The sequence below is a fragment of the Eptesicus fuscus genome, chromosome 7 (genome assembly GCF_027574615.1).
Source record: "Eptesicus fuscus isolate TK198812 chromosome 7, DD_ASM_mEF_20220401, whole genome shotgun sequence".
NCBI classification, from domain to species: Eukaryota; Metazoa; Chordata; class Mammalia; order Chiroptera; family Vespertilionidae; genus Eptesicus; species Eptesicus fuscus.
In genome coordinates, this window is record NC_072479.1 from 107,751,834 (window position 1) to 107,885,000 (window position 133,167).

Here is a 133,167-nt window from a genome sequence, read left to right on the forward strand (position 1 = left end):
CTCCTGACCCCCAGTCCTCCCCCTGAGACACTCCAACTTCTGTCCTGATGGTGCCTTTCTGGGGAACGGGCACAGGGCCGGTTTATGGGGGCGCCCAGCTTCCTGGCCTTGGGCTCTGGGCCGCCACCCCCCCCCCCATCTCCGCCTCAGCCCCCGTTAGCAAACCCCAGCCCCGGCTTCCTGGCCTGTGTGCTGGGCAGCACTGCCCAACCTGGGCTGGCAGCTGGAGCCTGGCGGCCACTTGGCATTCCCGAGCCTCAGTTTCCCCATCTGTAAATGAGGATCAAGGGACGGGCCCCCTGCCCCATCTCTGCCCTCAGAACCCCGCGTGGGCGCAGGGGTGGTGTGCAGGGCCTTAGCGGATGCCTCAGGAGGGGTGCCAGTGGCTAGGACCCAGGACCTGGAAGGGTACCCCAGGCCTGACCCCGAGGCCAGTCCAGCCAGCCCTGCCCCGGCCCGGGCCCCGGCCCAGGGCGTGTGAGCATCTGGGGGTGAAGAGGCGGGGATGGGGGAAGCAGGAGCAGGTCCCCCTCCGGTGCCCACCACCTGCCCAGCACGCAGGCACCTCCCCGCCCCCCACACCTTCCCCCGAGTCCTAGTGCTCCCCGAGGACCCATTTTCAATTGAGAAAACTGAGGCCCACAGCTCTGCCTTTCCTCCCCAGGCGAGAGGGACCCAGGGCGGGTTCTGAGCAGGGGGTGTTCAGAGCTGCTCCAGACTCTAGAAGAGGGTACAGAGGATGGGGGTTGGTGGGGGAGGCTGGAAGTGCCCGAGCCTGAGCGCTGGGGCTGGGGGGGGGGGGCGGCGGGGGCTGGGGCTGGGCTGGGGCTGTGGCTGGGGCTGTGGCTGTGGCTGGGGCTGAGGGCTGGGGCTGGGGCTGGGCTGGGGGCCATACAGGTGGGGCTGTGGCTGGGGCTGGGGCTGGGGCTGGGGCTGGGGCTGGGGCTGGGGCTGGGGCTGGGTGCTGGGGCTGGGGCTGGGGCTGTGGCTGTGGCTGGGGCTGGGGGCTGGGGCTGGGGCTGGGGCTGGGCTGGGGCTGTGGCTGGGGCTGGGGGCTGGGGCTGTGGCTGTGGCTGGGGCTGTGGCTGGGGGCTGGGGCTGGGGCTGTGGCTGTGGCTGTGGCTGGGGGCTGGGGCTGGGGCTGTGGCTGGGGCTGGGGCTGGGGCTGTGGCTGGGGCTGGGGGGCTGGGGCTGGGGCTGGGGGTGCTGGGGCTGGGGCTGAGGCTGGGGCTGGGGCTGTGGCTGGGTGCTGGGGCTGGGGCTGTGGCTGGGGCTGGGGCTGTGGCTGTGGCTGTGGCTGTGGCTGTGGCTGTGGCTGTGGCTGGGGCTGAGGGCTGGGGCTGAGGGCTGGGGCTGAGGGCTGGGGCTGTGGCTGGGGCTGGGGCTGAGGGCTGGGGCTGGGGCTGGGGCTGGGTGCTGGGGCTGGGGCTGGGGCTGGGGCTGAGGGCTGGGGCTGGGGCTGGGGCTGAGGGCTGGGGGCCATACAGGTGGGGCAGGACGGATTCCAGGGTCAGTGTGGTAGGCAGGTAGCAACCTCAGTCCCAGGTCACAGAGGAGCTGACTCGCCCGCCAGGGAGGGAGGGACTCCAGGGCCAGGTCGAAACCCCGACGCTGCGTCCCAGAAACCACGAGTCAGCGCTCCCTCCTGCCCAGGCCGCCAGCCGGGAAGCCTCTGTGGGAACCCACGCAGGGTGGGGCCAGACCCAGCGACGGGGCGGGGGGGGGGGGTGCGGGCAGAGGGCCTGCGTGGGCATCGCCACCAGCCGTGCTGGGAGTGGCTGCAGACCGACCTGGCGCAAATGGGAGGACGCCCCGCGTGGATCCCAGGGCCCCGCATTGCTGTGCGGCCGATCCGGGGGACGCAGGTGCCTCCCAGCACAGCTCACCGGGGCCCTGCCCTGAGCCCGGCCCGGCCCAGAGAGGGGCGAGGGGGTGGTTGGCCCAGGTGGGCCGCTCTGCGCCAGGTTGTCCCAGCAGCTGGGCACCCCACCCAGGCTGTGGGGCCAGCTCCGGGGCCGCTGTGGGGACGCTGCCCCTGGGGCCCGGGGCCCAGTGGACAGGAGGGTGGCCTTCAGCACAGGCCCGCCTGCAGGACCCTGACGCTCTCCACCTCCGGGTCAGGCTCGTCCAGGGGCAGGAAGCAGGAGGGGTCTGGGCAGGGAAGGTGCTGGGGGTGGGGAGCCTTGAGATGCCAGAGGCAAAAGACTGAGTTCCTGCCATAGTTCTCATTCCTCCGTCCTTGGGGTGACTCAGCGGCTCTGTCCCCAGCGGCAGCACCACCACCCGCAGCCCCGCCAGGAATGCACTGCTGTGCGTGTGTGTGTGTGTGTGTGTGTGCGCGTGTGCGTGCGCGCGCGCGCGTGTGTGTGTGTGTGTGTGTGTGTGTGTGCGCGCCCTGCCCCCACGCCCCTCCCTCAGGTGGGGCCCCGCCCCGCCCACACCCAGCCCAGCCCGCTCTCCCAGCTCCTCTGGGGAGTTGGCCCCTGATGCTCTGACAGGGTCTGGCCCTGGGTCCCGGGTGGCCCTTGGGCCTGCCCCTAACCCCACTGGGGCCGGGCCTCAGCTCCCCATCTGGACGGTGGGCAGGCTGGCCAGACGCCGTCTCCAGCCCTCGGCCACACCCAGCGGCAGCCCCGGTCCCCTTCTGCCAGAGGGGCTGGGAGAAGGTCCCCCTTGCCCTTGGGGGAGGGGAGCCAGGGCTGCGAGCCAGGAGGCCTGACCTGGCGGGAGGAGCGGCAGGAGGGACCAGAGGGCAGGTGCCCACTGTGTGAGCGCACCCCCTGCCGTCCTCGTGGCCAGCTGGCTGCCTCTGCACGCACCCGAGCGCTCACCCGCTCAAAGGTGAGGGCGCAGGTGTCGCTGCCTGGGCCCTGGGCCGGGCTGGCCAGCCCGCGGGGGTTCTGGGTGTCCGCCCAGCTCCTGGGACCCGGAACTCCCACGCCTCTGCCACCTCCTGCAGGGAGCCCTCAGCATCCCGTCCTGCTTGGGGGCCCCGGGGAGCGAGGAGGGAGCACTTCGCCATGAGCTGGGGCACCTCCTGGTTAGAGTCCATGTGGCCTCTGGCCTGACCAGGAAGGGGGGGGCCCACTCTCACTCCCCAGGATGGGGGTGGCCCTGAGGCTGGAACTAGCCCGGCCACTTCTGAGCAGGAGCGCTGTCCTGGTCACGCCGCACCCCGGGGTCAGGGCACCTGAGGAAAACCAGCAGGCACAGCGAGAGGGCCGGCCGCCCAGGTCCCAGGGGCCCCTCGAGACTGCCCGGTCCCTGCTGGAGCCTAAACTCGGGGTGGTGGGGGCTGGCCAGCATTCCGCAACTTCTCCTCCTTCAGGGGTTCCCCCAGGACAACAGGCTGAGGCGGGAAAGGCCTGCAGCGGGGTGTGGTTGGGGTCCCCAGCCTCCCCCTCTCCCACGCAGGCCGGGCCAGGAGCCGCGGAATACGGACACCCCGGTGGTCACTGCTCCTGGGCTGGCGGCCCCGGCGGCCCCCCCCCTCCCCCGGCTCTGCCCTGCAGCATCCTGGGACCTCAATGGCCAAGTGGGCGCTGGGGACGCTCCCAGAAGCCGGACCTGGCCCTCCTGCCAAAGCCGCAGCGAGGGGTGTGGGAGGTGGTGCAGCTGGGGCAGCTCTGCTCCCGGGGCTGGGGGGGGGGGGGGGGGGACGTGCCCCACCCTGGCTGGGCTCCCCGTCCAGGCCTGGCCGCCAGGATCTGCCCCTGCCCCCAGGCTGCTGGCTCCCAGCAGACAGGACAGGAGAGGGCGCGTGGGGCAGGGCCCAGGGAGCTCGCGTGCCAGTGCCGCCTCCGGGTTCCACACAGGCCCCTCCCCCTCGCTCGGGAGTGGGGCCCCTCCCCCACCCTGGCTTTCTGTTCTGAACCATCAGAGGAGGGGACCCTCGAGGGCGGGCGTGTGGGCTCTGAGCTCTGTGGGTGCTGCCTGGGGCTGCAGGCGGGGACAGATCGAACCTGACCTGAAGCTGCCTCCCATCTGCCCGGCTTCTCTCCTACCCGGCCGGCCGGAGTGGGGCTCCTGCTGGCGGTGACCCTCTCCTGTCCACCACAGCTGTGCTCTCCCCGAGGCTGTGCCCCCGACACCCACAGCTCCCCTGAGGGATGGACGGGGCACCCAGGGAGCTGAGCCAGGCAGGGGTGCCGTGCTCACTGAAGGCGCCTGTCGCCTCTCCGTGGCCCTGTGGTCTGGGCGTGGCCGAGGTCAGCTGTGGGCTGAGCGAGAGCGTTGGAGCCCCCGCAGGGCCGGCACAGAGCGGCCCCTCGTGCTTTTCTTTTTATTTTTAAAAATATATTTTTATTGATTTCAGAGAGGAAGGGAGAGAGAGAGAGAGATAGAAACATCCATGATGAGAATCATGATCGGCTGCCTCCTGCACGCCCCACACTGGGGATGGAGCCCACAACCCGGGCCTGTGCCCTGACTGGGAATTGAACTGCGACCTCCTGGTTCATAGGTCAAAGCTCAACCATGGAGCCACGCCGGCCGGGCCAGAGCGCCCCTTCAGAGAGGAGACCTCCTGGCTGGCTCCAGCTGCGCAGCTCGGACCCCAAACCCTGGCCCCCGGCAGCCGCAGGTGCCGAGTGCCCCTCGGCCTCCAGATTCTGCTGAGCTGGACCCACTGCCCCCCAGGCTCAGGGAACCCCGCATGCAAGTCAGAGACAAACAGGCCCTGCCCGGCTCCCAGCTCCTCGGGGAGCCCTTCCAGGGCCCGTGTCCTGTCCTCACCGGCACGCGGGGAGCCAGAGCAGAGGGGCGGGCACAGCCCGTCCAGCCTGGCCCTCGTCCTCCCGGCCAGGGGCCGAGAGTGGTCCCCGCTCCCGGTGCAGAGTGTGCGGTTGCTGCCAGGCCAGTCGTCACCCCAGCCCCGGGGGCCGGGCCCCGAGTTAACAGGAGGGCACCGTGGGCTCCTTCCCCCAGGCCACCCGGGGGGGGGGCTCCTCCACCCCGAGGGCCTCCTCCTCCTCCCTCACCCCCGGACCCTGTGCCCGCAACAGCCAGAGCCCCCATGGCTGCATCTAACAGGCGCCTACTGTATGCTGGGAGACACCTCCCCGGCCCCTCCTCCGGGCCCTGCACAGGGGTGACCAGAGCGTCCCCACGGACAGGGAGGCCCAGGCGGGACATGGGTCAGTCAGTGGCAGGGGGACGGGCGGGCACTGAGGCTGGGTCGGGTGGTCCGGGGGAGGGTGGTGGAGGCACTGCAGGGGAGGGATGGGGAGGGGGAGACCGAGGTCTGAGGCTCCAGCAGCGTGGCTGAGGAGCAGGCCGGTGCAGACGCGGTGCCCGAGTGTGGCCTGGCCCGTCCCAGGGCAGAGTTCACGCAGGCTCTGTCCACCAGCTCCCACGGACGCACCCACCCAGCCCAGGCCCTGCCCGGCCGCCTGCGGGGAGCATTGCAAAACCCTGGCCTGGCCCTGCTGGCTGCCCTCCCGGCGGGTGAGAGGCTGCGATGCGGGTGCGGAGGCCAGTGGAGCGGGAGGCGGGGAGGCGGGGGGGTGGGGGTGGGGCGGGGGCGGCCTCAGGCGGACCAGGGCTTCCTGCAGTGGGAGTGGAGGCCAGAGGGGGTGCAGGGTGGCACATACATGAACACACTCAGAGGTACACACTCACACCCGCACACACACACACAGAGCATCACACACACTCACACACTGCAGATATACACACAGACCGTCACACACATGCACACACACATCACACACTCACACAAACGTGTGCATAGAGCCGGGGCACTGTGACCTGGGAGTGGGGAGTACATCCTCGGGGCCTGCTCCCCACGCGCCCAGGCCCCTCGGTTTCCAGGGGTTCTGCCTGCCCCACGCAGCCCTCCTCAGGCCTGTGCTCTGCCTGTCCCCATGCCTCCTCCATCGGCCCCTTCCCAGCTGTGCCTGATGTCCCAAAGGTACCCACTCTGCCCTGACCGGATGCCCCTCAACCCAGGCCAGGCCTGGGGGACCCCCAGCTCCCCACCTATGGCTGCAGAGGGCTGGGAGAGCCGCACATCGTCCCCTGGCACCCTTCCCTGCCCCCCTCTCAGCCCTCTCTGCTCCCTCAGCCAGCCAGGTCCGCCCAGCTCCCGGGACAGCAGCCCCGCGCTGCCTGGTCTGTGTGTGTGTGTGTGTGACTGTGTGTGTGTGACTGTGTGTGTGTGTGTGACTGTGTATGTGTGTCTGTGTGTGTGTGTGACTGTGTGTCTGTCTGTGTGTGTGTGTGTGTGTGTGTGTGTCTCTGTGTGTGTGTGTCTGTCTGTGTGTGACTGTGTGTGTGTGTCTGTGTGTGACTGTGTGAGTGACAGTGGGAGTGGCCTGGGCCCTTTTGTCCGCTCTCCTCTTCCTCCCTAACCCAGGGAGGCCAGCCCAGCCTGTCACCATGGGGACAGTGCCGCTCCTCCCGCCGCAGGACAGGGTGACCTGGGGGGCTGCTGTGCAGGGCAGCGGCAGGCCGTTTCTGGGGTCCCCTCCCACAGCCTCTCCACGGCCCGTCCTCACCCGCACGGGGGACGGGGTGCAGCCTCCGGTGGGATCCAGCCTGCTCCCCTCCTTGCGACCCCGGGGTGGGTAGGGTCCTGGGGCGCTGCCACTGTGGGGGCACCTTGGGGGGTGGAGGCCAAGGGACAGAGCTCAGCCCTCTTGTCAGTGGGGCTGGGTCGGGTGGTCCGGGGAGGGTGGAGGAGGCAGAGCTGAGGGGCGGGCACAGTGCCTCCGTCCCAGTGGCCTCTCCCTGCCGCCTGCTGCCATGGAGGAGCTCCGGGGCCAGGCCTTGCTGAGCTATTTTTAAGGCCCACCGGACGGGCCTTCCAGGAACCAGGAAAAAACAGACAACAGGCGTCCGGTACGTGTGGCTCAGGCCTGCAGGGCAGGGGTGGCCGGTGGCCACTCACCAAGGGCCACGCCCAGGGCAGAAGAGCAAAAGGCTCTTGGGTCTCAGACTTGGCTCCGCCCCCAGCTGGGCTCTGCAGCTGGGTGAACCCCTCCGGGCCTCCTTCCTGCCCCCCTGCAGGGTAGGGGCCAGGTGAGGCGGGCGGCATCCTGCCTGAGTCCTGCCCACTGGGCAGGGTTGTCTGGGGCACCAGGGCCCCCAATATCGTGGACATGAGGCCCCTGTGGCTACACGAGCAGAGAGATGCCAGGCCCCCTGCCCAGCCCTGTCCTTGGGCCCCTGGAGGACACAGGCCGACTCTGACCCGTCATGGAGCTCACAGCTGGTGCAGGATGCTCATGCTCACACATGCTCACACGCACACACACACGCACAGACGCAGACAACAGCGTGTCTACAACACACACAACTGTGTCTGGGGAGAGGAAGGCTCTAAGAAATTCACCCCAGGAGAGAGGCTGCCTCCTGCTGTCCTGCGGTCCCAGGCCGGGCCCTTCCACTCAGGAGACCCCCGCCGAGCTGGGAGGGAGCCGGGCGGAGGAGCCGGGCACTGCCCCTCCCAGCCGCTGAGTGAGTGCTCACTGCTGAGCGGGGAGGGGGGGGGGAGACTCGAGGTCTTCAGGTCAAGCTGGAGGAGTTCATGGGGGTGCTGGCTTCCGAAGGGGGACTCCAAGGCCAGAGGCCAGTGGGGCTGGGGCCCTCAGCCCCTCACCGCGGACCCACACTCTGCAGCGGAGCTCCCTCAGGTCCGGGACCCACAGGGCAGGAGGGTGCTGGACAGGTGCTGCTCCAGGAAGACAAGAATCGAAGAGCTGTGCCGCGGGCGGGTGCACTCGGGGAGGCTGGAGTGCGGAGGGAGCCTGTGGGCCGGCCCTGTGCATACTGGGGGTCCCCCCGGGGGCCGCGGGGAGCACCTGCGAGACCAAAAGGACCATCCCTTGGCCTTTTGGCTCCCCCATCCCTCAGCCCTCTTTGGGACCCGCGTGGAGGCCACCAGGGCTGGCACAGGACTGCCTCAGGACAGTGACCTTGGCGGGCAACCGTGGGGCTGGGGCGCACCGCTGCCCGGGCGAGTGTCGTGTAGGAGGGTTCGGGTGGACCTGGCTGGCTCGGGCGCTGACTGCAGTGGTCAGGGTGGGCTGTGGGCGCGATGGCCAGCCCCTGGGCCCGGGGGGCAGCCAGGTGGGTGCAGACCGAGGAGGGCGCACAGGCACGGGGGCAGCAGGGCTAAGGTCCCAGGAAGACGAGGGAAGGACCTCGGGGCTGGAGGTCTAGCCCGGGTCAGAGTGCGCCCCCGGGGTGGGCAGGGTCCTGGGGCGCTGCCGCTAAGCCGGTCCCGGAGGGCGCGACGCCGCCTCCCCGCGCGGACTGCGGGCGACGCACACGCACGGGCCTGGAGCAGCGCGGGAGGCGCCTCCCGGACCCTAGTCTGTCTCGGGACCCCCGTCCGCTCGCAGCAACGGACGACCCAGCCTCCCGGGCGCGAAGGCGCGCGTGTCGCTGGTGACCTTCTCGGCGCCGCCTGGGTGGACCCACGAGAAGCCCCGCCCCTTTCCCGCGCCACTATTGGCCGGGGCCGCGGTGCCCTTTGAAAACAGAGGCTCCCATTGGCTCCCGCGGCCCCTCCCTACGCGCCTGGGCACCGCCCGCGCGGGAGCTGCGCGTGCGCAGAGCCTGTGTGTGAGCGCGAGGCGGGACGCGCCACGCCGTGCGCCTCCGCGACTCTACTACGGCGAGGTAGTCCCGACGGATCGCCGCGCCCCCCGCCCGCCGCGCCTCGCCGGCCCCGGGAGGTGTCGCCCGGCCTCTCCCCGCCGTCCCCGCAGCGGCTCCAGCGGGTTCTCGGGGGCGGCCCGCCGCGGGGACCCCGGCGGAGGAGGGCGGTGTCTCGCTCGCCCCGCCCCCGCGGAGGGATACGCGCGTCCGCGGCCCAAAAGCCCGGGGCAAGGCGGCCGGGGCGTGTGAGCCGCTTCGTCTGCTGCGCGTCCACGAGGTCCACGCAGCTCGCCGGGCCGGTGCGCCGCGTGACGGCCTCGCCCGCGCGCGTCTCGGCCGCTGCTCCACGGACCGGTGCTCCCGCGACGCCCGCCCACCCGCGCTCGCCCGCCGCCTGGGGCTCGGGGTCCGCGCGGCCGGGGGAGGCCGCCCTCCCGCGTCCGTAGCCGCGCGGGGAGCCGAGCCCAGCGAGAGGCGGCGCCGAGCCCGCGCCCCCCGCCGCCCGCGATGTTGCTCTCCAAGTTCGGGTCGCTGGCGCACCTCTGCGGGCCGGGCGGCGCGGACCACCTCCCGGTGAAGATCCTGCAGCCGGGTACGCTGGGGGCTGGGGCTCAGGGGGTCCGATCGGGGCGCTGGGGCTGGGGGGCCGGGGTTCGGGGGCGCGTCAGGTCGCACCAACCCCGCCCTCGCGGTCCCCACAGCCAAGGCGGACAAGGAGAGTTTCGAGAAAGTATACCAGGTGGGCGCCGTGCTGGGCAGCGGCGGATTCGGCACGGTCTACGCGGGCACCCGCATCGCCGACGGGCTCCCGGTGAGTCGGGCCGCCGGGCGGACCCGGGTTTTCCGCCCAGCGCGCGCGGCGTCGCCGCCGGCCCGGCCTAACCCCCTGCCTCCCCCCAGGTGGCCGTGAAGCACGTGGTGAAGGAGCGGGTGACCGAGTGGGGCAGCATCGTAAGTGCGGGGCCCGGGCGGCGGGCGGGCGGGCGGGTGGGCCGTCGGCGGGGCCGGGGCCGGGGCGCTCTGACCGCCGTGTCCCCCCCCCCCCCCCCCGCCGTCGCCAGGGCGGCGTGCCCGTGCCCCTCGAGGTGGTGCTGCTGCGGAAGGTGGGCGCGGCGGGCGCGCGCGGGGTCATCCGCCTGCTGGACTGGTGCGAGCGGCCCGACGGCTTCCTGCTGGTGCTGGAGCGGCCCGAGCCGGCGCAGGACCTGTTCGACTTCATCACGGAGCGCGGCGCCCTGGACGAGCCGCTGGCGCGCCGCTTCTTCGCGCAGGTGCTGGCGGCCGTGCGCCACTGCCACGCCTGCGGGGTGGTGCACCGCGACATCAAGGACGAGAACCTGCTGGTGGACCTGCGCTCCGGGGAGCTCAAGCTCATCGACTTCGGCTCGGGCGCGCTGCTCAAGGACACGGTCTACACGGATTTCGACGGTGAGCGGAGCGCGCTCGGGCGGGCGGGCGCGGGGCGTTCCAACGGCTGGTAACGTCCGCGGGGAGGGGGGGGCGGGTGAGGGCCGAGCCGCGGCCTCGGACACGTTCACACGCAGGCACCCGGGCGGGGATCCCGAGCCGGTTTGGTTTGGTTCGGTTCGGTTCGGTTCGTGGCAGGGGTGGGGGGGGGTGGGGAGGGGGGTGAGAGGTGGGCTCGAGACTGCTCCCTCGGGCCGTGTTGGGGCGCACGGGCGGGGGGCTGTGGGGGTCGTGATGTCTGCGTGTGTGTCTGCGTGGGGAGTGCCGGGGCCCCGCGGCGATTGCAGCCGGCGCTGCGTGGGCTCCCCCTTCGTGCGGGCGGGCGCTGCGTGCTGCGTGCGTGCCTGGGGAGCGGGGGTGCCGGCAGAAATCCCCGCATTGCGGTGCGCGGGGAAGCCGGGGCTCCCCGCCCGCCCACGCCTCCTCCCTCCTCTCCCGCCTCCGCTCCCCGCAGTCCCCCAGCCCTCCCCCCACCCTCAGCTCACATCTGTTTGTTGTGAAACCCGAGCCGGCGCCCATGTGACCGGCTCCTCCTCCGCCGCCAGCCCGGAGGCCCCGCCTGCCTGCGGGGTTTTTCCAGGGCGATGACTCGCAGGATTGGGCGCTGGCTCCCTCTCCTGGCGCAGCCGCCGACTCGGCTGGCGGAGTGGAGCGCGGGGCTTGGTGCCCGCGTCGCCTGGGTGGGCGTCCTGACCCCCCTGTTCCGCAGGCACTCGCGTGTACAGCCCTCCCGAGTGGATCCGCTACCACCGCTACCACGGGCGCTCGGCCACCGTCTGGTCCCTGGGGGTGCTGCTCTATGACATGGTGTGCGGGGACATCCCCTTCGAGCAGGACGAGGAGATCCTGCGGGGCCGCCTCTTCTTCCGCAGGAGGGTCTCCCCAGGTGTGTGCGGGGGGCCTGGGGGGCGGCGGTGACAGACCCAGGAGCTGGCCCCTTGCTGACCGCCCCCCCCCTCCCCACAGAGTGCCAGCAGCTCATCCAGTGGTGCCTGTCCCTGCGGCCCTCGGAGCGGCCCTCGCTGGACCAGATCTCCACCCACCCCTGGATGCTGAGGGCGGACGCGGGCTCCCCCGAGAGCTGGGACCTCCGGCGCTGCGCCCTGGACCCGGACGACGGGGCCAGCACCACCTCGAGCAGCGAGAGCTTGTGAGGGGGGACTGCGCCTGGTTGTGGGGGCCAAAGGGACCGCCTGCCCCAGCCCCGCCCTGTAGGGCTCGTCCTCCGAGGGCTGTCTGCTGGAGACAGCAGTGACCTCTGACCCCTGGTGACCTTTACCTTTGGCACCGGGCCTGTTCCTTTGCTTTGAGTGCCTTTCCGAACGCTGCTCTCACGGGACTGGGTTTTCTCAAGCTGTCTGTCCAAAGACCTCGGCCTGAGGCGAGGTCCGTCTGTCCGGGCGGGTGCTGGGCCCCGAGGCTGTCCCTGTCCTGTGCTCCGGGCGGCGGCCGGGCCCTGCGCCTCCCCCTGACCGGGCTGGACCGGGAGCACGCGTGTCCCGAGGCTTGTCTCACGGCACAGGGTCCTCGTGCCCGCCTCCCGCACCCGCCCCTCCTCGGTGTCTGCGGGCTCTGTGCACAAGCAATGCAATGCGCGGGCCCCTGCTGCCCACACGGCCGTCTGTGTGCGCTGCAAGCCTGCGAGCGTTATTTATGGTGACCCCGCGGAGGGCTATTTATTGTTTAATTTATTTGTTGGGGGTCCTCCTCCGCCGCCCACTCTGCTGGGCCCCTGGGGCGGGGCGGGCGGTGGCTGTGTGGACGCCAGTCCGACCCACCTGCCTGTCGGAGGATGGACTTGTACAGTGGCTAATTTAAGGGAGTGGGTGACCCGCCACTTGGGGCTCTGCACCCCTGGGAGTGGGTTTTAAATTATTGACCTTGTACAGTCTGCTTGTTGGCTCTGGAAGCGGGCGGGGGGCGGGGGGGCGGGGACAGAGTCTCAAGCCTTTAATTTATTTTAGTAGTTGTTTCTGTGGTCCTGGTGCCAGGCATCGGGATGGGGGTTCTTTCCGTTTAAAAGCAAGATGTCTGGAAATCATATTTTTTATACAAGCATTTCAATTAAATTGTTTTGTATATAACGGATGTCCTGTGTTTATTGGGCTGGGGGGTTGGGTGGGTGAAGGGGCCTCTGGTCCCTGGGGAGCCCCCACCCCATTCCTATGAGGAGGTGGCAGCATGGGGGGGCCTAGGCTAGGTTCTCCCTCCCAGACCAGGAGACCCCGGGTGTTCCTGCCCCGGTTGCAGCTGAGGGGGTGGCATTGCCAGGCTGAGCTGTTGGGCCTGTGGGAGGGGCAGGGAGCCAGGCAGGCCTGGGGGGGTGTGGGGGTGATTGGTCAGAGGCCATGTTAGGGGTTGGCCCCGAGAACCTCTGGCCGCCTCCAGGCCACACAGGCAGAGCGTGGGAGGGGATCATGCCCCTCCGGCCACTGGAAGGTCTGAAGGGTGAATACGAGTTGGCCAGGGGGACGGGCGGCAAGGCCTAGGTGCAGAGAGCAGGTGAGTGGGGCGTGATGGTGGGGTTGGACCTGGCGCTCAGCTGTAGGGTGAGGCGGTGGTGGGAGCCACGCCAGGGCCAGGAGGGAAGCGTGGGCCAGGCCTAGCGTGAAGGGCTGGCTGGGTAGAGGGTCTGGGTGTGCCCCCCGCCCACCCCCACCCCCCAGGGCGATCCCCATGTCAGCGCTGCCCTGTGTTTGCTCTCCAAGTCGGACTGGATGGAGGAGTGTCCGGAGGCCGCACTCGAGAGCAGGGCAGGGAGTTTGGGGAAGTAAAGCGGGCAGGCAGGGCTAGGGTGTGGCTCCTGGCATGGCCTTGGGGGGCCTGGTGTGCCCCCGGGAGGAGCCACTGGGCCCAGGAATTCCCGGCAGATGCTGGGGAGCTGAGTGGATGGAGGGGAGACGGCGCGCCCGTTCCCACGGCCGGCCTGGCCAGCCTGCTGCTGGGTGTGCATCCAGGCCGCCGGCCCCTCCTGGCTCACCCGGCTGCTCCCAGGAGGGGGCACCGGGGAGGCTGAGGACAGCAGAGGCAGCTTTTGCCCACCCCCCCCCCCCCCCCCCCCCCCCGGTGACAGCCACCCACACGTCACCAGGATCCTGGCTCCCCACTTGCCAGCCGAGGGTGCTGGGCTGGTCCCGGGCACCCACCATGCACCCACCTCCCTGGTCTCCACAGTCCATGATCCATCTGTCCATCCATCCGTCCGCCCACTGCACATCCAACAACCAACCACTCTCTGAGCTCATCTCTGTGGGGGATCCTGAGTCAGGCCCTGGGACGGCCAAGGCGCCCCCCCCACACTTAGTCACCAAGAGCTGGGAGCCTGGTGGGAGGCCGGCCTGGCACAGAGGGCGTCGCATTCCCGGAGGTGCAGTCAGGTGGGCACAGCCGACTGCAAAGCCCTGAGCCTTGGCTGGCCGAGGGCTCTGTCCTGAGTTTTCCCTGCGTCTGTCAGCCCAGGAGCCCGCCCCTCACACGGGCGGTAGAGGCCCGAGGCCAGCAGCCATCTCACCACAGGCCTGAGGGCCGAGGACAGCATCTGCCCGTCTGTCCTAAAGCAGGGGGCTCTGCCAGGGAGCTTGGGAATCACTGCCCCCTGGGCCCCGCCAGGCCACCCCAGGCTCCTTGGCCCGGGGACCCCGCAGTGCACCTGGGAGGGGGGCGGCACTGGCTGCTCGGGCTGTGGATGGGGGGTGACAGCTGACGGGTTCGAGAGAGGCAGAAGCTGAGGCCATGGGTGACACCTCCTCCCCGGCCGGGGGGTTGCAGGCCCCCAGGCTCTGATGGGAGGGACAGGTGAGCAGGGAGGGGGTTCGCTGGGGGTGGGAGGAGGCCAGGCCTGGGTGTGTCGGGGCCAGGGGTGGGCCCAGGGCCCGCAGGGGCTCGGGGAGGCAGTACCTATACCCGGGCGGGACTCTGCTGGACAGAGCCAGCCCGCCCCACAGGCAGAGGGAGGAGATGGAGGGGCCTTGGCCCCGCACCCCGCCTCCACTCTGACTGCCCCAGCCTGGGCCCCACAGCACCCCTCCTGCCTGGTCCCCGGCTCCGCCAGGCAAGCCCTTGCCCAGGATGTCCTCGAGGAAGCAGGCCAGAGAGGCACAGAATGACTCGTCCCCGTGGCTGTGCCCACGTACTGGGAAGCGGGAGGGCCAGGCTGAGGCCTACGGGGAGGGGCCGGCTGCATCCAGGACCCCGGCCGTGGGCACGGGTGCAGGCCACAGGCCACAGACAGGCCGAGGATGCCACGCACTGAGGGCGCCTTCCCAGATCTCGGGGCACAGTCCCGGGTCCCAGTCCCGGGTCCCAGAGGCAGGCTGACTGCCGGGCACCGCTGGGCCCCTCGGCTCGGGGTTCTGAGGGGACGAAGGAGGCAGGGCTCCCCCCACCTCTTGCCTCGGGACAGACCTGGAGCTCTGTCAGGGTCTGAGTGGTGGACTTGCCCCCCAAGATCCCCTCCCCCCCAGACCCCAAAATCCCCCCGTACCCAGGGCAGGAAGGCTGCATACCAGTTCCCGAGGCCCTGGGTCCATCCAGGGGCCTCTCCCCGCCGCCCCCCACCCCGCCCCTCTGGGCACCTCCAGGACACCCTCTCCTCGGGCAGGCGGGGTCAAGCGACAGCGTGCACCTGGGCCTGTGGGGCCGGGGTGGGCCGGCCTCCAATCTCCGTGGCGGCACCAAGGGCTGTGCCCCTCGTGCTGAGCGTTGGGGTCCCCAGAACCAGCCCCGTCTGCCAAGCCTGGGTCTGGGGCCGAGAGGGGTGCCTCTACCAGGGGCTCTGGGCCAGGATGGGGCTGGGCGCGTGGGCAGGAGCCCAGCGGCCCGTGGGCTGCGCTGCGGTGGACAGCGTGGGGCCTCAGCACCGGGGACAGGCTGCCTGGACGCGGCGTGAGGGCACGACCCCAACGCCTGTCCTGCCCTCGGCCAGGCTGCTCCGGGCCAGGCTGGCATCGCCCCTCCCCTCTGCCCATGCCCTGGGCTGGCCCGTCTCCACTGGTCTTCCTGTATCGCCAGCAGTTTCATATCAAGGCGTCTTCATTTATTTTTAAAAATATTTTTATTGGTTTCGGAGAGGAAGGGAGAGGGAGAGAGAGAGAGAAACATCAATGATGAGAGAGAATCATGGATCGGCTGCCTCCTGCACAGCCCCCTACTGGGGATCGAGCCTGCAACCCAGGCAGGTGCCCTTAACCAGAATCAAACCCGGGACCCTTCAGTCCCCAGGCTGGCGCTCTATCCACTGAGCAACACCAGCCAGGGATCAAGGCTCCTTTAGAGCCACTGGCTCAGGTTCTGCATGGCATCTGTGGCTGCGGGACTTTCCCGGGGGCTGCGCAGAACCCCGAAATCCCGGTGGAAAGAACCGAATTCTGCGTGGCACGCGGCCTCGGCTCAAATGCCCGGCGGCCGGCCAGCTTGCGTCTCCTCCGCTCTGGCTCCGGCCCTGCCAGCAGCGTCGCGTCATCACCTGTGGGGCCTGACCTCGGAGTGGCTCACTCCCAGCTGGCCCCCCTCCTGGCCTCCTCACCCAGTGGCCCGCGGCCGCCCAGCTTCCAGGAAGAGAGAGGCCGGGACAGATCAGAAGCTGACCCGCTCCCCTCCTTCTCTCCGACAGCCCCTGAAACGAAACCTCGGCGGCTTTCCGTGTCAGAGCTTCTCGGAAAAGGGAAGTGACCCTGCAGGGGCCCGGGCGCCCCACCCACACCTGCAGGCATGCAGACCCCATGGGCCCGGACCCCGGTGCGAGCAACCGCAGCACAGAGAGGAGACACGGAGGGCCGGGCCGGGCCGGGCCCCCGAGGCGGGCGTGGAGGCTGGACAGCAGGGGCCGAGGGGTCGTCGCCTGCCCTGGTGAGCCGCAGCCACGGGCACTGTGGCTGGGAAGAGGGCAGCCGAGCCTGGCACCTGCCCACAGAGCCCCTGTCCGTCCCTGACCCCGGGCCGTGGCCGAGGGGGTGAGGCACAGCCAAGTGGCTGGCTCTGGGCACCTCGGTGGGCCCCTCCCTCTCCACGGAGGCCTCTGATGGGGCGTCGGCCTGAGCCTCCGGCACGTGACTTCCAGGCCGCTGGCTTTCCAGGCAGACTTGGCAAGGCCTGAGCGTCGAGCTTAGATTACACAACTGACCCCCCTCTCCACGCCCCCAGTGTTCCCAGCAGTCAGGCCGGCTGGACAGTCAGGGCAGGGCCTGCCTCTCAGCACTGACCACTGCCCTCCCTCCGGCCTGGTCCCCCCGTAGGAGAGCCGTTCCTGGGGACCAGGCCCAGGTGCTGGCCAGGTGGCTGGGTGGGGAAGGACTGAGGGCCTCCTGGGAGGGATGTCACCTGTCCCCGCACTGACTGGGCCTGGTGAGTGTGGAAACGGAGGGGGATCAGGGGCCCACCCGAGGGCCAGGGCATCCGCAGCGGAGGGGGCCCCCACCCTGGGAGGAGGAGGGTCCTGGGGTGGGATCCCATCTCCCTGACCTGGGGCTCAAGGGGTGAGCTGACTGACTTGGCTGCTGGCCCCTGCCGCACCCCTTCCTGCCAGGAAGCTGCCTGCCCTGACCCAAAGTGCAGACCCTCAGTGGGCAGGCACCCTGCTGTCACTGGCCCCGCCCACGCATAGGGGAGGTGGGCACCTGCCCCGCCCCCAGGCCCCGCCCCCAGGTGCTGCTGCTGAGCAGGAACCTGTGCTTAGTGACCCACTGGTCCCTCCAGCCGTGGGCGGGGTGGAGAGGAGAGGCGCAGCCCCACGCCTTGTACCCAGAAGGAGGCCCCAGCTAGGCCTGGGGGGGCGGGGGGGGAGGACAGGGCTGGACCGGGCGGCCGAGAAGGCACCACCATGTCCCTCAGCGAGGCCCTCTGGTGCAGATGTCCTGCAGTGTGGGGGGCATTGTGGGGGGCAGTGTGGGAGGGGCAGGGTGAGGAGGGGCAGGGTCGGGAGGGCCAGGACTTGGAGATGCCTCCCTGGGTGGGGTTCCTACCACAGCAGGCCCACCGACAGGTCCCCACAGAGGCCCTCCCATCCTGGGGGGCCCCACCGGGCAGAGCACCCCAGAGGCCACCTCCGGCTTGGACCCTCCCATGTCAGTTCCAAAGCTCAGAGGGACCCCTGGGCTGGCCCTGCCATTGGGCAGTGACCCAGACACATCGACCGACTGGGACCCCGCCCCGCCCATGGCCTGTGTGTGGGGGCCTCCTGCAGCTCCGAGGGGTTCAGGGCTTCACTGGGCTCTCACGAGGCCATGTCACGGAAGTGGGGGCTCCCAGAGGGCTGAGGGCTGAGCGGGTTCGAGGCCAAGGGCAGGCTCAGAGAGAAGGTGGCCATGTCTGGAGGGAGGAGGGTCCTGGAGGGTGGACAGGCCCGAGGCCGCCCCGGAAAGGGGTAGGGTGATGTGGGGGCCAGGGCCCAGGCAAGGAGGAGTCCCCCGAGACCAGGAGGGTCTGGGTGGTTTGGGAGGTAGAAGTTCATTTGGACGCAGGGAGGAATGAGCCCCGAGGATGAGGGGGGTGGAGAGGAGGGGCGCACATGTTCAGAAAGCCCAGGGGGCACAGTGAGCCCCCCAAGGTGAGAGCGTGAGAGCAGGCCCGGAGGTGCTGACCCCCCTGGGCCCCGGAGGACTCCGCGCTGCGCCCACGCCTCCCTGCCCACCCCGGCCCAGCTCTGGGACGCCCTGTCCCTGTCCTCACACACACGAGTGACCAGCCACCCCCTCTGCCGGCTCCGACTCCCATGCCTGGGGCTGCCCGCCGGTGGCCGCTGTGCCCTACGGTCAGACTAGCTGTGGGCGCCCTGAGCCAGCCCGCGGGCACTGGCCCCAGGCCCCCAGGCCCCAGATCCCATGCCCACAGCACAACCAATCTTGGGGGGCCTCTGGGCTACCATAGAGCCGACCAGCTCTCCAGCTCCTGGCCATGGGGAGCCCCGGCTGGGTTTTCTATCTCGGGGCCGCGACTCCCTCACCGGACGCCCTCCCGGTCAAAAAGGAGCTGAGACGGGCGGTCCCCAGGGCCAGCGGGGTCCCTCCGGTGGTAGGAAGGCAGGGCTGAGCGGGGCCTGGCACGCAGTAGGTGCGCCCTATGGGACGAGTGCCACGTGTCACCCCTGGCCTCTCCTCTGGAGCCCTGGGAGCCTGGAGGGCAGAGCCTGGGGCCGGGGGGAGGGGCGGCCTTGGGGAGCCGGCCCCTCAGTGCCCAGGCACATCTCTGCTGGGCTGCCCCCCGCCCTTTCAGAACTCGGCTTAAACTAATACCCGGAGCCGCTTTAAACATCTCTCAGAAAGTGAAATGGAGGTCTAAGGGAATTCATGAAAAGTATTTTTAAAAAATACATTTATATTTATTTTTTAAATTTCAGAGAGGAAAGGAGAGGGAGAGAGAGATGGAAACATCAATGATGAGAGAGAATCACTGATCGACTGCCTCCTGCACGCCCCACACTGGGGATCAAGCCCGCAACCTGGGCCTGTGCCCTTGAACCTGAATCAAACCGTGACCTCCTGGTTCATAGGTCAATGCTCAACCACGGAGCCACTCCGGCCGGGCATGAGAAGCATTTTTGAAGCAGCTTTATTGAGGCACAATTTATGAACCATAAAACCACGCACTCTCCACCATTTCCGTGCACCACCCACAGCCAAGGACTGAGTAGAGCCTCCGGGGTGTCAGCCACCCCCAGTCTAATTTTAGAACGTTTCCGGCTCCCAGCCCTGGCGTTCCCATTAGCGGCTCCCCCGCCGCCCGCCCCCCCAGCCCCAGGCTACCACCCGCCTGCCTGCCGCCCTCAGGGACTTGCCCTTGGTGGACGTTTCATAGAAATGGAAGCGGACAGCGTAGAACCTGTGGGGGTCTGGCTGCTCTCACTGGGCACTCGTTTTGGGGTTCGTCCCTGTGGCAACACGTGTCAGCGTTGGCTCCCATCAGGTGCATTGTGAGGGCACCCTCGCTGGTCCATCACCCACGTTGCGGCTACTACGGATAGGGCTGCCGTGGACACGCGTGGGCATTCTTTGTGTCCGCGTGTTACAGTTCTCTTGGGTGGGTGCTAGGAACGGAATGGCGGTTGGATGGTGGCTCTCTGTTTCGCATTCCCACCAGCCACGGCGCCACATCCCTGTCCACTTGACATGTCTGTCCCTTTGACCATGTCCCCCGGGGGGGGGGGGGGGGTGAGGGGCTGCATGTGTTTGCTGTTTGAATTTTCCCGGAAACTGGGTGCTGAGCATCTTTTAAAATGTGATTAGACATTTCTCCCAAGAAGGTGCCCAGCTCCCCGCCTCCTTTGGTTAAATGTCTAGTAGAATGTTTTGCCTATTTTTTTTAGTTGGGTTGTTTGCAGTGTTATCTTAAAATTCATATTTGTGTGTTTTTTTTGCCGAGCCAGTGTTGCCCAGTGGTTGAGCGTCGACCTATGAACCAGGAGGTCACGGTTTGATTCCCATCAAGGGCACAGGCCCGGGTGGCAGGCCCCGTCCCCAGTGGGGGGCGTGCAGGAGGCGGCCGATCCCTGAGTTTTCCTCTCATCGTTGATGTTTCTCTCTCTCCCTCCCTCTCCCTTCCTCTCTGAAAGCAATAAAAATATATTTTAAAAAACACAGAAATAAGGTAAAATATGCCCGACAATGTTTTTCTTTCTTTTGAGTTTCAAATGTGCTTTCCATGCTCTAGACACAAGTCCTTTTCACATGCACGGTTTGCAGACATGCACACTTTCCATTTTCTTACTGCTGTTCAAAGCACACGGCGTTTGCTTCTGCTCACGTCCAGCTCACCTGTTTGTTCTTGTCGTGGCCCTGCTCTCGGTGCAGCGCGAAGAACGCTCCGCCCACGTCAAGGTCACAGAGGTCGTCTGTCACGTGTCCTTTTCAGAGTCCTGCGGTCTCAGCTCTCACCTTTAGGGTTAGTTTGGTGGGTGGGGGAGGCAAGGGCCCTGGACGTGTGGGTAGCCACTGGTCACCGTGGGAGCCGTGGCACTTCTGTCAAAAACCAAGCGGCCGAGCCCTGACCGGTGTGGCTCAGTGGATAGAGCACTGGCCTGCGGACTCAAGGGTCCCGGGTTCGATTCCGGTCAAGGGCATGTACCTTGGTTGCGGGCACATCCCCAGTAGGAGGTGTGCAGGAGGCAGCTGATGGATGTTTCTCTCTCATCGATGTTTCTAGCTCTCTATCCCTCTCCCTTCCTCTCTGTAAAAAATCAACAAAATATATTTAAAAACAAGCAAACAAACAAAAAAACCAAGCGGCCGTGAGTCCACGGGGTCACTTTGGACTCTGAGTTCGGCTCCACGGATCTGAGTCAGCTCGTATGTCAGCACGTGTCTTCATGGCCGCAGCGTCACAGATTTTACACTCAAAGTGTTGTTCCTTTCCAAATTGAAAGAAGGAAGGAAGGAAGAAAGAAAGAGCCCTTGCCAGTGGGGCTCAGTGGATAGAGCATCAGCCTGCAGACTGAAGGGTCCCGGGTTTGATTCCGGTCAAGGGCACATGCCCGGGTTGCGGACACAACCCCGGTGGGGAGCGTGCGGGAGGCGGCTGATCGATGTTTCTCTCTCATCGATGTTTCTGACTCTCTATCCCTCTCCCTTCTTCTCTGTAAAATATCAATAAAATACATGAGAAAAAAAAAAAAAAGAAAGAAAAGAGAAAGACATAAAGGAGGACCCAATGGACATTTTGGAATCGCCCACAGAAACCCTACCCGATGGATTCAGTAGCAGAATGGGGACGACCGAGGGCAAAACCCACGAGCTTGAAGCTGTATCACTAGAAGTTAATATGAGCGACAGAGTAAAAAGAATAAAAAAAGAATCAGGGTCTCGGGCCTGCGGGACAATGAAAGGGCTAATGCTCGTGTCCGTGGAGGCCCCGGAGGCGAGGAGAGGCTGTGGGGCCGGGGAGCAGGGCGAGGAAATATTCGCTGAACACGCCCACGTCTGGCAAAAGGCACACAGGAATCCACACCAGGACGCTCCACAGTCAAACTGCTGAAAACTGCTGTGTGTGTGTGTGTGTGTGTGTGTGTGTGTGTGTGTGTGTGAAATCTTAAAAGAAAACCCAGAGAAAAGGGTGCATTACCCACAGAAAACCACGATTGGAATGGCTGGACATCTCACCAGAAGCCGAGAGGCCGGAAGGAAGGAGTCCAGCAACATTGTCTGTTTTCCTCACCAGAGGATGTTGTTATTAATTTCCCATTAAAATTTATTTTTAGAGAGAATGGAAGAGGGGGAGAGACAGAGAAACATTGATGGGAGAGACTCATGGGCCAGCTGCCTCCCACCCGCTCCCGCTGGGGAGGAGCCTGCAGCCCAGGCCCCGATGGGACTCGAACCCGCGACCTTCAGTCACACTGGCCGGGGCACAGCCAGCGCGTTGAAAAGTCCATTTCCATGTTTCCATCCAGCAAACGTCCGTAACCGAGAAAAGGCCTTAAATTAACCAGTTTTATTGGAGCCGCGCTGACCAGGACTTGGGGCTGGGCGCCTCCTCCGAGCCCAGCGCCCCCGCCCTCCTCGCCGCCCGCCGGGCACCTGTAGGTCCTGCAAACTGGGCGCCCCCCCCCACTCGCCCCCCGCCCCCCCCCCCCCGCCCCCGGCCTCTCCGCCGCCACCGGCCCCGCTGCCGCCCGGCCTTTGTCCTTCGCAGCTGAACGCGGGCGTCGATGCTCGCCTCCCCCTCCCGCCGGTCAGGCCTCGCCCCAGAGCTCAGCTGGTGAAGGGGTCCGCCTCCTCCCGCGCCTCTGGGGGCTCCCTGCGCCTGGCCGATCAGCACCCCGCCTCCTGGACACTCGCCCCGCCCCTCCGCCACAAACCCCGCCCTCCGCCCTAAGCCCCGCCCTCCGCCCACCCTAAGCCCCGCCCCTCCGCCACAAGCCCCGCCCCTCCCTCCCCAGCCTCTGCTGGTGCCCACGGTGCCCAGCGGGGTCTCTTGGCCGCAGGCAGCCCGGCGGCCTCTCCGCTCGGACACCGGACACCGGACACCGGACACCGGAGGCAGAAGGAGAGGCTGGAGCCCTGAGCGCCGCCCTGGCCCCCTCCCACCTGCCGCGTCTCCTCGGCGCCAGGCCCAGCGCCCAGGGGCTCCGATCAAACAGCCTGGCTCCTCTCCACCCTCAGCCGCCACAGGGCGTCCTGTTGGCAAAACGTCAGCACACTCCAGTCCACGCCTCCAGGCTGCCGCCCTGGCCCCCCTCCCGCCTCCCCTCCCCCCTTATTGTAGCGCCTTCTCTCCCTGCTGTTACCCTCCACCTGCACCCCTATTCTCACCCGCTGGGGGTCATATATACTGATGTCAGAGAGGAAGGGAGAGGGAGAGAGAAACATCAACGATGAGAGAGACTCGTGGATTGGCTGCCTCCTGCACGCCCACTGGGGATGTGCCCTTGACCAGAACTGAACCCGGGACCCTTCAGTCCGCAGGCCGTGGCTCTACGGGCTGAGCCGAACCAGCTAGGTCAAAGCCCACTTGTTTTCAACGGCTACCGCCCCCCCCCCCCTGCCTCTCCACCTCCTGTCCCTTCCCTCCCCCTCCACTCACACGCCTGCCCCAGGGCCTTTGCACGGCGCTTCCCTCTGCCTTCAGGTGTTCTAAGGGCACATTGGAACTTTCCCTGGTGCCCATGAGAAGGCTAAAAAGGGCTAATTCCAATGTAACCCTGATATTTGGGGCTAGTGATCTGAAACCAAGCCAGCAAGCTCAGTGTACATTCCTGATAACCTATAATTAAGTCACTACCTCCTTCCCAGATACTGGTCTTGCAGAACCTGTTACTGTGAACAGTGCACTGCCCCAGAGGGAGGGTTATTAACGCTGGCGCCAGGCCGGACCCTCAGATACGGCCTGGAGACCCCCAACACCCGGGGGCCTTCTTGCAAGGCCCGCGAAAAGGACCGGAAGCTTAGTCCATGTCTGTGGGACAAGGACCACAGGGAGCTATAATGGAGGCCCCTGCATGTCCCTTCACTCAGGCTTGGAAGGCTGAGTCCGCCGGCGTAGTAAACAGTGTCCCTCCTCTTCTTTGAGGCGTCGCCTGGTGTTTCTTTGGTCTTCGGCAACACCCACATGGAAATAGACCCCTCCCCTCCCTCTGCTTAGAACCTTGTCTTTAGAAACCTGTAAGTTCTTTCCGTCCCTGTGACGTGCACGCAAACCTTCTGAAAAGCCTCTTTCTGGGCAGTTTTACGGGAACAACCCGGGAATGTTTCTCTTCCTCGTCCCCAGCCGTCTCTCTGAAACGTGAACCAGAGATGGCGCCCCTCTCGCCCTGCCTCTTGCTGGGATCTTGACTTCAGTGCCTGGTTCCGAGTTGCAGCTGCCTGCCTGTCACAGCGGGGGAGGAGTTCCCGTATTTCCTCGGACTAAAGGGAAGTGAGACGCGGCGGCCACCCCGCTCACAGGTCCATTTAGGGTGCACTATGAGGGACGTGGTGCTGACAAGTCCTCTTCAAAGAAAGTGTTTGTTCTGGTGGTAAAACGTACACGGGGCAGCCACTTGCACCGTAACCATTTTCGGTGTGTAACTCAGGGACATTTAAGCACATTCACCGTGTTATGCAATCACCGCCACTCTGTCCACCCCGCGATCACCACGAACGGCGCTGTGCCCACGAACAACGACCCCCTCCTCCCGTGCCTCACGCCGCGCTCCGATCCACGTCCCTCCCCACCCGCCGGCTCCAGGCGCTCACGGGTGGGATCGCACACCGAGCGCCGTCTGTCTGGCTTATTTCACGGAACAACTCGTTTGCAAGGTTCATCCACCTCGTAGCATCTGTCAGAACTAAATTCCCCTCGATGGTGGTTAACGGTCCATTGTGGGTCTGACTGCATTTTGTTTATCCACTCCTCTCTCTCCCTCCCTCTCTCTCTCTCTCTCTCTCTCTCTCTCTCTCTCTCTCTCTCTCTCTCTCTCTCTCTGGCTAATCCTCACCGGACGATATTTTTCCATTGATTTTTAGAGAATGGAAGGGAGGGGAGAGAGACAGAGAGAAACATCGATGTGAGAGAGACACAGGCCCCGACCAGGACGGGGATGGAGCCTGCAACTGAAATATGTGCCCTTGACCAGAATCGAACCCGGGACCCTTCAGCCCGCAGGCCAGTGCTCTATCCACTGAGCCAAACCGGTTAGGGCGAGGGGGGTTCATCTCTTGACCCTCCACCCTCTTCCGTTGGCCTCCATGTCTGTTCTCATGCCGGGACCACCCTCCGTCGATCACTGCGGCTTTGTAGTAAGTTTTGAACTCAGAAGGTGCGAGTCCAACTTTGTCCTTTCATTTTTTAAAGTATTTGTATTGATCTCAGAGAGGAAAGGAGAGGAGAGAGAGAAAAAAACATCAGTGATGAGAGAGCATCATGGACCGGCTGCCTCCCGCCCTGGGGATCGAGCCCACAACCCCCGCACGTGCCCTGGATGGGAATGGAACCGTGACCTCTGGGTTCATAGGTCGAAGCTCAACCGCGGCGTCGCGCCAGCCGGGCCCCACTTTGTTCTTTCCCAGATGATGTGGTCTGTTCAGGTCCTTTGTCATCCCCTGAGCTTCCGGATGGGATTTCCCGTTTCTTCAAAACGCACCGGGCTTCCGGGAGAGACTGCGTGCCGTCTGGGTGCCGCTCGGGGGAGCGTCGGCGTGTTAATGACACCGAATCCCCGCCCGCGAGCGCCAACGCCTCGCTCTCCTCTGAGATGGTCTTCGTGTCCTCCCCGTGGGCTGGGTCCCGTGCACACGCCTCCCGCCTCCCGGGATGGATTCGTCTCTAAGTCGGTTACCCTTTCCCGTGCTTTTGCACGTGACGCTGTTTCCGTGGCTGCCTGTGGGATCGCTCCCGGTGGAGGGTGGAGGTGCCCTGGGCGGGCTGGGTTCGCAGCCGCCACGCCGCTGAGCGTGCTTGTGAGCTCCGCGTGCTTCCGTGGGGTTCGTGAACGTTTTCTAGACCGGAGGTCACGGCGTCTCCCAACAGGCCCTTCGGCTCTTGTCCGGTTTTGGTGAAGGGTGGGCAGAGGCCTCCAGAGGACGCGTGGTGAGTACGGGCTGCAGACCCCGGCGGGGGGGGGGGAGGACGGGGGCGCCTGGAGCCCCACATGCCACCTCCACCTCCTCACCCCCTCCAGGCCTGGCCCCTTTACCAGGACACGGAGGGGTGTGTGTGGAGGCTCAGAGAGTGTTGGCATCCCAGCCTGCGGTGGCCTGAGGCGTAGCCTGGGGTCTCACAGGAGGTGGGGGGGGCAGGCCCGAGGTCCCGGGAGTCTGGGCCTGAGGCACATCCCCAGCTCCTGGACAGGAGGGAGCAGAGTCCGGTCAGGGTGGTGGACACTCGGGGGAGGAGGCCGGGGCACCCAGGAGGGGCCAGGCTTCGCCTTCTGTCTGGCCTGACTGGGTGGGTGACCCCCTGCCCCCATCTCCTGTGTGGTGCACCCCACACCCATCCCGACTGGGAGACAGGGGGGGCAGGGGCCAGGCTCCCGCAGAGGTGGGGTGCAGCCCTCGGCCTCCTGCGCCCCCAGGGCTCCCCCCCCGCCCCCCATACCCCCGGCTGAGCCCAGATGCAGGCACTCACACAGCACGGGATGCCACACAGCTGCTGGGGGACTGAGAAGTGCATGTCGGCTCTCCAGCCCTGCAGACGTGGGGGGGGGGGGGGCAGCTGGATCAGTGTGGCCCGCGGCCTTGCTGTGCACCCCCCCCCGTGCCCAGAGGGGGGGCCTGGAGAGGCTGCTGGGCTGAAGGGGCCCCTGGGGCAGCCAGGGGGAAACTGAGGCCTGGGATGGGGGCTGGGCAGGGCACCCCACCTGGATGCAAGTGTGGGGCCCACAGGCCTCGTCCCGGGGAACGTCCACGAAGGCAAGGTCCACCGTGCCGTCAGCCTGGGGGGACAGGTATGGGGACAGTCCAGGCGCTCCTTCCCTGTCCCTCATGCACACGTGTGTGTGTGCGTGTGTGTGAGTGTGTGTGTGTGTGTGTCAGTCCCCTGCTCACTCTCCCCACAGGCGGCCCCTGGCCTGGTGGAGGGCAAGAGGGTAGAAGATGGAAGAGGACTGAGGGGGTCAGGGGTCAGCCCTCCCAGGATGCTGCCCCCCCTCCCCCGCTCACCGAGGCTGCGGAGAGGGTGGTGACCTGCAGGGCTCGGTGGCAGGCCGGGGGCCACGTCTTCCTCCCACGACACAGGCACACCTGGAAGCGGGCGGGGCCCGGCGAGGAGAAGGTGACGCGGAGGTGGGTCCCCGAAGGTGATGGGCAGACGGTCATCTTCCAGGCTGTGGGGTGGAGGGCTGAGGCCCAGCCCGCCCCTTCCTCCCTCCCACCTTCCTCCCTCCCACCGTCCAGCCCCCTGGCCGCCGCCCCCCCCCCCGGGGTTTCCTGCCTCCCAGGGCAGAGGCCACAGTTTCGGGGGGCGGGGGGGGGGCGCCCTCACCTGGGAAGCCCAGCTGCTGGAAGGGGCACCTCACGTGGAAGCCTAGACTGGTGGAGAACTGCAGAGAGGCCGGCGGGCTGGGGGTGCCGCTGGGGGTGTGCGGCTGGGGGCGTCTGCACAACCCTCGGGCCTGACTCCCACCCCAGCCCTTAGCTCCACCCACCGTCAGACCTGGAGGGGGCCTCGGGCCTCGGGGAGGGTGGCCCGGGCTGAGCAAGGCCTGCAGGGGTAGGGCTGCCGGCCCCTGCCCGTTCCTCAGGCCCCTGCCCCCAGCCGCCCTCCCCCAGCCCAGCCCACTCACCTGGAGGCAGAGCTGGGGCTGCGTGTCCACCAGAGAGAACTGCACCTGCGGGGGCTCCGTCAGGGCCTGGCACCTGTGCTGCCCCCCACCCCCCCCATGGGCACCCCCCGCCCCCCCACCCCACCTGCGGGCACCCCCCCATGGGCACCCACCCTGCCGTGTGCCGGCCGCTGTGAGTCCTGCAGCTCGTGGCAGTGGGTGCCCGGCCCCGGGCACCAGCACAGGCTCACGAGGCCGCTCAGGGGGCAGGCGGGCTCCCAGCTCAGCGCCTGGCTCGCCGGGTGGTAGCGGATGGCCTCCCACAGCGCCTCCGTGTCTGCAGGGACCCGCCCGGCCCGGTCAGCTGGGCCGCCTCAGCGCAGTGGCCACCGGACCCACACCTGCGGGACAGGTGCCCGGGCCGGACCTGCAGGGGCGGGTCTCCGGTGGGTCCTGGCCCGGCCGTCTGTGCCCCCGCCCGGCCCTGGCACCTGGCCCGGCCGCCCACCCTGCTGGACACTCCTGGCCGCGCACCTCCCACCCTCCCTCCCTCTCCGGACGGCGGGGCACTTGCCGTCCTCAAAGGGGCAGGTCCGGGTCCGCACGGCATCTGGGGTCGCAGACCAGCTCTGCGGGAGAGGGGGTCAGCGCAGGGCCTGCCCGTCCCTGTGTCCCTCCCGGAGCCGCGCCCACCCCTCACTGACCTCCAGGCACAGGCACGGCAGCTCCTGGCTGTAGGGCAGGGCGACCACCCCGGGGACGCTGTTCGCCGCCACCTGCAGGGACCCAACCCAGCCTGAGGCGCCGGCGGCCGGTGGGCGGGGTCTGGGTGGGCGTGGTCTGCAGGGGGCGGGGCAGGGGCTGGGAGCAGCGGAGGGGCGGGGCCTTGGTGGGCGGGGCCCCGGGGCTGAGAGCAGCGGAGGGGCGGGGCCTTGGTGGGCGGGGCCCGGGACTGTGAGCAGCGGAGGGGCGGGGCCTTGGTGGGCGGGGCCCGGGACTGTGAGCAGCGGAGGGGCGGGGCCTTGGTAGGCGGGGCCCGGGACTGTGAGCAGCGGAGGGGCGGGGCCTTGGTGGGCGGGGCCCGGGGACTGAGAGCAGGCGGAGGGGCGGGGCTTGGGCCTGAGTGGGCGTGGTCCGGGCCTCGAGGCTGTGTGCAAGGCTTGGGCCTGGGCTCACCTGCAGCACCGCGCCCACGTCCTCGCAGGTGAACCACTGGAGGCAGAACCGCACGAAGTAGTCGGTGCCCCCAGGGGCCTCGGGCAGCTGCACCAGAACGACCTTGCGGCCGCGATCCACCCAGTAGGACAGCTTCCCGGCTGTGGGGGGGAGGGCGGCAAGGGGGGGCACACTGGGACCAGAGGCACCAGTCCCAGGGTTCCTCCTGTCCTGAGAGCTCAGCGTGGTGACCCCGGCCGGACCCTGGCATCTGGGAGTCGGTCCCCCAGGACCCATCTTGATTTCGGAAGTGGGTGGAAGAAGACGCCAGGGGAGGGTGGTGGTGCCCGCAACCTGGGGTCTCTCAGGTGGGCTGTGTCCCCCTCAGGAGGGGCTCACCGAGGCATTCCGGCAGGTTCCTCCCCACGTCCTCGTCTCCACAGTCTGCAAGTGACAGGCAAAGTGGGCTCAGCCTGCTGGGCCCAGGGCCACCCCCCCGGCGGGGCCTCTCCAGAGAGGCAGCACCCCAAATTAGCCAGATGACCGGCCGGATGGGCCCTGCCCCCGCCCTGGGTGAGTCCCCCCTCCATCCGTCTCCAGAGGCCAGATGGGCTCCCACCTTCCACGTGGTACTGCTGTTCCAGCTGCACCCCACAGAAGTGGGGGACAGTCCTCAGGGTGACGTGGACGCTCTGGGCTGCGCTGACCTCGAAGCAGTCGAAGTGCACCTGGAACTGGGCAGATAGAGGTGTGAGCTGGCCCCGCCCACCCTCCCTGGCCCCTGCCCACCTCCCTGGCCCCTGCCCACCCTCCCTGGCCCCTGCCCACCTCCCTGGCCCTGCCCACCCTCCCTGGCCCCTGCCCACCCTCCCTGGCCCTGCCCACCTCCCCTGGCCCTGCCCACCCTCCCTGGCCCCGCCCACCTCCCTGGCCCCTGCCCACCTCCCTGGCCCTGCCCACCCTCCCCTGGCCCCTGCCCACTCTCCCCGGCCCTGCCCACTCTCCCCGGCCCTGCCCACTCTCCCCGGCCCCCGCCCACCCTCCCTGGCCCCTGCCCACCTCCCTGGCCCCTGCCCACCCTCCCTGGCCCCGCCCACCTCCCTGGCCCCTGCATCCCTCCCTGGCCCCTGCCCACCTCCCTGGCCCTGCCCACCCTCCCTGGCCCCTGCCCACCTCCCTGGCCCCTGACCACCCTCCCTGGCCCCTGCCCACCCTCCCTGGCCCCTGCCCACCTCCCTGGCCCCTGCCCACCCTCCCTGGCCTCTGCCCACCCTCCCTGGCTCCTGCCCACCCTCCCTGGCCAGGCCAGCTCCACTGGACACAGCGGAACCAGGGTCTGGAAGCAGAGCGGGAGGGGCGCCGTCCCTGGGTGTCGGTGGCAGGCCCTGGGACAGCCGTGGACAGGTGGCCTGGCGGGGCGGGCAGACAGGAGCAGGCAGAGGACAGTGACTGCTGCTTGGCAAAGGCTTGGGGTCAGACCCTGGCCTCACCTCCTGCCCCACGAGCAGCCGGCGCAAGGCCCTGGGGATGCGCACGCTGTGACAGTGTGTCTCCTGCGTGTCCATGCTCAGGGCGCAGGCCTCCAGGCCCCGCAGGCTCTCTGTGGAGGGAGGGCCCGGCAGCTAGTCAGCCCGCGGGCGGGCGGGGAGACCCTTCCTCCCCTCCTCTCCGGGGAGGGCAGTTATGGGGCTCCCTGCCAGCCCTGAGCCCCCTCCCTGTCCGGGGTGACCCCCTCTCACCGTGCAGCCGGAGGGAGGCCTGCACGCGCAGCAGCAGGGAGCAGCCGTCGTGGGGGGCGCACCTCATGGCGGTGGCGAGTGTCAGGGCCCCCAGGACTGACGGGGGCACGGACGCGCGGGGCTGCCGGCAGAAGCTGCTCAGGATGTTCCCTGGGGAGGGCGCGGGGGTGAGTGCCACCGGCTCCCCGGCGCCCCGGGAAGCTTCGTGGGTCAGGCTGTGGGGGAGAGCTCTGGGGTGCACGGCCGGGAGGGGCCTCAGGGCCCGTCCCCTGGGGAGTGCGGCCCGGCCCCCGGCCCGGCTCAGCCTGTCTGCCGGGCATCAGGCCAGCGGAGCGGGCTGCCCCTTGAGCTGAGGAAACGGGCGGACAGTGTAAGAGGCAGCGTGGCCAGGGTCCCGGGAGGCGGGAGAGCGACGCTGCAGAACATTCCGCCCGCTGGGCACGCGGGCACCACCTGAGGCCGGGGAGGAGCTGCGCAAGGACCAGAGGGGACAGCACCCCACACCCCACGGGGCACCCCACGGGCCAGGGAGAGGCCCTGTTCCCAGCCGCACCGAGGGCCCGGGGCAGCAACCAACAGAGGGCGCAGTCAGCCTCCGACGAGCCCTGCTCTCGTCCAGCCCCACAGAGCTGTCTGTTTTTAAATCCTCACCGGAGGGCACTCTTCCATCTCCAGGGCGAGTGGAAGAGAGAGGGAAAGGCAGAGAGAGACATCGATGTGAGAGAAACACACCATTGGCTGCATGAGCTCTGACCAGGGCCCAGGCCGAGGAGGAGCCTGCAACCAAGGTACGTGCCCTTGACTGGAATCGAACCCGGGTCTGCGGGCCAACGCTCTACCCACTGAGAACACCGGCCAGGGCTAACAGATGTATTTTATTTTATTTTATTCAGGGGGAAAAACCTGGTTTATTTTCTTTGTTTTCGAGAAAAACATTTTAAATTTTATAACGTTACATGCAATAAACATTAGTATTTCAAGAAAAAGGATTTTAAATATAACAGATGTGTTTTAGTAAAAGGTGAATGATTTATGTGATCTGAGGAGAAACCAGAGTATAATAACAGATGTATTTTAAAAGGAGAAACAGGACCCAGGCCGGCGTGGCTCAGTGGCTGAGCGCTAACCCATCAACCAGGAGATCGCGGTTCGATTCCCGGGCAGGGCACGTGGCCGGGTTGCAGGTCCGCTCCCCAGTAGGGGGCGTGCAGGAGGCAGCCAACGGACGATTCTCATCAATGATGTTTCTCTCTCCCTCTCCCTTCCTCTCTCTAAAATCAATAAAAATATATTAAGGAACTAAAATAAAAGGAGAAACAGGGCCCACAGGAGGAGCAGGGACCACGGGGTTGGTAAGACATGTTTGGACCAATGCTGCTGCCGAAACCACTGAGAACACGGGAGAAACACACGCGTGTGAGAGAAGACGGCTCAGAAACGAGAGCCGGAAACAGTCAGGATCAACAGGCCGACCACTGAGAAAGGCCAGGCGGCCGCCGCGCCCGGGAAGCCCTGCCTGCCGCCCTGGCCCTGGGTGCGGGGCCCGGAGGAACCCCGGGGGCACCGCGGGAGGGGAGGGCCTCTGGGGTCTGGTGCTGGCCCCCAGCCCCGGCTGCACCTCCGGGGAGACCCAGGAACCCTGTCCGAGGCCACAATTGTGCGCGTGGCTTCGCTGCCCGTGGCTTCTTCCCCTTCCTTTTGTTCATCTTCATCGGAGGATGTCTTCTTTCCCGTTGGTTTTTAGAGAGAGTGGAATGGAGGGAGGGAGGGAGGCGGGAAAGAGAGAAAAGCCATCGATGTGAGAGCGAGACACATCAATTCGTTGCCTTCTGCACGAACCGGGGGTCGAACCTGCGACCCAGGCGCCTGCCGTGACCGGGAACCTCGGGTCTGCAGGCCGATGGGCGCTCTAACCACTGAGCCACCGGCCGGGGCTGCTGCCCCTTTTTTTCAAGCATAAGATGTTGCTGTTGGAAAGTCCGATACAATACACTTTCCTCTCCATTCGTACGCTGTATGCCCTCTGCCTAGACGCCCCAAAGACCTCTCTCTCTCTAAAATCCAGTGACTTCACCAGAATATGTTTTGGAGTTGGGTGTTCGGGACCGATATTCTTGGGGGTGAGGTTCGCGCTCTCGATATCTAGTTTAAAGAAAACGTTTTAAATCTTCCTGGACAGTGGCTGTCAGAGGTTTCTCCCTAAGAGAGCATCTGTTTTGGGACATCTTTGCCTATTTGTAAACTTTACCCTTTTTTTTTTCACATGTCATTTCATTTTATTCATTTATTTATTTTAACTTATGGATTGTTTATTTCTGCGTTTTCCCATTTATTATTTTAAAAAAGATTTTTATTGATATCAGAGAGAGGGAGAGAGAGAGAAACATCAGTGATGAGAGAGAATCATGCGCGCCCCACCCTGGGGATTGAGCCCGCAACCCAGGCCTGTGCCCTGACGCTCCATCCACTGAGCCACACCAGCGGGGCCTGCACCTCTGTTCTTCTCGCCTCTGTCGTCCTTATTCTGCTCAGCCCCGAGGCCGCTCCGGGCTCCGCTGTCCCACTGACCGGCCGTTTGTCTATTTTTTCTTTGTCCCCCTCGTCCGAAGTGACCCATCAGGAAAGGTAAAGCCACAGAAATGGCCGAGATTTCACTGCCTGTTTCCTTCTAGGATTTTTATGGGTTTGAGTCTTGCAAACTCCAGTTTGAGTTTGTTCTTGTGTGCGGTGTAAGGAGGTGGGTGGTCTGGTTTAATTTTTTTTTTTTTTTTTACTTATTTGTCCAATTTTCCCAACAGCATTGATGGGAGAGGCTGTGTTTACCCCACTGTGTCTGTGCCTCCGTTGTCTAGTGTGAATGGACCTAAGGTGCGGGTTTATTTCTGGGCTCCCTTCTCCGCTCCATTGGTCTGTGTGTCTGTTTTTAAGTCGCTGCCATGCTGTTTGGACCACGATGGCCTCGTGGTATCGTTTGCCATGAGGCAGCGTGATTCCTCCAACTTTGTTCTTTTTTTTCTCCAGGTGGCTGTGGCCCTTCGGGGTCTTTCGCGGTTCCGTACACGTTTTTGTAATATTTGTTCTAGTCCCGTGAAACTCGCCGCTGGGATCCTGACAGGAATTGCGTTGACGCTGTAGGCTGCTTTGGGCAGTGTGGACAGGTGAGTGACGTTAGTCCTTTCTATCCATGGACATGGCATACACGTCCACTTGTTTGTACCTTCTTCACATTCTTCCATTCGTTTAACGTCTTACAATTTTCCGAGTCCAGGTCTTGGACACCTTTGGTTAAATTTATTCCTGTGTGTCCTTTTTTTGGGGATGAAATTGTAAATGGGATTGTTTTCTTAGCTTCCCTTTCTGATAGTTTATTGTTGGTGTATAAAAATGCAACCGATATCTGGGTATTTAGTTTGCACAGTATCCTGCTACTCTGCGGAATTCATTGACCTGTTGTAGTGGTTTTTCTGGTAAAAATCACTCTTATTCAACCCAGTACCGGAAGTCCTGGCCACAGCAATCAGATGAGAAGAAGAAATAAAAGGCATCCAAATCGGAAAGGAGGAAGCAAAACGGTCCCTAGTTGCAGATGGCACGACACTGTACGTACTAGCAGAGAACCCTAAAGACTGCACGACGCCCTGGCCGGTGTGGCTCAGTGGATAGAGCGTCAGCCTGCAGACTGAAGGGTCCCAGGTTCGATTCCCGGTCAGGGCACATGCCTGGGTTGCTGGCTCGATCCCCAGTGGGTGGCGTGCAGGAGGCGGCCAATCAATGATGCTCTCTCATCATTGATATTTCTATCTCTCTCTCCTCTCCCTTCCTCTCTGAAATCAATTATATATATATATATATATACACACACATACATATATATTTTTTAAAGACTGCACTAGACATTAGTTTATTTGTTTCCTATTAAATTCAAGTTAAATAAAATACTTATTTTAAATGGCATAAGGTAATTTTATTCCTGTAAAATATTTTTATCTGCGTATCCTATTATATGTGCCTACAAAAATGTCTAGACAAGGTTTTCCTAATGTAAATCATGATTATTTCTATGCAGGGGCTTTGTAGTAAAATTTATTTTAAAACATTTTAATCCTCACCTGAGGATATGTTTTTACTGATTTTCAGGGAGGAGAAGGGAGAGAGAGAAACATCCATGAAATTGGTTGCCTCCTGCATGCGCCCCAACCGGGAATCGAACCTGCAACCTTTTGGTGCACGGGACGAGGCTTCAGCCAACGGAGCCGCCCCCCGGCCAGGGCTGGGCGCCATTTGCGTTAACTTTCTTCCTAATAAGTGCACACCACGTGTTCCTCTCAGCGGCACGAGCAGTGTGCACAGACAGCACGGCTCTCACACGCGGGCGGTCATTCACAGCGGGAACGTCCGGACGCGGACGTGGGGTTCTCTTCCCCGCTGGCCGGGGCGTACAGGGCGTGGGATGTGTGACCTCACACTCAGCGAGCCCACGCGCCCCAGGCCAGGGAGGGGGGATCCCGCTGTGGGCAGACCTGACCCCAGGGGGACCCCCTCACCCAGAGGTACTCACGGGTCACGTGACTCCTGCAGACAAAGCCCTGGAGACAAAACAGAGAGAGGGTGAGAGGTCAGCTCGACCCCCTCCTGTCCCACCTCCTGAACCCGCCTGGGGGAGGCCAGGGGAGGCCCGGGCCCCGCAGTCCCGGGGGTAGGGGTGCCCAGTCCCTAGTTCCTCCTCCAAGCTGTCTGGGGACCCTGCCCCCTGAAAGCCCAGCCCGAGGGCCCGCGTGCAGTGGTCACTCCGTCAGCGGTGTGACCGGGGCCCCTGGACCTTCAGGCCCCGCTGCCCAGGCTTCGTGCCCACGCAGCCGGGCAGGGCTGCCCCGGGCACCGGAGGGCGAGACCCAGGACCCACAGGGACACCAGGGGCAGCCGGAGCGACAGCAGTGGGGCCTCCGTCCCTTCCCCAGAAAGACTGGCCTCGTGACCCCAGGAAGCTGGGGGGGGGGGGGGGGCTCCAGATGAGACCTGAGCTCCCTGCTGGTGGCCCCTGTGGGAGCAGAAGGAGTGGGAGTGGGAGCCCCGCCCGCGGGCTGCCCGCCCACCTGGGTCCTGGCCAGCGTGTGACTGCGCAGGTGGGGAGGGCGGGAGACACAGACGGAGGCGGGTGGATGTGGCCTAACAGCAGGCCGTTCCGTGCCCTCAGGGACGCGGGACGTGGGACAGCCGGGCGAAGGCCGAGGCCAGGGAGCGCCTGTGGCCTGTGCCCCCGGAAACCCTGCGTCCCCGGCGTCTGGCCGTGGGGCGGGCGGCTGGAGAGGGCGGGTGGGAAGTCGCTGGGGTTTCCCACTGGGCTTCCCGGGGGTTCCCGGCCCAGGGCCGAGCGGTGGGGGGGGTGTCTGTGGGGAGGGGCCCCGAGGTACACATCTCTGAGGTGTCTGGTCCCCTGTGCCGCGCCCACCAGCCCGAGTCCATCAGCCAGAGGAAGGGGCCCAGCGTCCTGGGCTCCCCGGTAGGACAGCACCAGCGAGTGGGATGGGGGGGGGCCTGAGGCCCATGCACCCCGAGGCCCTCCCTCCCTTCTCCCCGTGGGTGACACGTGCCCTGCCGTCTGTCCTGGTTCTCCCAGCCCGACTTCAGGTCCGCAAGGAGCGCGGCCCAGGCCTGGAACGGCCCTCAGGGACTTGAGGGGACAGAGGGTCCGCTGTGCCCTCCCTCCCCCCTCTCCCTCCCTCCCCCCACTTTCCCTCCCTCACTCCCTCCTGCACCGCCACCTGCCCCCAAGACCCTCCTGCCCCCAAGACCCTCCTGCACCCAGGACCCTCCTGCACCCAGGACCCTCCTGCCCCCAGGACCCTCCTGCCCCCGGGACCCTCCTGCACCTGGGACCCTCCTGCCCCCAGGACCCTCCTGTCCCCGGGACCCTCCTGCCCCCGGGACCCTCCTGCCCCCGGGACCCTCCTGCACCCGGGACCCTCCTGCCCCCGGGACCCTCCTGCCCCCGGGACCCTCCTGCCCCCGGGACCCTCCTGCCCCCGGGACCCTCCTGCCCCCGGGACCCTCCTGCCCCCGGGACCCTCCTGCCCCCGGGACCCTCCTGCCCCCGGGACCCTCCTGCACCCGGGACCCTCCTGCACCTGGGACCCTCCTGCACCCAGGACCCTCCTGCACCCGGGACCCTCCTGCACCTGGGACCCTCCTGCACCCGGGACCCTCCTGCACCCGGGACCCTCCTGCCCCCGGGACCCTCCTGCCCCCGGGACCCTCCTGCACCCGGGACCCTCCTGCACCTGGGACCTTCCTGCCCCCAGGACCCTCCTGCCCCCGGGACCCTCCTGCCCCCGGGACCCTCCTGCACCTGGGACCCTCCTGCACCCGGGACCCTCCTGCACCCAGGACCCTCCTGCACCCAGGACCCTCCTGCACCCAGGACCCTCCTGCACCCAGGACCCTCCTGCCCCCGGGACCCTCCTGCCTCCGGGACCCTCCACCTGCACGGGGCACCCAGGACCCTCCTGCTCTGCATCTTCTCCCCACCTGAACCCTCCTGTTTCCTCACAGCCGAGGCACCGCCCTAGCCCCAGGGTCCCTGCCCCTCCGAGGCCCGGCCTGGCCCTTGCCCACGCTCCAGCCCCCTCGTCCCTCCCCGAGGTCCCGGCTTCCGCTGGACACACTCCCAGGCTTCTCGGAGCCGCAGCTCCCCTGACCGAGGCCTGGGCGTCCCCAGTGTCCCGGGGCCCATTCCCCGCAGAGAGGCACCCAGAGGCCTCGCCCAGCGGCCCCACCCGGGCCCCTCTCCTTCCCTCCTCAGCAGTCGCCACCCCCCACTCCCCCTTCGCCGTGGGTTTTACAGCGAGAACGCCAGTTTCCGAGGCGGCATGTGGCCCCCTGCGCCCGCATCTGGACGGGCACGGCAGGTGTGGGGTCAGCCCCCAGCCCCGCAACCCGCCCGGCTGCGCCCCGCGGAGCCGCCGGCCTTGGCGTGGGGGCACCTCCTGGGACGCGGGCACCCTCCTCAGGCAGATGTGCCAGGACCCCCCCCCCCCCCCCCGCCCAGAGGCTGAGTCACCTGCTCTGCCCCGAAAAGTCCCGGGACACCACCGCGGAGCCGCTTCCCGCCCGAGGCCCTCCCGCCCGGGATGAGCCCAGGATGAGCGAGTTCCCCGAAGCACTTCCTCCTCAGCATCCGCACGCGCCCGCCGGCCCCGCAGCCGCAGCGGCCCGGCCGGGGAGAGCGTGGGGGGCTGGGCCCCAGGCCGCCCCTAAGCATCCCCTCGGAGGGGCAGGTCACAGGGCGGCTCACCTGCCCTCGGGCTCAAACCCGCGGCTCCCAGCGCAGTGCCCGGCCCCCCCAGCCTCCGATCACCACCTGCGCCCCACCTGTCGCTCCGTGTGCCCGGTTCCCGGCAGTGCCCACCCACGGAGCCAGGGCCCCTCCAGGTGCCAGCTTAGGAGGGGAGGGCTCACCTGAGAGCAGGAGAGGCCGCAGTCGGTGACCCGGGGCAGGGCCAGGCCCCCGGAGGTGCTCCAGGTCAGGGCCAGGAGCGCGAGGGCTCTCCCCGCCAGCATGGCCGCGTGGCAGCCCCCGCGTGTGCGTGTGCGTGTGTGCGTGTGCGTGTGCGTGTGCGCGCGTGGGGATGGCGAGCCCGCAGGGTGCCCCGTGCTGCTCTCCTGCCTCCCGCCGACACTCCGCTCCCGCTCGCGGCTCCGGTGGAATCGAGCCCAAGGGGCCGTCCTCAGCCCCAGCCCGGCCCCCCTGTCCCGCTCGCTGCGGCTGCGGGCGCTGGCCAGGCGCCCTGGGGTTTCGAGGCTGCCAGACGCCTGAAGCTTGAGTCACGGGGCTCCCAGGTAACCGGGTTCCCCATGAGTGAACCGCGGGGCTGTGGGATCGGGGACACCCCACACCCGATGGCTCCTGGGTGGACCCCGGTCTCCCGGGAGCCCCTGAGGGCAGGGGGTGGGTGGTGGCCAAGGAGGGGCTCTGCTGTGTTCACCGTGGGAGCGATCCGGTGCCCTCGCCAGCCCCCCTCCCCCCTCTGCCGGACAGCGCTCCCTGAGCGGCCGGACTCCACTCCAGTCCTGGAGCCCCACCGCCTCCGGATGAGAAAGGCTGCGCCCTTGGCTGAGCTCCGGGGGACTCGCCCCGTAACGCCGGGCCTGGCTCCTGGCTCGGGGGTCACTCCGAGGCTGGAGGCTCCTGTGTGGGCTCGGGGGGCTGGAACAGCCCAGCCTGAGCCCAGAGAGTCCCAGGGCCCCCCACCCCTGGTCACATGGCCTCGTGGCCCCCTGACAGCAGAGGGCCCAGAAGGCCAGCTGCAGGGGCAGGTGAGGGGTCGCCCTCGCTCAGCGCCAGGGGTGGGAGCCGCGTGCAGAGCCTGGGCCAGCGGAGCGAGCCTGTGCTGAGCGAGCGAATGAACGGCTGCCTTGTCCCCGACCTCCAGCTGGGGCTCCGGGGGAGGGGCTCATCCTAACCTGCCCGTGGGGTGGGCGTGGGGGGCCCTTCGGGCTGGGTCTCGGCAGCTGAGGGGCGGGGGTTGTGGGGCGCAGGCACCTGGATGGGGTGGGGGTTCCATAAGGAATAGCATAGCCCTGGCCAGTGTGGCCAAGTGGATAGAGCATCGGCCCGTGGGCTGAAGGGTCCCGGGTTCGATTCTGTCACGGCCCCGGTTGGGGCGCGTGCAGGAGGCAACCAATCAATGTGTCCCTCTCACATCGATGTGTCTCTCTCTGTCTCTCTCCTTCCCTTCCACTCTCTCTCTAAAAAATAAAATCAACGGGAAAATATCCCGGGGTGAGGATTAACAACAACAACGAAAAGAAAAGAAAGAAAAAGAAAGAAACAGCGTGGTTAAAACTGCACGGATTCGCTAAAATAGCTCTGAAGGTGTCCAAGCACAGGAGCCGCGTCTGGAGGCCGCGGGGCCTGGGCGCGTGCGTCCGAGTCCTGGTCCTTGGCATTGGGTTCGGGGGAGCAGGAGGGGGCGCCCGTAGGATGCATGGCAGCGTCTGCAGGGCTGGAGGGACGCAGCGAGCCAGCTGGACAGCCACCCTCAGGAGCAGGCCCAGCCACGTCCACCCCGTGTCTCTGACCGTCCCTCAGGCCTCGCTTCAGGGACCAGGGCGGAGGCCGCCTGCAGACCCCACACGGGGGCCCGGAACGGGGCCACCTTCCCCAGCTCTCCCCCTGGCCCTGACCCCGCCCGGGCCTCCTGGGGACGGGACACCCCCAGGATGAGCTCCTCCCGCCTGGTGCCTGGGCCACCGTGGGCTGTGGGCACAGGCTGGATGCCGGGACGCAGGGGCCGGCGGGAAGCTGCCCATCCCCCTGCCGGCGTGCTGGGTCCGGACCGGAGCCAGGCAGGTCCGCGGCCGGAGGGGCCCCTGAGGGAGACGGGTGCCGAGGCCCGAGGTTCAGCACAGGCTGAGGGCCGGCCCGGCCCCCGCCCCCGCAGGATGCCGTTCTGCCCGCTGGCCGCCGTCCGCCTGGTGGGCACGCTCAGCTCTTCACTGGCCGGTCTGGGGCCCGGTTGGGGAGGGGGTGGTGGCCGGTGGCAATGCAGACGGGCAGCCCTCCATGGGCCTCCCTCCCCCCACCCCCGCCCCCCGCCCCCTGGGGGCAGATCCTGCCGCTTCCCATGGATTTTCAGTTTCCCAGACACCCAGGCGGGGAGGCGGGACTGGGCGCCTCCAGGAGGCCGTGGGCCCTGCCCTGGCTCCAGGCACCCCAGGCCTCTGGCCCCTCCTCAGGGAGGGGGGTGGACCTGGGCCGAGCCCCCCTCTCAGGCCTCCAGGCCCCGTGGGGAGAACGGGGAGGGTGGGGGAGAGGGGGCTCCCCAGCCGGCAGTGGTACCCCAGGAACCCACGTCTGCCCGCTTCCCTCTGCCAACAGCCCGGCTGAGTCACTGCTCCCCGGGGTTCAGGTCTGAGAGGAGGGGGCCCCAGGGCCCATGCAAAGCAGCCTGCAGCTTCCGGGAGCCGGAGCAGGCACCGAGCGGGAAACGGCCCCAGGACAGGCCGGGGCCTGCGCATGAGGCAGGGGCTGGGGCTGGGCAGGTGCAGGGTGGGGGTGAGCAGGCGCAGCGCCCCAGGTGGCAGCTCTCTCGGACGGTTCTTTAAAAAAAAAAAAAATCTCACCCAAGGATATGTTTTCATAGATTTTTAGAAAGAGAGGGAGAGAGAAACACCCGTGGTCCTCGCCCGACCGGGGACCGAGCCCGCAATCTAGGTGTGTGCCCTGACCAGACATTGAACCCACAAATTGTTGGTGACCAGGACGACCCTCCAACCCACGGAGCCCGGCCAGGGCTGGCCGCAGTTCTCCGTCCCCCGTGCACCCCGGGCTAAGCAGGGCCCACGGAGGGGCTGGGGGGGGGGAGGCGGGGCCAGCTCCACGCCGGGGGACGAGACCAGCTCTGCTGGAGGCGCTTGGTGGAGGCGCCTGCCGGGCCGCGAACCTGTGGGCGCCCGCGAGTGTGTGTGGAGGCAGCGGAGGCCGGAGCCTGAGCCCTGGCAGGTGAGGGGTGTGCCGGTCTTGGGGTGACAGGGGCAGCGGGAGGCTCCCGGAGGGCAGCACCAGGTGGCACGGGTGCCCAGGAACTGGCGTTCTGGGATCCAGACCAGCCCTTCTGGGAAAACCGCCAAACCTGGGTGCTGAGTATGGAAAGCATCTTCTTAAAAGCAGCAGAGCATTGGCCGGGAGCCCCAGGCACTTCCTCCTGAGACTCCCGGCCTCGGGCGGGCGGGGCGTGGGCACAAGACTATCCCAAGGGGTGAGAAACACGCCCCCCAACCTTGGAAGGCTGCCCCTGCCTGCCCAGGGCCTGCGGGGAGGCTCCCGGTGCTGAGCAATGCCGGGAATCCCCGAAGCCAGCCACGCCCCCAGATCTGCTCCGCAGGCTCTCCTCCCTGCGCTGGGGGCCGCGGGTGGGGGTGCGGGCAACGTGTCTGCTGCGGATCTCAGCACCCCTCCCTGGGGCCTGGAGGGACAAGGCCTGCCGTCCAGAAGGGATGCGGAGAACCCCACAATTAAGTGTTTGAAGAAAACGAGCCATTTATGAGAAAAGGAGAGAGCCGGCAGGCCACAGCGCAGCCGAGACCCGTTATGACAATCACCGGCCTTCCCAGACGCCGGCGGCTCCTCACTACCGACTTCAATGCCGTTTAGAAAGTGCAGGGAAAGGACCGACAGCTTTATTACACAGAACTTCTGAAAAATGACACTGGTGAGTGCTGACCTATGAACCAGGAAGACAGGGTTCGATCCCCAGTCAGGGCACATGCCCGGGTTTCAGGCTCGATCCCAGCCCTGGTTGGGGCACATTCAGGAGGCAACCGACCAACATGTCTCTCTCACATTGATGTTTCTTGCTCTCTCTCTCTCTCTCTCTCTCTCCCCTCCCTTCCATTCTCTCTAAAAATCAACAGTAAAAATGTCCTCGGGTGAGGATTAACAACAACAAAAATTGTGCAAAGGACTAAAAGGTGATGACGACCTCGCAGGCGGAAAAAAATGTTCTTGAGAAACGTGGCTGCATGTGCGCAATGCGACATCTTGGCGAAGATGAGAAGAAACCTCCTGGGCATGCAGAGCGTCTCTACCTTCCCACCTGCATCTGTGTCACGTCTATCTACACTAATAAAAGAGAAAGATGCAAATGGACCGTACCTTTGTGACGCCCACCAGCCAATCAGGAGTGAGTATGCAAATTAACCCAACAAAGATGGCGGGTTAGTTTGCGTATGCAGGCACCGAGCGCCCCAGCAGCTCCGGGCCTCTGGGCAGCGTGGGAAGGCGGAAAGGCGGCTCCGGCCAGAGGGAAGGCGGTGCCGGCCGCCGGGGGAAGGAAGGCCTACTCTTGCACGAATTTCGTGCATCGGGCCTCGAGTATCTTTATAAAGACCTGGACCCGCGCATTATGGACGAGGAGACACTGGGAGCCGTCCCTTTAAAACCAAGGCCTCCACAATGGCGCCCACTGCTGCGAGGCGATTCCAGCAGCACGGGGAGACAAAGCAGGCACAGCAGAGGCCGCGGTCGGACTGGAAGGTGCGAAGCTCTCTGCGAGCGATGCGGCTCCGTATGCGGAGACGAGAGACCTACACACACGTCGTTAGAAACAGCGAGAGCGTGGCGAGCTGTGGTGGCGCGGAAAATTAATACGCAGGGGGTCCCCCAAAATGTCCGCACCCTTTGAATGCTTATAAAGTCAGTGTTTATTAACATACAGCTCATTTTCAAAATTTAAAAGAATCTCCAGGAATGAATAATTTTTTTTGGTCAACACCTGTGTTCACACGATGACCGCTCTGGCCCGGGCGCGGCTGGTCCCGCGAAGCAGTGGATCCGAACATCAGGAGTCACTCCGCTCGGTGTTGGTGCGCCCGCCCTCCGTCAGCTGTTGCCGGTTTTGTTTCGTAAACGTCTATCTTTCATGCGTCCCCGTAAAAAAGTCTAGTGGATCAGTCTTCTTTGTCTGGCTTCACCCATTGTTTCACATCAGTTAAACCTGAAAAGGAGGGAAAATGAAGTGAGTGTACCACCCTGGCCAGCTGCTCAGTGGTTAGAGCGTTGGCCGCCGTCGGAAGGGTTCGGGTTTGATTCTTGGTCGAGGGCATCTGCCCGAGTTGCAGGCCTGATTCCGGCCCAGGTTGGGGCGCGTGCAGGAGGCAACCGATCGATGTGTCTCTCTCACATCGATGTTTCTTTCTCTCTCCTCCCTCCCTTCCACTCTCTCTAAGAATCGATGGAAAAAATATCCTTGGGTGAGGATCAACAACAACAAAAAGTGTGTATACATCTTTTTATCCCCAAAACACACACTTTGGGTAATTACAAAGGCCGTGTTTGTACTTCAACTGTGTTTTCAAATTTCCAGCAGTATTTTCGGATGAATTTCCTTTGTCCAAAGCTTAGCTGGGTTATAAAGAAACATCAGTCGAGCTGTTACAGGGTGTGTACACCAAGTATGTAAAACTCGCGGCCCGCAGGCCACATGCGGCACACAATGAATATTTTTACAGCCCAGCCAACATAATAGCATGTAAGAAACATTTTAATAAAAATTTCTTAACTTAATTTTTACAACATCCTGTTACACATAATTATTATTAACAAAGTACAACGTTCGGGAATGACTGATGACTATCATCGTGTTGGATTCATTTCCCTTACGCGCCTTACACGCAGGCGCACCATTCTCTCCACTAACACCAGCAGCGAATATTTCAGCAGCCGATAGCCACGGCATTAGTCTTGGACTGACTTGTTTGGTGTGCGCAACAGGAAATATTTCGCTTTCGGAGAACAAGAGAAATAGGTTCATTGTCTGGCAAGTTAATGTTCAAGAAAAAATATTAATGTTTATTAAAATGTTCTATTATTTTATGTTAACGATGACTCATTTATTCCAGCCCTTTGTAGTCAGCATGTCTCTATCGAGATAAACCCACATTTCTATGAAAATGGAAGCTTTTGTTGTTTTGCGGCCCACATAAGCGTAAACCTTGTTTATTTGGCCCGTGTTAGCCTTTGAGTTTGACATGCTTGGTGTACATGTTTTGGGACATGCTGCGTACGAGTCAGTTGCATTTTATCTACCAGCAGCAGCAGAGAGGGAATTTAGAGAAGTGACAACACGTGCAATAGTTCAGCACATCAAGTAACTAAGAACAGATCTAACGAAGGACGTACACTGAATGGCCAGATTATTATGATCTCTGAACGCATAATATATATATATTAGAGGCCCGGTGCATGAATTCATGCATGGGTGGGGTCCGGCCAGCCTGGCCAGGGGGAGGGTACATGGGCGGTTGGCCGGCCTGCCTGCTGATCAAACTCCTGGTCGAGGGGACAATTTGCATATTAGCCTTTTATTCTATAGGATATACACTGAGTGGCCAGAGTATTATGTGTTCAGAGATCATCATCATCTGGCCGCTCAGTGTGTACTCCACTGGGACAGTGATACAATTTAAAGAACTAAGTACATGGAGACATATATCATGTTCTGGGAAAGGAAACACAATTTCATTGGTTAATGTCCCCACGGCGAGGCTATGGATCCGATGCAAACCCAAAGTCTCAGTGGGGTTTTTGTGAAACCCAATTAAAAACGATTGTGACATTCACACAGAGGGAAGGAGGCCACGGACAGGGTCCTCACACGGATGAACAGGGGGGCGGCTCTGACACTGAGGTGCCTGACACAGACAGGAGACGAGCGCTCACCAGTGGAGTGGGAGGGACCTCCCGAACAGGCCTGCACGTGGACGAAGGTGGGTGTCGATCCCCGGGGTGGGTTTCAATAAGTGGCTGGGAAAAGGATCTTGTCGCTCTGGACGAAGATAAAATGGGATCCCTACCTCACACCGTACAGGGCTGGGCAGAAGTAGGTTTACAGTGTGAGTACGTGAAGCAGAGCTAATACAGCTGCTGTAAGGGTCCCATCGCGCCCGCCTCGCTCCACACGAACAACGGGCAGCCTCCTTTAGCCCTGCCCCCTTACACTCCCTGCCCCACACACAAACATCAACTCCATTCCCATGAGGACTCACAGCCACGAGAGGAATGTGAAACTATTAGTCACATTTAGACTTCGGGTCACACACACTCTCTGGGTGCTGGGCACCACGGGGAGCAGTGGGTGCCCACATGGCCTGGCCACCCCGAGCCCAGCTCCAGCACAGGCCCAGGCCACGGTGTGGCTCAGTGGACAGGGTGTCGGCCTGCGGACCCAAGGGTCCCGGTTTGCTTCCTGTAAGGGGGACCGACCTCGGTTGGGGCGTGTGCAGGAGGCAACCAATCCATGTGTCTCTCTCACATGATGCTTCTCGGTGTCTCTGCCCCTCCCGTCCACTCTCTCTAAAATCAATGGAAAATATCCTCGGGTGAGGATTAACCGAAAAAAGAAAGAAAGAAAGAAAGAAAGAAAGAAAGAAAGAAAGAAAGAAAGAAAGAAAGAAAGAAACAAAGAAAGAAAGAAAGAAAAGAAAGAAAGAAAGAAAGAAAGAAAGAAAGAAAGAAAGAAAGAAAGAAAGAAAGAAAGAGAAAGAAAGAAAGAGAAAGGAAACAGCCTGCGAGCCCAGTGATGGTTCAACTCTCAACCCCAGTCCCCCCTTCACACGGCACCCCAGACCGTGCGTCACCGCCCCCCCCCCCCCCATCCTGTGGAGGAGACCCCATGCTCGGCCGGCCCCTAAACTGATGTGACAGAACCCCCACTTTCCTGACAACCTGGCCAGGCCCAGGACGGGGCTAGGACACCCCAGCCTGGCTGGGAGCTCAGGCCCGAGCACAGTGAGGCACCAGCGTGGCAGCCGATGGCCGGGCAGCTGCACGGAGCCCCCGCCGCCCCCCCCCCCCGTGGCCCTGGGGCGGGGGGTGCACTGCTGCGTGGACGGCATCGCAGCGGCCGCACCGGCTCCGTGTGGAGCCTCGAGAGCGGAAGACGCGGCGGCGGAGGCCGGCACCCACCTTCCCGTACTTCAGCTTCAGGTGCTGCGGGACGGCCGCCCGCGGCCCGGGCGCCAGGTCGGGCATGGCCGTGGGGCACCGCGCTTTCAGCGGCTGCGCGTCCAGGAGGGCGGGCGAGAAGCGGAGGTGGGGGATGGGCGGCATCTGCTTCTTGCCTTTGCGCACGCTGACGCCTTCCACGCAGAGGTCCGACCCGTAGACCGGCGGCAGGTCCACGGCCGGCTGCGCGGGGCGGGGGGCGGGTTAGGAGTGCGGCTGCCCCGCACCAGGCACCCGCGCCCCCTTCCCACCGTACACGGCCCGACGGCGGGGCTGCCCCGCCCTCCAGGGAGGCCTCGGTGCCGGGTCCACCCACCCAGCCGGCGGCCGGCGGAAGGCCCTGAGGGGGGTGCAGTTTCCCCGGAGAGAAGGGGGGGCCCAAAAAGCATCAGCATGGAAGGACCCAGAGGCATGGACGTCCCGCAAGCCCAGGGACCCCTGGCTCGGCTAGCACGAGGGGCCAGCCAGCGGGGGCAGGGCCAGGCCGGGAGCCCCAGCGTTGGGGACCTGGCCCCGCCCCCATTGGGAACCTAGCCCTGGCCCCGCCCCCCGTTGGGAACTGGCCCCGCCCCCGCCTTGGGAACTGGCCCCGCCCCCACCTTGGGAACTGGCCCCGCCCCCCGCCTTGGGAACTGGCCCCGCCCCCGTTGGGAACTGGCCCCGCCCCCCGCCTTGGGAACTGGCCCCGCCCCCCGTTGGGAACTGGCCCCGCCCCCCGTTGGGAACTGGCCCCGCCGCGCGGCGCCGCACCTGCTTCCACAGCAGCTCGAAGTTGCCGATGTCGCAGCTGCGGTCGCCCTTGCGGTCCAGCACGACCTTGATGGTGTCCTCCTGCACCTGCGCGCACAGCTGGGCCGTGACGGGCGTGGAGGCGTGCATGGTGGGGCTGGAGTTGATCTCGATCAGCCAGGGCTTGAAGTCGTGCCCCAGGATGAAGTCGGCGCCGTAGAGCTCGAAGCTGCTCTTGCGCGGCTCCACGTGGTCCTGGGCCACCTTCATGGCGTGGGCGATGGCCTGCTTCATGGCGGGGTAGATGACGCTGCCCCACGCGGAGCCGCGGCCGCGCTTCTGCAGGTACTCCTGGAAGCGCGTGCTGGTCCACATGCTGTGGTAGGGCAGCAGCGGGCTGCGGCCCTTGTCCACCTTGAGGTGCTTCTGGATGGAGTTGTTGCAGAGGTGGATGGCCCTGCAAGGCCCGGCCACGTCAGGGCAGCCCGCGTCCCCACCCAGCCCAGCTCCATCCCGGCCCGGCCCTGGCCCCAGGTGGCTGCAGGAGGGGCACCCACAGCTCCCGGCCTGCCTGGGGGACCCCACCAGCCTGGCTCAGCGGTTGAGCATCGACCTATGAACCTGCAGGTCACGGTTTGATTCCCGGTCAAGGGCACAGGCCCGGGGTGTGTGCTCGATCCCCAGTGTGGGGCGTGCAGGAGGCAGCCGATCCATGATGCTCTCTCACCACTGATGTTTCCATCTCTCTCCTTCTCCCTTCCTCTCTGACATCAATAAAAATATGTATTTTTTAAAAACCCCACCAGCCTGTGGCCACCAACTAGGGACCTCCAGCAAGTCACCACTCCCCGAGCCTCAGTTTCCCCACTGTCCACGGCAACTCGACGGGCCTTTGGAGAGCTGGTCTGGGGAGGAAGATTCACCAATGGGACTTTTCGGTTCGTTCACTCAGACTCGGGCCTTGTTCTAACGGAATCACTGCCTGGGAACCCTCGAACCCCAGGGGTGTTCTCGAGGTCACGTCCATGCACGTGTGTCTGGGATTCCCACCTGGTGCCGGCCCCGCCCCGCCCCGTGGCTGTGGGTAAGTTTTACTCCGTGAGACCCAGGCACACGGACGCGTCCTGGAAGCAAACGCATGGCGTTAGGGTGGCGGACCCTCGGGCTCACCCGCCTGGCAGGGCCTCGCCCGCTCAGAAATGATGTCAGGGACTCCCTCGCCGGCCTGGGGTCCCAGATGGAGAAGCGGGCGCGGGGACAGGGAGAGGGGAGCTTCCGGGATTTTCTGAAGATACGCACTTCGTGGGCGCGCAGAGCGCTGGCTTTGGGGGGCCGGGGCCTGGGCCTGGGCCTGTCGCGGAACCTCCCTTCTGTGCCTCACGTGGGGGTTGGTGGGCAACAGTGGACACAGCCTGGGCGCCCTGCCCGTGCCCACCCTGCCCGTGCCCACCCTCGGCGCGGAGCCACGCCCGCTGACCCGTCCAGGTCGTCCAGGGAGAAGCGCCGGGTGGAGAAGCGCAGGTAGCTCTCCTTGTAGAACCAGATGGTCAGGGGGTTCCAGTCGGTGACCAGGAACCACTGCCGGATGTCGAACTTGGTGTCGTAGATGAGCAGCGGCGTCTCGATGTACTTCTGCACCACCCACTTGTCCTTGGCCGACAGGTGGTCCGCGGCCACCAGCTCCAGGATCTCCTCCACGCGGTTCATGCACACGATGTCTGCAAGAGGCCGTGCTCAGCGGACCTCGCGGCCGCAGCCCGCCGAGCAGCGTGGGGGAGGGAGAGGGAGCTCTGGGAAGCCAGCAGGCAGGGGCGTGGGCTGCTCCGCCAACTGGGAGGGCCCAGGGAGGCCTCAAGCCCACGGGTGACAGGACAAACGGGGGTGGGCCTGGGTGCGCTAGTGCTCACCCACACAGGGCCCTCCTCCACGCTGCAGGGGGTTATGGTGTCTCACCTCACCCCCCCAAGTTAGGCCACGTGACTAGTCGTGAGCAGTGACGTCTGAGCAGAAGCGACATCACCGCTCCGGCCGCAGCCTTTGCTGTCACCTACAGGCCCTGCGCCCGCTTCCCGGGCACCCCTGAAGCGAGTGGCGTCATCGAGGGCGGGGGACGTTGGTGGGCAGAGCCCCCCACACACACACACCACCCTCCCATGCCAAGCTGCACGGGCAACAGGCATGAGGAGGGATGAACGTGGGGAGACTCACTCATGGCCTCGTTGAGAGCCACTGAGGTTTGGGGACTGTTTGTTATGCGGCACAAGCTGGCCCATCCTGACTGACAGAGGGTGGAGGGGAGCCCCTCTGCCCAGTGCAGAGGCACAACACAAGGCGAGCTGTCCTCACAAAAGGACAAGACTGGTCTCTTCAGTCAGATGAGACCTTGCCATCCTGACGTAAAGGCTGGGACAAAGCAGCAAGTGATGGTGTGACACGGAGCTGAGAGCGAGGAGGACACAGAGGCGGGGACACCGCCAGCGACCAGGAGGAAAGTGGGGCACTGGGGTCTTGAACAGGTGAGTCTGTGGGCGTCCTGGGAGTGCAGTGGGAGCAGGTCTGGCCTGAGGGACAGGAGCAGGGAGCCACCAGCAGACAGTGTGACGTCCAGAGCCGTGGGCTCAGGACAGAGCCCAGGCGTAGCACTGCTCCGGCCGGGAGAGCAGGCAAAAGCCCGGGAGAGAGAATGTTTCAGGACAGATGATGTTTAGGATTGGATGCAGTAACATCAAATTAATAGATCTTTAAAAGTCACATAAAAGTTAACCACTTGTGAATTTAAAACAAGGACAATGAAAAAATAATTCAAGGGGCAAACAGAATATCCAAATGAAAAGAAAAAATATATTTAGAGGCTCAGGAAAACAAGAAAATTATATAACAAACAAGAGGGTGCAGCTAAGGCCACATTCAGAGGAAATTTCATAGCCTTGAAGCTTTTTGTTGCCCAAAAAATATTGAAAATAAATATGCTTAGCATTTAAGTTCAAGCCAAGGGAGGAAAGTGTTCCTTATAGGAACATTGAACACAAAAAACCAAAAGTTGTTCTTTGGAAGCACAAATCCACCTTGAAATCTTGTTTTAAAAAAAGAGAGAAAGAAGCACACAGCATTGACCGTTGGGAATAAAAAGAAGAATATGGTCATGGCTGCAACGCAAGAAGATGAGGCATAAAACAGACACACAGTCACCGCGGACAAGGCTTACAACGTGCTCAGGGCCGCCGAGCACGCCTGGGGCTCAAGGTGGATTATGTAATAGGCCTGAGGAGTGGGCACCCCTCCTGCCCAAGCTGGAGGTCCTCAGCAGCTGGCATAAGCCTGTTGCCAAGATCATCCATTTACACAAGGAGACGGGAGACCCGTCTGACGTGGGAATAGGAAGGGAGCGTCCTAATGAACTAGAAAAGCCGGAGGACAGTCCTGTGAGATGCCAGTTCCCGGGACCAGGGCTGCCGGGAGCCTGGGAGTCCTGAGCCCCACGGACCCTGGTGCCCAGCCCACTCCTCACCCGTGGAGGGCGGTCCCCGCAGGCCCCGCCCAGGAACTCACCGCGGCCCCGGGACTTGGCTGCGGGCTTGACGATCCAGACGTTGCGCAGCCCGTCGATCTCCGTCTGCGGGCTCACGGAGGAGATTTTGTTCAGCAGAGCCTGGCACTGCGAGAAGTGGGATCTTGGATTGGAGATGAAGGCTTTGCCGCTACAAAGCAAGAGGCAGAGAGCGCGGGGGTCTCAGGGCAGCACGTGGGCTCCCCTGGCGGCAAGGCTGCTCCCGGCCGGGGCCGTGGACACTGGGGGCCCCGGATGTAGACCTGGGCCGAGGAAAGGCTGCAGGGAGACAAAGGCGGGGCTCCCGTGTGGGGCCCCAGGTCAGTGTGGTGCTTGCCGGCCCCCGTGTCCGGCGGGAGTGGTGTCTGGGATGGCATCCCCCCCATAGGGACCTCCTGATGGAAACGCCAATCTGGCCCGGCCGCGTGGCTCCGGGGCTGAGTGTCAACCTAGGAACCAGGAGGTCACGGTTCATTCCCAGTCAGGGCACAGGCCCGGGTTGCGGGCTCGATCCCCAGTGGGGGCGTGCAGGAGGCAGCCCATCCATGATTCTCTCTCATCATTGATGCTTCTATCTCTTTCTCCCTCTCCCTTCCTCTCTGAAATCAATAAAAAAATGTTTTTAAAAAAATCAATGAAAACATTTAAAACAAAACAAAACAAGATGTTTTGTAATATTTTTTGGTAAATCCTAAAAGTAAAAAATAAAAATGTGCAACTAAAAACCAAATGTAGGAGCTACAACAAAATGACGGGAAATCCTTGATTAGGGGCTCTCATCTAAGTAGCATGCAGTCAGCAGTGGCCGGCGTTACGCCTGCTGCAACAAGTGGAAGAAAGAAGATCAGCCCCGGCCGGTGGCTCAGTGGTTAGAGCGCTGGCCACACAGAGGGTCACGGATTCAATTCCTGGTCAAGGGCACGTTCCTGGGATAGAAGTTCAATCCCTGCCCCTGGGAGGCAACTAACCGAGGTGTTTCTGCCGCATCGATGTCTCTCTCTCTCTCTTTCTCTCTCTCCCTCCCTCCCTGCCTCCCTCCTGCCACTCTCTCTAAAAATCAATGGAAAAAATATCCTCACTCCTCGGATGAGGATTAAAATAAATAAATAAGTAGCCCTCACCTGAGGCTATGCCTTCACTGATTTTTAGAGCGCGAGGAAGGGAGAAGGAGAGGGAGAGGGAGAGGGAGACAGAGAGAAACATCAGTTGGTTGCCTCCCATATGCACCCTGACCAGGATGGAACCTGGGCCTGTGCCCTGACGAGGAATCAAACCTGTCACCTTTCAAGGCACCGACGATGCTCCAACCAACCGAGCCCGCTGGCCGAGCTGCAAAGGCGTCTCTGAGTTTCAGGGTGGGGGCATCTGGCGCCAGAGTGAGCGGGACCACTCAGCACCGCTGCCCAGCCCGCCCACTCACTCCCTGGGGAGGGTGTCCACTCCACATCCACCCCCACGACCGAGGGGAGTGGGACCCTCCTCCGGGGACGGCACAGACTCCAGCCGTGATGCCTCGCACGCGAGGCCTGGCACGCCACCATTACCAACCGAGAAGAGGCAGGAAAACCTGACCTCCAGCACGCAACAGAACAGAGAGATGGTCCCCATGCCGGCATTAGCACAGGGCGGAGTTAAAAGCAGCTGGAGACGACAGAAGACAGAACCGCCCAACCTGAAGACGGGTCAGTACGAAAGGTCTGTGCTCGGCCTCAGAGGGAAAGATGGAGCGAGCGCATGGGGACACGTGACACACCCTCAGACACGTGATTGGAGGCCAGAGCGGAGCAGGAGCAACAGCTGAGGAGACAATGGCTGAGCACTTCTCGAAGCTGATGGAAGTCCCTCACACACACCCCGACGGTGACCCTGGCGCCCAGACGGTGACCCTGGCGCCCAGACGGTGACCCTCGCGCCCAGACGGTGACCCTCGCGCCCAGACGGTGACCCTGGCGCCCAGACGGTGACCCTGGCGCCCAGACGGTGACCCTGGCGCCCAGACGGTGACCCTCGCGCCCCGACAGAGTCCCTAGCCTCCCGCAGCCCCGCGCCCTCGGCCGCGCTCTTACTGGATGAGGGCGTAGTACTGCTGGGTCAGCTCCTTCCACTGCTCCTCGGTCAGCTCCTTGGCGGCGTCCTTGGCGACATCGATGTCCTCGTGCTCCAGCTGCCCCAGGTAGGCCTGGCACACCTGGCACGCCATGTCCACCAGCTGCCCCGAGAGGCCCACGGGCTTCGAGTTGTTCTCAGGAGCTGAAACCAAGCGCAGGCACGGGGAGTGGGCCCCGCCCGCCTGGGCCACAGGCCTCGCTGGGGATGCTGCTCTGCTCGGGCGGCCACCTGGATGCCACACGGGTCTGGGCAGGTGCCCGCGCCTCCCTCGGGGCCCCCACTGCTGGGCGCCCACGCGGCGCCCCCACTGCCCCCAGAAGACTCAGCCCCTCGGGGCGGGACGCGGCACTTCCTACAAACTCTCCCGGCAACGTGCACACGCTGGGCGTTCAGTAACGGCTTTGTGAGCCACGCTGCGCGCCCGATGCCCGCAAGCCCGCGGGGCAGCGACGGCGTCCCAGAGCCCTCGCGCGTGCGGGCTCCTACTCAGCACCTCACCGTCCCCCAGAACCCGGGGCCGAGATCGCTGTGGGCCCCTCCCCCAGGGCCCGGCTGCCACCAAAGCCACTGGCCCAGGCGGGATGGGGGGACTGAGCGCCAGGTGTGGGGCAGGCGCCTGGCACAGCTGCCCAGACCCGGGGTCGGGCCCCGCGGGGAGGCGTCGGCCCGGAGGCAGCCAGGGGCGCAGACCAGCGCCCAGCGATTCAGGCCCAGCCCAGGCGCCGCCGCAGGCCGGCTCGTGTGCCCGGCGTAGAGGTGACACAGGCGTCCAGAGCACGTGCTGAGGTGGAAATGACATCCAATGACTATTTTTAAAAGTGAAAAACGGCGCTTCAGGCCTCGGGCTGACACGAGGAGCTCAGAAGTCCCTGTTGCGTGTAAACCTCCAGCAAAGCCGAGCAAACTCAGGGCCTAAGTGATGTCAGAGCCTCAGCGCAGGGAGGCCGGGCACCCAGCCGTCTCTGAAGCTGCAGCGCCCGGCGGGCGGGCACACGCACAGCGGCCGGACCAGGCCCGGGAGACCCAAGGGCAGGGACCAGCTGCTGCAGCTGCTGGAGGCTCCGCGTGCGAACCCCCACTTTTCCCACTTCTACCTCCAGGAGCTTGAATAGCAGAGACCCCCGCCACCCCCGGGCTTCTGGCCTGAGGAGGGGACACGGCTGTCGTGAAACAGCCGCAGCTCCTGTTCTCAGCGCCTGCGGGGAGCCCCCCAGAGCCCAGCAGCCGGGGAGGGGAGGACAAATTCCACGCCAGCCCTGCGGCCGCCCTGGGAAGCAGGCGGAGCCCTCATCCAGGGCGAGGGCTCGCCAAGGACGGGCTGGCCGCAGAGCCCAGGGCCCTCGCTGCACATCCAGCACCCACCACTCAGGCCTGTCCCTGCTCCTCCTTCTACCCAGGACACCGGGTCTGGCTTTTAACGGAAAACCACCAGGCAGCCTTGGCCGGTGCGGCTCAGTGGATAGAGCATCGCCCGGCAGACTGAAGGGTCCCGGGTTCGATTCCGGTTAAGGGCACATGCCCGGGTTGCGGGCTCAATCCCCAGTAGGGGGCGTGCAGGAGGCAGCCGGTCCATGATTCTCTCTCATCACTGATGTTTCTATCTCTCTCCCTCTCCCTTCCTCTCTGAAATCAATAAAAATATATTTTTTAAAAATAATATTACAAAAAAAAAAACACTTAAAAACACACAAAGACAAGGACAATGCAGACCAAAGGCAAAAACACAGATTGATGCGACGGGAGCAGACAGTGGCAACTCCAGATGCGGGGAGACTGAGGAGGAGCGCGGCAGGAATCCATCCCCGCTGGTGGGAGCCGCCAGTTCCTTACGGCAGTGGTCGGCAAACCGAGGCTCGCGAGCCACATGCGGCTCTTTGGCCCCTTGAGTGCGGCTCTTCCACAAAATACCACGTGCGGGCGCGCACATACAGTGCGATTGAAACTTCGTGGCCCATGCGCAGAAGTCGGTTTTCGGCCTGAGCGAGTCTATTTTGAAGAAGTGGCGTTAGAACACTCGAGGGGCCAAAGAGCCGCATGTGGCTTGCGAGCCGCAGTTTGCCGGCCACTGCCTTACAGAACTCCCCGCGCCCGTCCTCACCGTGCGCCCGGCGCCTGGGATTTACGTAAAGGAGTTGAACACTTATGTCGTCATAAAAGCTGGCAACCTCAGTCATAATTGTCCAAACTTGGAAGCCCCAGGACGTGGCTCAGAGGTGGTGGATGAGCGAACCACGCTCCAAGCCGACAGGGCGGTGTTACCCGGAGACGGGGAATGAGCCACGGAGCCACGGAGAGGCGTGCGGGGACCTCAGGTGCACGCAACTAGTGACGGAAGCCGACCCGAGCGGGCTGCGCTGTGCGGTTCCCGCTCTGGGACGCCCTGGAGAGGCGACGCTGTGGGGACCTGGTCGGCGGGGTGTGGAGGGGGAGGGGGGGAGCAGGCAGAGCCGGGGGCTGCGGGCCCTGAGACCGGTGTGGCACTGTGATGGCGGGCACCTGCCATCATACACCGTCATGACCAAGGGTTACCCTGCTGCACACTATGGACTTGGGGTGACAATGACATACATGCCCATACGGGTTCAGCCATCTACCCGACATCCCTCACTGATGGGGGAGGCCCCGCATGGGGGGATGGGGGTAAGTATGAGGTGCTGCTCCTTCCCCTCAATGTTGCTGTGAACCTAAAACTGCTTCACAGCCCGGGGACGTGGCTCAGTGGTCGAACGTCGACCTATGAACCAGGAGGTCCCGGGTTCGATTCCCGGTCAGGGCACAGGCCCGGGTTGCAGGCTCGATTCCCAGTGTGGGGCGAGCAGGAGGCAGCTGTTGATGATTCTCTCATCATTGATGTTTCTCTCTCTCTCCCTCATCAATGAAAATGTATTTTTTTTTTATATTTTATTGGTTTTTTACAGAGAGGAAGGGAGAGAGATAGAGAGTTAGAAACATCGATCAGCTGCCTCCTGCACACCTCCTACTGGGGATGTGCCCGCAACCAAGGTACATGCCCTTGACCGGAATCGAACCCGGGACCCTTCAGTTCGCAGGCCGACGCTCTATCCACTGAGCCAAACAGGTTGGGGCTGAAAATGTATTTTTAAAAACTGCTTCATTCACGCGAACCAGCACCAAGACCTCACTTGGGCTTTTAGGCCTAAAACCACGGGGAACCGCCTCCCCGGGGGTGTGGGAACAGACTGGGGTCAGGGGTCAGGGTGCACTCACCTTTCTGGCTGCCGGGGTCAGCGTCCTGGGCCTCCTTGGGCCTGCTCGGGGCCTGGTTCCTGGGGCAGCGCTGGTGGCTGACCACCCACTTGAGGATGCTGGCGGCCGCCGTGCGCCGGAAGTCATCTGCAAAGGCACCGAGGCCTCGCCCCCTCCGCCCACGCTGGGGACCGGGGACGGCGCCAGTGCCAGCTGCCCACGCCCAGGGTCCCACAGCCCCGGGGGCGGGCACATGCCCCCGCCTCCCCCCCACCGCTCTGCGGAGGGGCTCCTAGCTCACCTGGCTAGGGGCCCAGAGGCAGAAGCCACGGCCCCACCTGCCCCCCAGGACCGAGGTCCAGGAGCCCCACCGCCTCCCCCTCTCCAGGCTCTCAGCCCTGCCCCAGAGGGCTCCTCCCGGACAGCCCTGCAGGCGTGGCCCACCCAGCACGGCAGGCAGCTCTCTGCCTGCACCCAGTGGCCAGCTCCCCTCGGCCCCTCCTCCCTGCCCTGCCCTCCAGGGCTCCACCAGGCCCCTCTGCAGGCTACCCTGCACCTGTCACACTGCCTGGGTATCTGCTCCCTGGAGCCCGCGTGGGGTGAGGGCACAGGGCAGGGTGCCGGGCCGGTGCCACATCTCCATGGCCCCCAGGTCGGGGTGGGCCAGGTCCTCCACCCGCACCCTGGCCCAGTCCCCGGCCCTCAGCCCAGGCCGTCCAGCTCCCTCCCGAAGGCCCTGCAGCGCGGAGCGGGAGGTGCTGGGGGTTCCCGGTTCCGGCGCACAGGTCAGCTACCTACCCAGGAACTCCTGCTTCTCGCTGTCGGAGCCCAGGCCGTAGCAGCGCGGGAAGAAGGCGTCGGGGTTGGCCTGGGCGTACCAGGGCAGGTTCCTCATGTTCAGGCACAGCCCGATCTCCGGGGACAGCGGGCAGTCAGGCGCCACCCCGCAGCCTCCTGCCCGCCCACAGCCCCGCCCACAGCCCTGCTGCCCGCCCACAACCCCGCCCACAGCCCTCCTGCCCGCCCACAACCCCGCCCACAGCCCTCCTGCCCGCCCACAGCCCCGCCCACAGCCCTCCTGCCCGCCCACAGCCCCGCCCACAGCCCCGCCCACAGCCCCGCCCACATCCCCGCCCACAGCCCTCCTGCCCGCCCACAGCCCCGCCCACAGCCCGCCCACAGCCGCCCACCCTGGCCAGCTGGGCCCTGGGCCTCCGGCTCATCCTGCGTCCGTGGGTGGCAGGTCCAAGTCAGGGGCAGGGGACCCCCGAGGGCACAGGGCAGTGGGCACTGCGGTCCCCACCCAGGTCCCTACACGTGCGGGCCCGGGCCCAGGAGAGGCGGGGGCAGGTGGGAGGGTCAGGTGCTTGCGACCGTGGACATTGGCACAGGTGTGGCCTTTGCCGGGGTGGGGGAGGAGCCCGAGGAGGACCCCAAGGCGACTGACTGGTCACGTGTGCTCCCCTCCCCACACCGCCCCGTGATGCCCCGCCTCATTTGGGATGCCCCGCCCCACCCGCCATGCCCCGCCCCATCCGTTACGCCCCGCCCCCGGAGCCCCGCCCCCGCCATGCCCCGCCCCACGCCCACCCCGGAGCCCCGCCCCATCCGCCATGCCCCACCCCGGAGCCCCGCCCCATCCGCCATGCCCCACCCCGGAGCCCCGCCCCATCCGCCATGCCCCGCCCCGGAGCCCCGCCCTCACCTTGGTGGTGAAGGACGCCGTCTTCCCGTAGTGGTTGAGCATCTGCTCGCCGCTCAGGCTGTGGTAGTCGATGGAGTCCCTCTTGATCGTCCACAGGAAGTAGGGGATCTCGTTTCGCACCAACCTGGACTGGCAAGAGGCCTCCGTCAGGACCAGCGCCGCGGTCCCGGCGGGAGGGCCGCCAGGAGGGGTCAGACTGGCCACGTGCAGGGTCCAGCGCCCCCGCATCACCCCGCTCCTGGGCCCCCCGGGCCTGCTCTCCAGGAGCAAGCGCCCCGCCGGCAGCTCAGCGGCTGAGCTTCCACCTGTGGACCGGGAGGTCCCGGCTGGGTCCGGACACGCCTCTCCCTCTCCCTCTCCCTTCCTCTCTGAAATCAATAAAAAAATATTTTTTTAAGCAAGTGCGGTTGGGGTGGGGTTCAGGCTCGGCTGCAGGGGCTCCGTGGGGGCCGGCTATCTGAGCAGCCTGCCTGAGGGTGCCCACGTGGACGCGGGGCCCGTGGGATGCGTCCTGACCGGGTGAGCCCCTCCCTGGACCCAGGAGTCTATGAACAACTGCACGTGTTTGGTCAAAAACGCTTACCCAAGAGATTCAAGGAGGAAACTGTCCAAAATCCCACCTCCCCAGAGATGACCTCTGACCTTGGTGAAGACCCTGGGGGTCCTTCTCTGCAGACCTCGACCCGTGTCAGGGTACCCAGGTGCCGTCACTTGCTAGCTTCACCCTCACCCTCGCTGAACACGGGCTCAGCGCAGGGATGGGTGCGCGGCTCAGGGCACCGCCTGAGACAAGGTCTGAGCAGCAGCAGGCACCCAGGCACCAGAGAGAAACCGAGACCAGGACAGAGCCGCCTGGACCTGGCCCCACCCCTCCCCCGCCCGCACTGCACACGGACGCCACCGCGACACCAGGTCGGCGGTTACAGAAACGCGTCCGAGAATGTGCCGTGGGCCTGTCCACCCTGTTGTTCGTCTTCCCACTTGTCACTGGGGATGATGTGTGAGTTCTTCACACATTCTGGGTATCAGATCTTTAAAAAATGTTTTTAAAAGAGGGAGGAAGGAGAGGGGAGAGAGAGAGAGGGAGAAACATCGATGTGAGAGAGAAACATCGATCAGGACCCGCACTGCAGGCTGAGCCGCCCCCCCCCCCCCCCCCCGGCCCATCAAGGCCACCAGCTGGGCTGTTTGGGGCTCAGTCCTGCTCCGTGGTCCGTGTGCAGCCAGCACGAGTGCGAGGGCCCTGCTCCTCCCTGCTCCTCGTGGCGTTTCCAGTCACAGACACAGCTTGGCGGCTTACACGTGGGCACACAGGACACACATGCTCACACCCACATGTGCACACGCATGCTCTCACACATGCATGAGCTCACACACATGGGTGCACACACATGCACACACATGCGTCCTGCAGCGTGTCACCCGGGCTGTGGGCTGCCTGCCCCCCAGCCTGGCTCTGCAGCGGCTGGTCCAGAGGCCTTGTGACGGGCTGTGTCCCCTCCCCCGGGCACAGCAGGGGGCACCGAAGCCATGGCTGCGGCCGGTCCCCCAGGGACTCACGCGGGGGACCTACCATCACATCGTGGATGTCGTCCGTTTCCTCGAAGGCCACTTCCTGGTTTTCTTTGCCTTCAGTGCGTTTACTTTCTGCAAATACAACAGGGGCGTCCACGCGTCACGGCCCGAATGCCTGGCCACGAACACTCGCTTCAGGCGCCACGGCGGCTGGACAGCACCTGACTCCCAGCAGCCTCGGCTGCAGGGTCCTGGCTGGAGCAGGTGCCGGGCCCCGGGGGGGGGAGGGGGGGGGCGGGGACGGGGCGGGTGGTGGTGTGGGTCTGGAGGACCATGTGGGAGCTGCGGCCGGAGGAGAGATGTCAGGGCACGGAGGCGGCGGCTCCCACATGGGCGGGGGGTCCTCTGCCTTCGAGGGAGGCCCACGCCCGGGGCCCCAGACAGACACGCCCGTCGGACGCGGAGGGACGAGGCTTCCATATCTACCAGCGGCCCCTTCGCCCTCGCCGTCGCCGCTGACGGAGCCCTTGGGCAGGAAGTGCAGCTTCTTCTCCACCCAGCCCTTCCTGCGCAGCAGCGCCCGGATCACCGGGTAGTGCCCGTGGATGGAGAAGATCTTCTTGTCCTCGAGTGAGAGAGCAGAGTCAGCGGCAGGCGGGGACCGCGCTCGCGTGTCCTTTTTGAAACGTGTTTGTGCTGATGTCAGCGAGGGACGGGGAGAGGGAGAGACATCAGTGATGAGAGAGAACCACTGACCGGCTGCCTCCTGCACGCCCCCTGCTGGGGACCAAGCCCGCAACCCGGGCCTGTGCCCTTGACTGGAATCGAACCCAGGACCCTTCACTCCACAGGCGGACGCTCTATCCACTGAGCCACACCAGCCAGGGCAGGAAGTGCAATTTTTAAAAGCAATCAGTCCAGCCCTGGCTGGTGTGGTTCAGTGGATAGAGCGTCCGCCTGTGGACCAAAGGGTCCCGGGTTCGATTCCAGACAAGAGCGTGCACCTCGGTTGCAGGCTCCTCCCCGGCCCGGGGCCTGGTTCAGGTTGCATGCAGGAGGCAACCAATCAATGTTGTTTCTCTCACATCAATGTCTTACCCTCTCTGTCTCACCCTCTCTCTTCCACTCTCTCTAAAAATCATTGGAAAAATATCCTCAGGTGAGGATTTAAAAAAATCAAATGAACATCACTGAAGACAATCTATCTATATAATAGAGGAATATGCAAATTAGCCAGGACGCTGTAACATCACAACCGAACAGCAGGGACCTGAGGCTGCACCCCCCCCCCCCCCCCCCCGCCTGGAGGGGCTTGACGGGGGTGCCCCCGGCCAGGTCTGGGTCTCCTGTGTTTTTGAAGCGCGTGCGGGTGGTGGGCAGGGACTTGATTCTAGGTCCCGTGGCACGCCCCAGACTCTGACAGGAGGGAGATTTTTATATACATTTCACTAATTTTCTTTCATATCTGACACTTCTATTATAGAGAAAGAGCAAATAGCAATATTAAAATATTTCCTCTAATTAATCCCCTTTTAATGTGCACGAATTTCGCGCACCGGGCCACTAGTTACTTAATCGTTGAGAGAAAAGAGTGGGTCCTGCAGAACGGTGCCCTCTATGCACCTGCTGAGGGGCTGTACGCTATCTGCAGCGAAAATGGACAGAACGGAAGAGCAGACACGTCCACAGTGTGACAGGGCGTTAACACCCTCTCTCCATAAAGGATGGGACAGACAGAAGTTCCGTGGCCACAGGACTTGAACAGAGCAAACAGCAGACTCCGCCCGAGGGCTGTGAAGACAGCGCTCACACCACCTTATCTTACAGTCACACAACAACAGGCACAAAGCACCTCAGCAGGATGGCTTCATGCAGCCTGCATTCTCAGCCACCATGCAACCTGCCGAGGAATCAGCAACAAAATAACCAGGAAAAGCACAGACATTCAGAACCAGGCTTGTAAGTTGATCAGGGAGGAAGGAATCGTAGGGATTACACAATACTTTCCACGGACTCGCAACAAAAATGCTACAAACAAAAGCACGTGAAGTGCAGCTAAAGCCGTTCTCTGAGGGATATTTGTAGTCTGGCACGTTTACGTGTGTGCAGGCTGCAGAGGAAAGTTCGGAGTCACGGAGCTGCTCTGGGTCTATTTCTAGGAAATCCAGAAAGGACGGTGAGCATGGTCACGGAAGGCACGCCCACGGCGGCAAGGATTGGAGCGGGGGCAGCTTCCGGGAATGCTGTGACTGCTGCCCAACAACACGTGTCATGTGTGTCCTGGCTCTCTCCCCAGGTGCATGGCGAGCCGTGCAGTTGGGTGACTAGGCATGTGATGTGCTAACTGAGCACGGGCTCACGTAACCACGCGCCTGGGTCCCTCGGGGCTCCCATGCTCCTGGCCTTCTGCGCAAGGACAGAAAAGATGGCGGGTCCAGGGTGGCGGGGGCCCCAGGAGGAGCCGGTGAGGGTGTCTGCTGGCCTGTCCCTCCTGCGATACGCCTAGAGGGGGCGGGAGCGGGGCCGGCACATGGGGCTCTGTGGGTCATCAGGAGCCTGTCCCTGACACGGAACCCTGGCTCGGAAGTGCGCCCACGGCCTGAGGCAGCATGGCGGGACGGGGACAGGCTTCCACGCCCACATGTCTGCACGCTCCCCGTGTTGAGAGTATTTCCAGCGTCCAGCTGAAATAAAAAGTAACTCTAGCCCCAGCTGGTGTGGCTCAGTGGATAGAGCGTTGGCCTGCGGACTGAAGGGTCCGAGGTTCGATTCCTGGTTAAGGGCACAGGCCCGGGGTGCGTGCTCGAGTCCCAGTAGGGGGTGTGCAGGAGGCAGCCGGTCCATGATCCGCTCTCATCACGGATGGTTCTCTCTCTCTCCCTCTCCCTTCTCTGAAATCAATAAAATAAAATAAATTTTTTTTAAGTAACTCTAGCACAAGCTTCCACGTGGGGACCAGGCCTGGGGGGGCCAGGGACCAAGGCCGGCCGGGAGGGGGGTGTTGGTGTCAGAGCTCTGGACTCACTCCCCAAATTCCAAAATCAAACTCCGTATGTAAAAGGCGCCCCCTCCCCACCGAGTCCCCAAGAGCGTTTACCTTGATTGCCTTTTCCGTCAGTTGTCTCGCCATTTTGTATCTGTCCAGTTTGGGGGAAGAAGATGCGTCTCCTCGTTTTAATTCTGCAAAAGAGAACGCAGACACGGAGGCAAATGGGTGCTCTCACCACGGAGACACAGGCGGGTTCACGGAGGCCCAGCCGCCCCCAGCCCCGCCCCAGCCTGTCCTCGATTCAGGGTCGGACCCAGGAGCCCCACCTCCGCCCCAGCCCCCCGCACCCCTCCTCACCCCCCCGCCTCCAGCTCTCACCCCAGACCTCAGTGCCTGGTCCACGCCCTCGGCCGCCTCTTCCTGGGCGGTGGCTTTGGACCCCCGGACGCACGCAGGAGCGCACGTACCCCCTGCACCCACCGCCCCTGGCTGGCCAAGGTGCGTCGCAGGCCAGCAGACTCCTCCACCTGCTCCTCCTGGGGCCCCTCCACCCTGGACCCCAGAGCCCCACGTCCACGTGGCCAGCGCCTCAGCCCCAGCCCCGAGGCACTGCCACGTGGAGCAGGCGACCCACGGCCCCGCCTGGCGCACACAGGACGGGTCTGCGGCGTCCGGGCCTCGGAGAGGGAGCCGAGCCGCGGCCCCGAGAAGGCACGGAGCGCCTGCAGAGTGGGGCCATCGGCATGACCCTGGCGAACGGGCCGTGTCAGAGTTGGCGTGTTCTGCTCCGTGGCGGAAGCACGGGTCCCAGGCTGGGACACACACCCACACGGGGCCTCGCTCCTGGATTCCGTTTGTTGGACGTCTGCGCTGGGAACACCGGTCAGTGCAGACAGAGCGGGCAGCGGGGGACCCGGCCGGTGCAAACCTCCCGCAGCGCGGCCTCACACACCAGAGCCGCTGCGTTTTCAGCGACGGACGGACAGGACGGACAGGACGGACAAGCCACCCAAGGCGGGCGAGGACCGAGATCTGAGCGCGACGGCCCGGACGTCGCCTCTCCAGCTCCACAGCCCGTGCGCCGTGACTCCCGGACCCGGGACAGGGGCCCCCATGGTCCCACAGGAGATGCCGCCCCCTGGCCCCGGCTCGGCTCCGTTCGGTTAGGGATCGAAAACAGAACCAAGTATTGGGCAGAAAACCACCCCTTTAACAAGCAGGCTCCCCACCACCCGCGGCCGAGGAAGCGACGGGGACAGAGAGCGGTGCGCGTGCTGACGGAATGGGAACCACGATGGCCGCGAGGTCGTGTCTACAGCGCGAGTTTCAGCTGCCGGCGCGTTTACTGCGGAATATCAAAGGCCGAAACACGGGGAGCAGAGATGCAAGAAAGAACCAAGTCAACGTAAACCCCCCGAATCACAAGAAAGTATTTTTTAATTTGATAGAGAATCGACCAAGCCCAACGTGTAAGACTCATCAGATCGGTGAACAATGGGTGACTGAGTCACAGAAAAAGAAGAAAGGCAGCAAAAAGCCGTCACGGCCGGAAAGCCCCTCACGCAGATGCTCAGAGAATAAGAGGGTACTGTGAACGTCAGGGCCATAAACTAGAAACTTAGAAAAAATGGGCTGTTCTGAGGATCGAGGGCAGATGGAGGCCAGCCTGGGAAATTCCCGGAGCGGACAAGGCAGGGTGAGTCATTCCGACAGAACTCAGCTCGCACGGGTTCGGGGCAGGCTGCCGCAGTGGGCCGCGGCGAGGTGCTGATTATTGTGCATTAAATTACTTACGAATCAGCTGGGCTCCGCGAGTCCGCTCCTGGGAATAGGTCCGGAAGCCCCCGAAATGCTAATTTGGAAGAATCCACGCACCTCTACGTTCACTGCAGCTTCCTTTACCAAAGCCAAGGTCTGGAACAGCCCACGTGCCCATCCGCAGGCGGGCGGACAGAAAAGCCGTGGTACGTCTCCGCCACGGAACGCCACGCAGCCGTGAAAAAGAAGGAACGCTTACCTTCTGGGACAGCTCAGTGGACCTGGATGCTACGTCAGTGGTCGGCAAACTCATTCGTCAACAGAGCCAAATATCAACAGGACAACGACTGAAATTTCTTTTGAGAGCCAAATTTTTTAAACTTAAATTTCTTCTAATGCCACTTCTTCAACATAGACTCGCCCAGGCCGTGGTGTTTTGTGGAAGAGTCACACTCAAGGGGCCAAAGAGCCGCATGTGGCTCGCGAGCCGCAGTTTGCCGACTACGGTGCTAAGTGAAATAAGCCGGTCGGAGAAAAAGAGTTACCATATGATTTCACTTACGTGTAGAATCTCAATGAACAAAATAAACCAAATAGAAACAGATTCACAGACAGAGGACAGACCGGCAGCCGTTAGAGGGGAGGTGGGTTTCGGGCTGGGGGAAAGGGTGAAGGGGTTAAGGGGGGGAAAATTCACAGACAGACCACAGTGTGGTGGTTACCGGAGGGAAAGCGGGTGGAGGAGGCGGAAGGAGGTGAAGGGGGACCCATGGTGATGGAAGGAGACTTGGCTTGGGGTAGTGAGCACACGGAACAATGTACAGATGAGGACTCACAGAGTTGTGCCCCTGAAACCTATGTAACTTTATTAACCAGTCACCCCAATTTCAAAAGGACCCCTGACCCCTTCAACGCCCGCACCCACCCCCCACCAAGGAGGGAATAAATCTCCCGCATGCCAGGTGCCCACCCCAGACACGGGGGGTTCAGGGCTGAGAATCAACCTAGAAATTAATAACAAAAAGGCAACTAGAAATCTTCCTAAATGTTCAAGAGGTAAGCGGCCCGCTTTTATTTTATTTAAAGTATATATCACATCTATAATTTCTGTTGTTGTTAATCCTCACCCGAGGATATGTTTCCATTGATTTTTAGGGAGAATGGAAGAGAGAGGGAAAGACAGAGAGAGACATCGATGTGAGAGAAACACATTGATTGGTTGCCTCCTGCACGAACCCTGACCAGGGCCAGGGCACAACCAAGGTGCGTGCCCTTGACCGGAATCGAACCCCGGGACCCTTTGGTCCGCAGGCCGACGCTCTGTCCACTGAGCCACACCGGCCAGGGCAGCAGCCCACGTTTAAAATAAAGCATGAATCAAAGCCCATTTTAAAATGATTTGAATTAAGTGAGAATGAGAACGTGACCTATCAGAGCACTGCGACGCCGCTCCGTGGTGACGGGGGGAGTGTACAGATTTTAAGTGCCTACGTTAGGAAAGAAAGCGAGCTGAACGTTATCTAAGCTGCCATCTCAAGAGGCCAGAGAGACACCAATTAAACGAAAAGAAAGTAGGAGGTCAAAAGTAATAAAAGGAAGACAGGACCTCCCTGAAACAAAAAGCAGATGCACGCTAGAGAAAATAGGCCCACCCAAAGGCTGGACCTTGGAGACATGTTTTAAAGGGATAAACCTCTCCACAGACGGGTCGAGGAGGAGGAGAAACACGGATGACCAATGTCAGGAGTGCAGGGGGCAGTGGACTGAGGCACATATGTTAAAGTGACAGGTCTGTGAGCCTCCACACGCCAGTAACTGGACAGTTCATGTCCCTGAAAGACACGGCTCCCCCAAGCTGACATAACAGGACATCTGGGTGGGCCTATTTCTGTTCAAGAAATTCACAATTCAAGTGTTTCCCGAGTGAAACTCAAGGTCTAGATGGCATCACAGGTCCATTTTCCCAAATATTTAAGGGGGAAAAATATATAAAAAGAAGAAAAAAAAGAAGCCAAAAAAAGAAAAACAATTAAAAAAAATTTTTAAATCTTATATAAAGCCTTTCGTGGAATGGGAAAAACGGACTCTTTTCTTCTCTTTTTATGAAGCCATAAGTTGAACACCCAAACCTGACAGGAACGTTACGAGAAAGGAAGTACAGGCGAACCTCACTCCTAAAAGGAGACGCAGGCCCTGCCCGAGTGGCCGCGGTGGTGAGCATCGTCCCCCGAACTGGAAAGCCACCGCGTGGGGCTCGGTCCTCAGCAGGGGGCGTGCGGGAGCCAGCCAATGTATGCTTCTCACATCGATGTTTCTCTCTCTCCCTCCCCCTTCCTCTCTCTAAAAATAATAATAATGAAAGCTTAAACAAAAAACTTTAGTCAAATCCAGCGACATATAAAACACAACCGCATGACCACGTGGGGTGTAGTCCATGAGTACAAAGTTGATTTACTATTTGACAATCCCTCAGCATAATCCACCACACTCAGAGACGAAAGGAACAAATACACTGAGTGGCCAGGTTATGTTGATCTCCGAACGCATAGTAATCTGGCCACTCCGTGTCTATCCTATAGAATAAAAGGCTAATATGCAAATTGTCCCCTCGACCAGGAGTTCGACCAGCAGGCAGGCCGGCCAACTGCCCATGTCCCCTCCCCCTGGCCAGGCTGGCCAGACCCCACCCATGCACAAATTCATGCACCGGGCCTCTAACACACACACACACACACACACACACACACACACACTGAGTGGCCAGATTATTATGCGTTCAGAAATCATAATAATCTGGCCACTCAGTGTGTATTTATTATCACCTCAACAGATGCAGAAGAAAGTGTGTGATAAGATGTAACAGCCGTTCATTTAAAAGTTCTTAGTAAGCCAGGTATAAAGGGAACCTCCTTTAACGTGCAGAGCGATATCATACCTCACGGTGAAACACCGAGCACTTGCCTTCTGAGTTTGGAAAAAAACAACAAAAAGGTGTCCAGTCTCCCACCTGTATTCACCATCACAGGGGAGAGCCGGCCAACGCAGTGATGCAAGAAAAAGGAGTAAAATGCACGGAGATGGAGAAGACGTACAGAGGAGTGTGCACAGAACAGCTCTCTTTGCTGTTGTAGGTAGTGTGTTTAGGAACGTCACCGGGTTCCGAGTCAGTAAAATGAAGTCAGTTGTTTTCCCAAATAAACGAGAATCGATCGGAAACGAGACTTTAAAACGTCGTCGACAACCTGCACCGAGACCACAGCACTGACTGCGCATGCGTGGGAGACCCGTCACCACGTTCCTCCTCGCCCCACGGCTCTGCAGTCAGCGTGCTCACACGGCCCGCAGGCCTCGTGTGTGTGCACGTGTGTGCGCGCGTGTAAATCACCCACTCGACGCCCGCAGGCACAGGGCAGCGCCACGGCCCGCGGAGGCCGAGCCGATCGCCAGGAGCAGCCGGAAGCCCTGGAGGAAGCCTGACTGCCCGCCAAGCCCGGGTCAGAGGGGGACACCCCCAGTCTGATGTTCACAGAGACCAGGGGCGGTCAGAGGGGGACACCCCCAGTCTGATGTTCACAGAGACCAGGGGCGGTCAGAGGGGGACACCCCCAGTCTGATGTTCACAGAGACCAGGGGCGGTCAGAGGGGGACACCCCCAGTCTGATGTTCACAGAGACCAGGGGCGGTCAGAGGGGGACACCCCGAGTCTGATGTTCACAGAGGCCCAGGGACGGTCAGAGGGGGGACACCCCCAGTCTGATGTTCACAGAGACCAGGGGCGGTCAGAGGGGGACACCCCCAGTCTGATGTTCACAGAGACCAGGGGCGGTCAGAGGGGGACACCCCCAGTCTGATGTTCACAGAGACCAGGGGCGGTCAGAGGGGGACACCCCAGTCTGATGTTCACAGAGACCAGGGGCGGTCAGAGGGGGACACCCCCAGTCTGATGTTCACAGAGGCCCAGGGACGGTCAGAGGGGGACACCCCCAGTCTGATGTTCACAGAGGCCCAGGGACGGTCAGAGGGGGACACCCCCAGTCTGATGTTCACAGAGACCAGGGACGGTCAGAGGGGGGACACTGACTGTTTTCTTCTCTCCAGTCTCCTTCCCACGAGGCCGACAGGAGCCTCTTCCTCTCCCCCGGCTCCATGCCAGGCTCCGGCAGCTCGCCCTTCCTGCCACTGGCTCCGGCTCCTGCTCCGGCTCCGGCTCCGGCTCGGGCTCCGGGCCCTGCAAGGAGGGGGATGTCAGGGATGGATCCCAGGCGGGAGCAGGGGCAGGTGAGGAGGGGGGGCCGGTCTGAAGTTGGAGCAGGTGTCAGGGCAGGTGTCGAGTGGGGGAGGTGTGGAGTGGGGCCAGTGGGGGAGATGTGGGCTGGAGCAGGTGGGGGAGGTGGGAGGAGGGCAGGTGGGGGAGGTGTGGGGAGGGCAGGTGTGGGGAGCACAGGTAGGGGTGGGGGAGGTGTGGGGAGGGCAGGTGGGGAGGGCAGGCCCACATTTCCGGGGGAGGGAGGCTTAGAATGCCGGGTGTGGGGCTGGAATTCTACCGGGAGGGCGGGTCAGGGGTGCCGCGCGGCGGGGCGGGGCGTGGAGTCCGGTCTGGGACCCGCGGGCGGGGCGGGCTCACCCGGGAGTGGTCCCGAGGCCGGCTCCGGGCCCCCGCCTCCCGCGCCGCCCTGCGCCCCGCGGTCGCCCGGGGAGACGGGCGGCGCCGCGCCCTGCGCCGAGGAGGGGAGCGGGCGGCGGGGGCGCGAGCGCGCGGGGCGGAGGCCGGTGCGGGGCGTGGGGTTGCGCGGGCGCGAGGGCGGCGTGGACCGCGGGGCGCGGCTGCTGCGGGGGCGGCGGCGGCGCGGGCGGCGCGCGGAGCCGCAGGCGGGGGTGTCCCGGCGGGGCGCGGGGCCGGGCTCGGGGCTGCGGTCCGCGGGGCTGCGGGGGCTGGCGGCGGGGCGGAGGCCGGGGCCGCGGGCGGCGCGCGCCATGGAGGCTCGGGCAGGAGGGTCCGCGAGTGACCTCGCCGCCCGGCCCGGGTCCTGCGGTCCCGCCGGCGCGCTGTCGGGGTCACACCGGCGCCCCGCGGTCAGAGCCACCAAGTCACAAAGACCCGAGGGTCACAAGCGGTCCCGCCCCGCGACCCTCCGGCCCCACCCAGGCCTCTGGGCCTTCCCTCCAGGGTCCCCCCACCTCTGCTCGCCTCGGCTGGAGGGACAGCCCCCTCCCCGCCCCCAGGGCCCACGTGGTAACTTTCAAAGCCTGGATGTCGTTGGTTTAACATCTTTATTTCGGATCTGAGGGTCCGCCTCCGCTGGGAAGTGCGGGTGGGTGGTTGGGGGGACCCTGGCCTCTGCCCCGGGCTCTCGCCGCGCTCCCTCCTGGCCTCGGGTCACAGAAATCAGGAATAAACGGAAGGCGGCCCCCTCCATCGCCGTCCTGGGTCTGGCAGGGAGTTACCGCTCCGCAGCATCAACTAAATCAAAGAAAATGTAAATGGACAGAATGGTAACATTTCAAACCCCACACGTCGGGATTTCCCAAGGACAAGCCAGCATGGAGCCCACAGGCGCCCCGTTACGGCTCTAAGACCCCCTGGCACCCCCTGGGCTGTCCCCGGGGTCCTGTCCCCGCGTCCAGTCCCCACCCCCTGGGAGCTGCAGGGAGGGAGGTGGCTGGGTGGGCCCTACATGTGAGCAGGGAGAGCCGCCTGGCCCTCGCCCGCCGCCCAGGCCTCTGGCGCTCCGAGGACAGCAGGAGGGGTGCGGGGCAGCAGCTGTGAGGGCCCGCGGCCGGCAGGCTCACCCGCCAGGTGTCTGACCCGACTCCTCCGTCTGATCACGATCTCGGCAGCTGGCCGCGTGCTCATAGGGAGCCCCTCACCAGGTCCGCACCTGTCCGCCCCCAGCCCTCGGCTCCCGGGCAACTGGTTCTTCGGTTCCCTGGCCGGGCCTCTCCACCAGCCCCTGGGACGTGGGAGCCTGAGCCTCCAGCATGGCCTGCCCTTCCCCTCCTGGACTGACGGGCGCGTAGCCCTGGGCGCGACGTGCCAGCCTGGACACAGCTCCTAACCCGAGCGTGTTCCCACCCAGACGTGCTAACCCGAGCGTGTTCCCACCCAGACACGCTCCTAACCCGAGCGTGTTCCCACCCAGACACGCTCCTAACCCGAGCCGTGTTCCCACCCAGACACGCTCCTAACCCGAGCCGTGTTCCCACCCAGACGTGCTAACCCGAGCGTGTTCCCACCCAGGCGTGCTAACCTGAGCGTGTTCCCACCCAGACACGCTCCTAACCCGAGCCGTGTTCCCACCCAGACGTGCTAACCCGAGCGTGTTCCCACCCAGACGTGCTAACCCGAGCGTGTTCCCACCCAGGCGTGCTAACCTGAGCGTGTTCCCACCCAGACACGCTCCTAACCCGAGCGTGTTCCCACCCAGACACGCTCCTAACCCGAGCGTGTTCCCACCCAGACGTGCTAACCCGAGTGTGTTCCCACCCAGGCGTGCTAACCTGAGCGTGTTCCCACCCAGATGCACTCCTAACCCGAGCGTGTTCCCACCCAGACACGCTCCTAACCCGAGCGTGTTCCCACCCAGGCGTGCTAACCTGAGCGTGTTCCCACCCAGACATGCTCCTAACTCGAGCCATGTTCCCACCCAGATGTGCTAACCCGAGCGTGTTCCCACCCAGACGTGCTAACCCGAGCGTGTTCCCACCCAGACGTGCTAACCCGAGCGTGTTCTCACCCAGACGTGTTAACCCGAGCGTGTTCCCACCCAGACGTGCTAACCCGAGCCGTGTTCCCACCCAGACGCGCTCCTAACCCGAGCGTGTTCCCACCCAGGCGTGCTAACCCGAGCGTGTTCCCACCCAGACGCGCTCCTAACCCGAGCGTGTTCCCACCCAGGCGTGCTAACCCGAGCGTGTTCCCACCCAGGTGTGCTAACCCGAGCCGTGTTCCCACCCAGACACGCTCCTAACCCGAGCGCGTTCCCACCCAGATGTGCTAACCCGAGCCGTGTTCCCACCCAGACGCGCCCCCAGCTCTGGATCTCCTGGTGCCACGTCAGTGATTCCGATTACTCCAGGTGCCCTGGGGACAGACGCACAGACTGCTTCTGGGCCAGGATTTTAATCAAAGCACATGTTATTCTCACACCCACACGGCCTGCAGCCCAGCAGGTGGACGGCGACAGACGGGGACCCAGCCCAGGCCAGACCTCAGGTGAGTGAGGACCAGACGAGCTACTTGTTAGGAGAAGTGAGGGCTCCGGGGCAGGTGAGGGCAGCGGCCTGGCCGGGGCAGCAGGGCCCACAGGTCAGGAGGGAGGGGCTAGGCCTGGCCCAGGTCGCCAGGCTACGGCGGCCGGGAGACGCGACCCAGTCAGTTTCCAAAGCCTTCGATGCGCCCCCAGCAGCCACTGAGCCGCACAGGGGACAGGCCCTCTCCAAGGGCTCGGGAGCTGGAGAGGGATGACACGTGCCGCCGAGTGCCAGGTGGACCAGCACCTGGAGAGGCAGGCCCTCTGCAGTGGCTGGGTCAGCGGAGAGGAGCAGTGGGCGGTGGACAGCCACGGAGAAGTGTGGGTGTGGGCGCAGGACAGAGCCTCAGGTCTGCTCTGGTCCAGGAGACAGCGTGGGGCGGGGGCTCGGTCAGAAGAGAAAGGCCGAGACGGGCTGAGCCAGCGGCCTGCCGTCTGCACACAGTAGGTGCTCACCCAGACGTGCTCCTAAGCCGAGCCGTGTTCCCACCAGGAGCCCAGCTGGGGCGGCTCAGGGGCTGAGCATCGACCTATGAACCAGGAGGTCATGGTTCGGTCCGGGCACATGCCCAGGTTGTGGGCTCCATCCCCAGTGTGGGGCGTGCAGGAGACAGCTGATCAATGGTTCTCTCTCATCATGGATGTTTCTTCTCTCTCTCTCTCTCTCTCCCTCCTCCCTTCCTCTCTGAAACCAATAAAAATATATTTTTTAAAACCCACAAAAAACGGGGCAGGAGCCAGGTGAGGTACGGGAGGCGCGAAGCAGGCAGCAGGCACAGTGGCCCAGAAGCTGCGCAGACCAGCGCCGAGTCCAGCCCCACAAAGCCCCCCTCGCCCCACACCGAGCTGCCCGCCAATCAGAACGGTCAGCCTTTGCCCATGGGAAACAGACACTGCAGCCCGCCGCCCTCAGCGGGAAGGGGTCAGAAGGGAGCAGCTCGAGGTCACGGCGCCGGGCAGGTCTCGGGGCCGCGGCCTCACTGGGCCATCTGCACCACCACGGCCCTCCAGGCGCGCTCCTTGTCGAACTCCCTGGGGGGGCTCCTGGGCACCTGCGACGAGACAGCACGGGTTATCGCGGACAGCTGTGCGGAAGGCGGCGGAAGGCCCGACAGCCCTCAGCCCGGGAGAGCCGGAGGAGACCCCGGCCCTCTGCGCCCCCGGCTGCCCCGGCCTCCACAGGAACCAACGGAGCCTGGGCTCGGGGTGAGCTCTCCCCGTGGCCACATGCTGGCTCTGGGGGTGGCCGGGCTCCCGAGGCCTCTTCCTGCCGGTTCTCGGAGGGGCCGGCCCCTGGGAGAGCCAGCATCTGTATACAGTAGGTACTCAATGAGTACTGGCTGACGGGGGAACGGTACACCACAGTGCAGGCGTAAATGGGACCTCCAGGCCCTTCATGGGGGTAGGGGGTGCCACCCCCACAGAGAGGGTCTGGACCCGGCCTGGGACACTGTGACGCCATTGGCCGGAGCCTGACACCAGGGAGGGAGGATGCTCCAGGCAGCGGTCCCCCAAGACCTGCAGAAACGGAGGCAGCTGCGGGAGGCTCCCAAGTCCTTCCCCCCAACTCTGTACCCTGGTGTCCAAACACAGAACCAGATCCATCGCCTGAACAGCAAAGGGCAGAGCCGTCCCCACAGGAGAGCGGCCACAACCAGGTCACAAGGACAGCGGGTCTGAGGCTCTGAGGCGTGTGGTGGAGGGAACAGCGGGACAGGAGGGAGGTCAGTCGCTGAGGATGGGGCCTGGGCAGGAGCCGGTCCCAGGAGGACCCGGAGCAGCTTGGTGGGGACACGGCGCCAGGGCTGCCGAGCGCAGGATGTGAGTCGTGAGGGGCCGGGGGCGGCCAGGGGTGGAGCGTCCAGTGCACCCGGGGCCGCAGGACCCTGCTCAGGGCATCGTGCACCTGGGGGCGGGCGGCCGGGGTCCCAGTGGAGCAGGCTGGTGGGCCGCCCACAGGGAGGGAGGGACCTCAGCCTGTCAGGTGTGGGGACAGGAGGTGGGATGTGGGCGGAGTCCGGGCGGTCTGAGCTGAGCCTGGCAGAGTGGCTGGTGGACCCTCTAGGGCAGCGGTCGCCAGCGGGTGGTCCGCGAGGTCGGAAAGGTTGGCGACCGCTGCTCTAGAGCCCGCCGGCCAGAGGGGGTGACGCCACCACGCCTGCCAGGAGCGGTGGCCCCTCCCACAGAGCCACGTCCCAGAGGCCCGGGAGGGCCCGGTGACCGCGTGAACCTGGCCCGTTTGCAGGAGTAAAAGCATTCAGTGGGGACACTCTTTTCAGGACGGACCTGTTTGCCTGGCTGGCTTTAGGAAACCGCCCATTTCTCTTCCTGCAAATGTTTGCTGGGTCTTGAAGGAGGCAGCGAGGACGGGTCTCACCTGCCGGGCCGGACTCACCTCCGCGGGGCGCTCCTGCGGGCGGGCCCCCGCGAAGCGGGCGCACTGGGCCGCGGTGGCCGTGTGCAGACTCGCCTGCAGCACCAGCTCCAGCAGCAGCAGCAGCAGCAGCAGGTCGTAGGATTGCTGGCGGGAAAGGGAGCAGCTGGGCCACGCCCCGCCAGGCCTCAGCCCCTCCGTGACCCCCGACCCCGACCCGCCGGCCAAGGAGACCACTGTGGGAGCCTAATCAGAGGACGCTGGATGCTCAAAGCCATTTGCCACGTGCAGGCACGAAGGCAAGGACCCGCGACCTCACTGCACACACGGCGCAGGCGCCTTCCCACAACCTGGGGCCGATGCCACTGTCTGGCAAGAAGCCTCTGTTGGTTGAAGATGGCGGTGGACAGCGGGCTGCTGCTGGGCGGCCGCTGTGTTAGCAATGACCGCTGTGTTGGCCATGGCCGCCGTGATGGCAGGCCGCCGTGATGCCCATGGCCGCCGTGATGCCCATGGCCGCCGTGATGGCAGGCTGCCGTGATGGCAATGCCGCCGTGTTGGCCATGGCCACTGTGTCTGTGCCGCTACTTGAAGAACTGTTTTGTCTGCTGGCTCGACAGCAATGGCTGGTCTGCCATAAAGCCTCTCACGTGCCTACGACTGCGCATGTCTTCTCCACCTAACGCCAGCGTCCGGGGACCTGTGCCCACAGCTGCCGGCGAGCAGAGTCGAGGAGGAAGAATCTCACAGCCTCGCGGCCAGCGTCCTGGGCTCCGCGCGGACCGGCCCCGGGGCCACACCCCCTGCGCTGGAGCCTCAGCAAAGCAGCGGAGGGCTCGGCTCTGCTCCGGGCTTAACAGGCACAAAAGGGCCCCGGGCGGCCGGTCAGTCTCCCGTGTCCCCCACAACCGTCAGCAAGGGGGCCGCGAGCCCCGCCCGGCCACGCCCGCAGGGGCTTCTAAGTGCATTTGGAGAAGCGGCGGCCCAGCGGGGTCCCCACAGCTGTCCTCAGGTTGGGGTGGCAGCTCCCGTGTCCAGGGAGGACCGCAGCGCACAGACTGAGGACGGAGGAGACAGACGGAGGAGAGCCACCCAACGTGGGGCCCCCGGCTCGGCCTTTCAGGAGAAGCCCCAGAGAAAGAGGGGGTTCCCTCTCCGCTCGTCCAGGTAAACTAGGGCACAGCACTCGCCTTTCTAATTACAGCTTAAACCCCAGGAGAGTTACAGGAAGACGTTGGTAAGTTTAACCACACACAACACACCAAAACGCACCACGCAGGAATCATGGCGCGCGGAGCTGAGGCCACTGCTGGCGATGTCAGAGCCACCAGAGACGCAGAGGGTCAGAGGTCACAGGAAGGAAAGGCTGGTGCAGAGGTGGTCAGAGGTCACGGGAAGGAAAGGCAGACGCTGCTGGCCCCTCACCAGCTTCAGAACGGGGGACAGCTGCTCCCACCACGGCTGGCAGGGACAGGGGACCCCTCACCCGGGGGGTCTGACGGCACAGATGCCTCTCGGCCCGGCAGGTGCGCCCTGCGGAGGGTCTGCACAGACAGGACCAGAGCAGCCCGGCCCTCCCTGGGGAGCAGCTGGTGACCTGGGTCACGGGACTGCATGCGTGTAATGAAAGGAGACAGAGCACGCGATCCGAGTCGGAGGAAAGGCAGGAGAAACCGTTCAGTTAAAAGGAAAGAGCTAGGTGTGCAGACGTGACGGAGCGTGACCTGCCTCCGGGCTGACTTCGGAGCCATGCACGTGTTTCATGGATTCAAAGACACGGTCACCGGGGAGAGCACCACATCTCAAGGCGGAACCAAGAGGAGCCGAGCCGTAAGCGCGTGTGTGGCTCCACAGCATTTCCCTCCCGGGGCCTGAGCGGAGGGCAGAGCCGGCCCGGGGCTCGGAGGGACACGGTGCGCGCCAGACACCGACCATCCCCCGGGGCAGAGTGGGGGCCGGCCTCCCGCCCCAGAGACTCCCCGGCACGCGGCACGGTTTTAGAGGAAGACACGCACCTTGAGGGCCGGCGGGTAGTCTGCAAACACCTCCACGACTCGCCTCACGCTGAAGGTCAGGTAGCCCGCGGCCGTGAAGAGCAGCGGCGCCGTGAGGCTGCAGATGGCGATCAGCACCTCCACCTGGGGAGCAGGCGGCGTGGGGCCCGTCAGCTCGAGCCGCACGGGCCGAGCATCCGTGTATCTGCTCCCGTGCAGCTCCTGCTAACGGTCTGGCTGGCCTCCCGCTAATCCCAGCGCGCCACGTGTCGGGGTTCCTCGATGTGGGCACAGCTAACTGCTCACAGGGGAAGTCGCACCGTGGCCGCCAGCCTCCTGCTGCCGAGACCTGCCCGCACCCGTTCCCACACTGACAGACACGGGATGAGGTGAGGCTGGGCTCCCCCCACCGCCCCCACCCCCACCCCACCCCACCCCAGGACAGCCCCGCCCCTCAGCCTGGTCCCACCTACCAGACACCTGCTGGGACACTCGGCTGTCACGTGACTGGCAATGGCGCTTGGGAAACACTGAGGAAGAAGAAAAAAGGAAGACATCGGAGGGGACAGGCCACGGGGCCGGCTCCCAGCCGTGCCCTCCCGCCCTTGTTCGATGGGAGCGCAGTGCGGCCAGCAGAGGGCCGGCAGCGCGAGGCTCCGTCGCCATGACAGACGAAGAGGCCGCGCTGGGTGTACTCACGGCCACCAAGATCCAGAAGAAGGTCACGGCGAGGTGCGGGCTCGCGACGGCCTCGTGCACGTTCAGCGTGATGACCCCCCCCAGCACGGCAGAGACGCCAGCCACCACCTCGATGACCTGCGGGGGACAGTGGAGGCAGCATCCCCGGGGAGGTGGGCCGGCTCTGGGGTCCCCAGGACACGCGTGTCCCTGACGTGGCAGGCAGGGCGTGGGGGCGCGAAGAGCTCGGGGCAAAGGAGCGACACCCCGTCCAGTCTGAGGACGACCTTCCCAGAGACGGCGGACACGCACCCTCCGACCCGAGGTCGCGGGGAAGGAGGGCGCTCCCACCACCAAGGTGGGCGGGCAGGACAGGGTGGACACACGCCCGCAGGCGCCTCGAGGGAGTGGCTCGGCTCAGAGGGCCCCGAGGACGGACAGTGAGGAGGGGGCAGGCAGACAGCAGCCAGAGACACGGGTTTTATGGCAAAACCACCCTGCAGGCGGCTGCTCTGTGCTGAGTCGTGAATAAACCCCACTCCCCCCGCCCACACCTGCAGGCACAGAGAGCAGCCAGGACGCCAACTCCGCGAGGGAGGCGAGCAGCCTTGTTACGGGACAAGCAGACGCAGAGAGAAAGGCTTAGCCCTGGCCGGTGTGGCTCAGTGGATAAAGCATCGGCCTACAGACTAAAGGGTCCCGGGTTCGATTTCCGGTCAGGGCACATGCCCGGGTTACAGGCTCCATTCCCAGTAGGGAGCCTGCAGGAGGCAGCGATCAATGATTCTCCTCATCATGGATGTTTCTCTCTCTCTCTCCCTCTCCCTTCCTCTCTGAAATCAATAAAAAATATATTTTAAAAAAAAGTCTTAAAGTGAAGAGAGGGTGGCCACGTGATGGACCCTCAAACCAGCACCTGCACCCCCACCCCCCCCACCCACCTGCACCCCCACCCCACCTGCACCCCCACCCGCACCCACATCGCCATCAGTCATCCACACCCGGCAGCTTCTACGACGAGGTGCTTTGGCACCAACCACACCGCAGGAGCCGCGTTCCCCGCAGACAGAGCGCAGGCCACGCGCTGACGTCTGTCCAGCCCGCCCTGCCCCTCCCCCCATAAAACCGACGGAGCAGGAAGGACGTCCTTACGGAGCACGCCTTCAGGACCCGCGCAGGGAACGCCACGCCGGGCAGCATGCTGGTGCTGTCGGAGCCGGAGCCCTGGAGAGAGAGCCGGCTGACCTGCCTGCGCGCCGTGCTGGGGCCGCCCCCTCCCCCTCCCCCCACCCCCCCCCCTCCCCCCACCCCCCAGCTCCGGCCAGTGACCGCCAGGCCGGGAGCCGCTCAGGTGAGCATCTTTCTCCACAGACAGACTGGGTCTCTCCGCGTGATACTGGGGAGGTCAGCACAGCCCCGCCCTCCACACGCCCGCACACGGCCCCACACATCTGCACATGGCTGCCCACCTGCCGGCGGGACGCCTCGCTGGCCCGCGCGGAGACGATGACCGTGGCCGCCATGAGCAGCTCCAGCAGCAGCAGCAGGACCAGGTTGAAGTTGATCTGCAGGGGCCGAGGGGGGTGGGGGCGGGGGGCGGGGCTGAGCGCCTGCCTCCTCTGACCTGTGACCTGGACCCTGGGCAGGCGGGGTGCCGCCCCTGGCTGATCCAACTCTGGCCCCTGGTCCGCCTTCCCTGCCGCCGGCCCCTCCAGGGTCCCCGCTCTAAAGAGAGGAGCCCCCTGGCTGGTGGCTCAGTGGTTACAGCCTCGGCCCACAGACCAAAGGGTCTCGGGTTCGATTCCCGGTCAAGGGCTCGTGCCTGGGTTGCAGGTTCCCTCTGTGGGGGAGGGAGCCAGGGGTGTGTCCCTCTCCCCTCCTTCTGCCCTCTCGGAAAGCCACGGGGGAGAACCCTCAGGTGGACTTAGAAGCGGTGATAGTTACGGAGAGGGAACTGCGTCCACACCGGACCTGTGGCGCTCCCCGTGGCTCTGCTGCCAAACCCGGGAACCGGGGGCTCTGGGCGCCATCCCACTTCCGGCCGTGCTGGCAGTTACACGCACCTGCCTCTGTGTTAGCGTTCATGGAGTCACGTCCTACACACGTCAACGTCACGTCCGTTAGTATTCAGAGCCACACGCTAAAAAACGTCCGTGTGTGTGCAAATGGGCCGGTCCAGGGCCGGCCTGCCTCTACTCTGGGGGCTCTCCCCCCACCGGCCCTCATCACCCGGGGCCAGGTTCCCGACAGCCAGGGCAGCCCCTGTGCCCGGAGCCCCGACACTCTTCACACAGCCTGGCCTCAGCCCGCGCCCTGCCTGCTCCTCCCTGCTCCCCGCGCCCCCATCCCTGCTCCCCGCGCCCCCATCCCGCGCCCCTGCCCGCTCCCCGTCCCTGCTCCCCGCGCCCCCATCCCTGCTCCCCGCGCCCCCATCCCTGCTCCCCGCGCCCCCGTGTGGCCTCCTGGCCCGTGGCCCCTCCTCTTGGGGGTTGTGAGCACAAACTGTCCTCTCAGTGGCCGGTGTCCCGACCTGGCCTCCCCACACCTGAATGATGGTGAACCCACGCCTTGCGGGCGTTTGGGGAACTGCCCGGTTGCCCCAGGAAATCAGTCCAGATCGGGCTGTGCCTTCTGACAGCATGGCGGCATGGAGATGGTACTAAGCGGGCGGGCTCCCACGGCACCTGGGGCAGCCCGCAGCAGCCTACGGTCACCCAAGCAGCCAACCACCTCCCGGGCAGACAACGCGGACCCGCGTGCGCCTGTCCGTTTTTGGTGGCTCATTAGCCGGCTCAGCCTTCCTCGGGGCCGCCCCAGGCTCTCCAGGGGCCAATGCCGGCGGCCGCGTCGCCCAGAGCAGGCGGCTTTGGGTGAGGACTCCCGGGTGGGTCCTCGTGTCTGAGAACCGCCTCTGGGCTCTGGACTGAGGATGACGGCTCTTCCTTTTTCCCAGAGGCCCCCTCACCACCAACGCATCGCAGACTTGATGAGACACAAGGTGTCCCCCGGATGCATACACACTGAACGGTTGTTAGTTCCAGCGGGTGAAGCTCAAGAAGGAAGGAACACTGGGTGAGCCATCAGCTGCTGAAGTGTGTGCACATTTCGGGGGGACACCCAGCACGTCACTGTGTTCCCGTTAACGTCTAAGGACCGTGTGGAAGGCACTAAAACAGCATCAATAAATCTACCCACTGAGTCAAACAAACGGTAAAGACAATTCTCTCCAGAAGGATGAACCCTCCACCTGTGTCAGACTCCAGGCCGTGACACACTTACACGTGGCAGCAGCCACGCGCCCCACAGAGACTCGGCGGCAGGAGGCACCGGGAGGGAGCGGAAGCGTTGGGACCCGCGTGGCCCAGGGAGGGACTCACGTCTATTGCGGACGGGTTCAGGACCAGTTTGCACCCAAACCAGATCAGACACGTCGTGGTGATAGCAAACGTGGAAACAAACAGCAACTGGAAGCTGGGGATCTGAAAGAAAAGTCGGGGTCTGTCTCCTTTGTGTAACATTAACCCTGACCCAGGTCACTCGTGGAGAGTCCCACGGCCTCAGCTCCTGGGCAGAGGGTGGGAGGGCACAGGACGCCCTGCATGGGGGCACGGGCTGCTGTGGGCAGTGAGGTGCGTCCCACCAGGCACGCGTGTGTGCATGCACACACACACATGTGCACATGCACACACATGCACACATGTGCGCACACACATGCGCCTGTCAGCCCTCAGGGCCTGGTCCCTTCTGCAGCCAGGAGCCGTGCAGCTGCCCAGGGCACAGAGACCGGACAGAGCCGGACTCACCACGTCGGCGTTTCTCCGGGACACAGCGAGGCTCACGACGGCGGCGGGGATGCACTGGAAGAGAGCAGAGCCCGTGAGCGGCCCGGCCCCGGCCTGAGCGCCGAGCCTCCCAGCACCCGAGACGGTCGCAAAACCAGGGTGGCGGCCACGGGCCAGGCCCCGAGCGGCCCCGAGTCCGCCGAGTGGTTGCTCTGGAAGAAGCGCCAGCTTCTGGCGAGACGGAAAGGACATGTGTGACCCGTGTCCCCGGTGGACACTCGGAGGCTGGAGGCAATCCCTGCGGGGACCGGGCTTCGAGCCGCTTAGGAAATTACCCAAAGGGGCCGCACCGCGTGCAGGCGTGGAACTCAGGAGCTGAGCCCCAGGGCGTTCTTGTCGGGGCCCCACTGTGACCCTCACAGGAGCAAAGGAGAAGGGAAGAGGGCAAATGTGGGGCATCGGGTGGGAGGTGGACAGAGGGGGCCAAGGGGCCTCAGGGCCACACCAGGTGTTCCTCTTGTGGGTGACAGACCTGCAGACGCTGCCGTGGGCGCAGCACAAGCTGAGGGGCGGGGCCTGCGGGGCCGCAGCCGTGGTTGGATGGGGGCGGGGGCTGGGCCACCGAGGGCGGAGGGGGAGCCCTTGGGACCCCACGACCCCGGTCACCTGAGGGGGAAGGGCACCGCCAAGATCTACACCGGGACCCCCAGCCTAGGCTGGCGCTGCCCTGAGGCCATCAGGGTCAGAGGTCAGGTCACTGTGGCCCCAACAAGGGCTGCTCCAGTGGTGAGGACAAAGGTCACCTGGAAGGTTCTCCCTCGAGAGGCAGGGTGGGCGAGAGGCAGGGTGGGCGAGGTGTGTCAGAGCTTTGTCCTGAGGCAGCAGAGGCCGCCCAGGGCAGGCGGGAGGGAAGCTGTCTGTGGCTTCAGGCCTTGGAGGATGGGCCGGCGACCAGCGGCCCGCAGCACGGCACAGCTGGGAGGCGTGGGGCAGCCCGAGTCCCCGAGGGGCCGGCTCTGAAGCCAGAGACCAGGGAGCCATTTCCAGCCCAGGAGCCGTGGAGGGGCTCAGACTCACTCATCGGTCGTTTTCAAACGTCCTGAACCCGAAGCGGAAGCCCTGAGGAGGGTCGCTGAGCCGAGGGCCAGCCACGTGTCTCGGAGCACAAACCCTAAGCTTCGGTCCAGGACGCCCGGGGGCGCTGCTTACCGCGCCCGCAGCACAGCGCAGGTAGTCCATCTCAGAGGGAAACACGTTCCCCAGGTACAGCGAGCACCCCGAGGTCACCAGCAGGCAGCCCTGCAGCACAGCAGCGACTCAGGGGCGGAGCCTGCTGGCACCTCACGCACCTGACCCCCCGGACCCGCCGCCGCCGGGCAGCCACGGCCCACCCTGCCCGCCTCAGGCTACGGGCTTCGGCATTTCTCTAGGGGAGAAAAGGAGGGGCCCTGTCAAAATTTAAGGTAAGAAATGATGCCGCTCCCCAGAAAACGCCCTCCCCCCACCAGGGGCAATTTCTGGGCCTCAGGACCCCCACTCCCAGGCCCAGGCGAAGCCCCATCCAGCTCAGGGCCCAGAGATGGGAACTCGCTGCAGAGGGTGAGGTTTGCGGGCGGGTCCGTGTTAAAGGTCACTCAGACCCGCGGTGCGGGCGGCGGCCTTGTCTGGCCACTGTGAAGGCAGTGCTGGGGCCTGGGGCAGGGAGAGCACGGCCCACACCTCAGTGAGGTCGGGCAGCCGGGGCAGGGGCTGGGGCGCGGCTCCGAGTCCAGGGCCCCAGGAGCAGGAGGGAGGGGGAGCCTCCTCAGTGCCCCGTGGGGGGGTCCGATCTCAGTGGGATGGGGTCCTGGCCGGGGGGAGGGCGAACAGGACTATCGGGGGTGCTGCCCAGGGGGCCGGAGCCTGGGGTTCCCAGGTGACCAAGCTCGTCTGAAGGTGAACGTCCCAGGAAAGTCCCCTCTAGTATTTGGTCTCCCTAGCCACCCCCCCCCCCCCCCCGCTCCCGGCTGGCCCTGCTCCTTGGCCCCTGGGCCTGCTCTGACACCATGGCCTGCCTCCCGCCAGGGGACACCGTCCCCTAGTCACTCTGCTGGAGTCTCCTTCCACCCCTGCAGGGTGACTCTAGAGGGTCCTGGAGGCCGCCCCAGCGCCATGCATGACCCTGCAGACGGCCAGGCGGGCCCTGGGCTGTCCCAGCTGTGGCGGGACCCAGAGCAGCCAGAGCCCAGCAGCCAGGGGGGTGGGCCCAGAGATGCGGGTGAACGGAGGACAGCGTTCGGAGAGCACAGCCCCACGGGGCTCTCCGGAGCCCGATGAGGGAGCGGCTGTCCCACGGGGCCGGGAGCGACATCGGCCAGGGCACACCTCCCAGGACCATGCCTCATGGCCCTGGGGCGGCGACTCACCCCCATCAGCACAGAGAAGACCCACGTCCTGTGGCTGAAGCAGGGGCGCAGCCTCGACGACAGCTGCAGGTCGCCAGCCTTGGCGTCCGCGTAGCCCTCTGCGTCCGGCCTCCCGCGCTCCAGGGTGGCCATCCGGTCGTAGCCGAGCTCCTCCCGGCAGGACTCCTCCCGCGTCATGGCGCTGGGGACAGACTGGCCTCGTTAGTGCCGCACGGAGCTGTGCCCGGCGCGCTGCCCACTCTGCTACTCGCGGTCGCTCTGGAAACGCTCCGGCTAAGACAAGTTCCCAGTGGGAGGACCGTTCACAGCGAGTCCGTGAACCTGGACAAGACTCGCTTGCTTCCTCACCCAGCCCGACAGTCGCCTGAGCCCCTTCCCAGCAAAGCGAACCCGCCGCTGGGTGCGGGCGGTTGCCGGGCTGTGGGTGCGCCGACCGGCCCGCTGTCCTTCAACCCCCACGTCCCAGGAAGCCCTGGTTCCTCCTCGCCCTTCAGTTGCTCAAGGTGGTAACTGAACCATCACCCCCTACACACACACACACACACACACACACACACACACACACACGTCAGGTCCCGTCCGACCGTCTGTCCGTGCTCACCTCCCTGGGCTGGTGGCGCTGGTGTCCGGGTGGGGGGTTCGCTGCTGCCCAGTCATCCTGCCGGGGCTCCCAGCAGCGACTATTCAGGGGGAACAAAAGCCCGGCAGCTCTGTGCGGGGGCCAGGAGCAGGAGCGCCTCGTCCTGAATGTCAATGAGGGGAAGCCGTGACCCTGGCAAGTTCAAGTTGGTTGTGTAACCGCCGGCCTTGCCAGGGCCTGAATTCGCTCCCGGAAACAGAGGGCCGGCCTCTGTCCCACGCAGCACAGGGAGGGCGTGGGCGCGGTGGGGGGGTGGGGGGTGGTCTTGGAAGAAGTGCACCCGAGGGGGGTCCCGGCACAGAGTCCCGAAGGCGGAGGCCGCAGCTCTGTCTTGGAGACTTGTTATTCCGGGCACCCTTTTCCCATCCCCTGCGATCATATGAGGAAACCTGCACAATGGCATGCACACGCAAACACACATGCATGCACATGTCTGCACGCAGCCTGGCTGGGTGGCCCTGGACTGCTTGGGACTCTGGCCGACCCGTCCCGCAGGCAGCCCCACAGTCCCCAAGGCGCCCTCTCCTTCTGCTCACTGAGCAGAGAGAAAGGCCAGGACATGCCTCCCCCCCGAGATGCTGGCACCGGCGTCACAGCGGCAGGTTCTGTGTGTGCACAGCGAGCTCACACGCCCTGAACACGGGCTCCGCACACACAGACCCACGGGAGGTGAGAGCGAAGCGTCAGATCCCCATCCTGGGGTGTTCTGTTGTCTGTGGGTTTTTGTGTTGTTTTTTAAATATATTTTTATTGCTTTCAGAGAGGAAGGGAGCGAGAGAGAGACAGAAACATCCATGATGAGAGAGCACGATGGATGGGCTGCCTCCTGCACGCCCCCTACTGGGGATCGAGCCAGCAACCCGGGAATCGAACGGGGACCTCAAGGTTCACAGATCGGCGGTTTGATGACGGGGTTGAGACGTCTGTTGGGCGGCCGAGCGCATCTGCTGAAGAGCTGAGCCGAGGAGTCCAGAATCCGGGGATGTTTTTCCCATTGAATTTTAGAAGGAGAGCGAGCGAAGCATCCGCGTGAGAGACACATCGACTGGTTGCTCCCCCGCCACACACACACACCCGACCAGGGCCGGGCTCAGACCTGCAACCCAGGTGCGTGTCCTTGAGCGGGAGTCGAACCCGCGACCCTGCCCCCGGGGGTCGACGCTCTAACCACGGAGCCCCGGCCCGGGCTCTGCAATCCTTTGACGCCTTGTTTGAAATGGACAAACCCTCAGGAGAGGGGCTGGCGCGCTGCCTCGGTGGCATGGGAACGTGGAGGAGCCGTAGGCGGGTGCAGACGGTGGTGTAACTGGAAATGTGCCCACGAGGAAGCCTGCGGCCCCGCTGAGCTCACGGTGGAGGCCACCCCCAGTGCGAGTCCGCGTCCCCGGCGCCCAGGCCTCGGAGCAGGCGGCTCACTCCCCGAGGCAGCAGGAGACGGACACCGAGCGGCCGGGACACGCAGGAGGGGACGGTCCGGACCAGGGTCCCCGGAGCAAAGATGCGGCCACGGCCCGGCGAGTTCTCCCCCCGAGAGCAGCGTGTTTAACGCAGAAAACCTGCCAGTGTGACGCGCTCCCGGGACCGGGTTAACCGGAACAAGGGCGGCAGGTGCAGAAGAGCGTCCCAAACACCCGCACCGTAGGAGGGGCGGGAACCAAAGCGACGCCTGACAGCAGCCAATGGGAAGGAGGCCAGGGGCCCACCTGCGCGAAGCCCCGCCCACCAGCACGAGCCAATGACAGGGCATGACGTCACTCCCACACTGCACCGCGCCTAGGCACACTAACGGTCACCAACGGCCAACCACACACTGCTAACGGAGACCCCATTGGCCAATAGCGATGGGACATGGGCGCAGGCGCGGTCGATGTGATTGCCATTGGCCAAATCCCACGAGGCGCAGGCGCAGTCCCAGGGGTGGGGGCAACCCCATTGGCCAAAGTCAAAGGGACTCTGGCGCAGGCTCCAGTGCGGCAACCCCATTGGCCAAGCTCCACGAACAAACAAAGCGAAGGCGCAGGCGCAGGCGTGGTCACCCCATTGGCTGAGGGCGGTGGGAGCGACGTGGCCACGTGCAGGGGCCTCGGGCAGCTGGACGCTGCGCGGACGAGGCTGCGGCCGGCCATGTTGCGCCTCGCGGCCAAGGTGGTGGCCTTCTTCTGGAGGAGGGCAGACGGCCCCGAGGAGGAGACCGGGCTGCGGAGGCTCGAGCCCGCGGAAGGTGCCTCGCGGGCCGTGGGCCAAGGCCGGGGCTGCGGGCGGGGTGGCAGCGGTCCCCAGAAGTGAGGCCACCCCCGGGGAGAGCACAGTCAGGGCAGGGCGCCTAGTCGACCTCTCACCTCCCCCGCAGGCGCGTCCTGGCTCTGGCCTGCGGACGCCGCCCCCTCCCTCCGGGCCGTCTGCGCCCTGTGGGCTTGGAGGGGCAGCTCGAGCCCAGACTCCTCTCCAGGGGCCGCGGGGCGGACGTGACCTGTGCTCCCAGGTGTCTCCCGTGTCTGGGAAGCCGCAGAGCAGGTGCAGCGAGGGCCCAGGACACGGGCTGCCGCAGCCTTGTCGCCAGCAAGTGGGGAGGGTCCCTGGACCCCCCAGGCCGGGCCTGGCATCTCTCGTTCGGTGAGAGAAACAACCTCCTGCTGCTGCCGCCGAAGTTGTTGGTTATGAAAAAGGAAAAAACGACAGTAGGAAGAAGTCCCCGGATGCTACATCATTAACCATAACCCCCATTGCGCCCTAGCCTGCGCCACCTCCCGGGCCTAGGCATCGCGCCCGAGTCTGTCCCGCAGGCAGCTCCCTCGGTGGCAGCTGTCACCGCGCCCCCTTTCCGGGGGGGGGGGGGAGCGGGGAGCAGGCTCGAGGCGGTCAAGGACCCGGCACCTGGCAGTGGAAGAGCTGGCGATGGAGCACCAGGCAGCCTGCCTCCCACACGCGACTTCCTGAACTCTCCCGGGAGGGCCCCGCAGCCCCCGTGGGTGCCCGCACCCACCTCCCGCCAGCAGGGCCGAGGTGTAGGGCGGGCTCCGCTTGTGGTCAGTGGAGCCGCCTTGTGTATCCGTCCAGGTGACACCAAGTTGAAAACCGTCCAGGGCGTGGTGACGAGGTACTGCAGCGATTACGGCATGATTGACGATCTCATCTACTTCTCCAACGACGTGGTGACCAGCAAAGTGCTCCTGAACGTGGGGCAGGAAGTGATTGCGGTGGTGGAAGAAAATAGAGTGTCCAATGGCCTGAAAGCCGTCAGGGTGAGGCCCGCCTTGGTGTGGGCGCTTTCTTGGGGGGGGGGGGGGGGGCGGGGTTCCCGGTGCTGCCCCGCCCAGGGAGCCTCCGGAGACGCCCTGGCTAAGGGAGAGAGTGGGTGTACCTGCCTGGGGGGCGCCTTTGTTCTGACGGCGGTTTCTGTTCTAAAAAATCCGTGGTGGTCATTGTAAATCGAACACCATACAAATGTGTAATTTGTAAGTTTGCCTATATTTTATACTGTGGAGATGAACACTGCTAACATTTCTATCTTCTTCTAGTCTTCAAAAAATATTGTTAAAAGTAGTAGTTATTGCCGGTTTGGCTCAGTGGATGGAGCGTCGCTTGCGGACTGGAAGGTCCCAGGTTCAATTCCGGTCAAGGACACATGCCCAGGGTGTGGTCTCAATCCCCATACTGTCTCATCATTGATGTTTCTCTCTCTCTCCTCCCTCTTCCTTCCTCTCTGAAATCAATAAAATATATATTTTTTAAAAAGTAGTAGTTATTGGACCCTGTGATATCCAGTTAGCAAAGACAATTAGCGGATTCTATTCAGCGTTTTTTTAATTTACAAATAGTATTTTTGTAATTTCTTGGAAGTAGAGTTGTTAGGCAAAGGGTATGCACGTTTAACATTTCAATGGTTGTCGTCTGATTACTTCCCAGTAACATGGTCCTAATTTGAACTCTTGGGAGCAGGGTGCAAGCTGTCTGTCAACCAAGGTTGACAAGGACAGGGAAGTCATCACTCGGGAATCTTTGCCAACCTGATCAGTGAACAGTTTTCTGTAATTTTATTTTTCACTTAAATTTTAAAATGGTTTAATATTTCATCACTTTTTTCCTATGGAATATTTTTGTGTCCTTTGTCCATATTTTTTGTGGGGCTCAACTTTTTAGTGACAATTCTATTTTAGGGTAATTAGATCTTTTAAAGGAAAATTAGTATATGGAAGTGTTGCGAATATTTCCCCCAAGATTGTCTTTTGGCTTTGTTTCATAAAGTTTTTTGTAGTTAAATGTGTCTGTCTTTTCATTGTAGCTTCTGAGCTCCGTAAGAAACCTCAGGCGGGCCAGGAGGTCACGGTTCGATTCCTGGTCAGGGCACCTGCCTGGGTTTCGGGCTCCATCCCCAGTGGGGGACGTGCAGGAAGCAGCTGATCCATGATGCTCTCTCATCGTTAATGTTTCTCCCTCCTCTCCCTCCCTTCCTCTCTGAAATCAATAAAAATATATATTTTTAAAAATTATTCATTAATCCAAGAGCATGCCCATTTTCGCCTATTCTAAGAGTTTTATAGTTTTAGCTCTTAAATATAAGTCTTTGATCCACTTTGAGCTAATCTCTGAGGTATTGGGTAAGGGTTTGACTTGATTCTTTCGTATGTTGGTATCCAGTTTTCCCACCATCATTTTTTAGAAGACTTCACCGTGGGAAAACACTTTCTACATTGAATGGTCTGGGGACCCTGGTCAGGTAGCTCAGTGGGTTAGAGTGTTCTCCCCTTATACCAGGGGTCCTCAAACTTTTTAAACGGGAGGCCAGTTCACTGTCCCTCAGACCGTTGGAGGGCTGGACTATAGTTTAAAAAAACTGTGAACAAATTCCTATGCACACTGCACATATCTTATTTTGAAGTAAAAAAACAAAACGGCAAAAACACCCGCATGTGGCCTGAGGGCCATAGTTTGAGGACGCCTGCATTACACCAAGGTTGTGGGCTAAATACCCAGATAGGACACACACAAGAATCAATGAGTGCATAGGTAAGTCGAATAACAAATCAATGTTTCTCCCTCTCCCTCCCTCTATCCATCCATTCCTGCTTGCCCTCTTTCTCTGTAAAATAAGTTTTAAAAGAAAATCAGTTGACCACATACGTCGTTTATTTCTGGAATCTGCCTGTCCTCGTGCCAGTGTTTGACGACGACAGCTCTGTAGCAGGTTTTGAAATCAAATGTGGAACTTGCAGCTTTGTTCTTCCTTTTCAAGATTGCTTTGCTACTCAAGGCTCCTGAGAGACGCTATGAATTTTAGGAGTGTTTTATTTCTGCAGGAAGGTTGCTGGGCTTTTGATGGGGATTGCAGTGACTTTCTAGATTGCTTAGCATAATATTGGCATTTTAATGTAAGTCTTCCAGTTCATGAACACAATGTCTTCCCATTTGTTTGTGTCTTTAACTTCTTCCAGCCACGTTTTATAATTTTCAGTGTGTAAGTCTTCCACCTCTTTGGTTAAATTTATTCCTAAGTTTCTGTTTCTTTTTGACGTTTCTGTATGTAGCAAATTGGTTTTTTAATTTCACTTTTTGGAATATTCATCACAAGCAATTTTTTTTCTTTATCGATTAAGGTATTACATATGTGTCCTTATCCCCCTATTGCCTCCCCACCCCCCACTCATGCCCTCACCCCCTGTTGTCTGTGACCGTTGGTTAGGCTTATACGCATGCACACAAGTCCTTTGGTTGATCTCTCCCCCTTACCCCCACCCTCCCCTGCCTTCCCTCTGAGGTTTGACAGTCTGATCGATGCTTCTCTGTCTCTGGGTCTGTTTTTGTTCATCAGTTTATGTTGTTCCATCTCAAGTAGTTTTTGTGTGTTGATTTGTATCCTGCAACTTTGCTGAATTCATTTATTAGCTGTAACAGTTTTTTAATGGAATAGTTAGAGGATTTTTACATATAAGATCATGCCATCTGTAAAGAGAGATAAATTTACTTCTTCCTTTCCAGGTTAGATGCCTTTTCTTTCTTTCTTCCCCACACCCCCACCCCCTTGTTGCTCTGGCTAGACCGTCCAGTACTGCTTTGGCAGAAGGGGCAGAAAGAGGCATCCTCATCTTGTTCCTGATCTGAGAGGAGAGGCTTTGTGTGTGTGTGTGTGTGTGTGTGTGTGTGTGTGTCACTTCGGGCGGTGACGTGCGCAGGATGTTGCACACACGGCTCATCGTGTCTGTTCCTAGTGTGCTGAGCATTTGATCATGAGAGCAAGTTGAGCTTTGTCAGAGGCCTTCTCTGCATCACCTGAGAGGATGGCTGTTTTCTCCTGGCTCTTCCATCGTGGTGTGTCACGTTGATTTTCTTTGTGAACCATCCTTGCCTTCTGGAATAAGCCCTCCTTGCTTGGCATAATCCTTTTCATAGTTTTCTGCATTCAGTTTGCTCGTATTTTATTGAGGATTTTTGCATCTCTCTTCATAGGAGGTATTGGTCTTCCGTTTGCTGTTCCTGTGGTCCTCTTATTATGCTTTAATAGAGGTTTGTTTGTCTCAGGTGGAAGCTGTTTCTGATAAATGGGAAGAGGACAGCAAAAACCAGGGCGGAGGGCTGTCCGACTCCAGCCCCCGAGTGCTGATTGGCTGTGTGACATCGCTGATGAAGGGTGCTGGCTACATCAATCAGACCACATACTTCTCTCTGAAGAGTGTTTGTGAAGGTAAGCTGGGTGGGTTTCTCCTTCACACTACAAAGTGGGGTTTTCCATTTGTGTGTCTTGGATTTGCAGTGGTTACGCGCATCCTTGAGAGGGTCAAGTCGGGACACGTTTTGTCTGTGGAGAGAGCCTTAGACTGGACGTCTGTCATGTGTGCTCATTGTGGAATGCAGCCACAGTTTCTGAGTAATTGTTCCTTTCCCATGATTACTGTTGTTTTTCAGGCACTTCACATGTTTTAAATGGGACTTGGGATAACCTTGTACCTTCCCAAGAACATGTGTCCATGTGTAATTGCACTGTTTCAGCTGATCTAAGATTTTGTTTTCACGCCTAAAGAAATAAATGGTCGGTGCCCTCAGTTGAGTTTAACTCGCAGCCGTCTGGGGTGCCTGCTGTGCACAGTGGTGGGAGGGCGGCAGCAGGGGCCAAGACAGTCGCTCTTCCTCCCGAGCTGACCGTCACATTCGGAATCCGGCAGGACCTGGCAGAGCTGGGGGGGGGGGGGTGCTTTCTGAGCTGAACTCCAGCCACAGGCCCTGCAGGTCACCTGCTGAGAGGCAGGCGTGGGACTCCACCTGGGCCCTGCTGGCCAGAGGCATCCGCTCGTCCTGCGGAGCCTGCTGTCACCTCCCGGCCACAGCAGCTGGGAGCACCTTGATGGCGAACCTTGGGAGCCCAGAGTGAAAGGAGCAGGAGGCTGGTGCCGTGGGTGCTCATCACCAGCTTCCGTAGAAGCAGCTCGGGGTCCAGGGCCGTGCTTTGTCCTGTGAGCCTGTTGTCCTGTGAGGAGTGTTTATTGCAAGAGAACCAGAAGGCGGTACCTGGTTGTGCCCACACTGCTCTCCCCCTGTCTTGTGTCAGGACTGCATTCCATGCCACTGAACTTCCCAGCCTGCCAGAGGGGCGGTGGCACCTTGCACCCTGCAGGCCATGGCACCGGCCACCACACGGCTACCTGGCATGCCACCGGGCTGGCGGGCACTGCCTGCTCCCCACCTGAGCTGGCAGAGACATAGCTGCAGCCCTCAGTTCCCCTCATCCTCAGCACCTGGGTCCCTGAGTGGGAGGGCACTCACTGCGTCTGGGCAGAGCTGGCAGGGACAGGGCATCGCGAAACTGTCCACCGCACGTGCGCCCACACCTTCTAGAAGTTGGAGGTGATGACAGGTCTGCTGCTGAGCTTCTTTGGTTACTAATAATACTGGGGGTTTTAATGAAAAGCGTGGGGAATATCTGAAACCAGGTGGGCTTCTGAGACTGTGCCCACCTGCTTCGTGGCTGCCCGACCGTGGGCCTGTCTGGCAGGGCGAGTCGGGCTGAGGGGAGGAGGCCCTGCAGCCAGGTGGGTCTGGCGGAGACTCGGTAACAGTGTCCCCGTGGAGAGAGCACCAGTGCCCCGTCCCTTCTGAAGGGCTGGGCACTGCAGGGGGGCGGCCCTGGGTGACGCTGCCCTCCTGCCTCGGAGGTTTCGAGCCATGCAAGGGAGACTGGGTGGAGGCCACCTACTGGATCCGGCCGGGCACGTGGAGCAGCGAGGCCCTGTCAGTGAAGCCGCTGCGGTACAAGCGTGTGGACAAGGTAGTGCTGGCCCTCACTGGTCCCGGCTCCCGGGGGGCACTGGGTGGGTCGCCCGTCAGGTGCAGTGTTGGCCAGAGAAGAACACCTGGTGTGCTGTCCTGGCTTAGTCTCAGTGCCCGTGCCCTGCTTGTGGGCAGTGGGGTGCAGGACTTGGGCATGTGGGGGTGGCGGCATGCGAGGGGCCTTGGCTCTGAGGCCCCCACAATGCGTGATCTTCAGAGCATTGCTTCTGCTCCTAGAGCAGGGTCCCCACTCCCCCCGAGGTCCCTGGTGAGTGGAGGCCACGGTCACTGGGCCTTTGTTGGGGGGCCAGTGGGCCGGCTGGTTGGTGAGGCCGTCTGCACGCTGTGCCTGCAGGTCTGCATTTCCAGCCTCTGTGGGAGAAATGGGGTGATCGACGACTGTGTCTTCTTCACCCTGGACTCTCTGAAGCTCCCCGAGGGGTACGTGCCGCGAAGGTACGACGTGGTCAGCACCGTGGTGGTGGAGAGCAGCCAGTCATGCTACATGTGGAGGGCCCTGTGCGTGACCCCAGTGAAGAGACGGTGAGGGCACCCCCTGGCTGGGGTGAGAGTTACCTACTAGCCCAGTGGCCATCTGCGTCCACGTCCGGGTGGGAGGTGGTGGGCGGGAGGTGTCTCCCACGTGTTCATGGTGCTCGATCGGGGTGGGTTGAAGGCTCCCTCCTGCCCTAGGTCTGGCCTGGGTGATTCCATTCTTGGTGGGTTTGCACCTTGTTCGTCAACACGTTGGCATTTTGTGGGGCACACTGGACATGCCGCCTCCTACGTGGCTGACTCCGTGTCGTGTCCTTCTGCACCGCCATGACCCCCTTCCCAGGCGGTGGGCTCCCATGAGAAGCACCGCCTCTCCCTGCCTTTCCTCCTCAGCACCTGCCTCCAGGGATCTCACCACACAGGGCCCCCAGGGATGCTGCTGTCACCCATCTCCTCACTAAACGCAAGCTCAGCCTGGGCGATGGGGGCGTCTGAGGGGCAGGACGGCGGGCGGGGCAGACCGACTGCGCTCAGGCTGTGGGAGTGGTGGATGTGGCCTGTCACTCCAGCCTGGCCTGTCCTGTCCAGCTCAGGGTCATGGTCTTTTCCGGATCCACCGTGTTCTCTCCCAGCACTGACCTCAGCACACACAGTGGTTTACTAACTGCGCTTTCAGAGAGGCGGTGTCCAGCAGGCGCACCCGCTCTGCTGTGTGCGTGGGTGGGTGCACCCAGGCCCTGGCAGGGGCCGGTCCCTTCCTGCTCAGCCTCCTCGGGCAGCCGTCCAGGGCTGCTGTCCTCCCGGGGCACAGGGAGGCCCCCCCTCAGTGCTGGGCTGGCTGTGAGCTTGCTCCATCCTCGAACTCGGGTGTCCTCTTCACCCCTCCAAGTGGGGCTGGAGGCTGAGGGGGGAAGGAACTTGCTGGACGCCTGTCTGGGCAGCACAGGGTCAGGGCCCACTGCCTGTGTGCCAGCACTGTCCCGGCCACAGGAGCGGGCCTGGCACCGAGAGGGCCATGCTCTGCCCGCCAGGATGTGCTGCCCCACCCCGGCTCCCTGTCTGAGCCGTCTCCTCTGCGCGTGCATCCAGATGCCACAGTGGTAGCCACTCAGACCACCATCCGGCCACCAATTCGAGTGTCCGCAGGACGACACCAGCGTGGTGTGCCACTGTGTGTGCCCAGCGAGTGTGTGCCCTGCTGCCGACCCCGCGCTTCCCACTGTCTTGCACATCTGCACTGGGGGACGGGGGCGGGGGCGGGGCAAAGCCCTGCGAGTCACTCCTGACCTCATCACAGAGGTCAGCTGAGCAGCCCCGCTCCAGTGCTGCCCCTGCGGCCACGGTCCTGTCGGCACCTGTGCAGGAGAGGAAGGAGGGGGTGGGGAGGCCTGTGTAGTTGGGGAATTTGAGGGGCAGCAGCCAGCAGAGGGGGTCCCTGGTGTGGTGAGAATGTCTGCATTGGATGTGGGTTGGTAATGCCCAGGCCTGCGCTCTGAGTGCCCCGCAGGTGGGCCGGGCGGGCCTGTGCCTGGTGGGCCTCCTGGAGGCAGAGCTCAGGTGAGCAGTGTCTGTGGAATAAAGGGAAAGGGGTCCGGGTAGGGAGAGAACCTTCTCATTTAATTGTTCAAATACTGCAAAGCCACAAAATCTTCCCAAATGAAAGCCTGCTGTCCCTAATAACCAACATCCACACCCATCCACCCCGCCCCCCCCCCCGGGCCCAGGCCCACCTTCGCGGTATCCCCACGGCCTCACCGCCTCCTCTCTGGAGCTTGTAGAACTGTCACTCGCCCTCAGGGTGGCTGTGTCCTCTCGGGTCCTCAGGACCAGCCGGTGTCTGTCCCTCTGGGCGGACTGCCCCTCACCCAGCACCTTGCCCTGCACCTGGTGGTTGGGGCCTGGGAGGAGAGGCAGGTGGGCAGGGGCGGAGCCTGGGGAGGCAGCCTGCAGGGTGACGGGCACTCTGTGGGGCTCCCCAGAGACCACACCTCTGCCGAGGCCTCCGAGCAGACCTGCGAGGCCCTGCTGCTGAAGGACAAGGGCGGCATCGAAGTCACCAGGGCGACCAGCTTCGGCACGCTGCGGGAAGGGTGCAGCAGGAGCCTGGTGGTCTGCATAGAGTAAGCCCCTCCCTCCCACCGTCCGTGCTCCCGGCGGGGCGTAAGGAATCCCATAGCAGAACCTGCACTCTCCTGCCCGTTGGCTTTCCCTTTGTGAAAGCATTCCCCACAAAACCTACTTGGATTCACGAAGGCGTTGGCAGTCGCCACGCACCAGCTCCTTGGGACGGTTTTACGCTCTGCGCTGACAGCCAGCTCTCTGTGCAGGAATAAAGGAGACGTCCCTCAGAAACTGGTCAGCTGCAAGCTGGCTGGCTGGGACAGAACCAAACAGTTCCGGTTCCACTTGCTGCGGGGGACCCAGCACTGCCCCCCGGCACCTGCTCCCGACCCGGAGACGCGGGAGAGCTCCTTAGACAGCTGCCCAGACAGGACCTATCAGACGTCCGAGAGCAGTGTGGCCCCCAGCAGAGCAGTCTCTCCAGGTAGACGGGGGTCCTGGCCAGAGCCCCGCCGGTCTGGGGACCTAGGGGCCCTTGATACTGTGGGCTCTGATTCGAGACCTTCTCTGATTTGGGGCTGGGGACACGGACCGAGGTAGCTGGGGACCCCGGAAGTGCATTGGACATGCTGCTTCCTGCAGACAGTTCTGAACTGGAGGAGGCTGCCTGCTGTCCGCTTTCTGTCCCGTCCGGTGATGGGCTGTGCATGTGCGCGCGCGTGCGGGAGTCCACAGGCATGCACCACGGCCGCCGCCCGCTGACCGCTGGGTCTCCTGTCCCCTCAGATGACTGTGCCTGTAAAGGAGAAGAGGAAGGAAGCGGACAGGACGGCGCGAGGAGGCCGGTCGCGGAGCCCGAGCCCAGTGGGCTCATCCCTCCCGGAGGAAGGGCCCTGATCATGGTCACGTGTGAGGCAAAGTACGTGCTGCTGGGTTCCCAGGAGTTTGATTGGGGACGTTTATCTTCCAGGTCCCGTGTGTGGTCCTTCTGGGTTCAGTTTTATAAACAGGATTTGTAGCTCTTGTGATGGGACAAACTCAAAAAGCGTTGGTGGAGACGGTAGCTTGAGTGAGTTCAGCTATGAGGCAATGACCCCCTTCCCTGACTTCTGAGTGACAGAGGACAGCGGGGCGCCCTCAGCCTGGGCCGCCTCCCCTTCCGCATGTCCCGAGCCGCTGGGCGCCTGTCGGCGGGACGTTTTGGCCGCAGTCTGCCATCTCCGTTTGCTAGTGAATTGTGAATCTGTTTGGACGTGGGTCTGAGTGAGTGTGTCCCTGCCACAGGGACCTCAGGGCTCCTTCAGCCCGACACGTGTGCGGCAGCCCCTCCGTGACCTCTGGGCCCTGGAGGATGTGGGGCGGGGACCCTGGGGGGCCAGGGCCACAGCAGGAGTGCGGGCAGGAAGCAGTGATAACCCGTGTCTGGTCGTGCCAGACGGTTCTGATTGAAATTTGGGAAAACTGTTCTGAGGCTTGACAGTTACAGAGGTGACTGACTGGGGTGCTTGGCTGTCTTGGGAACACATGGCATTGTTACTGTGGAAAGTCCCTTCTCCTGCAAAAGAACTATTGACCACAAAGACCTCTGTCCCGAGCCCCACTGCCTCTGCACGCGGAGGCCCCCGCTGACCGTGTCTTGTCTGTCCAAGGACTGCCGGCCGCTGCAGGGAACTGCTCCTGCTCTGCTTCTCCAGCTTCCTCATCGGGCGCATCCTGGACGTGGGCGTGGCGAGCGCGGAGGAGGCCCTGATCGCCGTGCGCGAGCCCTTCCTGTGGAAGAAGTCTAAGAGTCCCCAGGCGCCGGCGCCCATGAAAACGACAGTTGTCGTGACCACACAGAAAAGGTACCTTGACAGGAAGGACAGCGGTGTGGCCGCTGGCTGAGGGAGGCGGTGTGTGGGGGCTCCTTTCACCCTTTACTTGGGGGGGATGGTGTGTTGGTACAAAACTGTCTGCGGGCGGCCGGGGTGCAGCCCACAGTGGGCATGAGGACGGGGAAGTGGGGGGTACCTGCCACGCCCCAGCGCCACTTCACCACCTCAGGTCCCCCCACCTCTTGTGTTCCCGACTGCCCAGCCTGTCTCCCAAGAAGGGGCAGTGCTGGCGCCATCCTCACCTGCGTCGGGTGCACCTGTGAACGGACGGCAGCCTGCACCGTTCGACGTGTACTGTCGCTCTTGGTGGTCTCCTCTCCCGGTTTCCCCTCCCCCATCACGTGGTGCTCTTCCTGCTTGTGGCCCACGTGGTGACGCCCAGTAGCAGCCGCTCCCAGGGGAGGCAGAGCTGGAGGGGACAGGTGAGAACGGAGGCAGGCCCGGGGCGGAGCAGCCGTCAGCAGCGCGCTCTGCGCCGTGGCTGTGGTTCCCATAGTCACGCCCTGTCAGGCACGGAGTCAGGGTGCGGACCCCCTGGTTCCCAGCGTCTTGTGCATCGGCCGTCCCCTGCTGCAGCTGGGGAGGATGGCCCACAGTAAATGTCGGCGCCCGCTGACAGGGCCAGCGGCGGCCGCGGCGGCCCTGTGGTGACCGATGGACTTGGTCTGGTACCAGATGTCTGGTGATGAATCATTTCCAACTGAATTTCTTCCTTAAGGAACTCAAGACGCCAGCTTCCAAGTTTCCTTCCCCAGTACCCAATCCCCGACCGACTGAAGAAATGTGTGGAGCAGAAGATTGACATCCTGACTTTTCAGCCGTTGCTCGCCGAGGTAGGAGGAGCCTTGGCTGCACGCGCTCTCCTGGCTGCAGGCTGCCGTGGCCGTGGGCACCGTGGCCTCGGGCCTTCTGCCGGAGGAGGGGTGTCGGCCTGAGGCGGCCACGGAGTGTGTGCGGTGTGGCTGCTTCACTGAGGAGCCGGGTCGCTAAAGCTCTCGGCTGTCGTTCCATTGGTGTGAACAGTCACAGGGGAGGGCCTGAGCCCCCGCCCCTCGGCTGCCAGGCGGGAGCCTCGGGCGCCCGCCACTTCTCTCTCCGAGGCGTCTGCTAACGTTGTCAGAAGTTTGACTTCTGCGTACGTTTTGAACTCGGTGATGCGTTGTGTCGTTTTTACGTGACGTAACCGGTTCTCTAAGGGTTTAGAAAGGGGTCCTCGCTGACCTTTCCTGGTGCTGTGGCCCCGCGTGGGCCCGGCCCTGGTTCTCCTGGGCTCACTGGCTTTTGGTCTGGGAAAGTCTGAGGAGGCTGCGCCCACAGGCCACTCCTCACGACTCACCTGCTCTGCTTCCGGCCTCAGCTCTTGGCACACGGTGGGCTCCATCGCTGCGTCTACGACACGTAACGGGCCACGGGCCTCGGTGCCGTTTCCTTCCTGTTCCTGGGGGTTTCCCTCCCGCCCATCCCTGGCGCTCGGCTCGTTTTCCTCTCGCCACTTCCCCTCTGCGCTGGGTTTCGGAAGGTTCTGTTGCTGCATCTTCCAGTCCGCGCATTTTTTTCTTTCCTCTCTGTCTGTGCTTAATAAGCTCAGTCTTTCCTCACTTTTTTTAACATAAATGACGCAGTTATAGCCACGGCTTTCACTCCTGTCTCCTGAGTGGGGCACAAGCTTTGCTGGGCCTGGGTTTTTCCTCCTCATGGCTCAAGTTCCGCCTTCCAAGCCGGGAGGTCTCGTGGCTGCCAGACATCCTGGATTTCCCCTTGTTGAGCTCAGTACTGGGACCCCGTTGAGTTACGCGGAAAAGCCGGATACTTTCCTGCATTAAAGCTTCGTTAGGTGGGAACAGAGGAGCACTTGGGGGCTGGTGCCCTCTGACCCTGCCCAGGGCAGTCCATTACACAGCTGCGTTGGGGCTGGCGGCCACTGTCCGGGCCCTGTGTGAGCTCTGGGAACCGGCACACTCCATAGGTGACAGTCTGCCCCTGAAGACGTTGTTGGGGTCACATCTAGGGTGCTGTAGAGGCCAGGAACGCTGCTGAACACCCTACGGTGCACAGGAGGGTCCCACTCCGACCACAGTGCGCCCCATGCCAATGCCGCCAGGCTGGGAGCCCTCCTGTCCTGACGACGCTGCTCCCACACCGAGCACTGCCAGGCATCTCTCTCTGCACTGGCCTCCCGAACCCCCAGCTCCACCTCCTCACCACCCAGGCCACGCAGCTCCCGGGTCCGGTCCTGTGCCAGGGTCTGCAAACTGTCCAGGTTGCTGAGGGCGTTGTGGGGCTCACTGAGACACGCCCCTTCCTCAGGACCACTGTCCTGCACGGCCCGTGGTCACTGCAGCCATCCCTTCCCGTGTGGCGTGTCAGCTGCTGTCTCCTGGGCATGGTGTGCTCCCGTGCTGTGCGCTCACGGCGTGCTGGTCGTTTCAGCTTCTGAACATGTCCAACTACAAGGAGAAGCTCTCCACACTGCTCTGGCTCGAGGAGATCCACGCGGAGATAGAGCTGAAGGAGTATAACATGAGCGGGGTCGCCTTGAAGAGAAACGGGGAGTTACTGGTGCTGGAGGTCCCTGGACTGGCTGAGAGCCGGCCTTCCCTGTACGCAGGTGGGTATGGACCCGCCGGGGAGGAGCGGTTTAAACTGGCGCCACGTGGTCCCATTAGCTCGTTCTCTTGGTTTGGGTTAGAATGTCACTTAAAACGTGGTCAGGGCCCCAGCACCTGTCTCCTGTCACTGACGTCATGTGAAGCGGTGGGTCCTGTGCTTCTAGGTGATAAACTGGTTCTGAAAACGCAGGAGTACAATGGACATGTCGTTGAGTACATCGGCTACGTGGTGAAGGTGAGAGGCGCCGGGCGGGAGGGTCCCCAGGTGTGAGGAAGGCGCAGTGGGCCGGGCAGGGGGCAGTTCCCCACTGGAGACGTTGCTGAGGGGGGAGACAAGCAGGGGGCGTCTCGGAGCCACCGGTGTGGAAGGTCATTCCAGAAGGCCTCGGGGTGCGAGTGTGGGTTGGGCCGGAGGAAGCTGCCGGCTGGCCGGCAGAGCAGGTGCGTTTCCGTCCTCCCTTTGCTCGCGTTCTTCTCCAGAGCGTGGTCTTTCTGAGTGGCCTGTTCCTTCAGGAACGCTGCCCGGTCGTTTGGTCGGGTCTTGGGCTCACTTAGTTTTGTCTTTCACTCTAACTTCATGTCCGTCTCCCGTGTTTCTCTGAGTGACCGTGTCGGTATGTGGTGTCCTCAGGCCTGAATCCGACGCTGGCTGTGCTGACCTCACTCTGGGCTCCTGCTGGCGATCCCCACCTCGCCTCCTGACCCTGCCACATGCGCCCAGCACCCCGCTGGAGCCCGGCCAGTCGAGGGTCCCCCCACTCTCCCCACGCTTCCTCAGAAACGCCTTTCCTCCCCGCTGGTCCGAGATCGTTCCCTGCAGGATCGCAGTTTGGCTGGAGGGTCCCAGACGATCCGGTTCCTGGTTCCACCGGGAGGCGTGGTCCCGGGGCAGCCCAGCACGGTGGCTGGGTTCATGATGTGCAGACCCCGGAGTCAGTGAGGGAATAAGGAAGCGTGTGTGGGAAGGGCGCCTGGATTGTGGTTACACCAGTTGCCCCTCAGACCTGCGGGGTGTGTCACCATGTGCCGCAGAGACAGACGAGACCGTCGTAAGAAATCAAGTATGAAGGATGGAAGTTAAGCTGTTTGTTTCTCCTTTAGATTCATGAAGAAGATGTGACTCTTAAGCTGAATCCGGAATTTGAACAAGCGTATAACTTTGAGCCTATGGATGTGGAGTTTACATATAACAGGTAATGCTTCACACTGTGTGGGGTTTTTTTCTACTTGTCCACTCATACATTGAACATTCCTGGGAAGAAAGGAGTCTGCTGTCCTGACAGGGGCAATATTAGGATTTTCCTACGAAACGGACCCTGGCACCACCTTCGGTCTCCGGACTCCTGGCCTCTGGTGCCGTGAGAACCCGGGAGCTGGCAGTGACTACGCACTTTGTAAAGCATGCATTAGCGTTCGACGCGGTCGCCATCAGGTCCCAGCTCCGCGCTGGCCCAGGTGTGCAACCTCAACAGCGGGGTTTGTGCTGTCTTCTCCCCGCAGGACCACGAGCAGGCGGTGCCACTTTGCACTTGAGCACGTCAGCCACTTGGGAGTAAAAGGTACTGTTGCTGTGGCGTGATCCGTGACGCGCCCCAGGGGGTTCTGTAAGCTTCGTGTACATTTGCATGAAACAGTCTCCTCTGTCACACGTTAGAAGTAAAGCTGGGGCCTGGTGGGTGTGCTCAATGGTTAGAGCGTCGGCCAGTGCACTGAAGGGTCACGGGTTCAGTTCTGGTCAAGAGCACGTGCCTGGGTTGCAGGTTCCCTGTGCCAGTCTGGGCGTGTGCAGGAGGCGACCAATTGATGTCTCTCACATCAATGTTTCTCTCTCTCCTTCCCTCTTCCCATCCACTCTCTCTAAAATAAATAGAAAAAAATCCTCAAGTGAGGATTAACCAAAAAAAATTTTTTTTAAAGTGAAACTGTGATTTCCAGTGTTGTTTTTCCTATTGGAAAGTTTCCGTATTATCTTATTTCAGCTGTGTAAAAATAACAAATTATTGGAAATGAAGCCATTGCACTCTGTCTCCCCTCTTAATTGAATTCCTTTCATACCTACAAGTAGACAAATCCTGGCTTTTGTTCCAAAGCACGTGCTGGGCTGGCGTAGCTGTGACTGACACGTCCACAGGGGCCAGAGTGTAGAGGGCACACTATATGGGTACTCGGGGCTGCTGCAAACAGCTTTTCATCTTCTTCTTCATCTTTTTAACGCTTTTCAGTAATATCTACCTTGTTGCCCTTTCTTGTTTTAAAAGTGTTGTTTCCAGAAGAAATCATCTTACAGTCTCCCCAAGTAGCAGGCAGTTGGAACTGTGCACAAGACAGCAAGAACGATGGGCAGCCCACCCCCGAGGTACGCCTGCCGCCGCGTCTCAGCCTGCGGGAGCGATCAGGTTGTCTGGGCACGAGCCAGTCAGGACAGAGCTGGGGTACCGGGGAGACAGTGCGAGCCGTGGTTCTGTTTAGGAGTGGGGGGTGCGTGCACTCAGGCCATTGTGTGATGACTTGTGCTTAGAGTGTCTGAAGCATACACCCCCAGCAGATGGCCAGCATTTGTAGTCTGTGAACGTCATGAAGGTAGTTTGATTTTTACTTCAACAGTCCGGTCTTTAAATACGGAGCCAGGCACCGGCCGAAGCTCTCCACAGTTTTCATGGGTGAACGCGGGGGGTTGTTCTTGGTCATGAGTCCAGTGACAGAGCAGGCCTCCTGTCACGCTGGGCGTGTCTCTGAGGGCCCTGCGCTGGTATGATTGAGTTTTGTGAGCATGTTTCAAGCTTGTACTACATGCAGGTTTTCAAATTGTATCCAATGTTTAGAAAACCTTTCACCACGTCTAGCCCCTCCAGAAATGCAGTCATCAGTGTTGAGTGCCCACCCAGCCTCAGGAACCCTGTAAGGAGAGGGCCGAGGCTGGGTGTTGTGTGGATCCGTGTTGTTCTTCGGCCACAGACCAGAGGCGTCCCCCTGTCCCGCCCGGCCTGCCTGGTCCGGAGGCTGCGATGCGGCGCCATTTAGGTGGCTCGCCTTCCGCATGGGTTAAGTCTGGATACTTTTAAATGCAGAGCGTTGTCTTTTGATGGATTGGCTGGGTGGTGGGTAAACTTGGAGGCATTGCACACCGGAGGCAAGGTGGGCTGGGACTGGATTGACCTTCCAGACAAAATACGTGACCCCAGCGTTTCAGACACTGTACGTCGACATCCCCGGGCCGCATCCTGCCAGGAGGCACGTGAGGCGGGCCCTGTGATGGCAGTCAGCCCGGGGAGAGGCCGCGGGCCGGGAGCAGGGGGGCGGGGAGGTCACGGGGCAGAGAGGCTTCTGAGGGGAAGGACCCTGCGCCCACAGCCAGCAGGGACCTCGGGCGTGAGCACCGTTGACAGAAGCAGCAGCACTTGCTTACCTAAGGGAGTTGTCACCTGCGCGCTTGCTCTCGGGTGCCCACTGCGAAGGAGGTGGGGCCCGGCTCTCGCTCGCCCTGAGCTGGGCAGGAGGCGCACTCGCCGAGTCAAAGGGAAGGCCTGGGTTTTAGAGCCTTCGTCACAAACTTAGCGACTGAGGTTTCTTGTAAAAGGAAATTCAGAAGAGAAACAGACGGTGTGGCAGCGTTGTACCGCTGTTCCGTGTGTGTCACGCTTTCAGGGGGGTGTGGCCGACGGTCCATGCCAGGACACCACGCTGTTCAGGACACCAAGCCAGTGCTGCATGGGGGGACGGCGACGTTTTCTCTTTAAACTGAGCCCCTCCAAACACAGTGTTTCTTAAACCATTGCGGGGGGAGGGGGGTCGTGATTATTTCTAGAACAGGGAAGCTGAGAAGGAGCAGCCGGAGCCTGCCACCACGACGAGCCAGGCGGGCGCCCAGGACACACAGGGGCCGGCGGCCTTGGCTGCAGAGACAAGTCACCTGGGTGCGTATGGCGAGGCGGTGACCGCGCCTGGGACTAGGCCCCTCAGAGGCTCGCTGTCGGGGTCGGGTGGTCACGAGGGTTGAGTGACGGGAAGATGAGCAGATACTCTTGTCACGACCAGAGACTTCCGATTGTGGCCTTCTCTGGCGCTGCTGTCATGAAGGGGAGACAGGGAAGGTCCTGTTTGCTCTCAGACGCTGACTCTCCCGAGCTGCGAGCTGTGCAGGCGGCGCCTCCTCCGCGGCCTCCTGGGCCCCTGGCACCGCGGGGGCTTCCCCGCTGACCGGTGGTCCCGTGGCCTCGGGGCCGGTGCTGGTGTCTGTGCCCCGCTGCTCAGGCTGCTGGATGTCGCCTGACCCTGTGCCTCCCTTGGATCAGGCGAGGGGCTGCCGACCCCGGGGGCCCGAGAGAAGGAGTTCTTCAACCCCTTGCTCAACGAGAACCAGCAGCTGGCCGTGCGCAGGATCCTGAGTGGCGACTGCCGCCCCCTCCCGTACGTCCTCTTCGGACCTCCTGGCACTGGGAAGACGGTGACCATCATCGAGGCCGTGTTACAGGTGACGGAGGCAGCGCGCTCACCGTGAGCTTGGCTGGGGGGGCGGGGGGGGGGGTGGCAGCAGGAATTCTGTGTCTGTTACATGTGGATCAGAGCTTGGACGTTCCAGCTGCTTGTGTCTGCTAGGTCTGTCTGTGTTTACGGGCTGTGCAGGGTGCGAAAGCTTGTGTCACGGGGGAGAAGGGAGCCTCGGTTCTCAGGAGAGAGCCTCTCTTCCCGTCACAGGGAGGGCGGCAGGCGCCTGCGGGCCCGCCTGCTCACAGCCAGTGTGTGGGGGCGGCACCCAAATGTGTGCCGAGCGCCCAGATGCCCTCCTGCAGGCGAGCGGGCCCTGGGGTGGGGCCTGGGCGGGGCCACCACCTGCTCCCTTGGCGAGGCGTCACTGCTTGGACTCGCCCGCGCTGACTGTCCGTCTCTGCCCCGGGAAGGTGTACCACGCCCTGCCTGACAGTCGGATTTTGGTGTGTGCGCCCTCCAACAGCGCAGCCGACCTCGTGTGCTTGCGGCTGCACGAGAGCTGCCTGCTGCGGCCGGGCACCATGGTGCGCGTGAACGCCACCTGCCGGTTCGAGGAGGTGAGCCGCCCCGTCACCTGGCCCAGTCCCGTCCCCTCTGTCCTGCTCCTGCTGCGCCCCTCCCTCACGGCCGCTGGTCCCTCCTGGGCTGGGGTGCAGGCTTGGCTGGTTGGCTTGTAGGGTGAAGGGCTAATTAACCACAGAGACCAAAGCTGGAAACGAGTGATGTTATAAGGAACGTTTGGGGTGAGGATCTGCAGGATTACATGTTACATTCATGGCTGCAGAGTCCATCAAATGGGGACTAAGTCGCTAAGAAAATGTAAGTATTTTTATTTAAGAAGCCAGTTTTAGGTCATTACTTAGTCATGACTGAGAAGTGGAACAGGACAGTGAGCTTGTGGGAGTCCTTCCGACTTTGTGATCACGTCCAATTTAAAGACACTTCGTAACTTGAACACACACTGGCCGCCCCCCCCAGACGGTCATTGAGGCCATCAAGGCGTACTGCAAGGACGGGGAGGACATCTGGAAGGCCTCGCGCTTCCGCATCATCATCAGCACCTGCAGCAGCGCCGGCCTCTTCTACCAGATCGGAGTGCGGTGAGCGCGGCGGGCGGGGCGGCGGGCGGGGAGGCCTCTGTCCTGGCAGCGGGTCAGGGGGCCCCTCCAGGGAAGGGGGCTTGTGCTGAGACCCCAGGGGTGCAAGGACCCAAGGCTCCCGGGAGGGCGACCCCGAGGGAGGGGGCGGGGCGAACGTGCGGGTGCACCCAGACCAGAGTCCGGAAGCCCCTGTTCCGCTGGAGGGACAGGAGGGCCCAGGGGACAGTGCAGGGCCGCCCCCCGGTGGCTGAGGAGGGTGAGGAGGGTGAAGGAGGAGCAGCACGGGTCGGGTCGGTCGGAGGGAGAAAGCGAAGGAACTGGGGGCCGCGTGGGATCTCAAGTGCAAGTGCTTACGTTCCGAGAAAGGCACCTCCTGTCACGCTTCTTCAGCAGAGACGGGGCGTGCTGCCCATCCTGTGGCGGGCGGGGGCGGGGCGGCCATTTGAGATGCAGACTCAGGCCTGTGCCTGAGCGAGCTGACGGCCAGTCAGGGCAACGGGCCCAGCACTGCCGGCGGCTCCACGTGAGCAGGGGCCCGCGCTGGGGCCTCCGTCCATGGTTGGGGGCCTGAGGCCCGGCTCCACCCAAGGCTGTCCTGGCGGCAGCGGCTCCAGCCAAGAGCATGACTCAGGCAGTCTCCCCACGTGGGAATGTTGCCCAGTGCCCAGCTTGACCAGCTTACCCTGTCGCACTCCGCCCGACACATTGGGGAAACCAAGGCACAGAGAGGCGACAGGACCTGCCCAAGGTCGCCCAGCTGCTGAGGGAGGGAGGAAGCGGGGCTCCAGCCCAGGCCTCTGCTCTGGGCGGCAGTCCCCAGCCTGGACCCCGGGCTGCCCAGCAGCTCCCCACCATGCAGTCCCCTCACCCGTTCCCTCCAAGTCTTTTTAAACAGGCGTCTAGGGGAGGGTCCAGTGGGGATGGAACTCAGTCTCCTGACGGCTGCGGGTGCCTCCTGGGCTGGCCACCAAGCCCCAGGGGTGCTGACTGAGGTGACCACTTACGTCTTTGGCTCCAGAGTCGGACACTTCACACACGTGTTTGTGGACGAAGCCGGACAGGCCAGTGAGCCGGAGTGCCTCATTCCTCTGGGTCTGGTCTCCGATGTCAGCGGCCAGGTGAGGCCTTGCTGTGCCGTCCTCCTGTCGGCACCATCCTGGTGCCCGGGCACACGGGGAAGGACTGCCTCCCTCCCTCTCCTCTCTCACACGCACTCACATGCACGTGCGTGCACTCACACATGCATTCTCACTCACGTTCACACACATTCTCACATGCATTCATGTGCACACGCATTTACACTCACACACATGCACTCTCACATGCACTCACACACATACCCACACAATCACGTGCACATACCCACTCGCACATGCATGCACTCACACACGCACACACGGCTGCTGCCACCTGCGGTGGGTGCAGAGACTACCGGCCCCGGAGCACCCCCCTGCCCCGACCCGTCCCTCTGTCCTGGGCTGAGCACTGGCCTATGGTAGTGTCTGGGGTCAGCCCAAGGCCCGCCACCCCTCCCCCACACTCAGACTGGCTGAAGGAAGGGACACTCGAGTCCCGCCTCCTCCCTCGGTCCCCAGGGGTCAGGCCGGGTCCAGCAGGGGCAGGGCTTCGCCAGGTGGCTGTGTCCAGGCCTGGGGCTGCGCTCTTGCCTCCGCCGCCCTCCCCCCACGCACGCTGTGGCTGACGCTGTGCGTGGGTTGCAGCCGCTGTCCCTGCACAGCGGGTCCCGTCTGTGTGGCAGATCGTCCTTGCTGGGGACCCCATGCAGCTCGGGCCCGTGATCAAGTCCCGGCTCGCCATGGCCTACGGGCTGAACGTGTCCATGCTGGAGAGACTCATGTCCCGGCCCGTGTACCTGAGGGATGAAGACGCTTTCGGTGCTTGTGGCGCCTACAACCCCCTGCTGGTGAGCCAGACCCCTCAGGGTGTGGGCCCCTGAGGGACGGCAGAGGGCGTCCGTCCATGGGGTGGCCCAGTGCAGGTGGGGACCGTGGGCCTCGGCGGCCCCCGTGCTGGAGCCGAGCCAGGGTTGTGGGCCCTCCCCGTGTGAAGGCGAGCCGAGTGAGCAAGCGCTGCCCGCTGAACCCAGTGCAGGCGCCGTGGAGCTGGTCACCTGGGGAGGGGAGGGCGCGGAGGCGGGGTCCACGGCAGACGACTCCTTGGGAGGGGTCATCGGGAGCCACGAAACTGCCCCACAAGGAGGGCCGGCTGTGGCCTGGCGCCTCCTGCCCTGGGAGAGGGAGTCTGCCCGCCCTGTGCCGGGGCCTGGGGCTGGGCTCTGCAGATGGCAGGACGGGCCCTGCGGGCAGAACGCCCTCTGCGGGCCCACAGGCCGGGCAGCCGGCCTGGCCTCCTGCTCTTGTTTTCCCAAAGGTCACCTTTGCTATTAAAATGGACCTTCTGGTCACAACGGCATCTGGGGGCCAAGGTCACTTTCTGCTCAGGCGGCGATGAGAGGCGGAAGGGAGGCCTGGGGAGGGGGGCCATCACTTCCCTTCAGCAGGAAGGCGCGTGCTGACGGGGCTGCCCCTGCGCTCCCCGCAGGTGACCAAGCTGGTGAAGAACTACAGGTCCCACGCGGCCCTGCTGGCCCTGCCCTCACGGCTCTTCTACCACAAGGAGCTCGAGGTCTGTGCCGACCCCAAGGTGGTGACCTCCTTGCTGGGCTGGGAGAAGCTCCCCAAGAAAGGCTTCCCCCTCGTCTTCCACGGCGTGCGGGTGAGTGAGCCGGCCCCACCGGTGCTCGCCTGGCTGCTCCGGCTCCGTGGCCCGCGTGGCCCCTTGGAGCCCAGGCTGTGCCGACCTCTGTCTGTGTGGAAACCAACTTTGGGCTCATTCTGTTTCCTCCTGCTCCTTTTCTGCTTCGCTCACTGCAGCTTTTCGGTCCATCCTGCCCCCTTACCCTCAGCTGTAGGGCCTCCCTGCCCCTCACTGGTCCGTCGGTGCACCCAGTTCTCTCCGCGTCTGTACAGGGAGGCAGGGCCTGGGCGCAGCTCTGCTCCACGGCGCTCCCTGGTCCCGGTGACTCCATTTTCTTTTCAATCCGAGGGTTACAGACACGTGTTTTTCTTGACTTCCAAGGGGCTGGAGGGCCGTGGCCGCCTCTGTATGCCGAGTGGCATAGGCTCTGATGAAGGCCGAGGCCTGTAACCCCAGCTCTTAAACATCTGTGGCCAATGGGACTGTTTCCGTAAATGTCCTAAAGACACACACAAAGCTCACCTTCTCTGTCGAGGAAGTTTCACGTAGGTTTTTAAAACTTACTTGTGGAGCCTGTCAGCTCCTCTGTGTCCTGACCTGGTGCCGTCTGCTCGGCATCCCCGCTGGCGGGGCCGTGACTGCCCATGGCTTCGTACCAGATCCCGCCGGTGCCTGAGGCCCTGCCGCGCCTGCCTTTGAGGTCTCGCGCTGTCCTGGTTTTCCGTCAGCCCCACCTGGTGAGGCATGGCGCCCCTCCCCTGGGCTTCTCCCTCCTTCCTCGCTCAGGGCGCGCTCTGCGCAGCGACGGGCTCTGCATCCCGTCCCGTTGGAGAGCCTGTTAGTGCGCTTCCTGACGCTGCCCTTCGTCTCCTTTTCTGCTGGGCGGCTGGTGCCCGCCGACTGTGTTCCCTCCGAGGACAGCCCGCTCCAGGCGGCTGCTGGTTACCAACCTCTCGTCGTCGTAAACCCAGGGGCCAGTTAAGTTTCTCAGCGAAAACTCCTGGAAGTCAGTGCATTCTTCTTCTTTTTAAAAAAAATATATTTTTATTGATTTCAGAGAGGAAGGAAGAGGGAGAGAGAGGGAAATATCCACGATGAGAGAGGCTCATGGATCGGCTGCCTCCTGCAGGTCCCCCACTTGGGGATCACGCCCACAACCCGGGCCTGTGCCCTTGATAGGAATCGAACCAGGGACCTTTCCGTTCGCAGGCCGACGCTCTATCCACTGAGCCAACCCGGCCAGGGCCGGTCTGTGCATTCTTCCTGCTCTGTGTGCGCTGTTTCAGTCGTGGCGAAACCAACGCGTCCTGGCGACCGCCTTCGCCAGCAGGGCCCAGCTCAGGGCGGTAGCCCGGGCCCCTTGTGCTGCAGTCAGTCCCAGAGCTCTCCATCTTCCCACTGAACCCTCACCCCCGACCCTGGCGCCCCCGTTACCCCTGCGTCTGCTCTGAGCCCTTGGGCTGCGGGCCTCGCAGGTGTGGTCTCGGGTCCTCCCTCTCTGGCGGAGTGGTGCCCATCGTGTGCACGGACCACGTGTGCTTCCACGTCGCCACGGACGCTCGGGCTGCTCCCACATACGCTTGTCTGGGTCCCGGCGTTTATTCTGTCGTTTGGGTAAATGCCCAGAAGTAAATGTCAGAGCCAGATGGGAACTGCTTTCGGGTTCTGAGGGCGGCTGCACCACCTCACACGCTGGGCGCCGCTGCTCCACGTCCTCCCCGGCCGCGTGTCTGTCTGCCGTCCCGGTGGGCGAGGCGGGCCCTGAGGTTTGGGTTTGCGTGTCCTTGACATGCAGTGATGGCCTGTGCTCGTCGGTCGTCTGTCTTCCCTGCAGGTCGGGGAGGAGGGCGCCCCTTCCACAGGAGGGGCAGCCAGAGCGCGGGGCCCGGCCCGGCCCGAGGGGCTCCGCACTGACCACGCTGGTCACTGCCCCCTCGGCCGTCCTGGCTCCCGGCTCTGTCCCCACCGGCACGTGCGCCCTCCCGTCACCGACCTCACGGGACTCCCCCTACCCCCCACCCGTCCTCGGGCCTCCCTGCAGCTGAGCCGGTTCCGGCTCCGTAGCCAGGCCCCCACCTGAGCCGGTCCCAGTGCCTGCTCGGCTCCTCGTTGATGGGCCCTAACGAGCGCAGCGGGGAACGAGGCCTCGTGACGCTCTCTTGTCTCCCAACCTGGCAGGGCAGCGAAGCTCGGGAAGGGAGGAGCCCGTCCTGGTTCAACCCGGCCGAGGCCGTGCAGGTCATGCGCTACAGCTGCCTCCTGGCCAGGAGCCTCTGCAGCCAGGTGTCTGCGCGGGACATCGGCGTGATCACGCCCTACCGCAAGCAGGTGCGGCCCCGCTCGCCAGCTCCTGTGCTTCCTGGTCCACGGAGGCCACGCAAGGGACGGGACACAAGCTCGTCGCGTGGCCCTCTGCGGGGCTCCCGCTGGCCTCCCACACCCGGGCCCTGGGGCTGGGTGGCAGGCACCTGGGGGAGCCCTGCCTCAGCAGCTCCTCTGTCCCGGGCATGAAGCTGTCACCGTGTGCTCACTGTGCGCATCCTCCGTCTGCCGTGCAGCCCACCTGGTCGCTCGCTCCCAGGTCCGCAGCGCCCACTGCCCACACCCGCAGCCGCTGTGAGGGGCAGAGGGTCCCCTGGAGTTGTCAGGGACTTGAGAGTCTCCTCCTGTGTTTACTGGCCTAACGTTCCGTCAGAATTCCCGTTTCGCCTGCTCAGGTGGCGCAGTTGGACGACCGCCCCGTCACCACAGCGTCGTAGGGCTGACTCCCAGTCAGGACACTTCCCTAGGTTGCAGGTTAAGTCCCTGGTTTGGGCACGACAGGAGGCAACTGATGTCTCTCTCTCTCTCTCTCTCTTCTCTCTCTCTCTCTCTCTCCACCTTCTTCTCTAAGATCAATAAAACTGCCCAGCTGGTGTGGCTCAGTGGTTGAGCATCGATCTAGGAACCAGGAGGTCACAGTTCTATTCTGATCAGGGCACATGCCAGGTTGTGGTCTCGTTCCTCAGTAGGGGGTGTACAGGAAGCAGCCGATCAATGGTTTTCTCTCGTCATTGATATTTCTATCTCTCCCTCTCCTTCCTCTCTGAAATCAATAAAAATATGTGGGGTTTTTTAAATAGTCAATACAACATACCCCCCGGTGAGGGTTTTTAACCCTGTTTAAATCTGGTGCTGCAGGTTGTGCTGAGTCGGCATTATTTCTGCCCTCGGGCCCTTGGTGGTCGCGTGTTCCAGACCGTCTCAGCCAGGCCTTGTCCCTGGTTACCTCCGGGTGGGTGTGTGTTTCATTTCCATGTAGTCACATACACATGGGACGTGTCAACCATTTCCTTTATGGTTCGTTCTTTCTGTGTTTTATCCAAGAAATCCTTCCCTGTTGTGAAGCTAGCTATGTTTTCCCACTTTGTTCTGAAGGTTCAATCCTCTGGGTTGTGTTTGGGGTGGTCGTGGCAAGGATCTGTCCAACTTGGGTCTGTGTGGTGTGTGTCCCCCTGCACACACAGCACCCACGTGCACACCTGGGCTCAGCCTCCCTCGCGGTACCCACCCTCCCCACCCCCAGGACCGCCGGCCTGGCTGCTGGGGCTCAGGCTGAGCTGACTCTGGGCTGAGTCCCTCATGATAGCCTTCAGACCTGCCTCCATCCCCGGTTCTTCCCTTTGTGCTCTTTCTGGTGAGTTTTAGAAATTCCACCTTTTATCAAAACACGTTTTTCTTGGGACAACTGGTCAGCGTGCCGCCTTGCTTGGAGTTGGGTTGCTCACCTGCTGTGTGCACCCCTGGTCTCTGCGTTCCTGTCTCCTGAGGGCTGTCTGCTAGTCGCTGCCAAGAGGCCTGTGCGTGGAAGGCGACACGGGCACTCCCGCCTCCCCCGACCTTGGGCCCCGGCGGCAGGTGCGCTGCCAGGACACGGCGCTCTACCTGCTATGGTCAGGAGCATCCTTCACCCAGTTGGCACTGCCCTGGACTCCCCTGTGGACAGTCACCACCCCGCGGGGCCCCGTGACTGGCTCACAGAAGTCCCCTCCTGCTCTGGACCTGCTGGGGCGCCGCAGCCTCGGCTCTGACCTCAGCACTGTCTGTCCCCGGTGTCCTGGGGAGGAGTCGCCTACCATCGAGTTTTCTTTCAAATGCTCCTTTTTCCAACACCCATTGGAGACCTTGTCTCCAAACATCTGGAACCCACTTCATCCGAGTCTCGCTGCTCGACTCGGCCGTTCCCGCTCCTGGAGGGCGAGCTCACCTTCTCCGGGCTCCGTGCCACTGTCACAGCGCGTCCTCCTGGCGGCCTGTGACGCTGCCGCAGAGGAGGGCGCGCAGCCTGCCTCCAGCCGCGGGTGTGGGGAAGGCTCAGGCCCGGGGAGGGCCCCAAGGGCGGCACTGCCCGCACCTCGGTAGAAACAGGTGCTGAGCCAGCCCTGGAGTCGGGGTGCGGGCAGTGCCTGGCGTGGGGCGGGTTAAATACAATCGGGATTGAGAAGCGGTACTGCACATTGTCAGTCTTCACTTTTGCTGCGATATGGAAAGAAATGGTCAGCTTTGTAACATTTTATTTTTAATCTCTTTTCTCTGCTTCAAAGGTGGAGAAGATAAAAATTCTTCTGAGGAACGTGGACCTGATGGACATAAAGGTCGGATCAGTGGAGGAGTTCCAAGGGCAGGAACACTTGGTGATCATCATCTCGACCGTAGGTGCCCTGCCCTGGGGCCTAGAGAGTCGGAAAGGAACCCCCGACCCGAGTCGCCCCCCCCCCCCCCCCCGTCCCCCTCCCCTGTGCTGAGCCCACAGGCTGGGCCCATGTTGTGCGGGCCGAGGGCAGTGAGGCTCCTCCCCACCCCCTGCTGCTTTTTTCCTTTTTTTAACCCTCACCCAAGGAGTGAGGATAATTGGATATATTTTTACACTTTTTCTTTTAGAGGATGGAAGGGAAGGGCCAGGCGGGAGAGAGAAACATTGATGTGACAGAGACACATCGATAGGTTGCCTCCCACATGTGCCCTGACTGGGGGCGGGGATCAGACCTGCCCTTGATCAGAATCGAACCCGAGACCCTCCGTGTGTGTAGGCCGATGCTCTAACCACTGAGCCATGTCAGCCAAGGCTGCTTTTTTCTTTTCTAACCAAAAATGAGGTCCTCCTGACGATGTTGAGTATCTCTAAGTGTTTCATATGCCGAGCGTTTTCCGTGCCAAGAAAACGAAGTAGCATTTTTCTTCCCTTGGTGTGTCTAGGTGCGGTCAAACGAAGACCGGTTTGAAGATGATCGGTATTTCCTGGGTTTCTTGTCCAATTCAAAGAGATTTAATGTGGCCGTCACCAGACCCAAAGCCTTGCTGATTGTGCTGGGAAACCCCTACGTCCTGGTCAGAGTGAGCTGCCACCCTGGGACAAGGACCCCCCTGAGGAGGGGGTCCGGGGAGTGGTGGGGGGCTGTCCGCCCTGCCCACTCTAAATCCTGTGTCCCCACAGGACCCCTGCTTCGGCGCGTTGCTGGAATATAGTATCACCAATGGCGCGTACACCGGGTGCGACCTGCCGCCTGAGCTACGGCACCTGCAGGCGTGAGCCCCAGCCTCCCCAGCCTTGCTCCTGCTCCGGCTCCTGCTCCTGCTCCAGCTCCAGCTCCAGCTCCGGGGCTGCGGCGGCTCTCTGTCTCACAGCTTCCATAGACACATGCTCCTCATAAAACCACGCTGCAAAGAGGCTCCTGCCCAGTCCACCTCTGGGTCCCGAGCCTGAGCCCTGCGGGGAGCCCTGCGCGCCGGCTGCCGCCTCCCACAGCTGAGCTGGGGCCGAGGTGTGCAGCCTCCCTGCTCAGCAGAGCCAGGAGCCCGGGCACCAGGGACCTCGCCCGGAGCCCCTGCTGGTAGGGAGGGCAGGAGCCACTGTCCGCTGTGGTCAGTGGCCCGCCTCCTGCTGTCTTGGCCACAGTCATGGGGCCGCTGGGCGGGACGATGCCTGCCCCGGCCGTCAGCCCTGCCCCGCCCCGCCCCTTCCTGGCACTGCAGTTCCCACACCACGGCCCGTCACCAAAATAAACGCTCGCTCGAGTAGACCCCGTGTGGCTGTCCACTCAGAGGGATCCAGGTGGAGGGACAGAGCCATGCCTTCCTCCCGGGCCCTCGAGCCAGTGCTCACGCCACCCGCTGGCCAGGCAAAGCCATGAGGCGGTCGTGGCCTGTGTCGGCCTCTGCTCTCCCCTGTTCAGGGCCCGTTTTCAGGAGAGGCTGGGAGCGTTCGCATGTGGGTGTGTTCCTCGGGGGCAGCACCAGGCCTGGGGACCAGCACCCCGGGCCCAGGAAGGGTGTCTCACCCACGGCTGGCCGTCGTCCAGCGAGTAGTGCAGAGGGCGGGAGCTTGGGCCTGGCCTCTGGGCAGCCTGTCAGGGAGCAGGGACCCTGGGCTGGGGGGCCACCCGATGGCGCCTCAACAGCCAGGTGACGGGACAGTGGAGCTCGGGACCCTCAGCCCGTCACAGCCAAGGGGTCTGGGGGTCTGACCTGGCCTGGACCCACCGTCCCCGGGGTGGGACAGGGACTGCCACAGACGGCCCACTCGGCTCCCTCCCCACGGCCGGCTCCTCACCGTGCAGGCTGCGTGCTGCCCGCCTGGGGCAGAAATCTGTCTGGACTGTGGGGCCGGAGCACAGCGTCCCCCTCAGACCTGCAGAGCTCCACTCCCAGCTCCCTCCCTCCTGTGGAGGGCTTGTGGCCGCCGCCTCCAGGCAGGCAGCTGGGACAGTGAGCGGGAAGCCCAGGCACTGAGTGAGGTTGGACAGGGCGAGGGAGACACCAAGAGCCTTTCAGAGGCTGCAGAGCCCATGGAGGTCCCACAAGGACTCGGCACAGAGGGCGTGGCAGGGGCCAAGGCAGTGTCCACACCGGGTCTGAGGCCGCCCCAGGCCCCTCGTGCTGCTGGATACACGCGAGGCCCAGGCAGTGGCCGTGAACACGGAATACCATCTTCCTGGTTGACACATGGGGAACTGAGGTTCTGGGGGCCCAGCCCAGGGCCCACGCTGGCCTGTGCCCAAGGATCAGGCTCTGAAGACGCCCCACAAACAGCTGCCGTGGGTCAGAACCTGAGGAGGTTCTGGTCCCAGAAACGGTCCTGCTTGGTCACCTGCGTGGCTGTCCCTGTCCCTGTCCATTTGCCTGGTTACCAGGTCACCTTGTGCCCCGACCACAGCAGCCGCCACCACAGCCTCCTGCGACTGGGCCTGTGGGGTGAACGGGGACCCAAGGGCTGCCCAAAGACAGGGCGCCACGCCCCCCACAGGCACACAGGAAGTTGTCGTCTTGGGGGGAATCGGGCCTGGACACTGTCCAAGGCCAAGGGTTGGGGCACCTGCCATGTACACCCAGGCTGGGCCGTGGGGCAGCACCACTCGGGGTTCTCAGTGGCCGTAGGATGTCTGTGCTGAGTGACTGGGGGGAGTTAGGTCACCTGGGGGTGTCTGAGTTATCTGGGGGTGGGGGTCTGGCTGTGTGGGGTGTCTGGGTTGTGTTGGGAATTGGAAGCAGCCCACTGCCTTGGTGATTATGGGGGAGGAGGGAGAAACAGAACCTTAAAGCCATTTAGACCCATAACACTGTGGTCTGGAAATTGACTCCTATGTGTCCTATTAGCCAATGTCACCCCAGTTAATTTTTAGAAAAACATAACGATGGCCCTGGCACAGGCCATGCTCCCCCTCAACCCCGGAGGCAGGGCCCGCGGTGACCCGGCTGCAAGTGGTGCTCAGACGTGTTTGCCGGTGACTATCGAGTGACGGGAACCCCCAGCCACGCTGCCTTTCACGCCTGGTGCGCGCACCGATGGGGCGGGAAGGGGGCCTGCAGGGGGGAAGGGAGAGGGCCCTCCCGCACCGCAGCGGCTCTGCGGAGACCTCTGCCCCCAGAAGTGCTGTCGCCGCAGTTCGGAGGGCGACGCGGGATGGACGCGGGGTGTCGGGTTGGGGGATGGAGGGCCGGAAGGCGGCGGGGAGCCGGCCCAGAGGCACGGGCGCCCAGCCCGGGAGCGGCTCGGGCCGCAGGCGGGGTGACGGGCAGGAGGTCGGGCGGGGGAGCAGGCGGCCGCGGGCAGGTGATGTGGGGACCCTGTGGTTCGCGCCGGGCGCCGGTGGGGGCTGCGAGGGAAGACGCCCCGAGCTGGGAAAGGGGTGCCCAGTCCCCCGTCCGTGTCCGGAGGGAGCGGGGGCTCGGCACCCACAGGGCGGCCAGGCTTTGGGAGTGAAGAGGCGGCGCCGCAGGTCGGGGAGCCCCGTCTCCGTCCCCGTGGGGCTGCGCTGGGCGGCCCAGGCCCAGCCCCGTCCCCGCGCCGCGCGCCCCCGCCCCGAGGGGAGCCCCCCACGGCCTCGCCCGCCGTCCTCGTCCGGAGGGAGAGGAGGAACCAGCCCTCGTTAATTCCTTTTATCGAATTTGAATATTTTCTGCAAAGTCATCGCCGGCGCCGCATTCTGCGTGGCGGGGGGGGGAGGGGGGGCGGAGCCAGGCCGCCGGTCGCCGCCGGTAAACAGCCCCCTCCCCGCCGCGGGAGCGGGGCCGCGGCCCCAGCCTGGGACACCGCCGCCCCCGCGAGGACGCGCCAGGCCTGCCGGGCTGCAGCCCAGCGGGGGCGGCGGGGGCGGCGGGGCCCGGCGGCCCGACCCCTGCCCGCGGGGGCGGCGGCGGAGCGCCCCCCTCCCCCGGCGCCCCCTCCCCGGCCCCTCGCGCCCCCGTGAGCTCCCCCCGGCCCTACCCCTGCGCCCCGTGAGCCCCCGGCGCCCCGCGCCCCCCGCCCTCGCGCGCCCCCCATGCACCACCTCCTGGAGCAGCCCGCGGACATGGCGACGGCGCTGCTGGCGGGCGAGAAGCTGCGCGAGCTCATCCTGCCGGGCGCGCAGGACGACAAGGCGGGCGCGCTGGCCGCGCTGCTGCTGCAGCTGAAGCTGGAGCTGCCGTTCGACCGCGTGGTCACCATCGGCACCGTGCTCGTCCCCATCCTGCTGGTCACCCTGGTCTTCACCAAGAACTTCGCAGGTGAGGCCGGCGGGGGGCGCGCGGGCCGGGGGGGGGTGCGGGGGGCGCGGCTGCAGGTGCCCGTGCTGCCCGCCACCCTTGCTGACCCATCGGGGTCCTGCCCCGCCACCCTCGCGCCGAGCCACCCGCCGCGCCTGGCAAAGTCGGCAGCGCCCAGGGGCCTCCCAGCAGCCCCTCAACACCGCCCATCCTTGCTGGTGTTGCCGGCACTGGGGCTGCTCCCGACCCCGCTGCTCCATGCCTCGTTTTTACCTCCCGTTCGCTCACTTGGAACTCGGGATGGACCCCGTCCTGGACCTCGACGTCCGGGCATAGATGAGGGTGGGGCCTGGCGTGGGAAGGGGAGCCCACGAGGGGAGTGGGCAGGGTCTGAGGGAAGGAGGAGTGGCCAGGTGAGGACCAGAAGACCTACAGGTGATGGAGGAGGAGAAGGGCAGAGCCGGGCGTGGGGCCTGACTGCGGGGAGGGTCCCGCCAGAAGCAGGCCAGTCCTGCTCAGCCACAGGGTGAGGCCTCCCCGAGCTGGGCACCCCCAGGGTCTGGCTGGCAAGGGTTTCCGGCCCAGGTGACCATGAGAGGACCCTCCCAGTCCCAATGCCATGCCTGAGGGCCAGGGGTGCCTGTCCGTGGCAGGAAGGATTGGGGTTCCTCTAGGAGGAGGGAAATGCCGCCGTCCCCCGTGACATTGCAACGTCCTTGCGCTCTGCACCCACTTTCCCAAAGGTCTCACCGTGTAGGGGACACCCATTGTCCACGGTGCCTAATCCCACCCCAGGGCCCAGGCACTCAGACTCCTGGGGCCAGGACAAGCCCACAGCGGCTGGGCTGGCCGAGCCAGGTGTGGGTGCTGCCCTGTCACGGAGCGTCACTCGGGGTGGGCCGGCGTATTCGGTCCCCGGGCTGCTGGACAAATTAGCACTAACTTGGTGCTCAAAACTGCAGAACTTGACTCTCTCTCAGTCTGGGGTCCAAAACCAAGGTGTGGGCAGGGCGGGGCCCCCAGAGGCTCCGGGGAGGGGCCCCCTGCTTCCCTCCAGCTCAGAGGGCCTGGCCGTCCTGCGCTTCACCGAGACTGAATCGCCCAACTTCTGCCTCCTCTTCTCCTGGGCCTTCTCTCGGCGTGAGTGTATCCAAACTTGCCGTCTTATGAAGACACCAGCCCCTGGGCTGGCATCCACTCCAGTGTGGCCTCGTCTGAACCCTATTCCCAAACGAGGTCTGGTTCACAGACAGCGGGATTGAGACTGGACTACCTTTTGGGGGACAGTTCCCAGTACGATGCCCACAGAGGGGAGGCTCAGGACTGAGTCCAGCTCCACCGGGAGGGCCTCGGACCCTCCGCATCCAGCCGGGCCTGGCGGCTGGGGTCTTCCTGAGCGTCCTGGTCCAGGCAGGCCTGCCGGGAAGCCCACCCACCGGGGCCCTGCTGGTGCGTGGAGGGGCCTCCTAGCTGGGAGCTGCCCCAACGCCAGGGCCTCGGGTCCCGGGCTTGGAGGGTGGTGGAGGGCAAAAGACCCCCGTCACTCCTGGTCAGGGCTGCGTGAGTGACCCCCACCACATGGACCACTCATCAGAGGTGGAGGGGTCAGACGGGTGTGTGGCCACGACAGGGAGAGACTGAGTTCAAGGGTTACGTGGGTCCTTGGACACCACGTGGGCCGGGGCAGGGGACCAGCATCTCCTGAAACAGCCAAATAATGGGGTTCCAGTGTAGCCCAGGGCACCTCTCCGACCACGGTCAGACAGTGTCCCCACGGCCACGGTCCCAGCTCGGCCCTCTGCTTCCCTTTTCAGAAAGGACAGGAGACAAGCATCTCACACACACACACACACACACCCCCCCCTGAGGACCGGCAGCTGCACCCCCCCACACCCCGCGCGCCCCCCCCCGCCCCCCGGTCTCCAGACTGGGCCTGAGCAGTGAGGCCTCCTCCCTCCCGTGGGGGCCCAGCGCCCTGGGAGCAGTTTGTTCAGGCCCCTGGGGGGCTCCAGGGAGGGTCTGGGTGGGCGCGGCCAGCCTGCACCTACAAGCAAAGACTCAGTGGCTAGAAACAGTGCGAATGGACGCTCACGGATCTGCAGCTCAGAAGCCTGAAATGTGTCCTGGGGGCTGGAACCCAGGTGTCAGCTCCTCTGGAGGCTCCTGGGAGGACCTCCGGGGCTTCTCCGGCTCCGAGGCCCCGCGTCCCTGGGCCTCTGGCCCTTGCCCACCCTGTCTCCTTCCTTACACCTTTTTATTTCTTTATAATTTTTTATTGATTTCAGAGAGGAAGGGAGAGGGAGAGAGAGACAGAAACATCAATGAGGAGAATCATGGATCAGCTGCCTCCTGCTCGCCCCCCACTGGGGATCGAGCCTGCAACCTGGACCTGTGCCCTGACCGGGAATCCAACCGTGACCTCCTGATTCATAGGTCAACGCTCCACCGCTGAGCCACTGGCCGGCCCTTACACCTCTCTGACTCTGAGGCTCCTGTCCCCCTTAAAGGGTCCCTGTGATCACACCAGGCCCCCCCCCCCCCCCCGAGAGCCCCAGCCTCACCCAGCTGACTAAAGTAACCTCGTCGCAGGTTCTAGGGAGCCAGCTGCAGCACCCCACACGGAGGCCTGTCAGGTGTGGGGTCTGGGAGGGGCCTGAGGTGAGAGGGCTGAGAGAGGAGGTAGGGGCCATGAGCCAGGTGTGGGGTGGCTGGGGTAGGGTCCCGCCAGCCAGAAGAGCAGCTCCATAGAGCGGGGGGCGCGGGCCCGGAGGGGCAGGTGCTGCTGGCAGGAGCCACTGGTAGCAAGGGGCATCTCCGCTCCCTGTGGGAGGGCACTCCGGGTGTGTGGGCGGGACCGGACTCCCCGACTCGGAGGGACCCTGTGCAGGTGCAGGTGCAGGTGCAGGCTCGCTCCTCCCCCAGGCCGACCCCCAGCCGCTCTCCGTGGTGAGGACTCTCCGGATGCTGCCTGTGGCCTTGCCACTCAGCCATGGGGTTTCCAGGGGAACCCAGGGCCACTGTCCTGGGGGGGGGGGGGGGGAGGTGGCCAGGGGCAGCTGGGGCGGTGCAGGCCCGGACTGGTCCAGCGGGAAGGGGGCCCTGGCTGGGGCCATGGCCTGCCCGCTCCTCTCAGGGCCTGCTTTTTCCCCTTGTTCACAGAGACCACGTGGCCTGGGAGGAGGGCCTGGCAGTGAGGCTGGTCCCAGGTGCAGTGCGCACAGCCGTGACCTAACCGGAGGGGCAGCCCAGTGCTGGGGGGGGGGGGGGTGCCCGGTGCGACCCCACGGTTGGGACATGGGGGAGGGGAGTCTGTTTGAGGAGCTGCAGCCTCCACAGGCCGTGTGGGGGCGGGGCCGGGCCGGGGAGGGTCTGGCGCCCCAGCCCCCTCTCCTCTCGCCCCCAGAGGAACCCATTTACTGCTACACCCCACACAACTTCACCCGCGACCAGGCGCTGTACGCCCGCGGCTACTGCTGGACGGAGCTGCGGGACGCGCTGCCCGGCGTGGACGCCAGCCTGTGGCCGTCGCTGTTCGAGCACAAGCTGCTGCCCTACTCGCTGCTGGCCTTCGCGGCCATCATGTACGTGCCCGCGCTGGGCTGGGAGTTCCTGGCCTCCACCCGCCTCACCTCGGAGCTCAACTTCCTGCTGCAGGAGATCGACAACTGCTACCACCGCGCCGCCGAGGGCCGCGCGCCCAAGATCGAGAAGCAGATCCAGTCCAAGGGGCCGGGCATCACGGAGCGCGAGAAGCGCGAGATCATCGAGAACGCGGAGAAGGACAAGAGCCCCGAGCAGAACCTGTTCGAGAAGTACCTGGAGCGGCGCGGGCGCAGCAACTTCCTGGCCAAGCTCTACCTGGCGCGCCACCTGCTCATCCTGCTGCTCAGCGTGGCGCCCATCTCCTACCTGTGCACCTACTACGCCACCCAGAAGCAGAACGAGTTCACCTGCGCGCTGGGCGCGTCCCCGGACGGGGGCCCGGCGGGCGGCGCGGGCCCGGCGGTGCGCGTGAGCTGCAAGCTGCCGTCCGTGCAGCTGCAGCGCATCGTGGCGGGCGTGGACATCGTGCTGCTCTGCGCCATGAACCTCATCATCCTCGTCAACCTCATCCACCTCTTCATCTTCCGCAAGAGCAACTTCATCTTCGACAAGCTGCACAAGGTGGGCATCAAGACGCGCCGCCAGTGGCGCGGCTCGCAGTTCTGCGACATCAACATCCTCGCCATGTTCTGCAACGAGAACCGCGACCACATCAAGTCGCTCAACCGCCTGGACTTCATCACCAACGAGAGCGACCTCATGTACGACAACGTGGTGCGGCAGCTGCTGGCGGCGCTGGCGCAGTCCAACCACGACGCCTCGCCCGCCGTGCGCGACGCGGGCGCGCAGACCGTGGACCCGAGCGCCGACCCCGCGCAGCCCGAGGGCGCCGCCGAGCCGCCCGTGGTCAAGCGGCCCCGCAAGAAGATGAAGTGGATCCCCAGCAGCAACCCGCTGCCGCAGCCCTTCAAGGAGCCGCTGGCCATCATGCGCGTGGAGAACAACAAGGCCGACAAGCCCAAGCCCGTGCGCCGCAAGACGGCCACCGACACGCTGATCGCGCCGCTGCTGGACGCGGGCGCGCGCGCCGCGCACCACTACAAGGGCGGCGGCGACGCGGGCCCCGCCCCCGGCCCGCCCCCCGGCCCCGACAAGAAGCCGGCCCGCCACTTCTCCCTGGACGTGCACCCCTACGTCCTGGGCGCCAAGAAGGCCAAGCCCGAGGCCTCGCCCGCCTCCCTGCCCGCCTCCCGCAGCCAGGAAGGGGGCTTCCTGTCCCAGGCAGAGGAGTGCGGGCTGGGCCTGGCGGCGGCCCCCACCAAAGGTGGGCAGCGGGCCCCTGGGAAAGGCAGGAGTGAACCTGCTGGGGGAGCGGGGGAGGCTGAGTGGGCGCAGGTGGCTCTGCAGGGCGGGTTCGAGCAGGACCTGGGGTCCTGTGAGGGGACAGGAGGAGGCTGGGCCCCAGCGCTGGAGGGCAGGGCAGGGAGGGTGCTCGGGCCCCGGAGAAGGTGCTGGGAGGCCGGTGCATGCTGAGGGGCCTGCCCTGGCGCCCCTACCCCCGCCCCCACCCCCGGCCGGTGTGGCTCAGCGGCTGAGCATTGACCCAGGAACCAAGAAGCCTCCAGTTTGATCCCCAGTCAGGGCACAGGCCCAGGTTGTGGGCTCCATCCCCAGTGTGGGGCCTGCAAGAGGCAGCCGATCGATGATGTTTCTCTCGCATCATCAATGTTTCTATCTATCCCTCTCCCTAAAAAATTAATTAAAACATATTTTTTAAAACAGAGGGTCTGGCCTGGACCCCGCAGGCTCAGGAGGCTGAGGGAGAGATCAGCCCCTCCCAGGAGGTTTCGGAGCCGTGAGCCCCAGCCGGCTCTGGGGGGACGGGGAGGGTTCGCATGGCGGACAGTTGGGGGTGACGTGCTGTGTCCTCCGTGTTCCAGACGCTCCGCTCCCTGAGGAGGACATCCTGTACCCAGCAGAGCCGGCCCGGGCCGTGCTCCCCGCCGGCGGCCCGTTCCGTGTCTGCTCGCCCCCCGCAGTCCCTGCCACGGCCCCTCTGTCACCCGCCGGCCTCGGCAAGCCCGACCCCCTCGCCATCCTGAGCCGCAACGCCACCCACCCGCTGCTGCACATCAGCACGCTGTATGAGGCCCAGGAGGAGGAGGACGGGGGGCCCCGGGCACCCCCAGACATGGGGAGCCTCATCGCCATCCCCCCGCCCCAGCAGATCCTCATCGCCACCTTCGATGAGCCGAGGACCGTAGTGAGTACCGTGGAGTTCTGAGGGCGCATGGCTGCCAGGCCCCCCCGGGGGACCCTCTGCATGACCAGGGTACACAGCCGCCCCAGCACTGCCCGCCCCAGCCTCCCACCCGCATGCCTAGGGGCTCAGCACCTGTCCCTCCCCCTCTGTGGCATTGTTGGGGTGCTGGCTGGGCCAGGGGCTGGCCGTGAGCCCCCTCCCCTGCATCAGGCGCTCGCTGTGGGATGAAGAGTTTATTTTCTTAGTTCATTTTGTCTTGGGCCCAGGATGCTGGCCAGAGGGGATGGTCTGTGGGGGACGTGTGGGTCCGAGGTGTAGAAGGAAGCTGGGGGCAGGGCACCACAGGCCTGGGACGCACAGCGCTGAGCCACACCGTGCTCCTGGCTTGCCCTGGCAGGGGCCGGAAGCCCTCGGGTCAAAGGTCAACATGCACTTTCTCCTTGTACCCCGACTACCTGTACGTCACTATGGTTACTGTAACCCGCAAGTATCTCTCTCGTCAGGAGACTTAGGGTGCATTTAAAACAAAGGGTGTGTGTGTGTGGGTGTGTGTGTGTGTGGCCAGAGGGGGAGGGCGCCTGTGTGCAAGTAGACACGTGGGTGAGCGTGCAAAGCATGCGTGAGTGGGCACCAGCGTGTAAGCAAGTGTGTGTGAGCGGGCCCAGGCGAGCGTGCACGTGTCAGCCCAGGCACGGGCGCCGGCGCGTGAGCAAGGAAAGGAGTCCAACGCAATAACCACGTCCCCACCCGGGCCGCAGCCCCTGGCCTCGGGCCCACGCCGCGTCCCGTGGGGGCGTCCCGTGGAGCCGGGCCAGCGCGGCGGGTCTGTCCCTATTACCTCAGCCACGGCAACAACGTGACAGTATGAACAAGGTAGCACTGAGCATATCAATAAATACTATTCTGATACGTCCGCGTCCCGCGTGGTCCACGCTGCGGGGACCTGTGCTCTGGCCAGGCCTCCTGTGTCCCAACTGCATGTCGGCCCCTGACCCCCATCATTACAGGCCCTGGGAGGCGCCCCCTGCCTTCCAGGTCAGCCTTGGGGTGCTGCTGACCCACAGCGAGGCCGTCGCACCTGGTGGTCACTGGTGGACACGCCATGGCCTCTTGCTAACTGCACTGCAGGCGCCAAGGGACCAGGTGAGCCCTCCAGGGCGCTCAGGCTCAGCAGAGACAAGGCGTGGGCCCAGGGGAAGCCACCTCCTGTCAGGTGCTGGGGACGGGGCTGCTGGGCACACTCGGCAGAGCAGGGGCTGCTGGGCACACTCCGCAGAGCAGGGGCTGCTGGGCACACTCGGCAGAGCAGGGGCTGCTGGGTACACTCCGCAGAGCAGGGGCTGCTGGGCACACTCGGCAGAGCAGGGGCTGCTGGGCACACTCCGCAGAGCAGGGGCTGCTGGGCACACTCCGCAGAGCAGGGGCTGCTGGGCACACTCCGCAGAGCAGGGGCTGCTGGGCACACTCGGCAGAGCAGGGGCTGCTGGACACACTCCGCAGAGCAGGGGCTGCTGGGTACACTCCGCAGAGCAGGGGCTGCTGGGTACACTCCGCAGAGCAGGGGCTGCTGGGCACACTCGGCAGAGCAGGGGCTGCTGGGCACACTCGGCAGAGCAGGGGCTGCTGGGTACACTCCGCAGAGCAGGGGCTGCTGGGCACACTCGGCAGAGCAGGGGCTGCTGGGCACACTCCGCAGAGCAGGGGCTGCTGGGCACACTCCGCAGAGCAGGGGCTGCTGGGCACACTCGGCAGAGCAGGGGCTGCTGGCAGGACCCCGGAAGGCTCCGGAGGAGGCATCCTGGCTGTGGCCTTGAGGTGCCGCTAATACCAGAGGGTGCAGGGCAGGGTCTTCCATCACCAGGCCTAGGACTTGGGCGGGGATCAAGCTGGCCTTGGTGTACCATGGAACCACACGGCTTGCAGCCCACGGCACGTGACCCTCGTGCAGGCAGGTGGCTGGGGCAGTGGGGCCAGAGACCTGCAGGGGCAGAGCAGGCAGGTGAAGGCCTGGAATGGCGGGGAGGGCCCTGCAGAGAGCCCCTCGAGGGCAGACCTGACCGACCGCCTGGCCTGGAGCCCCCCCGCACCCACCCAGCGGCCAGGAGCTGGGCAGGCTGCCCTTCCCGGGAGTCGGAGTGCACGGTCGTGGGCAGGCTGCAGCCCACCAGGTGTCTGAAATAGGTTTGCTGTTGTTCGGGTGTGAGGCCAGGTCAGGGACAGTGGCCATTGAGATGACAGTTTGTGCTCAGCCTCCAGGAGGAGGGGCCACACCAGGGCGGGGCGGGGGGCACGGGGAGCAGGGACGGGCGCAGGAGCTCTCGCTGTGGTCTCACAGGGAGGAGCGGGCAGGAGCAGGCCGAGGACGGGCTGTGTGAATAGTGTCGGGGCTCCGGGAACAGGGGCTGCCCCTGGCTGTCGGGGACCTGGCCGCAGGCGATGAGGGCAGGTGGGGGGTGGCCCCCTGAGTGGGAGCCCCACAGAGGAGGGGCAGGCCGGCCCTGCACTGGCCGGTTTGCACGGGGAGTTGTTCGCTGTGTCGGAACCGGCTAGCCTGGGAGGGGCAGTCCCGTCCGAGGCTCCGTGTGCCAGAGCGTCAGGAAACGAACACGGTCCTCGCGGGAGCCAGGACGCTCTCCCTGGCCCGGCTTCCCGGGCCGTGCGGGTTGGCACGCAGTGTCTCCACACGTCCATGGGAAGGGGTCCGTGTGCCCTCAGGACTGAAGCAGGCTGGCCCGTGCCCCGGGCAGCACCCCTCCGGGTCCCACACTGGCACCGGGCTCCACGGAGACGGGGGGTCTAGGCGACCCGCCAGGGAACACAGGTCCTGCAGGCCTCAGTGTCCGCATGGCCATGGGCCTCCTGCCCCTCCTCGCGTGGGGCTGGGGTCAAGCTTGACTTTTGTGACCCTCGCCATCCCCACCCCTGACCGGCCACCCTTGCCCCCCTCCGGCCACCTGCCCACCAGGGTGACTCCACTCAGAGTGGAGACGGCCCCAAGTCCCGCAGGGGGTGCGCCATCTCCCGCACGGCCCTGCCAGTGAGCACGCCGGGGCCGCCGCCACAAACACGCCACACGGATCCGGGCGGGGCTTGGGGACACCTCCCGTGGACTCGGAGGCCTCTGCAGTGGGGCCAGGCTGCCAGGCTGCCCCCACCTGTCCCCGGGGCCAAGGCCTGGGAGGACATGTCAGGCCCAGTCCCACCCAGAAGGCATGTCCCTCGGAGTCAACGCCGTGCCGTGGTGTGCGGGGACATTTGCTGAGTCACCGTCCGCAGAGGCGGGCACCTCACTGCAGGGGCGGGAGGGGCGGGGTGGGGACTCGTGCCCCCGCCAGGGCAGGGAGGCATCAGGGCAGCCTCCTGTTCCATCTGCTCCTGCCGCCTCCAGCTCCCGGCAGGGCAAGTGGGGGATACTGTCCCTCTCGTGGCAGAGGAGAGGCTGGGGGGAGACTCGGCAGCCCGTCCCTCAGCCAGGCCTCCGCCCGCCACGCCAGCCCCGCGTGGGCAGCCTCAACGTGCTCCAGGCCCCGGGCAAGTGCCCGGAGTGGACCATGGCACACCACCTGGTCAACACCGCTCCTCCGGGTGGAGGTGGCCCAGGGGTGGGGCAGAAATGACCTGTGCGGCTCTCAGAGCCAGTGGTGAGAACCGGACCGAGGGGCCCCACGGGCAATGCCTGTGCAAGGGGAACAGGCAGCCCCTGGGGCCAGGAGCTGGAGGAGGGGGGCAGGGGCAGCCTGGCGGGCAGATGGCCCAGCCTCTGGCCCGGAGGGATTCTCCCGCACCGTCCAGGGCACGGGGCACCCGCAGACTCGGTCGGGGAGCCTGGGACCCTCAGGGCTCCAGCTCCTCAGGAACCTGGGCTGTCTTCCTGGAACCCGGGGGAGCCCCGCACCCGCTCCTGTGGTGGCCGGCCCGGCCCCGCCCTCCCGGCCTGGCGGAGGGAGGACCGCCCGCGGGTGACCCAGGGTGGCTTGTCCCGGGCACAGAAGCAGAGGCTCTCCCTCCGCCCTTCTCTAAATGGAGTCAGAGGGCCCCTGGGCCGCGAGCGGTGGGCAAGAGCTTCCGGGGAGCTGGGGGGGGGGGGGGGGGTCCAGGCGCGCCGCCCGCAGGAAGCCCTCACCACACCCACCATCTGTGCCGCCCGGTCCCCGCAGCTGGGACGTCCCACCGGAGGGCGAAGCCCACAAGGGAGGGGCGGGGCGGGGCGGCCGGGAGGACTGGGCGTCGCACGCCCACCCCGCGCCCCGAGGCCGCTGGCCGCCGCCTCTCGTGCCCCGGGGTTAGAGGGGGACAGGGCCCCTCCGCTGGCAGCGGGCGCAGGGCCCCAGCCCTCCAGGTCCGCCCGCCCCAAGGGCCCTCCGAGGGTTGCGGTCCCGGGACGCCATGCCCAGGGATGGCCAGTCTCGGCGTCCTCTCCCCGCGCAGCGGCCGCGCGCCTGGAGACCGGGTCCCCAGTGGGGGCGCTGCACAGCCCGAGTTCTCCGCCCTTCGCGTCCCACTCTGGGTCGCCCCTTTCGTCTGTAGCATTGGACGCAAAGCCACCCTGTGGACGCTGTACGAACATCATCCCCATGTGACAGACTGGGAGCTGCCATCAGAGAGAATTTAAGGGCTTCGCAAGGCCTTCCCGCCCGGGCGGCGGGCCGGGGACTCGAACTCGCGTCAACTTGGCCGCCGCCGGTGTCCTAGGACCCGAGTCTCCGGGGCGGAGCGGCGCTTTCCCGCACGCGGCCTTCTGGGAATTGTAGTCCGCGGGCGCCCGCGCGCGGCTCCCTGGGAAATGTAGTCCGCTTGTGCGCCGCGGAGGCGAGCTGGCGGCGTGAGGAACTGCGCTTCCCGGCATGCCGCGCACTCCAGGCCCGGCCGCCGGCCTGTCCGGCCGCCCCGCCCCGCGGCCCCGTCCCGCCCCGTCCGGTGGGGCTACGAGCCGCATGGAGGCCGGCTGAGGAGCGCCGCGCGCCCTGGTACGTCGCGCGGGCCTGGGGCTGGGGCGGGGGCGGGGCGGGCCGGCGGCGGGGGTCTCGGGGCCCGGGCGGCGCGGCCGGGAGGGGCGGGGGCCCGGGCTGCGGGGACGGGGTCTCGCGGGTCCCGGCGGCGGCCTCGCGCGGGCGGAGCGGGGCTGCCATATGGCGGGGGAGCCCGAGGAGCCGGTGACAGCCCGGCCCCCGCGCGTCTGGGCAGCTGCCTGTCGGGATGTAACTTACGTGCCACGAAGTTCACGTCTTTGTGGAGCCCCCGCGGGGGGCGTCCAGGCGGCCTCGGGCCGCGCCACCCCTGCCGGGACCGCGCGGACGCCCTGGGCCGCCTCGGGGGTCGGGACAGGCGCTTCAGGGACCGGGCGGGTGCAGGTGGGCCCCCCGCCTGCCCGTCCCCGGAGGGACGGCCCCCGGCTCCCTGCGCTCCCGGGCCGGGCTCTCGTGCTCCTGCGGCCGCCCCCCTGCGAGGTGACTGGAGGGCGCCCGACCCTGGGTCCCGTCAGCCCTGCAGGGCGGCCGCGGTGCCGTGTCCGAGGCTGCGGGCGGGTCTGCCCGGACAGGGCCCGGGGGCGGGCGGGCTGGCGCCGCGCCCGCGTGGTGGTCGGTGTGGGCACCAGCCCGGCGGCTTCCGGGAGGGCGGCCGGTGCGCTGGACAAGGAGCCGTGGAGGCCTCCAGCGGACTGGAGCCGGCGTGTCGTCACGGCCACCCCGCACGTCGCCGCACCTCCCCGAGCCGGTCCTGCCAGACCCGGGGCGGCGCCAGGGCCAGGGCCAGGGCCGGCACGGCACCCGGAAGCAGGCCGGCTGGGGAGGCCGCGTCTGGGTCGCAGTTTTTAGGGGGAAGGGGAGGAGGCCGGCGGCTCCGTCCGCCTGCGGCCCTAAGGAAACACCGCGGTCAGCGCTCAGCCACCTGTTGTCCCCGCTCTGGAGGCCGCGCCTAAGATCGAGGGGCCGGCTGCTGGGGGCGCGGAGACCCTCCTCCCGGCTGCAGGGGGGCTGCCTTCGCCCTGTCCTCGCGGCCACTTCTGGGGTCTTTTCTCAGGGGCCCTCATCCCATCATGCCCCCCCCACACCTGAACCTGACCACCTCCCAGCGGCCCCACCTCCTGACACCATCACTTTGGGGTTAGGGCTTCAACACCTGCACCTGGGGAGATAGAATTCAGTCTAGAGCAGTGGTCCCAGGCGAGGGGACAGCTGCCGGGCTGGATGGGTGGGGAACCAATGGCCTGTCACTCACACCGTGAACTGTCCGACGACCTCAGGTTCTGCCCTACAACCGGATAACTCCCCCCATGCAGGACACTGGCACGTGTTACTCTGGTTTGTGTCCCTGGGTTACATACCACGGTGGGTCCCTAACACACATGGGGTTCTTCCCACTATATATATATATGTGTGTGTGTGTGTGTGTGTGTGTATATATATATATATATATACATATATATATATATATCCTGATGTCAGAGAGGAAGGGAGAGGGAGAGAAAGAAAGATCAATGATGAGAGAGAATCATGGATCGGCTGCCTCCTGCACGCCCCACACTGGGGACTGAGCCCCCAACCGGGGCATGTGAATCGAACTGTGACCTCCTGGTTCCTAGGTCGACACTCAACCACTGAGCCATGCCAGCTGGGCTTCTTAATCTATTTTTATTGATTTCAGAGAGGAAGGAAGAGAGGGAGAGAGAGGATCACGGGTCGGCTGCCTCCTGCACGCCCCACACTGGGGATCAAACCTGCAATGCCGGCCATGTGCCCTGATCGGGAAGTGAACTGTGGCCTGGTTCATAGGTTGATGCTCAGCCACTGAGCCACGCAGGCCGGGCTCTCCCCGCCTTCTGAGTCAGCCCCTCCCCAGACGTACTTGACGAGACGGGGCCTCTCGGGGTGTCAGGATCTCCCACAATGTGGGGTTTGTTTTCCGGGAAGCGTGTGGGTGCGTCTGCTGCTGTCACCCGGGAAGCGCTGTGATTCCCTCTGTGGCGGGGACAGGCCACGCTTCCGTGTTCGCTTCCTGCCTGCGGGTCTGCCCAGCAGCGGGAAGCCAGAGAGGCCCAGTGTCCATGGGCCAAGGGGCATGTGTGTGGCGTGCGTTTTGCAGCCTGGAGAGGCCCTGCTGTGTGTGGACGACTGGGCGGCAGGAGCTAAGAGGCCCCACTGGCACACGCGTCCAGCCGGGCCACACAGCGCAGAGGCTGCTGAGAGCTGGCCAACCTGTGCCCGTCGCCCAGAGCACAGCTGCTGGCAGGTGGCAAACGAGCCCACCTGTTGGCCAGACAGACCGGCTGCGGGCGGCCCCCTCAGGCGGCCCGTTCTGACAGCTGTGCCCAGCACCTGCCCCAGGCCGTGCTCCGTGGACAGGGGCGCGGACGGTCTGGCAGAGGCTCCTGCTGGTAGGGGCTGGGCCGGAGCCTGGACGTGGGAGGGTGTCAGCCAGTGTCCGCTGTCCCTGCAGCGGGGGAGGAAGTGGGGGGACCCATCGGTCCCAGGGAACTGGGAAGGACACAGGTGCCTCCCCAGCAGCCACCGTGGGTGCAGGGAGGAGGCTGGGCCCGGTGCTCCCTCCGGGATCCAGCCATACAGATTGGGAAGCGCACGATGGGGACCAGGGAGAGGGGAGGAGGGCTAATGACCCATCACGTCCCGTCCTGCGTGGGTATCGCCAAGGCCCTGCCGAGGTGAGGGAACCAGACAGTGTTAGGAGGAGGCGCCTGCATGTGATGAGGCCAGAGAGTGCCTCCGGGGTTGGGCTGGGCTCCGTGGGAAAGGGGGACCCAGGTCCTGCTGCTGCCGTTGGGTGGCCCGGCCATCACGGGCCTCCAGGCGGCCGTCGCTGTGGCCTGATGGGCTTGCCAGGCTGAGGGCAAGGAAGGTGAGGGCAGAGGCCGGCCCCGCCCTGTGGCCACCGAAGGCTGGGGGGGGGAGGGGAGGGGGGGCACCGTGGTGGCTCCGTTCGATGGCTGTGAGCACAGTGGGTTCCCGAAGCTGTTTTAGTCCTCGTGCTGCTGGGAAGGGAGAATGGGTTGCCTCCCTCCGGGGTCTGACCGCCACCCTCCTCGCCGGCTGCCCAGGGGCCCGAGAGGTGGAGGCCCCATCGCGGGGCGCTCAGGCCCAGCTTCCTGTTTCTGTTGGGGGCGGTGCCTGCGTCAGGCAGAGCTGTGCGCTGTGAAGCTGGAAGGAGGTGCTGGGAGGGGCGAGGCCCAGGTGAGCCAAGGCCCGTGACCAGGTGCCCGCGGTGCTGCCGCTGCTTCCGGGTGGGGACACCCCGCAGGAGGCCAGGCCAGACTCGGGCTCCGGCCGGGCTCCCCTTCCTGTCCCGCGGGCTCTGACTACCACCCTCCTCCTGGCCGCCTGGAGCCCGTTCTTCCTCTTCCTGGCCCTTCTCATCCTCGGGACAGGCCGCCCCTTCCTGGTCAGCCCAGGTCCCTCTGAGTATCCTGGGCAGCAGGCCCGGCCGTTACACCAGGAGGCAGCCCTGCCCCGGCCTCTCCACCTGCCCAGACAGTGCCTCCCTGCAGGGGAGGGGACGGAAGCTCAGGGGCCCTGAGTTGCCGGGTCAGCGGTGAGGCCAGGGCAGAGCCTAACACGGCATCATGCTTATTCTACTCTGTTTTTCCTTTTTTAAAAATATTTTTTATATATTTTTATTTATTTCAGAGAGGAAGGAAGAGGGAAAGAGAGATAGAAACATCGATCAGCTGATGGGCTGCCTCCTGCACCCTTACACCAGGGCAACCCGGGCCTGTGCCCTGACCGGGAATCGAACCGTGACCTCCTGGTTCACAGGTCGACCACGCCGGCCGGCTGTTTTTCCTTCTTGTCAGGAGAGTTGTGCAGTGAGCCTGAGCCCTGGCCGTCGCTCAGCGGTCAGAGCGTCATCCTGATACGCCAAGGCTGCGGGTGCGACCCTTGGCCAGGGCCCCTACAGAGTCAGCCGTGAATGCATCCGGACGTGGGGAAGCCAGCTGGTACTTCTCTCCCTCTCTCTGAAACCAATACATTCTAAAACTTAAAACAATAGTGAGCCCTACCCGGTGTGGCTCAGTGGATAGAGCGTCGGCCTGCGGACTGAAGGGTCCCAGGTTCGATTCCGGTCAAGGGCATGTACCTTGGTTGTGGGCACATCCCAATAAGGGGTGTGCAGGAGGCAGCTGATCGATGTTTCTAACTCACTCTCCCTCTCCCTTCCTCTCTGTAAAAGATCAGTAAAATATATTTTTAATAAGATAGTGAGCCCTGGCCCGTCCTGCAGCCCCTGGGGGTCTGTCCCGTGTGTCCCCCAGCGGCTGCTGCTGCTGAAGCCCATCCCGAAGCCCCATGGTGCACCTGTGTGGCCACCTCTGGCCCTGGCCGACAGGCTGTGAAGCCCCACGCCGCCAGCCGCGGCTACAGCCAAGCCACCGTCCCTTCCGCGGCAGCCCAGTCACGTCTGGTGTCTGCGGGCCTCATGGGTCTGGTCAGCGTTCTCGCCTTCCTGGGTCTGCGGCCGCCTGTCCGGGGCGGCAGCCCCGCTGGTGCAGGACCAGGCTCCCCGGCCAGGCCCCGGGCGGCAGGGCTGGCTGTTGCTCGTGGCGGAGTCTCGCACCTGCTGTGCCCGGCTGGGACCCTGGTGGCCGGTGATGTTGGTCCCACCCAGGGCCATTCAAGACGACCGGCCAGACCCCACCCCCTGACTGAGCCCCCGCTCCCCGCTATGCCCCCCGCACGGCCTGGGCTCCGGTGAGGACGGACCTGTCTCCTCAGGCTCCCTGGTCGGTGCCGAGCCTCCTGCAGCCATGGAGGAGGAGGAGGAGCAGCCGGCTCAGGAGGTGAGGCCCACGGTGGGCGGTGGCGGGGCACGGGCCGGCCAGCTTCTCGGGGAGCTGTTCCCCGGGGGGCGGCCTGCAGAGCTGTGGCCACGCAGAGCTTCTGGTCCTGCGGGGGACCCCCCGGCCGCACCTGAACGGGGTGCCTGTAGGGCCGAGTGGATGTCTGGGGCTCAGGCAGCCCCCAGGCAGGGGGTCCCCAACTCAGACACACCCCTTCCCTCCGCAGACCAATGCGGACCCCGCGGGGGCCTCAGGAGCTGCGGAGATGGTGCCCAGGGTGCCGCCTGGAGAACCCCAGAACCTGTGTTCGTGCTCCCGAGACCACGTGGTGCTGGGTGGCAGGGGTGGGCCGCTCCTGGTTTGTGGACGGGCCTGCTGCCTGGGGTGTTGGGGGCTCTCAGGCCCCGTGGTGAGCCGGGCTGCGGGTGGGGAGCCGGCCCGTCAGAGCCCTCCTGCGCTCCCCACGGAGGGCGTGGGCATCTCCCCACGGAGGGCGTGGGCACCCCTCACTGAAGAGCCGGGACGGGACGGGGGCTGCGCACCTCGTGACCTCTCCCTGGGACTTGCCCCTTCTCCCCGCCCCCCACATCTCCTGGCGCCCCTGCAGCGCTGAGAGCCGGGCTCCGCGCACCCAGCAGCCTGTGTCCTTGCAGCCGACGCGGACGCCTTCCACCTGCTGCTGGAAATGAAGCTGAAACGGCGGCGAGAGCGGCCCCGGCTGCCGCGCACGGTGACCGAGCTGGTGGCCGAGGACGGGAGCCGGGTGTACGTGGTGGGCACTGCCCACTTCAGCGACGACAGCAAGAGGGACGTGGTGAAGGTGACCGCCCCGCGCTGGGCCTCCCGCCCCCGCACCCCCGCTCCCAGGGCGGGCAACCCTGTTCTGGAGCGCCCTCTCTTTAATTGCTTAAGGACAGCAGGGCGGGGGGGGGGGGGCGCAGAGGGGGGTGAGGGGGCGCAGAGAGGGGGGTGAGGGGGCGCAGAGGGGGGTGAGGGGGCACAGAGGGGTGGTGAGGGGGCGCAGAGAGGGGAGAGAGGGGGGTGAGGGGGCGGGGGGGGGCGGTGACGCCTGTCCTTGCAGACCATCCGCGCGGTGCAGCCGGACGTGGTGGTGGTGGAGCTGTGTCAGTACCGCGTGTCGATGCTGAAGATGGACGAGCGCACGCTGCTGCGCGAGGCCAAGGAGATCAACCTGGAGAAGCTGCAGCAGGCCGTGCGGCAGGTGCGTGGGCAGCGGGACCCGGGCGCCTTCGCCACCGCCCTGCCGGCCCCGGGGGACGGGCCGCTCCCTGCGCTGCCCGCCTGTGAGCCTGGGCCCCCTGGTCGCGGGACCCAAGGTAGACCCGGCCTCCGGTCGGCGCCGGAGCCGGCCCGCCCTGGCTCTGCCTGTCGAGGCCCCTGCGCCCTCTCCCTCACCGAGTGTCCGACAGAGGAGGAGGCGCTGGGGACTCTGAGCGGGTACGGGTTGGGGTCTCAGTGTCGTCCTGCCCTCCGCCAGCCCCAAGCCCTCGGCCACTGCGCCGACCGTGGGCAGTGGAATCCTGGGCTGGGCTGGAGGGCAGGGGCGTCCAGGGCCGGGGCCAGCAGACCGTCCACCCTGCAGCCCTCGGTGGGCCTGCCCTGGGCGGGTCCACATGGCCAGGGCCCGCGGGGCCCACCGTGGCCTGGCTCAGGCCGGCCGGCCTCTCTCTGCAGAACGGGGTCATGTCGGGGCTGATGCAGATGCTGCTGCTGAAGGTGTCGGCCCACATCACGGAGCAGCTGGGCATGGCGCCCGGCGGCGAGTTCCGGGAGGCCTTCAAGGAGGTGGGCCTGGCTCGGGGGGGGGGCTCGGGACTGGGCCCCGGGGCCTGCGGCTTCGCCCGCCAACCCCGGCCTCTGCCCAGGCCAGCAAGGTGCCCTTCTGCAAGTTCCACCTGGGAGACCGGCCCATCCCCGTCACCTTCAAGAGGGCCATCGCCGCGCTCTCCTTCTGGCAGAAGGTCAAGCTGGCCTGGGGCCTGTGCTTCCTGTCGGACCCCATCAGGTAGGGCCCCTCGACCTCCTGCCCATCCCGGCCCAGGAATGGTGGCCAGTAGCCCGGGGGCGACCCCAGAATGACAAGGGGTCTGCCTAACCCGCCGTGCGCACGGCCCCTCGTCCCGCGGCTGAGCCTCAGACAGCCTCCCAGCCCTTCCTCGGCCGTGACCCCAGAAAGGGGCCTGGTCCCGCCCTGGCTGAGCAGCCCAGCCTCCCGCCGCCCCGGCCGGGCTGGCAGCTCCCTCTCCCTGCAGCAAGGACGACGTGGAGCGGTGCAAGCAGAAGGACCTGCTGGAGCAGATGATGGCGGAGATGATCGGCGAGTTCCCCGACCTGCACCGCACCATCGTCTCGGAGCGCGACGTGTACCTGACCTACATGCTGCGGCAGGCCGCCCGGCGCCTCGAGCTGCCCCGCGCCTCTGACGCCGAGCCCCGGAAGTGCGTGCCCTCCGTGGTGGTGGGCGTCGTGGGCATGGGCCACGTCCCCGGCATCGAGAAGAACTGGACCACCGACCTCAACATCCAGGAGATCATGACGTGAGTGCCTGCCGCCCGCCCACGTGCTGAGCTAGGCTGGTGTGGGGGTGGGGGGCCCCACGGCTGGGCGGGGCCGGGCTGGGTGCACGCACCCGGAGCCAGGCCCAGCCCGCCCTCCCTCCCCCAGCGTCCCCCCGCCGTCCATCTCCGGCAGAGTGTCCCGGCTGGCTGTGAAGGTCACCTTCTTGGGCCTGCTGGGCTACGGCCTGTACTGGATGGGGCGCCGCACCGCCAGCCTGGTCCTGTCGCTGCCCGCCGCCCAATATTGCCTGCAGCGGGTGTCCTCGGCCCGGCCGGACCCGTAGGAAGGACCAAGGAGCCACCGCAGCTGAGGGGCCGCCTGTGGCTGCTCCCCATGCCGGCTGAGGGCGCGGGCTGCCCCGAGGAGCTCGCCTGCCCCCCCCAACCCACCCAAATAAAGGATCATTTAACTGCTCTGAGCGCAGGCTTCCCCCGCTCCCCAGACGGTTCACGGGGCTCGTGGGCATCAGGCCAGGGTCGGGGGCTGAGCTGTGTCCTGCTCCCTGAGCCCCAGCGGTGGGCGTGGGGCCGGCTGCCAGCCCCTCCCTCACGTGCCTTCGCCGGTGCCAG

At 64.2% G+C, this 133,167-nt stretch overlaps 7 protein-coding genes across 10 annotated transcripts in view; 4 read left to right on the forward strand and 3 right to left on the reverse strand.

Annotated features, from left to right (window-relative positions):
* Positions 1 to 8,922: 8,922 nt before the first annotated feature.
* On the forward strand, positions 8,923 to 12,155 carry PIM3 (Pim-3 proto-oncogene, serine/threonine kinase). Its single transcript, XM_054719659.1, has 6 exons — positions 8,923 to 9,196; positions 9,306 to 9,415; positions 9,505 to 9,555; positions 9,666 to 10,032; positions 10,781 to 10,957; positions 11,038 to 12,155. Exons 1-6 carry the CDS (start codon positions 9,112 to 9,114, stop codon positions 11,223 to 11,225), a joined length of 978 nt encoding a protein of 325 aa, XP_054575634.1. The 5' UTR covers positions 8,923 to 9,111; the 3' UTR covers positions 11,226 to 12,155.
* A 13,009-nt stretch (positions 12,156 to 25,164) lies between these two features.
* Positions 25,165 to 37,188, reverse strand: IL17REL (interleukin 17 receptor E like). Its single transcript, XM_054718653.1, has 16 exons — positions 37,087 to 37,188; positions 34,190 to 34,217; positions 29,632 to 29,781; positions 29,383 to 29,492; positions 28,512 to 28,626; positions 28,292 to 28,336; positions 27,914 to 28,053; positions 27,442 to 27,513; positions 27,312 to 27,366; positions 26,911 to 27,074; positions 26,759 to 26,803; positions 26,458 to 26,515; positions 26,136 to 26,299; positions 25,835 to 25,909; positions 25,603 to 25,662; positions 25,165 to 25,318 (listed from the first exon to the last, which is right to left on the reverse strand). Exons 1-16 carry the CDS (start codon positions 37,186 to 37,188, stop codon positions 25,253 to 25,255), a joined length of 1,449 nt encoding a protein of 482 aa, XP_054574628.1. The 3' UTR covers positions 25,165 to 25,252.
* A 4,642-nt stretch (positions 37,189 to 41,830) lies between these two features.
* On the reverse strand, positions 41,831 to 66,880 carry TTLL8 (tubulin tyrosine ligase like 8). The gene is made up of 13 exons (XM_054718586.1): positions 66,774 to 66,880; positions 61,043 to 61,125; positions 58,432 to 58,570; positions 58,004 to 58,077; positions 56,431 to 56,559; positions 55,524 to 55,638; positions 54,747 to 54,872; positions 51,476 to 51,659; positions 49,412 to 49,560; positions 47,340 to 47,580; positions 45,884 to 46,319; positions 45,095 to 45,316; positions 41,831 to 42,125 (listed from the first exon to the last, which is right to left on the reverse strand). The coding sequence occupies exons 1-13, from the start codon at positions 66,838 to 66,840 to the stop codon at positions 42,120 to 42,122; spliced, it is 1,971 nt and encodes a 656-aa protein (XP_054574561.1). The 5' UTR covers positions 66,841 to 66,880; the 3' UTR covers positions 41,831 to 42,119.
* A 4,039-nt stretch (positions 66,881 to 70,919) lies between these two features.
* MLC1 (modulator of VRAC current 1) lies at positions 70,920 to 81,818 on the reverse strand. The gene is made up of 12 exons (XM_008155422.3): positions 81,777 to 81,818; positions 81,176 to 81,356; positions 79,980 to 80,069; positions 78,792 to 78,845; positions 78,366 to 78,467; positions 76,458 to 76,553; positions 76,141 to 76,212; positions 75,010 to 75,126; positions 74,784 to 74,840; positions 74,332 to 74,454; positions 72,338 to 72,463; positions 70,920 to 70,994 (listed from the first exon to the last, which is right to left on the reverse strand). The coding sequence occupies exons 2-12, from the start codon at positions 81,350 to 81,352 to the stop codon at positions 70,920 to 70,922; spliced, it is 1,089 nt and encodes a 362-aa protein (XP_008153644.3). The 5' UTR covers positions 81,353 to 81,356; positions 81,777 to 81,818.
* A 2,107-nt stretch (positions 81,819 to 83,925) lies between these two features.
* Positions 83,926 to 111,462, forward strand: MOV10L1 (Mov10 like RISC complex RNA helicase 1). The gene is made up of 26 exons (XM_028131000.2): positions 83,926 to 84,036; positions 84,873 to 85,057; positions 88,332 to 88,494; positions 89,960 to 90,072; positions 90,430 to 90,617; positions 92,549 to 92,689; positions 92,897 to 93,114; positions 93,417 to 93,549; positions 94,280 to 94,474; positions 95,223 to 95,337; positions 96,935 to 97,112; positions 97,278 to 97,348; positions 98,215 to 98,306; positions 98,614 to 98,672; positions 99,372 to 99,469; positions 100,919 to 101,027; positions 101,406 to 101,584; positions 102,012 to 102,158; positions 102,580 to 102,701; positions 103,720 to 103,819; positions 104,461 to 104,625; positions 105,264 to 105,437; positions 107,598 to 107,747; positions 110,003 to 110,110; positions 110,655 to 110,792; positions 110,893 to 111,462. The coding sequence occupies exons 1-26, from the start codon at positions 83,940 to 83,942 to the stop codon at positions 110,986 to 110,988; spliced, it is 3,534 nt and encodes a 1,177-aa protein (XP_027986801.2). The 5' UTR covers positions 83,926 to 83,939; the 3' UTR covers positions 110,989 to 111,462.
* Positions 111,463 to 114,188: 2,726 nt separating this feature from the next.
* On the forward strand, positions 114,189 to 121,107 carry PANX2 (pannexin 2). Of its 2 annotated transcripts, XM_054719661.1 has the most exons (4): positions 114,189 to 114,443; positions 117,826 to 119,289; positions 119,906 to 120,107; positions 120,193 to 121,107. In XM_054719661.1, exons 1-4 carry the CDS (start codon positions 114,218 to 114,220, stop codon positions 120,227 to 120,229), a joined length of 1,929 nt encoding a protein of 642 aa, XP_054575636.1. In that variant the 5' UTR covers positions 114,189 to 114,217; the 3' UTR covers positions 120,230 to 121,107. The 2 variants fall into 2 exon arrangements, with proteins under 2 accessions (XP_054575636.1, XP_054575635.1); XM_054719660.1 differs by having other exon boundaries at positions 119,906 to 121,107.
* Positions 121,108 to 125,096: 3,989 nt separating this feature from the next.
* The window catches only part of TRABD (TraB domain containing), an 8,840-nt gene continuing 769 nt past the window's right edge, over positions 125,097 to 133,167 (forward strand). The window contains exons 1-9 of one of the 3 annotated variants that reach the window (XM_054719664.1): positions 125,097 to 125,195; positions 129,954 to 130,018; positions 130,245 to 130,323; positions 130,672 to 130,838; positions 131,100 to 131,240; positions 131,714 to 131,824; positions 131,905 to 132,044; positions 132,292 to 132,576; positions 132,704 to 133,167. The exon at positions 132,704 to 133,167 is cut by the window's right edge and continues 769 nt beyond it. In XM_054719664.1, the coding sequence (XP_054575639.1) occupies positions 129,986 to 130,018; positions 130,245 to 130,323; positions 130,672 to 130,838; positions 131,100 to 131,240; positions 131,714 to 131,824; positions 131,905 to 132,044; positions 132,292 to 132,576; positions 132,704 to 132,881 (1,134 nt within the window). In that variant the 5' untranslated portion in view covers positions 125,097 to 125,195; positions 129,954 to 129,985 and the 3' untranslated portion in view covers positions 132,882 to 133,167. Of the gene's footprint in view, positions 125,196 to 129,010; positions 129,179 to 129,953; positions 130,019 to 130,244; positions 130,324 to 130,671; positions 130,839 to 131,099; positions 131,241 to 131,713; positions 131,825 to 131,904; positions 132,045 to 132,291; positions 132,577 to 132,703 lie in introns of those variants that run through there. The other 2 variants (XM_054719663.1, XM_054719662.1) reach the window with 2 other exon arrangements.

Bases quoted from the DNA above. Each gene is read 5' to 3' on its own strand.
- PIM3 (XM_054719659.1), top strand. From the start codon at position 9,112: ATGTTGCTCTCCAAGTTCGGGTCGCTGGCGCACCTCTGCGGGCCGGGC. The intron at 9,556-9,665 runs GTAAGTGCGGGG...CGCCGTCGCCAG, and splicing joins TGACCGAGTGGGGCAGCATC to GGCGGCGTGCCCGTGCCCCT. The intron at 10,033-10,780 runs GTGAGCGGAGCG...CCTGTTCCGCAG, and splicing joins GGTCTACACGGATTTCGACG to GCACTCGCGTGTACAGCCCT.
- PANX2 (XM_054719660.1), top strand. From the start codon at position 114,218: ATGCACCACCTCCTGGAGCAGCCCGCGGACATGGCGACGGCGCTGCTG. The intron at 114,444-117,825 runs GTGAGGCCGGCG...TCTCGCCCCCAG, and splicing joins CTTCACCAAGAACTTCGCAG to AGGAACCCATTTACTGCTAC. The intron at 119,290-119,905 runs GTGGGCAGCGGG...TCCGTGTTCCAG, and splicing joins GGCGGCGGCCCCCACCAAAG to ACGCTCCGCTCCCTGAGGAG.
- TTLL8 (XM_054718586.1), bottom strand. From the start codon at position 66,840: ATGGAGCCGGGGGAGAGGAAGAGGCTCCTGTCGGCCTCGTGGGAAGGA. The intron at 55,639-56,430 runs GTGAGGGCGGGG...CTGTCCCCGGAG, and splicing joins CGGCGTCCTTCACCACCAAG to ATCGGGCTGTGCCTGAACAT. The intron at 46,320-47,339 runs GTCAGCGGGCGT...CGGGCCTTGCAG, and splicing joins TCCCTGGACGACCTGGACGG to GGCCATCCACCTCTGCAACA.
- MLC1 (XM_008155422.3), bottom strand. From the start codon at position 81,352: ATGACGCGGGAGGAGTCCTGCCGGGAGGAGCTCGGCTACGACCGGATG. The intron at 80,070-81,175 runs GTGAGTCGCCGC...GCTGTGCTGCAG, and splicing joins TCTTCTCTGTGCTGATGGGG to GGCTGCCTGCTGGTGACCTC. The intron at 76,213-76,457 runs GTGGGCAGCCAT...CTCTCTCTCCAG, and splicing joins GCGAGGCGTCCCGCCGGCAG to GGCTCCGGCTCCGACAGCAC.
- IL17REL (XM_054718653.1), bottom strand. From the start codon at position 37,188: ATGCTGGCGGGGAGAGCCCTCGCGCTCCTGGCCCTGACCTGGAGCACC. The intron at 26,516-26,758 runs GTGAGTGGGCTG...GCCTCTCTGCAG, and splicing joins AGCCCCAGCTCTGCCTCCAG to TTCTCCACCAGTCTAGGCTT. The intron at 25,910-26,135 runs GTGAGCGGGGGA...CTGTCCCCCCAG, and splicing joins CCACCCTCTCCGCAGCCTCG to GCTGACGGCACGGTGGACCT.
- MOV10L1 (XM_028131000.2), top strand. From the start codon at position 83,940: ATGTTGCGCCTCGCGGCCAAGGTGGTGGCCTTCTTCTGGAGGAGGGCA. The intron at 90,073-90,429 runs GTAGTGCTGGCC...CTGTGCCTGCAG, and splicing joins GGTACAAGCGTGTGGACAAG to GTCTGCATTTCCAGCCTCTG. The intron at 107,748-110,002 runs GTGCGGCCCCGC...TCTGCTTCAAAG, and splicing joins TCACGCCCTACCGCAAGCAG to GTGGAGAAGATAAAAATTCT.